The sequence below is a fragment of the Clavelina lepadiformis genome, chromosome 6, assembly GCF_947623445.1.
Source record: "Clavelina lepadiformis chromosome 6, kaClaLepa1.1, whole genome shotgun sequence".
NCBI classification, from domain to species: domain Eukaryota; kingdom Metazoa; phylum Chordata; class Ascidiacea; order Aplousobranchia; family Clavelinidae; genus Clavelina; species Clavelina lepadiformis.
The window spans coordinates 4,496,365-4,613,331 of NC_135245.1; the positions used below are offsets into that span (position 1 = coordinate 4,496,365).

The following is a 116,967-nucleotide window of genomic DNA, read 5'->3' on the forward strand; positions in this document are numbered from 1 at the left end:
AAAGATTTTTGAAAGCTAGATCCGAAGAACGAGCGTCCGCTCACTCCGACCAAAATCGCGCACAGCGCAAAGAGTTTGCTTTTTACGGCTGAAATCTGCTTTCAATCGCCTCAAAAAGAACTGTATGCTCATATTTACTTGTACATTAGATGGTAATTTAGATGGAGGTTTCATGGTACTATAGCCTACTCCAATGGTTATAGCCGATTAAAAGTCGCAAACAAGAAAACACGATTAACAAAAAGCAACGAGGACACGAAAACGCCTATAGCCCCCGAAATTTGGGTTCGCGGGGAGAAGGGTAAAATAAACTTGATAGGCCTACCACTAAATGAGTTTATGTTAACAACGCATTCTTGGGTTATCGACTTTACGCCCGGTTTTCGATTATATTTAGTATATTTTCAAACCATATGAATACCCAATAATACCTGTGCCTAATAAGGCCCGGTCCCTAATAAGGCCCATTGCTCATATTTCGCAAACCCGTGCAAATAAATGAAAAATTTTATCCCTATATAAAAACTAATATAAATTCATCATAGTTTACCAGATTTCATCCTTGTCACGTGTTCAACCGATTCGCTAGAGCACAACAAAAATTTGATATTTGCACTTGAGGTGGTTTTGTTAATTTAGAAAAAAAGTAAGTGAGAATTTGGCCGGTTAAATGAACTGTTGTCAGCCGGCTGAAGTTTTTATGTAACAACCAACTTAGTGTTGAAAAGGATAATACACTTTTTTTTGCTAAAATTTTTCTGATAATAAAAATGTGACATTTTTTTCGTGGATACCACATGCGCCTAATAAGGCCCATGCAAGATGCTTGGCTAATTGATTTCCAGACTTCAAGAGTGGTTCCAGTCATCAGTTGGCAAGTTGTTGCAGTTACTTTGATGCGCCTAGTGGAATCTTTTAAAATGTTTGTACAGCTTAAAATGTGAATTTTCTAATAATGTTATCTGTAAGCAGGGGTTAGTTGGGTGATACCGGTACTACCCGTAACCTAAAGTAGGCCTACTTATAACTTTAGTAGGCTTACCGGTATATACTTGCGGTACTTGTTAGACCAGAGACAGCTGCGCTGATTAACTACACAATAAATCAATTGAATGCAAAGTTTAAAAGCTATGGCTCTGTAGTTTAGCAGTTTATTTCAGACAATTGATTTTCAAAATTTTCATAATTTGATTATGATCACATGCATAGGTGCCGAAGTTTACAAAATGTAGGGCGGAAAAGTTAATGGGTTCATATGTTTGGGAATTCCCCGTGTCAAGGATTGTTTTAAAAACACAAAATAAGATAAAATATACTTCTAATCAACGTTATTTGCGACAACAGCCATGCTACAAGTTTTTGCTTTTTATAAAAATTCTAGACTTGTTGGTTATGCTAACCTAACACTTATAGCTCAATTGAATTTATCGTCCGTGATTTTCTGCACCTCTTCTAGTTTTGCTCTCCCTATTCTCTTTAAACTCTTCGCATGCGTCGTCCCAAGGTTATTTTTGGTCATTATGTTTGTCTGGACAGACGTAACACCAGAGATGGGAAAACAGTAAACACTTCCAGCAAAAGCATATCAGTCGAATCCGGTTAATTGCATAATCAATTTGCCAAGCCTTTTTATGCGATTAAACGAATTATGGGTTTATGCAATAGTGCAAATTCCACTTATTTTCTTACTTGACGTGCGACGCTGGTCACGTGTAAAGACGTCAACACGCAAAACACTAACGTTTATTGTGTATAGCGATCATTCATTCATTCAAGCACGCAAAAGATGAAAACATGCTTTCTTGCATTTGTGTTTTTAAGCGCACAAATGTGGCCATGTTTGCCCCTTCAAACTGTAGTCGTTGGCGAATTGTATGAAGTACATGCAGAACTTCTTTATTTTTTGGTGTTGTCACAACGATTGCATCAGCAGAGCTTTCTTTATTGTTGTCGTCTTTTTCAACTTGTTTGTTTCGTAAAACTTCTTCACATATTACGGCATCATCTTAACGCAACGCTTAAATGAAACTAAAACAGTGCGAATGTTAATGTGAGCGTATTGACAGCCACGTGTTAATGCTTAAATTGAGCATCGTTGGTTTCATTGTTTCGTAACAAAGCGCACTACAAGTCACAAAGCTTACGCATTGCGTGTGCGCTCCCAGTGCGCGTTGTTTTCAATTTATCTTTTAAAAACTTTTGAATAATCGAATAAATTATCTTCATTTTTATTCAATTAAGCGGATTATGCAATAAACCGTTATGCGATAAACCGAAGTATTGTCTTTACAAATGATAGACTACGCCTACGGTTTGGGACTTGCGCCCTTTATGCGATAAAACGAATTATGTGATTATCCAGAATGCAATTAACCGGATTTGACTTTATAACCTTTTGAACATAAAATCGCTATTATTTGTTAGAAAAATCCACCCTGTCCACCCAAGTTCGGCGCCCGTGATCACATGTGTAGGGTAAAGTGGACCACCGTAATTTTTGAGTAAACAAGGCAATTTGTTCCACATCACAATCAATTTATTTACAAATTGTCATCATAAGCGAAGTAGTTATGAAAGTAATCGCAGTTCACCATCATTTTTGAAAACATAATTCACAAATAAAGTTGTCATCCTCTTCATTACACCCAGAGCAGGCTTCATGCACCCATCGCATGCATTTGGAGCACTGGATCCACCCATCGTTCTCAAATGATTTGGAATAAATTTCATTGCAGTAAAAGCATTCTGCATCTACGTTGTTATCACTTTCATCGACTGTGTCCTTCTGCTGCATTGATGACCTAGAAACCTTAGCTTTCTTCATAGAACGCTTTTTCGATGAACTTGTTTTACTGCTGTTGCCAGATACCGCGGATTGGCTACGATTCGTTGCAGCCAACTGCTTCTTGTACGGTGAACTGGTTAAAATAGCAGTTGCACCTCTCTTAGACTTCCTCTTTTGGCGAATGTGAGCTGCTTTCGGCATAGGAAGCAGTTCAACAGGACTTATTATTTTGAAACTGGAACTTGCATCTTCATGAGAGGACGGTTGGGCTACATCTGTTGGCTGTGCAGGTAACGTTCAGGCATCTCGGGAAGGCCAGCCGCATCTAAGCCAATATTTCTGCCATCACACAAGGCTCTGGGGTGCGAAGTCTTAATTGTGGATTGCGTTGAAGAAATCCACTTACCCAATCAGCACCAGCAAGTCTCTTTTCCATGTTGAACCTGTACTTAATATGATTTTTTCTGCCAATTCAAATGCAAGTGTTCGGAGATGTTTCCTAGTGACCCCAAAGAATCGCCGCTCAAGTTCGAGCACATACGTGCAACTAACTCTTTTTCTTGGGCTTCGGAACATGTGGAATGAAACCTTCCAAGTCCCTTTTTGCTCCCAGTAGCATTAATATTATCTCCTTGGACTCTTCTTATGAGTGTTGTTTTGGGAACTCCATACTCTTTGCTTGCTTAATGGTAGCCCATTCTCTTTTCATTTACTGCCCGAATGGCGATAGTCATAGCCTCTTCGGTCCAAGATTGTTGAGTTGATGTCCTTTGGCGGTTACGAGGCATTCTACAAAACAGAATTACAAGATAAACATCACCTAATTCGGTCATGAAACTATAAACAAGAAAAAGTAAACGACGGGGTAAAGTGGACCACCACTGGTCCACTTTACCCCCACCCTATTACTATTGCCCTGGTTACTATTATTTTGACTGTTAGCCAAATTTTGGCTAATCAGTAAGCGGAATGAACCTATGTAATGCGTACGTGATACAGTAAAACTCCTTTCTACCATTGAACCAAACTTCGACCTTATGCATGTAAAATAAAATCTAAGTTACAAGACATACCTTTCAATAGATCAGAGAGTATAAAAAACGAATTCCGTGCTTTTTCTTGCCTTCTTTTCCACGTAACCTCGAATAATGGCGTCTGCAACCACGTTATGTCATGCTTCACTAAAATTAGTGGTTTCCGCGCGGCTAAAAAACTTTACCCCAACTTCCCCTACTGATTAAATTACTGAAAACTTTAGCATTTTTAAAGAAATTTACAACACAGTACGGCCATTTGCCGAAAATGCAATAATTTACCCTTTTTTCCTGATAGACCAATCTAGGTGGGCTTCGATTCATTCACCAAATTTGAAGAATTTTATTTCTTGGCTCTCTAAAATCAGTATTTAAAACAATGAAATATAAAATTTAGTCAATTGTTCTTCGCATCAAAAGTCGTCGCAAAACGTATGCCCATCAAACAACGTGCATTCCAGAGAAAATCCTCAAACGCATCGAACAATTTCTTTCATTATTTTGTCTGAACGGTGTTTTCAAATAGATCAACAATTGCAATTTTACATATTTTATGGTATGCCAATTTACCATAATCTTAAAATGGTAGGTCTACTGTACTATGAAATATATGTAAAAAGACTGAAAACTTTTCAAACGAAAAAAACATGGTTATTTTGGTACCTTGTGCAGTGTTATCGTCACTTTCAAGACTTTCATTCGTCACTATTAAAATCCCCGATCAACTATTATTTATATTTTTACGCGTTGACATTTCAAGCTTATACGAATGGGCCTATTTTACATTTCCACCCAGTCGGTTTGGAATGTAAGAGCCCTTATAACGTCCAAATTAGCATTGTTGTTTATTCCAATTATATGATTTAAGTGATAATGATTTATATGATTTGTTTCGCCCAAAACTCCAAATAGCTTTGTCATTGCGTATTTAGCCTCGTGTTTTCTTTGTCTTGAATTCCTTTCATTAGAGCCGATGAGCCGTGACCTGCTTGCTAGGCTACCATGTGCTGTTACGCCCAGTTTCTTTGTTTAGCGCATCAGTTTAATCCCGGCCAATTTAGTATGTATTGCAGTTGTTAGCCTAACTTGTTTAAGTGAGTGTTGCATGCAGTATGATGAGTTAGTTGCCATTCAACCTGTTGTAATGCCTATATTTGTTGGCCATGTGATTGAGATCAACTTTACTAATATTGCCGATTATTGCTAGGCCTGTGTGCAGACTCACAGTGTTCATTTCCTTATATTGGCCTTGTTTGTACTTTCAGATGATAAGTAATATTACCCTGGGTTCTGTACTTATAGAAATCACACACATATACCACACATTGTTCACTAGCTGTTCTGTTCATCTGTTCGAGTGATCATATCTTTCTACCCGTTCAATATAAGACTTTCAAGAAATCCGTGTGCATTTCTAATATCCAGGGTAGGGTAGAATTCAAGGCTTGCTGGCCTGAAGGACACCCCTTAGGTGATCGGCATTTATAAATTTGCCGGTTACATAATTTCTATAATAGAGCCCTTGCGGGTTTTACGTCACTTCTATGCAGAACTTTATGGGTAGAAGATCAGTTTGTGAAAGAACACTTGCGGGTACCAAGTTAAGGAATTCTCCTGTTGATCACTTGTGAAGCGTTGCTACCTTTGATGTTTGAAGCCAAAAGAACTTTCTGACTTTTCCAACTGCTTGTCTGTAGTGTGGATTTCCTTGTCAACTTTCTGTAAATGCGGTGAAACTCATCCGTTCTTTAATCTTGCCTGTTATCAGTTGGGCGTGTTCGCATACCCTGGATTGGAATCTTTACTGGCTTTGGTCTTGTGTCCTCTTGTGCCGTGCACCTGTTGAGGTTACGTGTGACAATGAGCAATATCACGGAAGTGGAAGATGACCAAGTGCCAGAGGTAGTGTATGAGCAGCAATCTGATGATCCTGAAGGCTACCTCAGTGAGCAGCTGAAGTCACTGAAGCAAAGGAGGAGCGGACTGATTGGTGCAGTCACCAAATTACAGAACAAACTTAAAGCACTGATTACCAACAGTACAGCACATCCAATGGTTGCTGAAGCAAAGAATAATTTTGATGAGAAGTTGGCAAGCTGTCTACGAGCATGCCAGGAATACTTCCAGAAAATCCCACAAGATACTGAACATGATAATCAGCGGAGAGAAGCAATCGAGAAACTCTAGTAAATGAACGAAAGGAAGCGGGAAGCTGACGAGCAGTATACTGTATACACCCAGCAGTGCAACATCGACGCTTCAACTCAACGTTTTTATGTGTCGGCTCGGTCTTCCAAGGTTAGCATTTGCTCAAGCGCTAGAAGGAAGAGACTGCGGCAAGCTCAAATTGACGCAGAACAAGCAAAATTTGAAGCACAGCTGACGTTTGAGCAGGATATGATTGAAGCAAAAGCTGAAGAAGAAAGTCAACTTTAGAATTGTAATGTCTCGTGCTGAGGCAAATGTGAAAAGGGCATCCCTGGAAGTTGAATCTGACGATGACCTGCTGGATACGTCGAGTATGGAAATCCAGCAGGATTGGCGAAGCCTAGTACGACATATGGAAACCCCTATCAAGTTAATTCTAACAAACTTGCAATGCATCAAGTCCTCCATGCAGAAGAAACACCAAGATAAGATGAAGTAGGCAGGATGTCAACCTTAGGGCCAACTGTCAAAGATCTACCTTGCCAAGGAGGGAGCTGGAGAAGTTCGATGGCAACCCTTTGCAATACTTCGTGTTCATGAAAGGTTTCAAGGAGACAATTCAAAGCCATATTGCTGATCCTGCCCAACAGTTACGGTATCTTATTGACAAGTGCGTCGGAGAGGCACGTGAAACCATTAAGGGTTGCATTTGGGTTGACCTGCCTGAAGAAGGTCTGCGTCAGGCCTTTACAGTATTAGGAAACCAGTTTGGTAGGCGTGAAGATGTTGTTGCGGCGCATCTCCAGTCATTGTTTCAAGGACCTCCGCTGAAGGGAAATGAGAAAGATATTCGCAAACTGTATAATGATATGTCCAATTGCAGAAGAGTGCTGATGAGATGCCAGATGTGAGATCAAAGTAGATGTTAAACCTAAGCCTTCAACAAGTCGAGGAATTCTGTCGATGATGAGTCAAGTTTTTGACCCTATGGGTTATGTTCTGCCCTTTTTCCTGCCAATCAAGAAGTTGATGCAACGACTATGTCAGATGAACATGACTTGGGATGATCCTGTTCCTGAAGAGATGGAGCAGGTTGTCAAAGAGTTGCAGTTGAAGATAAAAAGAACACTTTACTGGACTGACTCTACCTCCGTGTTGCAGTACATTTCAAACACTTCGAAGCTGTTCAGACCTTTGTTGCCAACCGACTCAGTTTGATTCACAAGCTGTCCATTCCGTCACAGTGGAGACATGTCGACAAAAAGAGGAATCCTGCTGACATTGCTTCAAGGGGATTGATGCCAAATGAAATCAGAAAAGCCAAGCTGTGGTTTCATGGACCTGAGTTTCTGTGGAATGCCGATGGTCAGTGGCCTGCCAGACCAAGCAGCCTGCCACCTCTGCCAGATCAACTCATTTACAGCCATAATCGGAGACAACAGTTTCAGCAAGCTCCTAAGACGTTACTCACTGTTCCACAAACTGGTGAAAGCAGTAGCCTGGCTACTGCGTTACAAACAGTATGTTATGTGGAAGCACTTCCGAAAGAAGAACATTGTTGAACCAAAGCGAGGTTTGATATCGACAATGGAAATGGAAGAGGCCACAAAGGAAATGGTCAGACTCGTTCAAATGGAGTCATTTCCAGCCGTAATCAGGACACTGGGGAAGTGTCAGGAAGAGAACTCACCCAACCAATCCAGGGGGGCAATGGGAGAGAGCCGTAAGGTCGTCAAGTTAAAATTATTGGGAAAGCTTAACCCTTACTTGTCCAGGGGGGTCCTCTACAAAGATCTCAAGTTCCAGATGACATAAAACATCCCATGATACTTCCCAGTCGACACGAGATGACTGGCCTTGTCGTGAACCGTTATCATGCCATGCAGGGGCATTGTGGAACATTACATGTATTGGCATCCATCAGAGAAGTTTTGGATTGTAAGAGGCCATTCAGCAGTCTGGTATTATCTGAAGCGCTGTCTTCCATGCAGAGTCTGGAAGGCGAAAACAGGGGAACAACTTATGGCACCACTGCCGGGAGCAAGAGTTACACCAGGAAATCGACCATTTACTAACACTGGCGTCGATTACATGGGACCTAATGGTGAAACAAGGACGTAGCCAGGTGAAACGTTATGGATTTATCTTTACTTGCTTGGCTACACGTGCAATTCACATTGAGATCGCATTCTCGTTGGAAACTAGTTCATATATTAGTGCATATCGAAGATTCAGTAATCGATGGGGTTCTTCCACAAAGAAGATTTTTAGCGACAATGGATCCAATTTTGTTGGAGCTGAACGTGAGCTACATCAGGGTATCCAGAGATGGAACAAGAAGCAAATCCATGAGTTCTTGTGCCAGAAGTCAATCGACTGGCACTTCAATCCGCCTTTGTCAAGTCATCAAGGAAGGGTTTGGGAAAGAATGATACGCTCTGTGCGTAAAACCCTGCGATCAATTGCAGGAGAGAAAGTCCTTGACGATGAATCACTTGTCACATTCATGTCAGAAGTTGAGTCCATCATCAACAACCGACCACTTACACCCGTCAGCGATGTTCCAGATGATCTGTCCGCACCAATGTCCATACTTGCTGGGAGTCTTGAACCGTCACTCCCACCAGATGAATTCCTCAAAGCTGATGGATACCGCAGATCGTGGCGTTTCGACCAGTTGCTTGCCAACCAATTTTGGCAACGATGGATGAAAGATAACCTACCACTATTGCAGCAACGTCAAAAATGGCTGCAACCTACACCAAACTTTAAGACTGGGGACATTGTCTTAATGGTCGATGAGAACACCAAACGTGGACATTGGCCAAAGGAGAGGAGACGTATCCAGACAAGGATAGGATTGTGAGGAGAGTTCAAGTTAAAACTGCAGACAATAGATTCATGCGTGACATACACAAGCTCTGCCTGTTGGAGGCAGCATGACATAGAGCTGACCCTAATATGGCCAGCAGCGCATTTGCGAACATACGCGATTACAAATGCGAAACATACATTAGCCATTCAGAGGGCAAAACACTTTTCCATTTGTACATACACATCTTCACTGTGGTAGTTGCCTTACTCTAACCATTTGTAGCAGTTTTATATCATTTTCACTGTTGCTTGCATGCTTAGTATTATGTTTCCAGTTTGGTACTATTGATTTATATTAATTACTTGCCATAGATTTACTGACTGACTGCCAATGTTAATACTGTGCCTCATTGCCAGGTTCTTCAGCATTTAAGCTGTTCACACTTAATTACCTCTTAGATTTGTTGATTTTGAATGTACCCGAATCTATCATCGCCTGTGATCATTTGTAAGATGTTCTTTCTTCATTTGCCATCATATGTAGCTTATTAACCATTGTAGTGTGATCGTGTTCTGATCTTTATTCATAAGTGTTGTGAAGACTTGGTGTTCACTTCAGTTACCCCTTTTTGTGTACCAGTTATGTCTCGCTTGCTGCCGTCGAATTTGTCCGTTTTTTATGTGAGAATAACTTCATTCCACTGCGTTATTCTGGGACCGGTATGTAACGTCCAAATAGCATTATTGTTTATATGATTTAAGTGAGTAATGATTTGTGTCGCCCAAAACTACTACGACACCTTCCACAATCTATCTACCATCCTTACTTTTATCCTAATGATTTCAACAAAAATGGCTTCACATATTCTGGTCAATGCACAGATGTTCCAATCTTATACTTTGGCTCGATCTTTGTAGCTGAATTCTTTTCAATTACAAGACATTTCAGAAATCCAGTATAACGGAATAACGTGGTACAATGTAGCCTAATGATTACTGTACACAAAACAACAATGATACATCACTATAGCACATTATACACGAACTGGCAAAAATTTTTAAAGCAGTTCTTGGCATTTTTTCGTTGACTAAGTTTTTCTTTCACGATGAAGGTTTCGTTAAAACGCTACAAAACTTATGTACATATCTAACATAAACTGGGAATAAATCGTGGCAGTCTTCGGTAAAACGTCATAATTAGAACAAAGCGCCTTGTGGAGAACAGCAACTGGTGAAGTAGTTTGTCGGTAGCCTTCCATTGCATGCCTATTTTGTGGACTTGGAAGAGCTGGTTTGTGCAGGAAATGGATCATTGCTGGATGAAGATTGCTTCTCATCATCTGCAACATCGAATCTGACCAAGTATCGGATGCAAACCTGGAAGAAAATTGACTCAATCACGGCATCTTGTAAATGAATCGATTTGGTTGTATAACTCGCACTAAATTGCTAGTAAAATACTGTAGCAAGCGTATTGTCGATAGTTACCTGTTCTGGGCTGTAAACGACATACTCGTTGTAAGTATTGGTGACACCGGTTAAATCTGTATTTTTAACTTTTTCTCCAAGAGATATTGCTCCACCTTAATGACAAGATAATTCGACATTTTTCAGAAAATACACTGCAGTTAGAATAAGGCTGCTAACTATACAGCAATACTTTAAGATTTGCAATCTGTGTGCCATCTCAATGAGAATTTCGTTAATTCACATACCTTCTGGAAGAATAAGATTTTTTCCCGGTTTTGGAATATACTTTCCAACTGCCATAACTGAGTTGGCGACCTCCATATCTGAGCATTTGTCAGCGTCACGAATCTCCTTGATATGACCCAATGCCACCTGAGGAAGATCAGTTTATTTCAAATTACCTCAACCTCTAGCGGGCTTCAAATAATATCATCGAATTATAACGAGACTATGCCCACCTGACAAAGCAGCATGTACTTTTTCTCTGTCCCCCAAGTTTTGCAATCTTGCATCGCTCTGGCCACCATGTCAGAGAGGTAGATTCCCTGTGAAAACACGAATAAAATCATTTAATTCCCCTTTAGAATTAACCTTGATTAACAGTTGTTTGCTGAGATTACTGGAATCCTCTGTTAACGGCAAAAAAGAAATTACAGGCTAACTGTACTAACTTTTCCAAATTGGGGCAAGTTTCCTGTATTTGGAGCTTCAGTAGGCTGTAGACCCTTTTGAAGAATAGACATCAAGTTAAGGATGTTGGTGCCGTGCCAGAGCATTCTGTAGTTTCCGAGCCCGGTCTCCACTATGTTGGCGGCCTCACCTGGCCTGTTAACCCGGTACATACAATCTACTTGTACGTTGGAACCTGGTCATATACATTGAAGACGTTAACTGTTACAAATGGTAAAATTTCGTTATGTTAATTTGTATTTGTAAAAATAGAGATAACTTAACACCGTAAGTCTTATTGCTACACACAAAAATCTTGTGTCAACACTTAACAGTAAATTGGACTTTACAGCTTTCAACCTAAATCTTGATATTAAATAGAAAAACATCAATAATAAAATAAGGGGGTGCTGCACACCTGTGTTATGGAGACACTGGAGCAAGTACTGAGACTCGTCTGAATCTGGGTCCATCACATGCAGATTGCAACCAACAGATCGGTAGACGTAATCGAGTGGATTCATTTCTACGATATCATCAAATGATAACTCACGCAACAATTACATCAATGAATAAAATGCTATATTTAAAGCGAAAAAGTTTGCAATAAAATGCAAAGGGTGAAAGATAACAGGGTTATGATCTGTGGGTTGTGACCTATGACCTGTGGGTATATGGAGTAAAACACATCCAGTGACCACTCACCGTTGATACGATATTGTGCACCGAGCAGGACCTTGTTGGCAAATTCAAGCTCACACAGTCGTTTTGTTTGAAGCATCATGCGGGAGAGCACTTCGGTGTCACTTATCGGACGAATTCGGTCAAAAATCCCACCACGGGGTGGCAGTAAACGGTAATACTCCGTGCTATTCTGTTGAACCTGCTCAATGACCAAGTAAAGGACTTGATAAAAATTGCTTGATTGAGATAAGTTGTGTGGTTGTGGTGCAGCTATGCATGGTGCAAATGCAGATTTGATGGAATTTTTTTACCTTTTCAAGCGCTCGTTGGAGTCTGATTTGATCTTGTGGATCTGTGGGCTTCAATTCACCGGCAGATATAATCAACTCCCTGCAAATATAGATACATTGCAAATATCACTACTTCATCAAAACAACTTAACGTGACATTTCTATTCAAGTTTAATTTTCTATAATAATGCAGGGAAAGCCAATTGCCGTAAGACGCACTTAATATCATTCAAGATGCTGATGCCCATCGACAATCGCTCCTTTTCCAGGCGCCCGAATGGCATGACATCGGGATCGACATTTGTGCTGTCTTTCATGGCTTCCTTCATGCTGTCCACGTTGATCTGGAATGAATAATATTAACGCTGGTGTGGGCAAAATAACGATAATGACATTTATAAGGCGTGTTATTACAGGAACAAGTGTAAGAACAGAAATGTAATGTGAAGTTGCTGTTATTAAAATACAATGGAAGCTCGTTAACACAAGCAATTTACCGGTCCAGGCGAAAAAGTAAAATGTGTGTTTATAATTAACGCTAATCACCGCTGCGATCGAGTTTAGAAATTACCATGTCAGCAAATGCGCTTTGAATTTCCTTGTCCAGCAGTGATTGGATGTCAGTGTGGAGGTCAAATTCCAAATCTGCGACTCCACGCTGACGTTGAACATCGGGCGCTACGAGATGGTACTTGCGCGTTTGTGGCTTGAAACTAAATGTGAGGTTCTTGTTGAATTTGTTAACAGAACAAGATATCAAAATTAGAACATGGACATTTCACACGGTAGAACGGATCAAGTTTCAATATCTATAACTAAACCGTGTAACTTTACAAATGGAACTGCGAGTAAGCGTAAATACAGAAAATGCGCAGAATTATTGATAGATTGTTGTTAATATTTTCATGTTAAAATTCAATTTTACACCACAATTGCACAACTTACTTATTGATACTTCTCCATTCATTTGCCGTCTTCAGTTTAAAGTACTTTGCAAATTCCTTGATGGCATTAGAGGGGGTGTTAAATGGGGAAGTCTGCCAATTACCCCGCTCCCCGATCAAGCCCCAACGAGTGAAGAACATGTAAAGATTTTTCCCCTTCTGGTGAATAACCTAAAGGTCCCAGTAAAATAAAGCAAACATTTGAAAATAAACATATCAAAATTAATGTAAGTTCAAGACACAAAAAGAGCAAAGCACCTGCATCCTGAAGAAGTTATACTGGACATTGCCATTTTGCTGGACGTCGACAGCAATAAGGAAGACGTCGCAGTGCCGACTCACAGTCGGATCAAAGACAATCTCCCTGCAGATATGGTTAATATCAGAACAGTTATCAATAATATTGCATTCGCAGCACTGACTTTTTCTCAGTGACGTCATTATCTATTACAAATTAAAAGCCGAAGTGAACAGACAGAAATCACTGCATTAATGACAGACTTTAGTCAAAGAAAGTTTGACCAACTGACCCTGCTTCTCTCAAACCGGATAGAAGATCTGGATGTGGTGTGGGTTGCTCTGAATCATTCTCCATTTCATCTTCCCTAATCCTCTCAAGGATGGTGACAGCATCATCCTCAAAATTAGGAGTTGAAGTGCTCCAGATGATGTTGTCAGACACCTCTGCTGTGATGCAGCTTGGCTTTACCTAAACGATAGGAGAAAAATATTTTCTGTGCTATTTTGGCAAAAAGTTCTTTGAAAATGTGGAATTACACAAAATTATAGGAAATTAATGGCTGACAAACAATTCTAAAAGAGCAACTGACCCATTTTTCACGATCGATGTTCATGACAGCTTGTAATTCGTCAGACATTCTTCCAGATCCTCCTTCAAGAGCATATGAGAGTGCGGTGCCTCCGAATCTGTCAACTTGGGGGATCGGCACCCCTTGATCAATGAGAAGCCTGAAAAAGCAATGAAAAAGCTATTTCGTCTGAGAAACAGCGATTTTAATAAATTTTAAGGTGAAGACTTGACCTGAGCAAGCACACTTACTTCAGTATGGTCATGTTTTCCCAGTAGCCGTAAGCAAGTGGTTTAGCAGCATGGTGAAGGACCGTTCGGTCGTCACTGTCCAATGCTGACAGCAAGACTGGCGTTTTGTGGTTAAGCAATTTTTTAACGACATCTTCATCATTCTAAAATTAACAACGTTGAACAACATTCAACTGTTGCATTGACTACATAAATCGGAAAAAAAAAATTACTGAGAAAGCAATGCTTGGTCGATAAATAGATGTTTATTATTGACAATAACCAGCTTCTGAAAGCTAATCCCACCTGTTGTACAGCCAGCATGAGTGGTGTTTGGTTTTTGAGTCCATCGACTTGAATATTGATGTCAACGTTGTAATCCAACAGGAGGTCAATCACCTGTACAGCAAATTACCAAGATAGTAACATATTGTTAAGAAGGTGTGCAACGGCAGACAAAAAACCAATACTAACCATGAAGCACATAATACATGGGCAGAAAAAACTTTGTTGCAATAATATATGAGATGGTTAAAGAAAAACTAAAAAAAAAATTATAAAAATAGGAATAAAAATGAAAAGTTAATGTTTTTATTTCAGAAACTAAGACGTCTCACCCGATGAGCTTTCAGTTGAATAGCTCTTGTCAGTGGGTTGATGACGATGCTCTCGATTTCGCCGCTGAAGTAATCGTTCACGGCAATAGCCGGATCGCAGTCAGGGGAAGGAGCCTCGATGAGTGGGATCGGGAATCGACAAGTTCGATTTATCGCTCCACTTCCACGATCATGCTCCAGGAAGAGTCTAAGAGAACCGGGTAAATTTTGCTTTGAAATGTCGATAGAAACACAAGTTTAAAATGGCATGTTTTGATTTACGAGCTGTTATACATGCACAATTTAATTTGAAATAAAATTTCAACAAAATACTAAATTTTCTAAAACTTTAATTTAAGACTTACTTCAAAATGTTAGCAGTTGTGTCATCATTAATGGCAGAGTTCCACAGCAGAGCGGCAAAAGCATTTCTACCTGCCAAATCAGTGAGCGAGATCATGCCTCGGAACGAAGAAGGATTTCGCTCTGCAAAGCAAATAAATGAGAGACCGTGAAGGTTAGCTATCTTTAAAATACAGGGCATCACAGTAACTAACACTGCATACCAATGAAAAACTTGATGAGTGTGAGGTTCTTGGTAAAAGCAGCATAATGCAATGGTGTGCATCCACGCTCATCTGTTGTGTAACTTGGCACACCACGTTCAATTAAGACTTTTGCCACCTAAAGAACACTAGTGTGAACCGATGCTACCATGCTTGAGAGAAAACAAAGGTTATTACGTCCAACATATGCTTGTTGACATAAGAGTAGTGGTTATAAGTTTTCTTGCACCATAGCCCTTGTTCTAATATGTCACATTTGCTATTGGAGATTTGTATCAGTTATCATGGAATTAAACTCAACATGACAACTTTCTTCATCTCCGATGTAGGGTGAGCCATAGAAATCTAAAAATCATTTCTACCTTGATTTGAACATCGGTGTTGGTTGGTCGATTTATTGCAAGAACGTGGAGAAGGTTCTGCTTCAGGTCATTCTTTTCACACAGCTTGCTAGAATCTCTTTGTTTGCGAAGTAGAGATAAAACGACCTGGTATTTTCGAGCTCGCATCGCCGACTGCAAAGAAAATGTAAACAATGGCGCAAAGTCGTGGACAGATTTGGTTGGTATTAAATGCAAAAAAAAAAAACAGAAGTTTAAAAGTAACATTTAATGAGACATTAAAGACTAAAAAAATAAACTAATATTTAAACATTAATGGTAAATTGGTGCTCACTTCTACTGCTGACGCATACTTCACTCCACAAGCTTCAAGCCTATCCAGCATAACATAAGTAACACCCTGCCAGCCTTTCTCTACAACAACCTGTAACAAACACAAGGTTGGAATGTGCATGATGGAGAGCTCCCCTGTAGCTTAACATGTTTTAAGTATAACTTTGGGAGAACTGAATGGGGCTTTATTGTTCCAAATTTTTGCAAAAAAGACAGTAAGCGCAAAAATCTTCATACTGTATTGAACATTAACACTATATTCTGCGCGTTGTACATCTAGTAATCTTATACTCTGGGAAAGGACCTTATACAATATACATGTTAGTGTCCAATACAATATGAACATTTCTACAGTTGTTATTTTTCCAAAAATTTGGTACAATGTTTTAAGTAGTTTCACCTTGAAAACCGGTTCACAAGTGGGCTTGGGTGGTGGGGCGATGGCAGACTTCAGTCTCCATTTCCTGTGGGAAATTTCTTCCTGGGTATCAGCTCCACTCAGTGGACGTGGGATTGTGATTACGTTTGTGTTGACGTTAGCACCTTTCTGGATCAACATCACTGCACAACTGGAAAAACATGTCAAAGAATTCTGTTTAGTGCTCACCAGCTTTTATAAACAAACAACAACCATTTCCTGGATTTAAAGGTAACACTAAATATGAGTTTATGGAGTTCACAATACTTTGACCAGATACACATGAAGTACATTTCGCTTAAAACAAGACACCCAGTTAAGCGGTATGCACTAACAGCAAAGTGAATGATGTGACAACCAAATAATTTTCCACAACATGGCACAATTACTTTAAAATATCACGTTTTTGATAGAAAAAGACCAGTGCTTAAGAACTTAACCTCACCTGTTATGGCCGGCTTTGACAGCGAGACTCATTGGGGAGTTGCAATCCGAATCCTGTCTGTTGATATTTGCTCCTCTCTCGACGAGATGCATGCAACATATCATCGCACCTCGACGAGCGGCTTCGTGAAGCGGAGTTCGACCGGAAGCATCAGCGGTGTCCACCTCCTCACCGGACATTCCTGAAGTGAGGAGTGTCGTGAGTTCAATGGGATCACATCCTTGCTCCGAAGTAACCGACTCTCTGTGAAATAGTAAGCTTAATGCCATAGATGCTTATTGCTGTAAATACATGCGTTATTATCAACCGTAATACGATAGTTTCTCTTGTTACTTCATTTAATGTTACACAATGGAGATGTATTTAAATGCATAGCTCTCATGTTTAGCAATAGCATTATCCATATGATGATGGACTATCAACCCGACCTGTGCCAATTTATTACTCATGAAAATGAAATGAGATAATGCAAGTGTCTAAGAAGCTAAACTTACTTGCCAATCTTCACGTAAGCGTAATGAAGAGGAACCCTTCCAAATTTATCAGCAACTGTGAGACTGGCGCCTTTCTCTATCAGCAGATCAGGAATGTCAAAGAGGGCAGATGATGGGCCACTTGCATTGACAGCAAGATGAAGAGGTGTCCTGCCCTGGGCATCACATTCTTTCAATGACGCTTGCTTCTCAAGCAAGGCATTCACCAGGTCAATTTCTATAAAAGAAAACTTTGTCAAAGCATTTGTGCAATAATGCTTTTATCGTATGTAAAAGTGGCTATTGACTGGAACAGAAAGATGGAGCAGAATAATTATGGTCCTGAATTAGGGTTTTATATTCCACAATCTCAGGCAGTTACAGGATTAGGGATTTATGCTCATCGCCCATGCTTAGGTTCACATCAGTTTTATCACCTTCTTCCTTTTCAACTGCAAACATGAGAGCAGTTCTTCCATTCCTGGGATCGGGTGGCACGAGTTTGATGTCTGATATTGTTCGAAGAAGAGCTCGGATAGCTGGAAGCAGGCTACGATCTCCAGGACTAAAATGTTAGAAAAATACATACATCTACGCTATGTGCAGTGTAATTAATACGCAATGCATTAAGAACGTGAAATATTTCGTACAATACTACTGTTTATAAGTCGATCACAGCAGGTCATTACAAAACCAGCACAACATACCCATGCCTGGCAACAGCAAGAATTAAAGGAGCGATAGGATATTTGTGCTTAGGGTTGTTTGAGCAAAAGTTTGGCTGAGCGCCAGCATCCAACAGCATCTGTTCAGCGCGACAGTTGCGATTTAACAGCGCCGTGATCAACGGTGAAGCGCCTTGGCCATCCAATAGATCCAACTTTGGCTTGTGGCGAAGAAGACATGCCAGGACTTTGCATTCCTTTGAGAAATTTACTTTTATTAACAGCAAATACCTTTCAAAGCAAATAATTTTCATCCATTTAAGTTGGTGCTAAAAGTTTTGCTTCTCAGGCAGAAAATGCACAATTCGATTTTCCAAATAACCCATTAACATCGCAAAAATATATTGTAGGCACTTACCTTGTCAATGGCCGATTTACTAAGATAATGGGCGGCGGATTTTCCTTCATCATTTGGGTTGCGATAATTTCGACGAGTTTTCCCAACAATCGTACTCACGTCAGACTTGGATGCCATAACCAAAGCTTCAAGTAAAGGACAGGCCTGGTCTTCAAGCTTCTTTGTCTTCGATAAAAACATGGTGGTTTGGAAAGTCTAGGTGTTGCAATTTTTAGGCTAACTTCCTTCTTAAATGTCATATTAAGAAGTGTTTCTAATTAGTGTAAGGTGGTAACTGGGAACAGTTTATATTTATAAGGAAAAACATTGTCGATAAACTCACAAGCTTCTTAAGTTCATTTTCAGCTTGATCTGAGCTGTCTGCAGCAGGCTTTGCATACTAGAAAAAACATAATTCAGCTCAATCTCAAACAAATGTAGAAAATGACATTGCTCTCCTCGCACACCAAGAACAGTAAGAAAATTATTTGCGCATAAACTGTGAAACTGGGTTTACTTACGTCAGCAATTGATTTTGTAAATAGAAGCAACGGGGTAAATCCATACTTGTTTCGACGTGCAGCTAGTTCTTGGACTGTTTGCGATGTCTAATAAGATAAACATTAAAATTACATACCTAACATTTCTGAAGCACATTGGTATGGTAGACTACATTGTAACACAATGCACGTACAACGGCTGAAAAGGTGCAGCTGCATAGACATTTCGTACATTTAACATTTATATTGCTCCCTAAGTACTTCCTTCACAAAATGTCGCTACATTTTTAACTTACCATGTTAACAAGACCAAATACAATATCGGCCATATTTCCCTGATCCCAGCTACGTGCCAGCATGTGCAGAACATTGTCTGCTGACGAATTTGTGCTTCTCGGGCAGTGTGTTCCTCGTCGGACAAACAGCTCAACCAAAGCCACATTCATCTATGAATAAAACTGCTGAATCAAAGACCATTAAATTTCAAGGTTAACTGGATCATATTTCCTCATAAAAATAAAGGCATAAAACAACTAAAAATACAAAATAACGACACAAAACTTACATCATCAACAGCGAAGTAGAGTGGCAAGCGGCCCCTGTAGTCAGCCATGTTTAGTTCAGCGCCTCTATCCAGGAGCATTTTGGCCAAGTAGATGCTCACGGATTGTCGAATCGGGTCAACTTCTCTGTTCTTACCAACTCTAACTGAGTTTGCGGCTAAATTGTGGATCTAATTGAAAAGCATTATTAAGACGCAACTCGCAATAAAATAAGAAAACACAAAAATACAATAAATAATAATCGACAATAAATTCAATAAATTAAAGGTACTAGTAAAATTTACAATTGAAAAGCAATTGTATTTATGGATCAAAAAGTTTCGCACAACTTATTTATTTCGACCAGCTGTTCTTTGGTCAGTCTTACCGGTCCCATGCCTTGTACATCCTGAGCATTCACTTCTGGCTTGTATGATTCGATCAAATACGTCACCCGATCAACAAGACCCCATGTTAATGGTTCTTCAGCAAGTAGTCTTGCTACTAAAGTGCGGCCACGCTCATCACGGAAATTGGCATCGGCGTGATGTTCTGCCAACAAGTGGGCAGTTTCTCTGTGATCTTTCAACAAGGTCACTCCTATTGGGGGCATCTAAAACAATAAAAAATTGTTCTTATTGTTGTGAATATCCTGACTTTTGCCAGTTTATAAAAAAATTCTAGGCACAACTAATGACTGGAATTTGTTGTATAATATTTGGAGCAGTTAATGAGTAGTAACATGAACAGAACAGCCGACACAGCCTATAAAGTATCACAGCATGCATTCCATTTAACTCTGTGAATATGAAAGAAGTGATTTTGGCAAACCTTTCTGTCATTATACACATCTGGGTTGGCAGAAGCTTGTAGAAGTACCAGCACACAGTGGTACCATCCATAAGCTGCTGCATAATGAATGGCAGAATTGTTTGATGAATCGGCAACATTTGGATCGGCACCTACAACCAAACAACGTTATCTGTGTCAGAAATTGAATCTACATCAACTTGACTAAAGGCAATATTTGATAACATTAATGATAAGTTATACAAAATTACAAGGTACTGTAGTTTCACTGTGAACTGTAGTACATAATTATCACAAAACTTTACAACCTAAAGGCATCCTCTTACCTTTATGTAGAAGATAGGTGATTACAGGATAATGTCCATTCATTGCTGCATGAATCAATGCCGTCCTTTGCAACTTATCCCTTATTTCTATGCTTGCACCAAACTAGAAAGTAATATGAGAGCTCTGTTAACTTTATGACCCAGTATAATTAATATTGTGAAAAATTTAAAGCAGTGCTTCTCAATCCTTTTGAGCCACGAAGCAAATTTTAAGCATAAAAAAACAGTTGTGCCACCACATGTTAAACAAGGTAAATCTTGTACCTTAAAATGCTCATGAAAAGCTACTGTATAACTGCTTATAATGTTTACGTATAATGAGATATTTCGTTTTTAAAGTCAATTATAATGCTCAGTGTAATTCAAAACAATTTTACAACAGTCAACACTGTCATAACGCATTTGTTTTAGTTGTGTAGTTTAGTTACTCACTTGTATAGTTCACTTGTGATATGTTAACACTACATTGTGTTGTTGTTAAAGTGGAATATTGACAGTTGTATTATTTTATGATTTCCAAAGATTATTCTGTCTTGCATTTGGCAAGCTGTTACAGTTTCATTTAAAACGGTCAAGCTATGTCAACATGGGACAAAGTGTCTACAAACAAGTATGCAACAAAAATTGATGAAACCACGTTTCATTGTTGTGTGTAACGACACGGCCACATTTTATTTTTCCCTCGTGCACATTTTGTAACAGACGATCATTTTTTTTATAAAAAACAAAAAATTGTAGCTATTACTATGATATAGCACAAAAAATTAAGAAACAAAAAGCTCCAACCCAGAGTTTCATGCGTTATAAGTTACCCCAATCCAAGTCCTGAAACATGGCTGTGCATTGTAAAGCTGGCAACCCTCCTAAATCAACCGCGCAACACAAAGGTTGGGAAGCACTTATTTAAAGTGACATGTAGGACTACATACATACAAGTTATGATAGTGTAACATCACATTTTAAATACCTCCACCAATAACATGCAAGTTTGGACATGACCATTCGCAGCAGCCAGCATGAGCGGGGTGGCACGAGCCTTTGAAACACTCAAGGTCTTGTTCAAGTCAGTTTTGTACTTAGCCAACACTTCTATGACAGCCTTAACAAAGCGTTTTACAGTTAAAATTGCCTTTGAAACACACTATACTTTATGACTGAGTATGTTATGGTAAGTAATATAGAAATTAAAATATATTATGCTTAAATTACATAAAATACGAGTGTTTTAATAATAATAAACATTTCTAAAGCACCTCACAAACGATAAAAAAAACTCTCAAAGGCGCTTTACAGTATACAGATAAAACAATTTCAGTTTCATAAATTATCACAGGATATTTCAATAAAAATGTTTAAAATGAAGAATATTCATAAAAAATGTACAACATAAAATACCATGTTTGCTTAACTCTACTTACAGCATGGCCATTCATAGCAGCGTAATGAACGGCAGATCTGTTGTTACGATCAGGACGTTCAACAACATTAACCACATGCAGGACGTTACTCTTGCTCGCTGTTTTCAGCAAAAGATCAACATTCTTCTCTCTTCCCGCCTCCGCCGCAATCATGACTGGGGTCATTCCATTAACATCTTGCTCTTCAATGCTTACCCTGGCGGAAAGAAGATAATAATTAATTAGCTGATAAATAAGAATGTAAAAGTGGACATGAATGGTAAGCAATGATAAAACAACTTAATCACATTAACAGTGCTCTAAAAAGTCATAAGCCCATACAATGTACATATAATATATATTGAAGTAGATGATAACAAAATATGTATCTACAAAAATTAGCAAAAGGAAATTGTCCAGTTACCACTTCACGGACCATTATACACGAAGTACAAAAGACCACTTAACTAAGACAAGAAACTTACTTATTGATGAGAAATTCCAGTGGTTTTGTGCTAGAGCAAGCCGCTGCATAATGAATTGGACGCCGGTTGCGACCATCCATCGTGTTTAAGCATTCCTTTGCTGCTGCTATCAGTTGCTTTAAGCAGGTTATGTTAGGATTACTAGCAGCACAATGAACTGCTTGCAAACGATGACTATCACCGCTCTTTTTCTTGGCATCCTTAATCTGATGAGACAAAGTTGTATTTTTTACTTGAAAACTGGGAAATCTTTTCAAAGGATTCTTTTCATAGCCCTAAAACAAAATATTTCAAAACAACAATCTCCATTACTGTGAAGGCTGATGGTAGAGGCTCCTCGGTGTACAAAACCAATTCGTGAAGTTCTGTGAGACCATGAACTCCTGGTGGGTTAATGGCAGAGGCATGGCCAATTACAGGATAAGCTGTCGTTTCTTGCCTGGACGTTCGAATGAGAAACTGTGCAGTATCAACATGGCCCATTTCAAGTGCCCGATACATGTTGTTACAGAGCATTTCCTGGAAAAGTATAAGAGGATTTGTTAAACAGGAATCTACGGGCTGGCTAATCCCATAGCGTGGAAAACTAATCTTATACTTACTTTCATGTCAACGTCTTTAGTTTTAGGGTAAATGTCAACCAGAAGTTGAAGCAGTTCTGGGCTAAGACCAATAGAGCATGCAAAGTATGCAATGTCAGATGCGAGTGAGAGTGCACTGTCAAATGTTGGTTTAATATCCTTGAAAACAGAGAAAATGGGATAATGTGTTGGTAAATTATGTTTAAACACCATGAATTACACGTCGTAAACCACTCACTTTTAGAAACGCATGATTGCCTTCCTTTAAACCTTTGCTAATATCGATAGCTGAAAGCTCTTCCCCTTTAAAGCCGTTTCTGAAAAAAATCTCATAGTTACAATATCACAACAAATTTTGCTCCTTTCATACAGAATTAGACGACTAACTGTGCATCAGACGAGTCTCTCAACATCGCAGGAGGATCTGCTTCTGGCTTAATCACAAAATCATTCAAGCGTGAAAGTTCCTGACAAAGTGATCGCAAAACACCAACATTACCGGCACGCAATGCGTAATGCATGGCTGTTAATGGAACATCGACCGAACGACTCTTGCATAACAACTAGAAAGGAATAGAAGGATTAGTTTGTAAAAGAAACATGCATTATAAATTGTATTACAAAGCAGGATTAATTTGGCGGAATAACACTAATGATAACACAATGCACATCAGTTGGTGAAATTCATTGTGTTTATAAGATTGCTGGCGGCTGTAGCTGTATATAACAAACCATATGATAACGAACAATGCTTTATAACAGTAATAAATAAAAAAACGCAACATTTAATTCATAAGGCTCCTTTCCATTAAGAGTCAGATATTCCAAATTAGTACGAGTAGCAATGAATTTTTAACAATGACCATAAACCTCTGAAAACTCACGTGTGGCAGATGGGTTACGTCACTGTATAATCCCTCCAATTCTTCTACATCTTGCAAAATGGCTGCACGAATTGCCAGTTTGTCCTTTGGAAGGTGACACTGTGATTGCCTGCAAAAACATACCCATGCCGTATGATGCAAAGTCCTGCATATTATTTAACTGTGTCATGTTTGTGCACTTCAAATTCACCTTAAATCAAAGGCTGGGTCTTTGGCTGCAACATCGATAGCTTGGTTTGGCACAAGATTTTCATTGCTACGATGGGATTTTGAATGGAGTTGTTCCATGACTTCTGGGTTTATCATGTACTTAACGGCTCCATTGGAATCTGATGTTACTATTTTACCAGAGGTCTCCTAAAAAAGGAGAAAAGTGATGTTTGTCGTTGTTAGGATGGATCTGAAAGGATGCAATGATGTAATGGATGGTCCTAGAAATATGCAAACCTGTTTCCTGGGTCGGCCTCGAGGCTTCACTGGAGAACCAGAGGTGCCAGCTTTCAGCTACAAAAAAACATGCAACTAAAGTCAGAATTGGCCAAATATCCAAAGCAATGCATTAACTGCTTTTCAATAAGTGCTTAGCAATGTATAAATTACTGCAAATCTATCCAAGAAATAAGATATAAAGGACAGTGATGGTGACAGATTAAACACAGGACACAAAAAACAAAGTTTTCTTTGAAAGGGGTCTTTTCTTACAGGTGTTTTGAGAAGCCGAACGCTTGGGTTTGAGATTCCGATTTCATATTTCTGTGACTTGCGCTTCACTCCAGTATTCGGCATCCCAGCTATATGGATCTTGCCCAGCTTTCTGGTTACGTCAACATCTTTTGAGGATTTTCTCTACAAGTGATTCAAGATACATAAAAAACAAACAGCAAAGCACACCATACATAAACCGTTGCTAAATGCAGTGTTTACAGGAAAAAGTAACGCAGTGGGACTTTTATAACATTAGTGTAAATTGCAGTTAACGCTATTATGCAGAAGAAAATGTGCGCGATACATGATAAATCATTTGATCAAAACATCTAAAAACAAACTTTGCGGCCTCTTCCTCCTGTTAATCTTGGAGACATCTCAGACAAAGGAACATAGTCCTCTGTGTCGTCCTCGTCGTGACCTTCATCTTCATTTACATTTTCTTTCGATGCTAAATCAGAGGAATAAAATTTTCTGTCAACCACAAACTTTCTTTCCTTTTCTTACTTACTTGGGAATTTAACTCAAACTTTACAAAATAAAAAAGCAGAACAAAATTTCAACCTTTAGCCTTGGTTTCTTTTTGTTTTGCAGCTCGTTTCAAGTTAGTCATTTTCTTTCCAGATTCATCAAGTTCTTCATCAGAATCCGATGAAATATCCTCCTCACCTCGAAGGGATTTTTCTAATCTGTGGTTAATCTTTCTTTCTTGCACCTTCATCATATTTTAAACCATCACAGTTGTAATTATCTAATACAGCTATGTAAAGAACACATCCAATATCAATAAAAAAACCTATAATACATCTATATTAAGTCACATGGGCAACCTCATTGTGCATTGAAGACCAATCATTCAAAAACAATGGGTGCCCAGTGGGCATTAATTCAGCTTAGTGTTGGATGCTCTACTTAAAATGTGGTAGCCATGGCACTGATACACCCCCTGTGGTTAGTTACAAATAAACACAGCAATCATAGTTGTTCAACAACCGGTTTCATAACAATTACCTCTGGCAGTGACAACTTGTTACTATCAAGTTTTTTCAGCAAAACCCCAGAATAGAGGACACTTTTTACATGCAAGTAGTCAAAATACGACCGTTTGAACATGTTTGGTTCATCACACTTATCCAACCACTGGACCTTGAACGGCTTGGTTACGGTGAAGATGTTATTCGGGCACATGCACAAGTAGAAACCGCCTTAAAAAAAGAAAAAACTGTTTGATGATCCTTGACCAATACACATAGCAAGAGCAAACAGAAATGATGCAAGGCGTCACTTTACCATCTTCATTTCTCACAGCAAGAACATCTCCTTTAGCGTAATAAGGTGTTACGTGACCGGGTGAAGTGTCTGGAGCACTGGCACCTTCTGACTTCTTTGGACGACCTGGACCAATTGAAGGTGAGTCTGTTTTCTTTGGCCTGCCCGGTCCAGCCGCTGGTGACGAGGACAACTTTCTGCCTCTTCCTGTTCCCGGGGAAGTGCCAGCCTGCTGCATGTTTGAAACATCATACCTGGGTATTGAATAAATGTTAGTTATTATACCAATCAATGCGGCTCACAAACAGCATTTTGTGGTTAACATGTTGGCTGTCGAGTTTGAGTGTTCCAATGAAAACAAACCGGCTTCCGCTGCCAACTATGATTATACTTGTTATTCCCTTTGAGTTTTGGCCTCATTACGTTTTAACGTCGGCAATTTACAACTGTCAATCTCAAGTATTTGGAAATGATACAACGGCACCCTCTGTCAGAATGTTCAAATTTCACTTCCAAGAACATTTGTCAGTTTTGGTGTTATGGCTTGCATTCTGAGCCAAAGAACATTTCTGTTTTGACCCCACAACAGTCAACATGTTATGCAACAGAAAACTTAGAAGAATTTACTCCCATGCAACTGCAACAACACTTCAAACGTATGCATTGAACAACAAAAGACTGAGAGCAACTTACACTCTGTTGATGCAGCAAGCAACAATTTTATCCGCCACACATACTACGTGTAAACAGAGACCAAGGAAGAACATGCAAGCAAAACAAAAACCACTCCTTACTCATAATACCCTGACGCTGCAGATACGTGCCTGCGTGGGCGCTTTGACTTCTGTCTTGTTTCTATGGCAGGAGGCTGGTTTGCACGCTTGTCACTCGGTGGACGCCCTCGACCACGTTTCTCAGCTATTTGAGAAATAGTTTAACATTTCTATAATGTTCATATGCATATTACACCAAATAACCCTTGAATTAAAGTATGCCGTATAGTACTATCTGTAGCAGTATGTAATTCTAGTTTGACTGACTTTTTGTTTCATTTGATTTCTCTGCAACTTCATTGTTGTCATCTTCTTTAGTGTTACTGTTTCCATCAGTCTCCATTTCAATGGCACTGGAATCAATTGTTGTGAGTTCTGTTTTCTATTAGTATAGACACTTTAGCAAGTTTGGTTTTGGCTCAAAAAGAACTTTTCCTTTAAGATACAACACACCTTTACAAGTATTAAGCTTGTGAAATGACAGTTCAGTAACATATGTAATGTTAGCTTGGCGCAAAAACGTAAACATCAACAAACCTGTTCATTTGCTTCATTTGTCTCCATCTCTTCACACTTTGGCTCATCAGCCTCACTTTCTTTCGGTGAAACATTTTCGTTTGGAGCATTTTCACTCTCTTCAGGATGGGTTTCTTCTGCTTGTTCTTCCACATTTTCTCCACCCGGTGTCTCATCCACAGCATCAGATTCTTTGTTTGGGCTTGCGGCTTCCTTATTGTCCTCTTCGTCTTCTTGTTTGTCATCTTCCTTCTTAGAAGTTTCATCATGTTTTTCGTCTGGTTTTTCTTCTGGTTTTTCCTCTGGTTTTTCTTCATCTGTAACGTCCTCTTTGCCAGAGCTGGTTAGATCACCATCACTCGCAGCGATGAAAGCTTCCGTAGATAAAGACTGAGACATGTCCTTCTTTACAAGGGAACTTTCAACTGTGACCACTTCATCAGTGGACAAGTCGCTTTCCTTCATTGGAGACTTGCTGGTGTTAGCGTTTTCGCTAACATCAGCATTGCCTGCTTCACTGCTCATGACTATCTTAATCAGCACTCAGCAGTGCCAAAATTCCAGAAACAGGCCTGTAGAGAAGTCAAAAACAACATTTGGTACATTAACTCTTTCCCTTTAGAAAAATATGACCAACATTTTCATGACCAAACCTGATAGCCTATAGTAGTTTCATTGAGGACAAGAAGTGAAATTACCTTGAAACTGAAATAGCAAGCTTTAGGTTTTGCAACGTAATGAGTATGTGAGTAAGCAAAGACTTAGAGGTTGCTAGCCAATGTGCAAGTGAATATTGAAATCAGTGTTTACAACCAGCTGGCCAGGTGAAAAAACTTGTGCAAACAAACTAAGTTCATGAAGAGTAGGTAGGCTAACTGAAAGAACTTCCAATACGTTTCACTGTAAACTGTGATTATCTGAAATGATTTTAGAATATTATTAACCATATTTCCTGCTATTTAGTAGAAAATCTATTACATGTTATGAGGGAAATTTTACATTAAATATTTTTAATTATTTTAACAGTTATTTGTAGATCAACTCTGGATCTTATGTTTATTATTACAGAACAACCAGATAACAAACAATTTAAAAATAGAAAAAAGTGATAACGTGATGTGGAAATAAAAAAAAATTATAATAATGATGAAAAATGAGTCTGCAATGTTGTGGGTGTGTTATTGACAGGGTGTCAAAACATTTGGACATTGCAGACTCATTAGCATATTTGTACATTGTATTTCTGTTTTAACGTTATTACCACTCTTTCCAACTTAAGAATTATTGTTTTCGTTATAGAATCTCATGCGCTCAGGTGCCACAAATTCCACTACGGATCAGCCAAAGTCAAAAGTGTTGAGCCTGCACACACAAGATTCATCAATGTACATGCCGAACTTTTTACGTTCACGTCAAATTATAGTAAACAAAGAAAAGGTGGTTGATTGAACGCCAATTTATAATAAATAAACGAAAAGATTAAAGCTTCAGTACACACTATGACACCAAAATGTGCCTCTTCCATGCACAATTTCTGGTCAAAAACTGCTGTACTTTTCAGCCAAGCAAGTTAGTTGCAACAGATTCATTTTAAAATTGGCTGCCACTATTTCACTGGAAAAAATAGTGCGTTGGAAGTAGTTTTTCACAGTTCCTTGTTAACCTAACTTAAATGTGATAACATAGTAACCTAAATTTGTAAATGTACCAACCTTTTAATCTAAATCAAACTTTAATTAAGCCCTAAATAGCTGAAATCAGCTTCTCGCGTACCTATACCAATATAGGCTATTCTCCTATAACCTAACCACCTGTCTTTAACAACGGGCTGTGTGATCCATTTTCGGTGAAATAGTGCCGGACTACAGAGTTTGGCATAGGCGCACTTAATACTGCTTTTTATGAGCTTCAGTGCTGTACTTAAAGTACGTTAATGTCCAGTTATTGACTTTGACAGAACTTCTGAGAACTCAATTTTCAAGATTCGGTGATTTAAAGATTGAGATCAAACTGTGTACAACTTCCATTGGTTCTGTATATTTTTGCGCACAGCACTTGCCATTTTTGGTTGTTTGGTGCACCCAAGATCTTGCTGAAAACGGCCATACTCTGCAGTCTGGAAATAGCCTAATCACTCTCCTTAAAATTATACGGTAGCAAACAATGTTTTCAAATTTATTATATCTAGCCTAGTTTACTGGTTTGTAATATGTGCCATTGCAACTTTCTTCCTAGCAAAATATTCTCAGCCAAACGTTTTTTTGCTTTGCGTTGAGGTGCTTTGCATAATAGCTAAACAATAATTCATATATCTGGAATTGTACAACACCTTCTCATGTTAAAGCCAGCGAGTGTCGGAGTTAGAAAGTGATTGGCGAACATTTCTTAGAGTAAACTAATTTTGCTTAATTATAATGATCTTTTATAGTTATCTATAATTTCTACAACAAATTTTTTAATTGGTAAAACCGGCACTAAGACTTTTACTTTTGTACAAAATTTCTGTTGGGACTCAAAGCGTTATGTTTGGTTTCAAGATTTAATGATGCAAAGTACCCGCGTGTTTACATTTTCACATCGTCTCAATTTTTATGGCATTACCCAGGATTAGGCTAAGTACTGTTTTTAAAGTTGTGATTCGGTAATACAATTTGAAGGTATTGTAGGGCCGTTCTATTATTACAGCAAAACAAGGACTACAAACATGTAAAAATACCTCAAGTGAGATTTTATGCAAGGCTCCTTGTTACTCTTAAAGGGTCATCCGTGGAGTCAAAAAATATCTTTCTACCCGCAACTAGTGAAGTATCAAATGGCAGGCGAGGACCATATAAAAGACGACTTTTTTACTTTAAGTTGAGCCTGTGCTTAACGACTCGTCATGTTTCTGCTTTCGATAAAAGCTAAACATTGTGATTCTGGTGAGCTGCATACGTGTATGTAAAGCGTAAAAACATTACGTTATATTGTTGAACTGTTCTGGTCCACAACCGAGTTGTGACCAGAAACACAGGCATATCTAGCTGTCGAGAGGTGCGCTTATTTCAACTCCTCATCTTCACATTATGACAGCTTGCGCTTGTATCACCGAGCAAAGAGATAGCTGACCGAATCAACAGAACGAGCGTCAGTCAGACTTGGTGAAAACGAACTCTTGCAAAACTTGTGAAAACGGCAGTTTTTTAAGATGCTACTCTCTTAATTACCTTCTGATGAAACGTGAAGGCTACATAATTTTATATAAATGCCTTCTCTTGTAAGCGATATTCGTTGCAATCTGCAGCCAACTGAGAACCACTCTGTTAGAGTATTCTAACAGTATGCACGAACCATACAATTAGGTTATTTTAGCAGGTTAATTTAATGAAGAAACCGATTGTTTCTTCTGTAAGTCTTAAAATGGAACACATCATGATAAAGAAATCTAATAGGCTTATCTATCCTGATAATTTCAGATTTGTAGCCTACGTAGAGAGAAAAGGGAGCGGCATCGCTTTAAAATCAGATGCCAAAGAATGCAGGATCGAAAAGTGATTTGTAATTTCACTGAGAAATTTAACTGAACACGTGGTCGATGCGACCTTCGTTTCCACAGGGAACGCGTTTTTCACCCCGGAATCACCTTTCAAACTTCATCCTAATGTAAACCTATTTTTTCCACTTTTGTGTGATTGTGTCATTTAGTTTCTCTTCTTTAAACACATTTGTTTTACGCTGAAAAATTTCTTTGCAATTTACTCTCAAATATACTGCTATCCGAAGATTGGAGAGGTCATTCATCTTTTTCAATATAACTTGGAGAACTGTCTTCCAGATAGCTATTTGTAGCACGGCTGTAGTGTGTGGTGCATTTCCATGTGCTAGTAAGATACGTAAAGTTTTTTATTGGCAAAAAGCGAGTAGGCTGTACCGATACATGGGCATATAACTTGACGTGGATAGACGTCTTCGAACAACGTCTGTGCGCCTCCATGTATATTGTATAATTAAGTACAAACGATGAGTGTTACGAAAGATGAAAACTATTGCGATATTATTTCAGCTAATGAACGCTGTGCTCTGCCGTTATCTATAGTAATCAAAATCGCGAATGCTATTCGTGGACTAAGAAAAGTTCAATTTCGTAGACCTACAGAACGTGGTTTTACTTAATTTTTTATATTATCGGTGTAACAGCGTGTAACAATAACGCAATGTGATCTATTGTGCAATTATGTGCAAGAACCCGGTTTGTGAATATTTATTTAAGTTTAATTAGTCTAATACACATGAGTCAAAATGCCTCTTTCATCCTCATAAGTAAACAAACTGAACTGATTGCGTTACAGCATGAGGATGATTAAGAAAAGCAAAACGCGTCATCAGGATTACACCACGTATAACAGAGGCTACACAGACTAAAAACGTAGATTACTCATTGCACAGAGGGACCGCATAAAAAGCAATACGTGTACAAATGAATTTTTACGCAAAAATGGTGCAAGATTTAAAACAAACTTAAGATCATCATTTTCGTTCATGAGTAATTTTTATTTTACATATTTCATTTACATTACATTTTATTTTAGACAAATGTTATCCGTGTACAGCCATATTTTCTATAAAATGACAACGACTTCATTGGTCAGTATTTCTTATTTAAGGCTTTGGGATGTAGTAGTTCAATTTCTGATATCTTCGACATCTTTCTGGTGTCTTTATAACCTTCTGCGGTCACAGAGACCCCCAACCAATGTGCTATTTTGGGTTCATTTTCCTCGCGCCAGGCCATATTCGTTCGTATGGTGTTGGTGTAGGAATTGAACGTGCCGGTCCAACCAACACCTGCAATTTCCCTCAAAGATTCAACCTGAAAAAAAAGCAAGTAAATCACAACCATAAAGATGAAGAGTCCAAGAAAACTTAGAAGAAGAAGACACGAATTTGTCAACAGTTTTTTGTTGGAAATTAACGTATATGGTCTTAATATACTTACAAGACTCAAGTCGAACTCAGTTGAAAATCGCCTTGTTGCTGCTGAGAGCAAACTGCTTGTGGCGCTACTACCAACTCTGGACAAAAAAAGGGAGATTTTATTGAGCATTTGTTACAATTCCTCCAAATCATACGCAAAGGAACGTGATTTAACAGATACCCGACTAATCTTCAGTGAGGGGCCGTCGCGTGTAAATTTAGGCTACTAAGTTATTTTTGATATAATAATATCAACTTGAATGCAACGACATCAGTCACTCTATAGCAAAGCCATAAAACCAAATGTGGAATTAAACGCGGTCACGTGCACTCGTTTGTTATTGTGGCACTGTTTGCTAAAACAGTAGGAGGTATATTTGCTGGCTTCTTGTTATTAGATTACTCCTAAATATAATCACGACATGCTGAGTGCAAATTTTGCAGCTTGACGATAAAGGAATAACCGCAAGCTTTAAGCAACAAAATTAGAGAAAAAGGGTCCAAAAAGTGCATATAGTGTAGAACTGTAGAACATCAAGGACAATTAAAGTGACTGGCTGAAAGCAGGAGAAATTGAATGAATAAAGTTGTGTCTGAAAGATGTATTCTTTGTGCTTAATCTGTTGTCATATACATAGAGCATAGAGGGAGCATATACGGGAGCATAGAGCCTATGGGCTATTAAGGTACAACTTATAAAACCTTCATAGCACAACAGCAAGCAGAAAAATCGAATTTAACTTACGTCGAGAGCATTTTATCCCAATTGTTGAAAGCGAAAGCCCATGCCACGTATTTTCCGTATTCTTGACCTCCGATGTAAGAGAGGGTTCGCGAAGCATCTTGTTGTCTTACTTTGTCAGGATCCAGGACAAACTCAAGATACCGGTTCAAAATCCAAGGATCTTTACTGCACGACATTGCGTATCTGTAACAACAAACAAGTCGGTCAGTGCAAATAAAAGAAAGTGCTGATTTTTGGGTGTTTTGTCCAGTAGGCTAACTAATACATGAACGGCATGGTTACAAATTTAAAATAGTTGTACAAACCTGAGGTCAGTCTTGTACTGTGCGCTGTCTACGGCCAAATATTGCTCCCATGCGTAGTTCCATTCCGCTTCGCCGCCGGCACGAATCGCAGCGCATAAAACGTCAGTGCGGTAAGTACTGCTTATGCTGAAAATATAGGTTGATAATATACTGAAAAAAATGTGTTCAAAGTCTTAAGAGGTAAAGAACAGTTGTTTTAACCTACAAATATAACAAATCCAACGTAAGGTCTATATCTATAAGAGAAATGCAACCAATTCTGTAACATGTCTAAAGCTATATAAGGGTTCTCACATAAACGAGGAATTTTCCATCCATTGGCGGTAAAAATCTGTGGCGTTATCAATACACTCCTGGTAACCGTACTCACACGCCGCTCCAATAGCCAAGCCTCTCGTCATTCTGCGATTACAAAAATTTATCAGGTTTTTTTAGTTATAATGAAATTCAATCTCTTAAATCTTGCTTAATTTTTAATAATGATAGATTTGGCTTATTCCTGATACCCAATCCATATTAGTACAGTATTAGGTTACACACCACGAGCAATTATTTGCTACACAAAAATTCTGCGGTAATGGTCAAGCTCTACGAAAACGGAAAAAGTGTTTTAATGTAAGCTGTGAGATACTTTTTCAATTTTGAACACACTAAGAGTCACAGTTTTAGACGAAAAGACATGTTGGCGCTAAAGAGCAAAATGATACTACATAGCGCACGTATAATGTTTTGGTGCGTTTTAAAAGAAATACAATATGCTACCAATTTCAGAAAACATAGACCTACCGTTCAACCAGCAAATCATCAGATGTGTCAATGTCATCCCAACCGTATTGATTGTAAATAGATGGCACAAGAATACTAAGAACGTAGTCCTATAAACGTGAGCAAGACAAAAAGTTGTTATGCCAAAGTTACCCTTTAGGCTAATCCAAATTTGTTATTTCGTCTACCTTAAGTATTGCTGATTTGCAAATCAGCTTGTTCAATTTATATTCTACATTTTAGTGAGACGTTACTTCATTACCTTTACCACAAAAGCAAAGGCACTGCCCAATGGGCAGTGCCCATCTGTAATCCTATTACTATGTTGCATATCTGTCGGTGTATCATACTCTGTATATGGCATATGCTGGTTAAAGGTGAGACCGGTCACCGACATATGTCAACTTGCAATACATGTGCGGCACAAAATTTACATTTGAGGATCAGATATCGAGGCAAAGATATCTCAATAAAAAGGAAAAAAGGTTTGAAAAGAGCAGTAATTGGAAGCTTTGGAGGAAAACTTACGGCAAAATCGCCGTAGATAACGGAACGTCCAAGAATTCGTTCAAAGTATGTTATGGCGTCCAGGAAGGTTGTCCAAGGGATGTAATCGATTTCTTGAACGAGGTATTTAGTAAACTCGAGCGCCACTTCCACAGACTCTCGGCCTGACCTAAAAGAAAAAGATTTGTTTTTCATATCCAAGCTTAGACTATAACCGGATTGAGGATTTATAAGAAATAAATAGCGAAGTAGGAGGTAAATTGATTTAAATTTTATACTTGCAATGATTTTATCTTGCAATATTTAGTTTATTTCATCTAAACCTCCGCCATTATAGAAAGATCGTTTACTGTGTTGGTAAAGCGTTTTCAAATAATTCAGAAAACCGATGAAAGCAGTTAATTATTTTTTTTGTACAATACAAACCTTGAAATGGCAAAAATATCATCAATCAGCTGAGCTCTGTTTTGCGTTGAAATATCCTGTAACAAGATGAAAATATCTTTTGTGGAAGGTTGAACAGTAAACAAAATAGCTCCCAAAGCGTTAAAATATGCAATACCGTAAAAGTAGTTGAATTGAGTTTTTCCTCTATTTTTCCCAGCATGTCTGCGTGGTATCGAATTCTGTAAATTCCTTTTGCGTCAATGTTCCCAATGATGTATTCTTCACTAGTAGTTATTTGAACTGCAAATTAAAACTGAAGGAGTTAGAAGGCAATGTCCAAAAAACAGCCAAACCAACTTTAGTTATCATTTAAATTTTAGACATGCAGTGCTTATTCCATTTATTAGTATATGTCTTGTTTTTTTAAGCTGACGAAAGGACAGCAAGTTTTCCGAGACAGAAAAAATTTGTTCTCTATACACTCTCACAATTCTACGGTTTTTTTTTAAACCAGCTCAGTACTAAGTTTATACAGTTATATATGCAGTTTAAAACTTCACTAACTTAATGTTACTTTAACTTTAACGTTGAACGTTACTTTAGTTTAATGTTACTAAACGTAACGTTAACTTCACATTACTTTCTTTTTCTAGCATCATCCAAGCGGTATCGTGCGTACTTCCACTAATAACAGACCCCCCTTTGTAAGTGAATGGAACATACCAAGTGTAGCTGAAACAAAACAGATAAAAACGTCACGAATTAAACAAAAAAGTATAACGTCTTTTTTAAATTGTGTAGGAAACCTAGAAATTACTTGTAGTCTGGATATGCAAGCTCGTAATTTGGGCTGTCGTCTGGATTTATCAAGAAATATTCCTGAGTGACAGTAATTGCGTTGGTACCAGTGCGAGCTACCGTAAGAAGAGGGAAGCCCATTTGAAGTGTCCAAGATTCAAAGACTTGCTGAAGAGGGACATCAGTTAGCAAGCCGTCGGCATCTGCCTCCTTTAAAGTACAAAAACGTCTACACATTAGACAGTGCGTGATATTTTGTAACAAGCTTTGATAAATTAACAACTTTACGGATGAAATTTATTTATATTAAAAACTTACATCTATCCAGTACTGGAAAAGGTCGTCGTGTGTGGCCGTGCTATATGCCATTCCTTTGAGGTAATTCTATAAAAAAATGTCAATGTAATTAAAGTGAAATACATTATGCTTATGCTTATTATCACTTATATTCACAGCAGGAAGACTTAAAAACCTACAATCAAAGCATTGGTAAACGTTGTGGTTCCCATAAAATCTTCCACCATGCGCAAGAAGCTCCCTCCCTGAAATAAAATTAAAATAATTAATAGTTTATACATTTGATTAATCTATATATAATGTATTTATATATAATGCGCGTTGCAGTTAGTAGCAGACTGTATTCACTATGATACAAGCAGTCGGGTTAAAGACATGGTAAGTTTACTTAAACGAGCATTAATACACGCAACATATACAGTGTATTTGCAAGTAACAATTCCTGGGCGATGTAAACCAACAGTATACAATTCACCTTTGAATAAGATATATCCGAAAAGTATCCTTGTGGATGAACAAGCGCATGAGATCCGGAAGAATCATCGGCATATAAGGCGACCTGCAGGTCATCTTTTACGAAAAGTTCATCCTTTTAAGACAGGTTTACATCAGCAAACATGATCAAACGCAGATCTTATGTAATTGTAATTCCTTAGATTTACTTAAAAAAAATTAAACTATTGTAACTACTTAATTGAGAAAAGTTTAAAGACAGACAAAATAAACAGAAAATATAAAAAAAGATAAAAAAAGCAAATAAATCTTCGTAAGTTCTGAGGAGCAAAGGCTTGGTCGTAATGTCACCAGAAGAGAAACCTTTATCTAGATTATTCATTAAGTATCATGTCTTACTGTTTTCCAGTTTGAATTGACACCATCGACGGAAATATACTGCACGAAGGTTGCAAATCCCTCGTTCAGCCAAATCTCACTCCACCATTCACATGTTACCAAGTTGCCAAACCACTGTCGTGAAAATAATCAAGGTAGAGTTAACAGTTAAGAGTCATACATGATGACCTTTTATGTCGTACGGTAGGCATATATCTAGATTTAATGGCGGTGTGTGATCGGAGGTGTTTTTTAAAAGATAGAAACAACATAAACAAGATATATTACTTGATGTGCCAATTCGTGCCCAATAACTTGCGTCACGGAATATTTGTTGTAAACCGAAGAAATAACCTCATCATACAGAAGATAAATCTCCCTGTAAAGCACCAAGCCCCAGTTCTCCATTGCACCAGCTCCGAAATCGGGAACGGCCATTTGATCTTAAAATGCATCAACAAGTAATGAAATAAGGTTCTTATACAAAGGTGATACCGTTTTACAAATTGTAACTGTTTAAAAAGTTACAGGTTTTAGCATTATCAGCAATAGTTTAAGCTCCAATACATATTTACACTTGTAGCAAAGCTGCGTTTTTTAAGCTTTTACCGGATTTAGGCAGTGGATAAGAAACGTTAAAATGGGTGGCCAAGACATCCAGTATGGTCGGTGACACACTCGAAGCGTATGTCACTTCACCATTTCTGACAGGAATATCCCTTGCGTAAATTCGAGTCTGCAGCAAATAAAAATTATCCCAAAACCTCTTAAACGACAAATGTAAGATACATGTATGTGGAAACCAAAATAGCAATGATTGGCGTAGTAGTAGCCTATACTGTGTTGTTTATACACAACAGTAAATGGTGTAAATAAATCGGTTTGATAAAGTTCGAATCTGATTCTTGAGGAGGGTGTACATGGATTAAATTCTTTTTCTTAATCGATACGACGCTCAATTGCAAGGCTTTTATGATACTTGCCAACTTTCAGTTTCGTTCAGTGGAACTTAACAACCACTTTCAAGTCACTGGAAGCGCAAGAAGTTAGCGAAACTGGACAAAAACTTTTTTAAACAAACTCGCACGTGTACCTGGATGTTACCGTCAGCAGTGAATGCTTCTTCATATTCGAAATCACAAACGGAAACGGCAAGCAGGTAAGTGGACATAATTGGTGTCGTCTCAAAGTGGGTGGAGTTCCATTCTGTTCCGTCAATATCAGTCGCCTAAATCATTTAGACTTGTAACTGAACGATTTGACAGTTTCATTACCAACCCGTAAAGTATAGCCTAATGAATTAACTGTCAAAAAAGCAAAAGTGAAAGAAAACTTTTATACCTCATAATACATTGCAGGCATATTAGATATGGCATAGTAATTTAAATCTGTTCTGAATCGAAGAATGATGTCGAAAGTGGCTTTGAAACTTGGTTCATCAAAGCATGGGAAGGTCTGGCGTGCACCGGTTGTTTCCATCTGAGAGATTGCGATTACTCTATATACAAAACACACATTTTACAGCTGGCTGGAAAATCGTCTGTTTTCGAATATAGACCTAACTATTTTCGAAATAGGGTTATGGTAGGTTAAGCTAACAGTATAAAATAGGTTAAAAAATTTAAATACGGTATTAAAGTTAAAAAGAATTATGATGGGTTACGCTGATACGTACATTTGCATGAAAGCATTTTCGTTTTATCGTAAGTCTATATAAGCCTTCAAAGTGTGCATAGGTGTATGTATGCTGAAAAATTTTCCAGGCGGTACCTGTGATCGCCTTCAATGTTGTCGTATTCACTTCTGTAGATTCCATTAAGGTCGTCTGCCAGTTCACCTTGAAATTCGTTCGCTGTCAGGTTGTAAGTGTTGCCCTCAACGCATGGTGTCGCTGTTCTTATTATGAGATACTCGTTTGGACGGAAAAATTCTATACTGTCGATGGTGAGTTCTTTTCCTTCCGTCTCATCATAGAGCACGAATGAATTTTCCGTGTAATTAAGATTTCTGTTAAACAAATTAGCCGTAATGAAAGGTATAGGTTTGCCTGGTGTTGTGGACGCCTAATACAATTGCATTGGACACTTGACGAAAAGCGATTTTGCTTACTGAGTATTTTCAGGACCATGCAAATAAAGCGTCAGTCGTAAATCAAAACAATATTTCCAATCTTTTAATCTCGTGAATTATTGGGCTCAACAAGCGATCATTTCATTTCCATGCCCAACACACCTTTCTTTACTCACCTTGAATGTAGCAAAACTTTACCGGTGGAATTCGTGCAGTTGTATTGGACACTAGAAGAGCCGTAGAATATGTACATGCCCGTGACCACATCTTTCTCAAGGACTGGGCGGAGGTCCACTTTGTAGTGGATCGGAGTTAACGAGAGAGGCAAACGAGAATTTGTTATTTCTTCATCCTGTTCATCACATGAGGTCATAGTTCAAAAATTGGATTTTTTTCATGTACTATATGGTGGTTGCAATGACATATCCCAAAAATGGTTGTATGACTATGGGTTCTAGAATGTTATAATAACCTTTGTACCCCAGTAACATACAAAAACATGACTAATGCTCATAAAAATTTCCGTCAATATCACCTATACTAATATTTGCTATATATAGTTTGGTAAGATTAATGATTCGCTAAAAGGCATGATTACATCGTAAATTCGGTGCCTAACAAACAAAGCATTATGAAAGCCATGTTCCGTTTTGTATCCGGTAATGTCCGAACAAGACGTATATGTTGCGTTGCGTACTTGCGGTTGTAAAGCTGTCACTTCAAGGTTTTACAAAAAATAATTTACCCGGTAATCATTAATAAATCTAGTACTAGCCTCTATCAAGCAAATATATTTGGTTATATATTTTTGTCATGTGAGCTATATAACTTAATATATCTATACCTTAGCGTATAGCTTAATTCCAACGTAAAAATAGTACCTTAAAAAATAAGAATTGCAATTACATAATTGCTTGTGGGAACATCTTGATTTTTATTTACTGTAATATTATTCTCAAATGTAACCCAAGCTATAGAATCATTGTAAAATATTTCACGTATCACCAAAGTTGAATTTGTGACGCTATAAAATTGCAGCGTGTGATTACAGAGGTGTAGGAATGCATTATGACGTCCTTTCAAACTTTCGGAATATAGGACGTTATAATTTCATTTAAAATATGGAAAACATTAGTACAGTTAGCAGCCGTTCGTTATTCGAAATAAAACGTATGAGCAACATGCACCTTCTTAAGGCAGAGTGCATAGAAGATTTGTTTTTAGTTAGAGTTTTCAGAGGAGATTTTATGAAAATCATGATTTGCTTAATTACAGCAGAACATAATTATACTTATATGTTGCTACCGTGGGCGCGTCTGGACCTCCTGCATCAGGTAAAGACGTGGGCATCGTCGTAAATTTGGTTGTGGATGCATCTGTTGGTGGCATCTTGCTGGTGGTTTTGGAAGGAATGGTCGTTTTTGGAGCAATATCATCCACCACGTTATCGCAAGTAGGTCGTCCAACCAAACCAACAAGAAGGCCTAAACGAAAAAAAAATTGAAATAAAAAACACTTAACGACTTAATTTTGGTTTCAAAACAAAAAAAATAATAAATAACTGAAAAAAAATTTAAATAAGTGTGAAACATATAGATATAGTTTTTTAAATAAGCAAACATAGTTTTTCAAAGTTATAAGAATAAAGCTAAAAAAGACATGTCGTGTATATTTAATAATATGCCGGAAGGTAGAAATTTTAATTTTTTACAATTTCACTTTTTCGAAATGTCAATTTATGCATGCAGCATCACAAAATCCGATCTTCCGTTCTAATATCATTTACCTTCAGCTACCAATAACACCACCACCACGAGTACGCTGGCGATAGCGGCCGTCTTGCTTATGTAAAAACCATTTTTCTTCGGACGTTCAGTCAAAGACAAGTCATCAAAACCCATGCTTGTTTCAGTTGAAAAAATTTTTTTAACGACAGATCTAAAACCAAATTCTGACCGCAAAATATAAAATTTAAATACTGGATATTTTTTTTTCATCAAAATTGAATTCACAATGCTTCTGCTAACAAGGGAAAATCTTTCTGTTGCACTATAACACGAACTACTAACACTTTAACATCAGTATTTATAAACTCATAAAATATTTTTACCATTTATGAAGTAACTGTAAACACCAGAAGGTAAATTAAAAAACAATCGGAAAAAATAAGTATTTCTGGAGAATCGCTTTATGAAGCTTAAAACTAATGACTAACTCCAACTTTTAAAACATATGTTATGCAACATCCACTGCGAACAACACTGTCGGGGACTCATTAAATAAAGTGAAATTTTAGGAACGACCTGTCATTATGCCGTGTCATCCTTGTATGGCGTATGAGGTTAATGATTACCCCAAAACGTGTTTTTGAAGTCATGCACTCGGGTGCTAGATTAAATAATTATCGACCGCAGTAGGCCGGAAGCCAACACTGTTCAATTAACTTTTATCTTGTTATCAGTAAAGTACATGTTGTCATGTCAGATAACTACCCGTGACCTGTGGTGTTGTTGATATATCATTCTTTATTCTAATCAAAGACTTCCAGCCGCTAAATTTGTATAGTAAATACTTTTCACACTGGGGACGTCACAAACCTCAACAGCATTTAACTTGACCAGTATTAAGACTCGTGTTGTGCTTTCACAGATCTTTTTCGGAAAATTAATTTATAATTTTTTTATCTCAATTGAGTTTGCATGTGTTTTGACAAACAATTGAAATTCAACTTTCTCTGAGGTATGTAGTTTTTCCAAGAAAAACTTGCACCGATATTTTTATTTAATTCAAAGCAACTATTTCACCGGTAGACGGCGCAGTTCAGTACAAGAGCACCCATTGAATTGGAATTGAACGTTTTTACATAAAAATGATTAACACGTTACGCTTTACAGTTTCATATATAATCAAGGGGGTCTTTCCCTACACTTTACTAACAAAAACATGAGGCGGCGAATTCCTTCAATGTCCTTGGTAGGCCTCAAGTAATCGCTGAACCGCTTATGTATTAGCCTGTTGTGCCATGGAATTAAAACCGGCCCGGACTATTAAACCGTATGTAGTAGGTATAATATTGCAGAACTGGCTGTACCAACTCTATTGTAATTGAACTGAACCTTCGGCTTTGAGTTAATGGGCATCCAATGCATGCCTGTGATTCAACACCCATTGTATTACTTATGGTAGTGTTAAGATTACAGCTGATCTTCATATGGTACCTAGTGCAACTTCGAGTTTAAAGTTCGTGGAAGATTCAAAATCATTGCAAGAATTTGTCAGAGACGGCCACGTACTCGTTGGTCTGTACTCTATGGTGCCGACTTTAACATATTTAAAAATTTTATTGACGGATGTAACACCATTTCGGGCCGTAGTAAGCCAGGTTCTATAAAGGTATACTGAACGTTGACAAAAAACTCATGACAACTTGAATCGGAAATTTCATTTTATTTTTTTAGTGCCACGCCGACACCATGACCGAGGATCCCACCTTAGTGTGGCGGTCGACGTTTTAATCACTGTCTCCGAAGAGACCCATGCCTATGTCGTCGTCAGAATCTTCTTCAGATTCTTCAGCCGGCTTCTCGTCTTCCTTGGTCTGTTCCTGAGCCACTTCGGCCACGGGAGCAGCAACAGCGAAGGCTGTTGGATCAGCCAAATACTCCTTCATCTGTAAGATTAATTTTAAAAATTTGTTTAAAATCTCGGTTAGCTGAAGTTCAGATGCGGTAACAGCAGATTAATAACTGTCTTGGTTGACAGGATGCATCTTACGCTACAAAAAAGCGTAAATGTGTTATTAACCAACTTTTGATCTCTCCTTTCGACATGGCAACAACACTACAAGAGAAGTGTTGTCGCGGTAAAAAAGGATTACAGCTTTAACAGTGTAGTTAAAAAGAAAAATGACCTTCTCAGCTTCCTTGAAAGTGATGTCAGTTTCGGCGGCAACTGCCAAGAGATTCTTGAACCCATTGATGAGAGAGTGAGGTACAGACGCCACAGTTGGATATCCAATGTTAAGACAGATCGCAGCAATGTTTCTCACACCATCCATAAACTTCTTGCGCATGTCGTCATCAGTGATGTCAAGCACATCAGGACTGAAGCAAGTTCCGGACTCATAAACTGTAATTTTTTTATAACTATTTTATGTCTTTATTCGTTAATTTTACGGAAACCCAGTCGCTCACCTTGCAGCAACTCCAAACCGTAGGTGAATGGTGAAATTTTCAGCATGTTCAGCAAATGAGCGTCTGATGCACCAACTTTATCACCAGGTTTCAGCAAATGGACATTGCTCTAAAAAATTTTTTTTTTGCTTTTAATATCACGCCGAAGCAAGTTGGTATTTTAAATTGAACAGATTACAGTTAGGCAAGCTTATGTCACACGACGAACTTCCACCCTCCGTACAAGCAACAAAGCGAGGCTTGGTATTTCGCCTGCATTAATCTATCATTCAAGCGAAAATCGTAACACACCACACAGTGGTACGACTGTTGAGACAGAATGAAAATAGGTGCAACATATGTATAGTTTCTTACAGTGATTTCAATGGTTCCTCTGGAAATCTTGGTTGGAATAGCCAAAGCTTGGAAGAATGAAGTTTTCTCAGGACCGAGGCCAGTGTTTTGAGATGGTACAATGACATCATTAGGAGCAATTGCATTAGCTCTAGCAGGTGCAGCCACCTAAAGAAAAAACAAATACTTTATTCCATGCTACTTATTCGACTGGACAAAACTTTTTTGTTTCCAATTAGAGAAAACGATTTATTTCAGTTTACTAGCTCAGACTGTTCTGAGACAGATTGATTTCATAAATTGGGCTACCACACCAGTGGGTTCAGCTATTTCTAGCTTCTGGTGCTAATGGTAACCCAACCTCAATGCAGTTGAACGTCATCACAGCTGCCAAGTTTTGTTCGCTCATAAAACTCACCTTGTTAGCCAAAAGCAAATCTCTGATTTCAGTTAGATCTTCCTTGGTGAATACAAGTCCAACATTTCCCCTTATATGAGGAAGCAACCTGGTGGTAAAAAAAAAGATTAACTATTGTTTGTCATCAGGTTTCACCAAACTAATGATAATTAATTTTAAAGCTTGCCTCGCCTTTCTAAATCAGGGTTGTTGCTCATATGGCCACGAATAGCTTTTCGCATCATTGTATTTTTACCCATCAAAATCACAGCCTTGTCTCGCAGAGAGGCACGAATCTGATGAAACTGTTTTGAACTGACATTGTCTGCTCCGACAATTAGACATTTTGGATACTCATCCAATAAAGCCTGCAATATACAACACATGTTGGAGAAAACACTGGTGAAATAATTAACTTTTAGGGTGACATATTCATGTCTACGATTAAAGGTTTCAAATATACCCTGTGAAAAATTGTCCTTGAAGTAAAAGAAAACAATCACTAGAGTTTTACCCCTTTTCCAATTACACAAACTCTTTTAGAATACAGTGTCTGCTATCTGGCAGAAGTGCACTAACTTGGTTTTTATATATCTTTAGAAAGCTGAAAAATTTAAGTTTTACCAAGAGCAGTGTTTTAAACGTTTAATTAAACATCATAACTAAATGTAGCACCACACTTTCACATAACACTAACAGTGCTTTTATTGTCTAAATACTTTTTAGATTGCCTTTAACGCATTTATGCACAAGGTTGTGCAACAATTCAAGGAGTGAATGACACACTTTACACAGGATATTTGCATCCATGGAAAAAGGAAGCCTAGTTTCACACATTACATAAAACAATTGTTGCAAAGAACATAAGTTGATTAACAACTACTGACAGCTATTTCTGGCGATTTTTAACTTTTTTAGATTCACTAATACATTGCAAGTTAGTGCAATCAGCGATGTGTAGAATGTCTGAAGTTTATATGGAACATGAAAATAATTTGAGTATGAACATTGAATATGGCTTATTATATAACCCTTTGGCAAAGTGACAGACACATGTTTTGGATACACGATGTGCATTAAAGCTACAAATAAATTGTCCTCTGTTTGTTACCGGTATAAATCGACGTGAAAATAAATGTCCAGTGTGCATGTTAATGATTTTAGTCCATGCACTAAAGACTATTGGTTACTAGTAGGGTACTGGATAAATTGTTAAAAAACAACATGTTTTTGGTAGCATGCCGCCATAGTTAATACCTATTATTGGTAAATATAGGCTACAACAGTTACTTAAACAATTTAACGTGTGTACTATTAGGTTACTACTATTAACTTCGGCATAGTGAAATAATTTAACATACACAGGCACACACTTAACTTACTATCATTTTCATGAAGTAATTTGCCTTCCATGTTTTTCTGTCTTCCCTAGGCATCGTGGTACTTAAGGATTTCCAGAAGGTTTAAAGACAGAAAATCTGTGCAATAGAAAATTTAATCACATACCGAATACATTTAATTACGCTTTACCACGTCTCACTATCATGGCGTAAACATTATGACAAGATTAAACCAGATACATCAAAAACAACCTACCTCGTCAAAAGGATTTCAGAAAAGACAGTTTTCACGTTTTGTCGCATTACATCGCCTATAATCTCGACCCAAGATATATTTTACATTTTCAAACATTCTGTGGGGTTCTGAATTTTACAAAAGCTAATTTGTTCAAGCTCAATGTCTCGCGGATTGAAATGCGCTAAATACGAATTTAACATTATAAACTTAAATCCATATTCATATAAATCCATAACTTTCAAGTCAAACAAATTGGAATTTTACAAACTGATAACTAAAAATATTTGTTAACAATCACAAGAAATTAATAAACTGAAATAGCAAAAATAGAAAAAAAAGCTTACGTCAGACTAACACTTTATATTGAACGTAAGACAGTGATACAGCCTTTATTTAATCTTTACCAAACCATTACTCCCTGTAACGCTTATTTAGGGTTGCGTTTAGACAAAGTTTGCCAAACATTTTTAGAAGATAAGTCTAAAATTTCAGCAATTGCCTACCACAGTGGTGGGCAAACTACGGCCCGCGGTCCCATTTTATGCGGCCCGCCGGCACTTGCACAAACTCCTACTCATCACTTATTGTTTTAATTAAACAGGTTACATGACAAAATATTATTCCCTTAATATTTCCCTTTACGAATGTGTTTTTCTCTTCACTTTCAGTGCGTAAACACATACACGTCAGTCGCGCATGTATTGCAACATGCTTTCAGCAACTAGCCGTACACTTCTCACGCATTGTTTGATTCAATTGTTTGATCATAAAATACAAATACGGTAGCGGCTACCGTAGGCCTTTGTGATGAAGATTGCGTAGCTTTAAACGTAACTGAGTATGAAATGCAAAAATTGTGTTTAACATGAATATGCGTTTATTTACACACCGGGTAAATTTTCCTACTTTGTAATGAGAGTGTGCGGCCCGCCGGCTGCAACATTTTTTCTAATGCAGCCCTCAGTACAAAAAGTTTGCCCACCCCTGGCCTACCACTACCAAAATACATAAACTACAAAAATTCTGGGTTTTTATGCCTCAAAAATCGTTTTAGAACGTCTCGAAATGCAATCTCACATTTATATGTACAAAAGCTAGTTATTATTGCTAAAACAAATTTGAATCGCCGTATAAAACGATTATGAAACGTCATGGGCCTATACCCATTTTTGTTCATTTGTATTATAGCCGGTAAGTGGTCCGTAAGCAAGGGAAAGCTTGAACGAAAAAAAACATGCATAAAAAGCCTATGGCCTCCAAACATTCGGTTCGTGTTCGCATTTGAAACAATTGTGTTTATGATGGGTGATGGGCCTTCTCCTTAGTACGTCATTGAACAGGTACAGTTGCATTCTCGCTCAATTTCAGAGTGAAAGTTGCAAAAAGTGTTGACATATGTTTTAAACTTGAATTCATTTCACCAAAATTTTGCCAAGCCCCTAAGTTGGCTCCCCGCGTTAAGAAACACTGGCTTAAAAAGTAAAACTTATTGAAAACCTGTTTCTCCGATGTACTTTACTGACTTTACTTTTCTTTGTATTGAGATCAACGTGTTCTAGCATTTGCTTTTATTTAAAAGTTTTTTTATAAGGTACGGGACCTAACCCAAGCCTTATAAGACGTTAAAAGTGAAAGAAGCTGCAGAAGGCAGATCGAATAAATAAATTAATACCGTATACGCCGCGGCTTATACTCGAAGAGATATGATTTATAAGCTCACGTAAAATAAAATACTGTAGATGCATACCATTTGCTAAAACATATCGTTATACCAGGAACACAAAACGAGATAACTATCGCAGAAATACATTTTATTTTTTCATAAGAATCACAGTCAGATATGATGAAAAGCAAGTAGTACGTGATAAATCCATTGCGCAAAATCAATGAAGAACAGAAACAGTTAGAAAAAAATAAGCTACGCTTGCGAAACATGGGTAGCTGCTTCAACTCGCTTGATTTCGGAAGTTATTTGGCTTAAATCTTGAATAAACATTTGAATCTGAAAGTGAATACAGATATTTAAAATGATGTGATAAAGAGTCAGCAAGCTTCTATTTCTCTTTATTTTTCATTCTTTTTTTCATTAAGTTATTGGAGTATGACCGCAAAAAGTTTTGACTCGTGAGGAATAAAGTGTAAGAAAATTGGTAAGGTAATTGTATCTTTGTGTAATGTTTTCTGGCATAATACAATTTCTGTTTTGAGGGGGTAGGTAATTTTACATAGCATTCTGCAAATATCTTGGAATGGGTTATGTAAGTTATAATAATTATAAAAACTTTATTTTAAAAAGCACATCAACAGATAACCTGATTAAGGAAATTTCTCGATTTCACACAAATATTTCTTACTTTATCAAGCTGCAGCGAAGTATTTTCCAAAGGTACAGTGGCCTGTTGCTTTAAATGCTTGTTTACAAGTTGGAAAAGGTTATGCGTTGCAATCTTAATACGCCCTAATAGGAGAGTTTTCTTGGCAGCTGTGTTCTAAAGTGTAAGTATAAAAACAGTCAATTAATCCGTTTAAAGCGGAAAGCAAATCTTTTAACACATAAAAGTTGAAAACAAAAAAAAATTGGTGATCAAAAGTCTGGTCGAAGGCAATACCTGGATGTGTGTCCATCTGCTCTCCCACTTTACAGCTTTGCTCTGTGCTTGATCCAGTCGAGTTTGTAGTTGCGCAAGTTGGTTATTATAGTACAAGATTTCATTGTTCTTATCCTCTGTAAACTTCACTAATTTTCCTTTTTCATTTTCTATCGCATCTTGATTTTTTTGATCGCGTTCTAGTAAGTCCTGACCGAGAACAAGAATCACGATGATTAATGTGATTATTTATCCACTGAAATTGACAATATGCAGTAAAAACGTTGTCATGCTTTACTGCAGCAGTAAATATACATATTTAGTGACATATTTTAAATTTTAAACATCATATCTTTTAATAAAGTTGCCTCGAGTCTTAACATTAAGACATTATATGCATATTGCAGCTTTACCACAGCAATGACAGATTCATCAAAACAGTAAATAAGTAAGAAAACTAATAAACCATCACAATTGTCTAGAAGAGAAACAAATTGCGTGTATATATATCTGACATGTCTGCATACAGCATACCAAGTGAGTTGCAACCAATGTGTCATATCTCCCAATAATTTCTCTGATTTCACTGAATTCATCAGTTGATTCTTGAATGCGTTCCATGTACTTCTGAAAAATGGAATTTTTTTCCAATTTCTTTTGATAACGATCTCTTTCTCTGCTCAGTTCTTCAATGTCTTCTTTCAGTCTGCGTAGGCACAGAATGCAGATACAAACAACACATTAAATCTGATATGAGTCATGACTAAAGATTAGGTTTGGGATTTTGGGACTGAATTTGAAATCCTGGGATCGGGAATTCCCGGGATTTTCACCCTACAATCCCTGGACTTTTCGGGACTGACAAAGTAAAAAGCGTACACATATATTCAAGACAAAGCATGTTTATTTATTGTAATGCCGACACAAAAAAAGTTTTGACAGACTTCGGACTTTCTCTGTGAACTTACATCTTCAAAAATAGAAATTTTGATTAAAATTTGGTCAGTCAGAACCAGCAGCAAGCATATGAATACAGTTAGACTAAAACCTGATGCACAAGGTTCAAGCCCTAGGGTTAACAACAATTGTTCAGCCATTGTTACCCAATAGGTCACTTGACAATAATATGACAACACTTAATGCTGAGCCTGAGCAACTAGCTACTGTAAAACTGTTTTAAACAAATTGAATCCACATATTAACCAATAATGAACTGCCAAAACTGTAACTTAAAATTCCCGATATATCAAGATAAACAATCCCAGGATCGGGATTGGAAAAAATGGCAAAAATTCCAGGGAAACGAGAATGGGATTTCCAAGGGTCCCATCCCTACAAAAGATGGCAGTGACATTAATAGCAGCACAGAACATGGGCTTTATATTTTTCAGCTATTTACAAATATACTTGAGAAGGAAGTATTTTTATTTTAGCAGATGATAATATTAGTTGGACTTATATAATTTATTTTGTAGCGGCAACTGAAGTTACAAACATCCACCTGTCTATTTCTTTCTCTCTGTTACGTCTTAATTCTCTTTCATCATGTGACTTCTTGACAGCGCGTGCTCGCTTCGAATCATTCTCTTTTAAAAATTTGTCAAATTTTAGAAGTGATTCCTTTAACTGATATTCTTTTCGCTCAAGTTCTTCTCTTCTTTGTTGCAGACTCTCCATCTTCATCTGGAACTCCTGAAAGCAAAGATCATCAATTTAGCAGCAGTTTAGGGTTAAATATTCTTTAAAATAAATAGGCAACAAAGGCTGTAGTATTGCTTTGCACAAAACTTAAAAACACAAAAGTAGGCAATTGAAACATCTACACTATCAGTCACAACCTTGTACAGTTAGAAATCTCTAGTGCACTATATTCAAGCCATATAATGGATATTTACTGGTAGGGATAATTAGTAGTGCAAGGATAGTGCTAATTCAAAGTCGTAGAATAAAACTTAATTTACTCTTGGGCAATTCAAAGTCGTCCACATCCAAAATGTAGAATTATGAATTGCAGTCAGTCAAAATCAATGAGCTCGACCTTAGAATTGCACTACACAATGTACTTTAATTTTAATCAATGCGATTATAACAAAGGATGCCAGTCATATGTTTTGATATAGCATTAGATTTAAGTATAAATCCTTGTGGAAAAAATCGAAATAAATAAATAAAAAGTAATCAGATGCTTCTTGTTTCGCTTTTCTCTGCTATCACAGTTAATTTCGTTCAAATGTTTATTATAAGCGTGTAGATGTCTTGAAATTTCAAGTCGTGTTTAAGTTGTGCCATTTTGTGAAGAGTACAAGGCATAATGATAATTAGCTTTAAAAGAATTTTTTATGATTTAATAAAGCAACTAAAGAAGAAAAGAACAAACTTAAAATCACTATTAAGATTTAGTAATCCACTTAAATACAACCGCCAGATACCAGAATAGTAATATCCAAGTCACACTAGGCATTGTTACAGCCCAAACTCGTTGCTACAAATCACATTCACCAAGATTTTAGCTACAGAAATTGCATAATCTATTTTTCCCATATCGATTACAATGAAAACCTTTATAACATAAACATGGATACAATGTTTAAGCTTTCTCTGAAAACTACTAAATAGTAAACGCTGGTTACTACAATCTTGCTACAGTAGTAATGTTCTAGTAACCGATAGTTTAGACTGAAGACATTGCTAAGTGAATAGCTGGGGTGTGATTTTTTATAACATTCAGTGGTTAACAGCTGCCAGATTTATGGACATTGGTCCAGTATTTTAAATTAAAATCATTGAAATGGTTTCAAAATGTGTTTGTGTGCAGATAGCATGATTTTTGCACAAAATGTATATGGGATCAAAATGAGCAGGTGAAAGTAGTATGATCAAAGTGGGCATAGCACAAGAACATATTTTATAAAAACCAATCACATTTGCAACATGGACAATGACATCTGTATTCCTAATATTAACATACTTCTTTCTGAGCAGAGAGAGCTTGCTCAACCTCGGTCATCTCTCTTCTTTTTTCCAACAACCTTGTAGCAGGAGTAAGATGGTCATCTTCACGCTCTGGCATTTTCCTGAGAATTCAACATCATATAAATTGTAGTGCCTTATATAATTCTTTAAATTGTTAAGTTTGTGAATAAAATATTTAAAATTCATTATTTCAAAGAAACATGTCATTGTTAATACTAAAAGGAATGGAAATAGGAAAAAGAGTAGCCTACTTAGGCATATAAATTTTAATAGTATCAATTAGTCAATTGCTTTTAGATGATATATTAAGCTGCTGCATTTTGATGATTCTTACAGGCTTTGATTCAAATTTTACAGTATCAGTAGACTGTATTAAGGTTACTAAGGAAAGTTTAATATAATGCACTAAATTTCTCCGGCTCAGATAGCTGACTTATTTGCTAATTTATCGGTAACATAATGCTGCATATCCCATTTACTTTACAGTACAAGTATAAAGCTGGTGTGACTGTAACATAATATTTGGTAAAACATTTGCTGATGCATTTATCTGGCATACTGAAGACAAAATTTCGAACAAGGCCAGTTAAATAAAGTATGATAAATTTTAAATTAATTGCATCATTTTGGCCAAACCTAATTTTCATAATTGCAAGTAAACCGTTAACTCACTAACACTAATTATCTGCAGACCTGCATGAAACTCAAATACAAAGTTTAAAGCGATAAAAGCTAACCTATGAGTTTAACTAGAATTTACATAAAACCTGAGAACTTACACCAATAGTTTGTCTTCAAATGTACTTCGGAAATAATCCTCCAAATTGACAGCCATTTTGCAAGTTTTGAATAATTATCCTAACGTATTACTACTTACAAAAGTTAATTTTCTTTATCAACAAGCCTATAGAAAATGTTAAAAAGCAAAAGAATAAGCTTTACAGTAAGCTACATATCCTGGACAGATTTCCTACAATGCTAACCACATAAATAGAGAAAGAAATTTTCTCTAATAAAGTAAAGAGAAATTGAATAGGTTCGTAAGTTGACGTGAAAATCTTATATAGGCTATACGCGTTTTGTGCAAAATCAGAGGATACATTTGTATATTAGACCCCAGCTACTTGAATTGTGACGTCATTTTGTTGTGCACTGCAGCACTCGACCCATCTGCCAGATTATACACTCCGGGAGGGCGTAGGCCTATATAGTGCAAAATCAAAACGACAAATATTGTTTTTGAGCATTTATAGATAAGGAGTGTTATCGTTGCTAAAAGTACAGCAACAGTAGTACAGTTATTACAATTATTTTATTACAGTATACAGTACAAAAACGATTTTCATGAGCTTTGGGAATAAAGTGTGATTTCACTTCGATGCTCGTTGCCAATAACAACCTGTGTTTGTGGTAACCGTTGCTCATTTTTATTAAATATTTTGGATAACCTACGAAATTTCACAAGCTATTAAAAAACCTAAAGAAGAATATAAAATAGTTGTCGGGAACTAAAAAATAAATCATGACTAAACTATATTGGACAAAAGATATATTTTGTATTTAAAAGCAATATTTTATGGCTCTTTTTTCTTACAATTTAACATCTATCAAAACGAAATAAATAGATTTTTACATACTACTGTACATTGAAAATTGTCAAAAAAATAAAATTACAAAGGTAAAGATTTTAGGTTTATCGTTTCAATAAACAGCAAGACCGTAGCGAGGGTAATAGTTTTACCAGAAAAATTAGTTAATTAGTCCTGACATGTTGTTAAATGCAGTTTATCACTTGAAAATGTTTAGTGCCAGAATTCCAAAAAATAACCTACGGCGGCAGGTACTTCATTTTACTTCAACTCTGCAGAGCAAAAAGTAATGAAAAAAAATAAACAATACAATATCATACAAAATGGTAGCTACGGCTTACAACAAGAGTGATTGTAAAATCAGATAAATAGAATTACACCCTATTACGCAAAACGAACACAAGAGTCCGTGTAGCATATAAACACCCGATTCGTCTGCTTTCCGCCCATTGAAATGGATGGAAATACGGTAATCTTTTCCCATTGGAATGGCAGGAAGTATGCCTTTCTTACCCTAGACCAGGGGCGGGCAACTTCTTCGGTCGGCGGGCCTGATATGAGAAAATGAAGTACTTGGCGGGCCGGATTCCTGAATAGATTGGAACGCAGCTTTGTCTTATTAATGTTCATGGTCGAAAATTTTTGCTCATAAATGTATGTAGACCCGAACAGAACAAGTAGATTTATGGCCATCTTTCTCAGGTTGGCAAACTTGGACTTATTCAGTGACGCAATACAGGGATTGCGGCAAAATGTGGCCGCAGGCCACATTATCATGTAAGACCGGAAACTGACTGCGGGCCGCTCAAAATCCAGTCGCGGGCCGGATCCGGCCCGCGGGCCGTATGTTGCCCACCCCTGCCCTAGACCCTAGAGTAAGAAATATGCATTTGGAATGGGGAGATGTTTACTTCGGCAGAAATATGGTTTGTGGGAAACCCCATTGCTGAAAGCAGGTCCATTGTAATGGGCGGAAAAAGAGACGAATGGGGTTCACAAACCATACTTGTGCCGAAGTAAAATTCTCCCCTTTCAAAAGGCATATATCTTACTCTAGGGTAAGAAAGGCATACCTTCAACCATTACAATGGGAAAAAATTCCCGAACTCTGGACCATTTTAATGGGCGGAAAGTAGACGAATGGGGTAATATAAAACAGAGTCATTAAAAAACTCTCGGCAGTAGAAATTCGTCAGGAAATGTTCATTTAAAGTTTTGAAACACAAAAACACTATGATGGTATTTTGTAATCGCGGTCCTTACTTTTATAGGGGTCTAAAGGGAATTTTTTGAATGGTCAATAAGCGTCAAGTATCTTGATTTCTAATGGAAACATGCAACCAATGAACCAACACAGTCTTCATATTTTTATGTATTAAATATCTATTTTGGGGAAACTTTATAGTGAAGTAATCATGGGCTCCGTAGCCGAGTGGTTCAAGCGATGGCCTGCATCAAATGTTGGTTATGTTCCGTGTTCGATACCCGCTGGCGCTATGGCGTTGTGATGCCTTCGGTCAAGAGATCAACGACACCTGCTTGTTCAGTGGACCTGGTAGATAGTTCGGGCAATACGGATAAAAAATCAATATTTTTTGATTTGTGCATTTTGGTTTTAACCAAAATAAAAAGTGTTTGACAATTGCCAATCGGAGCTTGCACAAAGGCTAACCCAAAGGCAAAGGTAACTGGAGCTCTAGCAATGAGGAATCCTCGCCGGATTTTAGTCGTGCAAAAAAACTTTCCTCAGTCCGAGGATAAAGATTAATTAGTTATCTTACCATACCATTGTGATATGATCATAACTTATAATTATAGCCACTCCTTATCAATAGTTTAGCTTTGCAATAGGCCTAGTATAGCATAGTTATAGTTTCATTAATCAATAGTTTTCTTAAAGCAAGTGACAAACTTACACTAACTTGTAATCAAAGTTTGTGTGTGCAAATCGAAGCAGAATAATGGATGGTACTTGTACGCCCTGGTACGGTCCAACAGTGGTGTATACATACGACTCAGTAGCATAGCAGCCATACTCCTGTACTCTTAAGGTTTTAAATTTGCATGAAGTAAGCAGATTTCTGCATAAATTTGCAGAGGAAACACATGCGGAATTGAGTTCCACAAATAGACGAGTAAGACAGCACCTTTTAAAATAGCAGTGTCCTTATCCCAGCCTCACAGGCTAAAATGCTGAACTGGCACAACACAGGTGTAGGCTTACTAAAATGCAACCGTACTTAATTTGGCACCGAAAGTTGCGTGTTCTGTTCCAAATGTGGATCGTTAAATAGGCTAATGCGCAAGCGCGAAAGAAAGCACATCTGTAATTAATTCATCGCAAATAAATCTCACATAACTGGCATTGTGCACAACAGATTAAACAATGTAGTTAGATATTGTATTAGCTGGTTGATGTTTTGTTTTAAAATATTTCAAAATTTATGTCTATAAGCAGGAAGTTGGCAGCTTCTGTGAGAACGGGCTGACGACGAAGACTGGAAAGTACAGAAATTTTCGACGAGAAATAGTGCTTGTAAAGACGCAACTTTTGGCGTTATGACGTGCACTGAAGCCTGAATTCTTTTATTATTTATTATAAATTGGCGTTCAAACAACCAGCTTTTCTTTGTTTGTTTATTATAAAACGGCGTGAAGATAAAAATGTTGGGTGTGCATGTTGAAGAATCTTGTGGAAGGTAGTTGCCACATTTTCCACTCTGGCTGAAGTATTTGGTGGTAAAATGCAGGTTCTAGGCCAAACTTTACAATCTGGTATTACTGGTATATACTGATATACCAGTTAAGTTAAATCAGGCTGGTAACTTGGCTTATGCAAACTCGCTTAGTGCTCAATGGTGTTATCCTGTTGTTGTAATACTCCTATATAATGTATAATGATACTTACTCCTATGTTCAAGATTCCAAACTATTCAATGGACGTTGTTTGAATATTCTGAGTAATTTTACTTTTGCCAATGTTTTTTACTTCCAGATTTGATTCTTCCTGTGTTTACAGATTAGTTTAGTGAATAGTCTAGAAATAAGTCAGAATAGCAGTAGGTCTAAAGTTTGACATTGTGTAGAGGCTACTGTGCTTGTGTTGTGTATTTCTTTGTCAAAATGTGTCAAGTTCATGGTGAAGATGACATTATACTTGACAGTCTTGTCCCAAGTATTTCATCTGGGGCAGGAAGAAAATGTGTAAAATGCAATGAAAATGTTGCAATTATTATGATTGGGACCAATGGAACATTTTGTGAGTTGTGCTTTGAAAAACATTTTACTCACAAGTTTCGGGCTTCAATGGGAAGAAATCCAGTGGTCAGAAATGGAGAGAAAGTTGCGATCGCTTTTTCAGGAGGATCTAATTCAGCTGCACTTATTAATCTTGTAAAAGAGGGATTAAGCAATAATGCTGCGCGAAAGTTAAAGTTTAAAGCTGGAATCATTTTTGTAGATGAATCATCTATTTATCCACATATCGATGGTATGAATAACAAACTTGAAGAAGTGAGAGATCTTATGATTGATAGTGGTTTTCCCTACCATGTAATTAAGCTTGAAGAAGTACTCAATGTCGATGACATTAACATTGATATAACTTCTGGTATGGCAACTACTTCTGAATCAATGATGATTCATGAAATTATTCATTCTTCACTGACATTGACAGCAAAACAAGAACTCTTATATCGATTGAGGTGCCGACTTCTCTCTTATAAGGCAACTCAGCTTGGTTACAATCATGTTTTTATAGGAGAAACAAGTACAAGATTAGCTGTAAATATTCTGTCAAATGTTGCACTTGGCAGAGGCTTTCACTTAGCTCAAGACACTGGATTTACTGATGGAGAAAGGCATCAGAAAATTGGGTGTGATTTACTGCGTCCATTGCGCGATGTAACCACTAAAGAAGTAGTTATGTACAACACATTACATAAAGTAAAAACTGTGTTTTTTCCTAATATGGCTACAAAGCAATCTAATATGTCAAGCATTCAAAACCTCACGGAAAGCTTTGTTCTTGGACTTGTAGCAGGCTTTCCTTCCACTGAAACAACGGTGTACAGAACCTCAAATAAAATTAAAGGTGTTAAGTTTGTTGAAGGCAATGCTAAAACCATTAGCACCACTAAGTTTTGTTCTCTCTGTCTTGGCGTCATGGACACCCATTCTTCTAACAGCAAAGCATCTGCAAAGGCAGATCTTTACTATTCAGAGACTTTATGCAAAGGTTTGCTAGGTTCTTCAGTTGAAAGCTCTGTGGACGGTGGCAAAAACAGTTCAACAGAACTACGTTCAAAGACTGAAGGAAGTTTATGCTACTCATGCTTGGCTACTCAGAAGGAAACACAATCATCAGCAAAAGACTATTTAGCAAAATTAGCCATCAAATCTGTACAAGATGGTGATGAAAAGGATATTTGTGAGAAATTGAATGATGTTCTGTGAAACCAGTGTACCAGCACTTGTGTACAACACAAAAAATGTCCTTTACTTGGGTTCAATAATTCAGTTCAACAATGCTTTTTTCTGTGCATCAACAGGAATCAGCCATTTATTTCTGTAATGTGTTTATTTGCTGAAAGCTTTCTTGTCAAATAAATGGTTTCTGGGAATGATGATTGTGCTAAATTTACCTGCAGATTAGTGAAAGCAAGGCTTAGATTTGTGATCCTTGCCCAATTTTGCAAAAATTTGTAGTGTTGTTATTTTGCGTTATACCTAATTATGGGAAAATGTTTAATTTGACCAGTGTTCCTGCCTCAACCCCACCATTATAATAACCGAAGCGAAGTAATATTAATTACAGTGACAACGCTATCGTTGAAACGCTTTGAACTTCATTTAACATTATTTGCTAAACTAACCCAAACTCTCGACATTATTAACAATTTTAATTTTTTTGCGTTGTTTATCTCGTGTATGTAAGATATTTCATTGTTGGTGTTTGCTTGCTTTTGTTACTACGTTTACTGATGGTAAATGTCGGACAGGGCGTGTTAATATTTTAAATTTCCATTTTGATATGTCTAGTCCAGAGGTCGGCAACCTGCGGCTCTTTCAGCCCTCTGCTCTGGCTCCCGTGACTTACTTACTTATTACTTAAAAAAATGAACAACGCTCACGCCTAACAGATGAGAGCTTGCAGTCCCAGATGAAACTCAAAGTGTCATCTTATCAAGCTAATGTAGATGTGCTGTGCAGTGAAATTCAGAAGCAAATATCGCATTAGCTGGGTGGAATAAATGATTATTTGAAAGTGTTGTGTTTAATAGTCGGGTTTTGTTTGTTGAAATTACAGAATATTCGCATGTACAAAGCAAAAATTTTAAGAAATTCTGCATGAAATGTAGGCTATAATTACCTTTTGTTTTAGTGGCCAACTCGACAGTTACATGTTATGGCTCCGAAAAGGTCTTCATTTAAATAAACTTGGGAACATTGGCTCTTTTAATGCTAAAGTTTGCCGACCTCTGGTCTAGTCCCTGGAGAATCTTACGACTGTAACGAGTTTTTAAAAGTCTTCATGCATTGTTAGGAAAACATTACTTAAACGCATTTTTATTAACAGAGGGCATTTTGCCCAAGGCGTAAAGAATAATAGTGAAGTGTATCGTTGTTTACAGAAATTAGATCGCCGTAAAGCCTTTAAAACAAAATGAAGAATATACCAGGAAATTAAAGTGTAGGCACGGTTTGTCAGAGCTAACCTTTAAAAGTAACTTCTGACACGATAGAAGCAATATGTTGAAGATAACTTTACAAACAATCATCATGAAAAAAAATTTAAATATGCTAAAACAATGCCACCAAAAACAACAAGGTAGGAAAGTATGGAAATAATAATTTCAAACTTAGCCCGAGAAGCAATTTTACTCTCGGTAAGCAGTCTCTGCACAATGTTATTCTTTGACCCGGCTGCGTTTTCAAATGGAAATGGTTCATCAGGTATCTTTTTGCCCAGGAATTTGCACAATGGTTCCCAACCCTGTGTTAAATGTTGTATACCAATTTATTGTAAAATTTTGTTATAATGCAAACTAGGCTACCATTCCTATTTACTTTCTACTAACTTACCAAATATATCGATAACGAACATTGCTAATAGTTACATAAACTTACATTTGATACGTCAAAGACAAGCAAATTTTCAGGGGGAATAACTTTCGCCACGTAGGCATTGTGTCTTCTGTAATGCATCTTCCACAGCCAGGGACTCTCCAAGCCGGAACCCTGAACATGTATAATATGAAGTTACATTTTTCAATTATTGATACGTAATCAAGCCATTTTTATAGGTTTTAGAAATAAGAACGTATTCTCACCAACATGTACTGGTAAAGCTTTCTCATGAAGGTTTCAAATCTGAGAGCGTTTTTTGAAAAATATGTCATCCAGTGGTACCAGTTAAACACGATATCATTCATCTTCTTAATACTCTTATACCAAGCATCTTCATCTCGTATTGTCAATATGATCTAAAATGTTTCACGGCATTGTAAATGACAATTTTGTTACAAATAGTTTTGAATAGATTTACTTAACCTATTAAGTTTAAACAGTATAAACAGTTTTCGTCTTGGTTGATAGAAAATTAGCCCATTAGTATCACTACTAAATTAATAAATTAATGTTTCATATAAAAAACGTATCTCAAAAGTTGGGCAACATCTCATATTTACCTTTGCGTCTGGCCACCGTTGGTGAAATTCCTCGAATAAAAACGACGGCGGCATGTCAACCGTACAGTCAACGTTTAACTCATCATATTTGTCTAAAACGTGCGAAATTGGATGACCTTTCTCAAAGTACTTTTCATATTCGTCCATATAAAAATCTATGTGCTCCAAGTAGTCGTGAACTGTTTCAAAAACAAAAAAACATTTCAAAATCTTTAAAAAGACATTGGCAATTGCGTAATCGCTAACTGTGTTCTTATCGTTCCTCAACAGAAATTATTATGACTGCTTTTAGATATGAGCTTGAAACTATAGTAGGCCTACTTGGTTAAATTTTAGTTTCTTACCATTGTTATAACCCAGTTTGAACAAAGCTTTTGTCAAGGACTTAGTTCCAGTTTTAGGATAACCGGCACAAATTACCTTCACCATTTCGCGTGGTTTGCTGCTATAACACTGATACGATTGAGATGAAATCTAGAAAGCCGTCTTTTATAAAAGTGATCAAAGTTTTGCTTTTTTCATATTTTGATGCGTCAACATGTATTTCTGTGTACATTGTGAAGAACAATAGCGAAAGAAACCCTAAAACTGATGCCATAGGGCGAAGGTTTGCCGCCGTTTTCTGGGAACCCGGCAACTTTACTACTTCTTGAAAAACACATCCTAACTCTGGCCGAAGTGTTTGATTAATGTGTTTGCGTGGATTACTAGAAATGCCAGGTACTTTAGTTTAACTTACGTCGAAGTTATATTTTGGATAAATATATCAGAACATTATTTCTGAGAAACTCAAAAATCATGTTACACTGAAGCAACGACATAACTTGTTTTTCAGCTTCAGATACGTCAAATATTCATTTTTACTTTAAAAAATTGTCAACAATTATTAGGTTTTTTACATACTCTTTTTTGTTATTCCTATTCTGTAGAAAAGCCTGGCTATGAGTAACGACCACCAAACTGATCAAAATGAATTTGGTGAAATGGTTTATTGCCGTCAATAAACGTATCACCACCACACCATGGTAATTAAGGCAAAATGCGAAAAGCCAATCAGACATAGGGCTAAAAACAGTTTGAGTGAGCTTGCAAAAAAAGAATACTTCTGGCACTTCGACACCATTTTGCAATTACACATTGTCCCACAGGCGTGGCGCTAGGTTTTTATTATGCTGTTATCAATATCATCAAGAAGTTCGGTTGATGCGATCACTCTCTTCAGTTTCTGCTTGAAAAGCTCGAGCAGGCCTGAAGCAACCGAGCTCGGCAAACTTGCAGCACATTTCTGAGAAAAAAAGGCGGTTTACAATAATTGACTGAACATAGGTCACGATCAGGGAAATCGCACGTAGAAGAACAACCTGCACACAAACTAGCAGTTTCTGCGTTTCAACCAAACAATATCGGCGAGCAGGCGAAAAACGTTTATAGCATATTTACATGTGGTCTAGATATGTGTTTTAAAGCAATTGGTTGTTCGCGTCTGACTACGAATTACCGAAAACGTATACCAAATTATGGTAAGAATTTACGTACTCGGAAGCAGTTACAGTTAGCACAGTTCGCAACAGACGTCAAAAATCTGACACTGACAAGCGATGTAGATTTAATTCTGCGGCAAACAGTTCGTTTACACATCGTCCGCGCACGTTACTTCTGCAAACTAATAACGTGAAATTACAATAAAGCGCGGTTACATTTTAACCGATTACTATAACACTTGGCTGCTCCAACACGGCACACGCAATAGCGAGTAACATTTGCAGAACCGAGTTCCAACTAACCTGCATGATCCGCTCGTTTTCGCGGAGTTTCAGAAGGGAAACGATTGCGTACTCGCCAGCAGTGCGCACTGATGGATTCTTCTCACGCGTAAGAACCAACAACAGACTAATCATGAAATTGAGCGTATTTTCTGAAAGGGTACGTTCTATGAAAAGAAAATTGCGCAAGGTAACATATATGCATAAGAATCGCATTAAGCTGACTGTTTATGAAAATACCCGAAATGCCGTTGGTTGATTCGGACTCAACCGGTCTTGCGAGCTGTCGTCCGCTCCAATTGACCGAACGGGCAGTTTCGATCCGCATGTCATTGGAACCATGCTCAAGCCCCTGAAATATTATTCAAGATCTTAGGAAAGAACGAAAGAGTGATTGGCGGGTATAGTAACACTTACAAATTTCAACGACTCTGTAACTTGTTTTGGAATGTCTTTCGATTCCTGAGTATAATGGACAAGCAAATAAGCAGCCGCATGTATGCCGTCTGTGATTATCTGCGCCTGGGAAGAAGAAATCGCGGTAAATTGTAATATGCTTTCAGCGTTCTAAAGAACTTTGCAAGCGGAAAACAGTCAATTCCAGTCACCGTCCGTTGCAATTGTAACGACATTTTCACAGCCTTTGTGTGTCGCGCATTACTACCTGGCATATAAATCTTATCAGTCACCATTTTTAGATACGCATCAAATTATAAAGACAGACGATTTTATTCATGGTAACTACCCTGTCCATGGTCGCGTGATTCTGAATTTGATCCAAAACCTTCTTCTCCCATTGGTCAGTCATGATCTTGTTAGGCGCTTCTTTTAAGATGACCGCCAATAACGTGCTTCGACCCTGTCGCAAAGCCCAACTGGCCGATGCGTCTTTAGCTGTTGTTTGAAATAGATTCAAGGAACTTTTATAATGTCTTTGTCTCAAACTTACGCAATCCTGTTACCCAACGAAACAAAGCATACACTAACCGCATACAATATCAAAAAGTAAACATAGAATAAAATCTTTTCACATTCCAACAATTTACCTACCCAAGACATGTTTAGTTATGATTTCTGCCAATTCGTCGTCACTGATGAATGAACACAGGTTACCAAGGCAACCTGCAGCTGAAGATCTGCTAACATCTTCATCATTGCTCAACAGTGTTAATAGCGTCGATTTTAGCTGGAAACATACAAGCTCACGTATCACCCAGCCATAAAAACATCTTGAGTTTAAAACAATTTTGTGCAGTTCTGTTTTAACCGGGAAAGTTTTACTACAGTATAACCAACAACGAAATAACCTCACTACACACAAGGGTTAGCAAAACAAAAATTAAAATTCTAGAAAAGTTTTGAAAACTTGGCAATAGTGTAAGAAAGAGTTGAAGAAACGGCGATAATTGATTAGCACAAGAATTTTCACTGTAATTTGACCTATTTTGGCGTTAGGTTGCGCTTTGCATATGTACCACAAATAAAAACTGTTTTCAGATGTTTACAAAGCTAGTGTTTGCAAGTTACGTCATCATCGGTTTGGGTGATCCTTACCTGTTGTCCTTCAAGGACTTCAGATAAGTACATGATGACAATGGGCGTATGAGTTTGATGACTTATACCAACCCTAGCCCTTCTTTGGTCGCAACAGCCAAATTAAGGCATGTCTGACACTTTTTAAATCTCACAATAATCGTTTTATAAAGTAAGCTAGGACGATAAGAAATATAAAGAGCTTTGGTGACGTAATCGTGTTTGCAACCGCATAACTCTCATATCATGCACAGGACAATGAGAGCACAAAAGTTGCATTTCATTGTCTGAATCCACTTTATAGCTCTTGGTGAATTTTTTTCACCACGAGCAGCAAATATCGATTCAATATCCGCGAAACCAGCACAATGTGTATTAAGGCGTCGCCGATGTAGATTAGTTCTTAAAGAACGCATTCTTGTACTTACATCTGACTTAACTTTTTCACTCAGTTTCTTTCCACCATTTGCGATGCAGCCTCTCATAGCTTGCAGGGATGTTTCTCTGCATATCAAATGATCATCATCAAAGCGGGATTCATAAATAGTTAACAATAACTGAAACAGTAACCAACCTGATGGACACATCGTCTGCAGAATTTACGCTGTTGTTAAGTTCGTTAAATAAAGGATCGACTCTTGTGTGGATTGACGACAGGTGGGCGAGGGCGATGCCGGCTTGCAAGCGGACTGGTCTGTTAGGATCCTGAAGTGCTTTGCTGAATGTAGTTTGAAGTTGGGGAAGGAAAGGTTTCAAAAACACTCCAACCTAACAGAAAATCCAAAAAACTTCTGTGTCAACTAGGACAGTGTACATTGTACAAGGGATAAGAACGTCCGATAGCAAGGTGTTACGACTTACGCATAAAACGAATACAAGAGCCATATAGCAGCGAACACATTTATTTTTCAGACGTTTCGATCGATGCTACAACCGATATTTTTGTAGCATTGAACGGGAAAATCCAAATAACAAATAAAGTTTCCACACTTTTGGCTCTTGGTATTTATTCCACGTAATATTGAATTAATACGGCATTTTGGAAATACAAACTGTCCCAAATGTACCACAGCATTACCCTTTTCAGCAGCAATGAGAGGGTCTCAAGAACAGCTATCCTGACGTTCGAACTGAAACGATCACCCAGAATTCGAATGAGTGGGCCTTTTACAAAAAGGACAAAATTAAGGCTGGAGGAGCTTTAGAATTTTTTTCCCCCGAAAAACATAAATTCAACACGAACCTGTAATGTTGACAACGGAAGGTTTCAACGCAGCAGGTGTAAGAAACATGATGCATTCCCCTATACCTTTCGCTGCCTGTTCTTTCAAATCTGGAGCACCATTCAATATGCCTTCTCTGAATATGGGTAGAATTGGCGCAAGACCCTAAAAAATTTACAAAGACGAACAGTAAAGGTCAGGTACGCTACAGGACTTATTAAGGAATAATAATTTATAAATAAATAAATTACCTTCTTCGGTAAACAGAAACCAGGCAAAACGCCAGTTTTCACAACCTCTTCGTCGTTTTTAACATAGCGAAGAGCATAGCGAACAGAACTGATATGTTTTTGCATGTCTGCCGAGTCCAGGGTAGCGGTGACCGCTGACAAAGTGTCCCAGGCTTCTGATTGAATTCGAACTTCGCGATCGGCAAGAAGTTTGATGCAAGTTTGCATGAAAACAGACACATAATCACCGAAGTCGGCACTGGTCTCCTAAAAACGAAGACATGATGTTAAAGCCCAGTAGTTAACAAACAAGGCTACATAATAAAACCACCATAAATTGAACAAAAAAACTGTTGAGATAAAAACCTAGCAAAAAATCTGCTCTGTGTATTGGGGGAAACTACCTTGCAGAAAGCATGAAGTAAAACAAGCGATATGTAGCGCATTTGCGGGTCCTGGTTCTTAATGCCAAGCAGCAAATCGTCGATGACGATTCGATTCCCGTGTTCGCCTTCGACACTCACGAGAACTTTCCGCGCGTCTTTCAAAACCGTTGAAAAGTTTTCAGAGTTGTCGGCCTCGACAAGGGCTGACAAAAATGCCTGAAATTTGATGACGTGTAACAGTTTTGCACGGAAACAAGAGAGATCTTTATTTTTAAGCGCGTATTCACGCGTCTGCGCCATAAACTCATAAAAAATTTATTTCGATCATTGTAAAGTAAGTACCTTGAGAATGGAAGGGAGATGTCTGGTCAGTGCCTCGCCAGCCACAGATGAAAGAAAAGCTAAAACCTCAGTATCAACAGGCGGCTCTATAAGCTGAAGAACGGCATGTTATGTGGTTACAGTTTTAACAACGATCGGTAAGGTTACTGAACCTGATGTCTACAGTAAACGCAATGTAAATTAGAACGTGTGAGGGACATTATCTATTACCTTGGGTACAATAAACGGTAAAACGACTTTTCCTTTCACTGCGATTATTTGTCTCAAACCATCAACGGCGTATTCTGATGTCGCTTCGTCTTCTGTGAAAAAAAGAACGCGCACGTTAAGGACGTGACGTAATGATTATTACATTAAGTGACCACGTAACCACAAATACAACTGAATTTTGTCTGATATTTGAACACAAACGTTTTCAGGACGTGTAGTTTAATGTAAACAAAGGTTCTGAGCTTCTTGCAGAAAACGTACGTAGTTGCCTCAAAAGAGATGGTAAGATTTCATCCAAGGCCTGAACACCGATAGTGTTGTGCAGGTGTTCGAATGTAATAGATGCAGAAGTCCGTACGCCCGGTAACGAATCACACAAAGCTTTACGGACAGTTGGAACCAAATTGTCAGTGAAAACAACAATCTAAAGACATTGCCATGAGTAATGCACAGAATGCAGCGCTGTGTTATTTTGCACAGTATTGAAGAATGACCTTATGATAAAAGAAGCATTTTAAGAAGTCCAAGCTTTTCGAGCAAAGTTTCTTCATGAAAAGAACTTACTGCGTCTTTGCTGCAAGATTTTATTATCTCTGTGAGACCAATGCAGACTCCTTGCCTCTGTGAGGCCTCGTCTGAATCCAACCCACGCTCCAAAATGGGGATCAATTCCGGGAGCATTCTCTCTCCTAACTTGCGAACAATATCACCCAAGGTCTTGGCAGCAACCTATGATGATGTTAGAGGTGTGTGCTTATTCAACAAAAAGGCCATTAAGTAATTTATCTGTCAAAGTGCATCACTGCCACTGATTTGATAGTTAGTAACTTTTCCTTTGTCTGTGATAGTAATTACTAATTAGTAATAGCAAATTAAGCTTTCGACAGTTGTGTTAGCAGCGAGTTCGCTTTTCGTGAACAAACTGATATTACCTGACGTTTGTCATAACTCTGTGACGCTAGGCAGCCTAGCAGAAGTTTAAAAAGCGTCGGAAGAATCTCACGGAGTATGCGGGGAGTATTTGGGACAATGATCTTCCAGACATGAAGAGCTGACTGTCTCACGTGAAGTGCAACATCCAATCTTCCCATGTAAAGTCCAGACAGAACAAGGTCTCTCCGATCTTGACCCAGAGTTTCAACTAAAGCCTATTAGATCAGTAACAGTTAAGACTCTAAGTGGATACTGGACAAGAGGCAATAATGTCATTGCACACTAATAAGTGAAGTTACAGTGCAGTGAAGAGTACCTTGAACCCTTCAGCAGTTCCAAAATTATCATCTTCCTCGCCAGTTGCGCTCATCTTCCCGGTTACTCCTGAGATGTGGTAGAGAAGATCACCGAGTAACTGGATGGAGCTCAGTCTGTTGTAAACATGTTAAAAATATCACTACTTTGATCTTCTACTGAAAATGCGATGATAAATCTACAGAAACCACATTTTTGTCTTACTTTAACCATATTTCATTAACAAAGTCATACCATACCACGGTCTGTTAATTGCTCATTTATATTAAATAATGTAAATTTTAATCAAAAATAAATTGATTTTGTGTCGTTGTTGGTGTCAGCATTTGAACAGACCTGATTCTCCAGTTATCATCAAACAATCCTTTTTCCAATTCAGGCAAAAGAACGGGAATGGCATTTTCGGCAAACTGTGCAATAATGCGTTGTCCTGCACAAAGAGCAGTGGCGCGAACAAATTCATTTTCATCAGCAAGAGCCTTCAATAAACACCCGAAGTAACAATAAATCCTTATGGTAAAAAACTTTTCCTAAAGAGCTGTTTTTACAATAACTTTGGAATAATTTATAAAAAAAGACAGCAATATTTTTTTCTGCACATAACGACTGTAGTAATGAAAAGTTATACCTTTAAAATCGGCTGAATGGCATCTCCAATATATTTAACAAAACGGTCTCCGAAAGTAAGAGGCAGATAAACGAAAAGCATAATGTAACCGTCCCTAACACTGGGCAGGATATTTTCAGATTGAGCAGTTTTTATTACTTCTGGCATAAGTTTGTCGAGTTTTTCCATTCCCAGTGAAGCTAATACTTCGCTTAAGCCTTGTGCGGCTCCAGATCTAAAATTATTTTAATAAATCAATTAACTACAGTTAAACACTTTTAACCAGAAAAAGGAAACACCTTAAATTTACCACAACACTGTCACGAAAAATAAGCAACAACTCCCACCTGTCTACGGACGTTTGTTCTGATGTTAATTTTTCCATCAACCAAGGAAGAAGATCTTCAAACTGTGACTCTCCTGTTCCTTTCACCATTGCGCCGAGTGCTTTTGCGGCAATCGCTCTCACTTCAGGGACTGGATCGAGGAGGGTATTTTTCAACCCGGGAATAATAGCAGGCAGGTAAGGGGTCAGATCCTATGAAATATGAGACCAGTATTAACATAAGGTAACTCTTTGACACCACGAAAATCATTATCAACGATAGGGAAAAGGGGAAAATTTCCGGTGTGAAGTTTTAAAACTAAGTAGCCTGAAGTTTGAATGCAACCAACCTTTTCATCCGTGAGTGAATACATGTTCCCAATAATCTGGGCGGCCATTTTGCGGGTGTCGGTTGATCGATCCTGGAATGCGCGCTCAACCACCGGCAGAATTAATGCAAGTGAAGGTGCATCAATAAAGTGGACAAATCTAAAATGCAAACAAACAAACAAGTTCAGCTGAATGATTGTTATTAATGCAATGATAGTTTAACAGGATGTTTTTTATGCAACTGTGCGTCTGAGTTTATCATTGCTACTGTATGCATGGAATGAATGGTAGGGAAGCTGAGCAACTAAAAAATCTGATATTCGATCTCTAAGTGCATTAACATTAATCTCCTCTGAGTAAGTTGGTACAAATTTTTGCGTATAGCGTAAAATAATATTTCACTTACTTTGTATTGAGAAGCATGTGTAAACATTTTGAAGTTTTCTTTGATGGGTCACTCAAGGCGGCCAGAAGTACATCACTAATGTCTTGGATTTCGGGATTGCGAATGACTGAACCGATTTGTTTCAAAGCCTGCTGACCTATCACAATAGTATTACTTTTACATAAAGAACGATTTTACACATAGAAAAATTTACAATAAACTTGTGAACAGAACATACATAGCAAAAATTTAGCATATTCCAAAATCAGAAGTCAGACGCAGCAATGAAGATAAAAATATTTATTCCCGGAACAATAAAGATAAAAACTAACCAGCTTTCTGAACTTTTGGGTGTGAATCTGTGAGAACCTCACACAGCTTTGGTACGATGCTTGGCAGGCAAGCTGACAGCTGCTTTGGAGCACAAAAAGCCATCGCTCCCAGAAGCTCAGCAGAACCAGTCTTTGTTCTCCACGAATCATCTGTATTGAGTGCATTGAGAAGGGACGGAAGAACAAGTCTGACACCATGAGCACTCAGGTTTCGCATGACTGCACGAGCTGTGTTATCAGCCGCCTGCAATATTTTAAACAGAAAATTTGTTTGGAATTGATTTAGAAAGTATTACAATTAAAGTTAATAAAATTTTATTTAACTTGTTTAATAAATTTCATGAACTTATTTAAACAGAAACAATTAAAAAATCTACAAGGATTGATGTAGTATGTACCTCACGAACATACTGATTTCCATCTCCGAAGCAAAGCAGTAAATATGGTAATACATGAACAATATATGGCTCAAAAAGACGACCCAACATTGTGCAGAACATTTCAAAAGCAAGCAATGCACCTTCTCTATGCCTAGATAAAGTGGTAAAAGATACATGTACATCGACAACATTTTTATTAAATATATACTAAATAAAAAACTTTTACTGTACAAACCATGCAGTTTAACCTTTGGGCTTTAAACATATTTAGCAAAGCAGTAATTTTTGTGTGAAACCTATAGTTTTTCTTGTCCTGAATGGCATCTGTTAACTTGGTCATAATGTCAAGTTGTTTGAAAGATATTATTCCAAGTCCTTTCACCATACCAGCTAGCCCATATGCTGCCCCTGTAAGCAAAACAGTGACATTTTGTCAATCAGTGCTACAGCAATTAATTTCCCAAAAAAACTGGGAGAATATCACCAAAGAAAAACCCACCTTTTCTTTCGCCATAATTATCAGACTCCAAAAGAATAACCAGCAACTTTCGCACGATATTAGGTGCATCTGCTTTTATGGATGGGACCAATGCAGGGAGACAGTTTGCAACGGCCTGCTGTACCTGTTGGAGTTATTTGCGCAAAAATATTATGAAAATGCAATAAAAGGTAACGGAAAATCAGTCAACAGTCGCAAAAGATTGATCCGTACTGGCTGTGATGGTGTTGAAAGTGTCTCAGTGAGTTTTGCTACAATGGGTTTAACTTTCGGGTTGTCCTTGTCAAGATGTCGTGCTAGGGTACCAAGCAAAATGACCACGCTTTGCCGTACAGTGTCGTAACGTTCAGATGTCGGAGCCTATACCAACACACAGTTGAAAAACTTATCATAATTAAAATAAACCATGACAATTTGTTAGTTAACTTAATGCAAATATTATGCAAGAACTAAACATACACAGACAGGATAGGACACGACAGTGAATGAAAACATGGAGTTGTTGCCGATACCTGTTTAAGGAAATCCTCAAAAACTTGCAGAAGAATTGAAGTGGAATCCTTACCATGGTCATTGACAGCTTGCAGGGCAGCATCCAGCATCTTGCTTCGGACCTTTTGACAAAGAAATAAATATCACAATATTCATTCCAACACAAAAATTCTATACTTCATGAGAACAATTCAATCCCAGTAACAAAGCGTGGGCTTTCACACTGCGTACAAAACTTGAAATTATAAAATTTTCTCTACTCCAATATAACACAGCGATTTTCTCACTTCAGGGTGTCGGTCTCCCAAAGCGTCAGGAACGAAAAACGAGAAAAGGGATTCAATTTGATCTTCCGGAAGAAGCGGCGAGATCTTTGAGAGACAGAAAGCAACTCCAATCCTGGCCTGATATTCATCAGGAGGAGATTCAGAGATGACACGGCCAAGCTGATCCAGCACAGGAGGAGGTTGCTATGACAACCACAAAGAAAATGATGCAATAAACTTGGAAAACAAACACAGAGAACATAACAGCTGCACCTTGCACCCTTAGTAGTTTTATGGTTTAATAAAGCATTTCTGTAACTCAGTGATTCTCAAAATTTTTTCGTTGCGACACCTTTGGAAAAGGTTGCTGGACTTGCGCCGCACCAGCGGTAAGAATCTAATAAAGACGCTTATTATCAAAGTTGTATTTATTGATACAACAAAAAATGAAATATGAATAAAAAAGAATGTCATTTAATGTTATGTTTGGGCTTGTTTGCTTTCGCAAAGTTTATCAAATTTTGGGAGAATTTGAATTCATGTGCCAGGAGATAGTAAATTATGGTGCGACGAAATTAAATATTGTTATAACATAAGCTGATATAAGGTTAGCTACGAAACAGAATTATTGTGTGACGCTCTTGGAAAACTAAAACGACGCACCAGGGTGTCGTGACGCATAGTTTGAGCACCACTGCTGTAACTGATACAAAAACTACAATAAATTTATAGCTACAATAAATTTTTACACATCCTTTAATATTAATTTATTAATCAAACAGAAGGTCACATATTTGTCGTGGTAATGACTCACATCCAGCTTTTCATTGTAAATATCAATGAGCTGCTGAAGTACAAGAGGTGTAAGCTCTTCATGGAGCTCCAGTGATGAATGAAGTGACGCTGCAGCAGCTTCCTGTATCACTGGTTCGTGATGCTGAACATCTTCCTGAACAGTTACATAAGTGAGCATAACTTACATAACTTACATAAGTGATGATGAATTCAATGCTACCGCACCGCTTCAAAGCTATTCTTTGTAGATTTTCATATCTGTGCTAGTTAAATTAAGTTAGACACTCAACTTATGCAGAACAGGTCAAAGTTCATTAACTCGACTCGCTCTAACTCAAATAACTTAAAGCAGCAGAACCTAAAATAATTTAAATTTCAGCCATGTTGGATTACAGATTAAAATCAATGAATGAATGAATCACCAAGATATCGGTGCATATTGATGAGTGAAGTTTGTAGCGAAGCTTTTTCCACAGATCATTGGCATATTTTTGATTGTCTTCTTCACAATCATGCTTTGCAATCCACACACGTCGAACAATATGGAGTTGAGTGGTATTTTCTGCACTCAGTGATCTCAAGTTGTTTTGCAATAATATCAAACCCTTAAAGAAAAATACAAACAGCATTTTTAAATGCGTGACACTAAACTAATGTGTTCTGGCAATTTACAAACGTAATTGCAATACTGACAGCTGTGCTGTATTTCAGTATATTTTTTGCTGTAATTTACAAATAACATTTGCAAAAATGTAATACACAGGTTAAAAAATACTTTCGAAATATAGTTTAAAGTACTGTATTTGTAAGTACCTTCAGGGCTGCACTTCTCAGACCTACTACAGGGGACAACAAAGCTTGCAGCAGCAGTTCAACCTCATCCATAATGGTGTTACTGAAAACAAAAAATCCATTGCATCTCTTCGTTACTACTGCAAGCTGTATTTCAAACTCTTTGTGTGGTTGTGAAAGCAAAAAGACTGTCAACTTACATTTACTGTAAACAATCAGTAAAGTGACAATTGGCGAAACGCTTGAAACTGCACTAGTTACCTGGTTTGAGTAGCCTCACATGTGGCTTCCAAAACTTCAGTTGCAAGTAGCTGGACTTGGACCAACGAAGTCCCAATGAGCTTACACATACTTTTGATAATCCAAGCTCTCTGCAATATTTTCTCACGAGCATGAACTTTAACATGTTTGAGCACCAGGCGCAGAGCCGAACACATTGCCTCCACATCACTGTCAATGACGGCACCATCATTCAGCAGCAAGTGATGCAAGAAAGGGAAGAAATAGCAGTACGTGGCAGCAGGAGCTGAAGCTGGAATGTACCGAATACGAATGAATGATGAACGGAACTACAACCTTTATGATGAAAGAATTGAAAGCTGAAAGAATGGCAACGATATCAAACCTGTCTGAAAAGTTTTAACCAATTTTGTGTTTATTCGGATAACATTTTTGTCCAACTCTTCATAGCACCAATGTATATTGACATCACTAACAGGCTTGTAAAGTCTTAAGGTGACAAATGCAGTCTGAAGACCTGTACAAAATCAAGCAAGTGATAAAGATAAACCTTAGCATCAAAAATTGACTAAAAGTTTACTTTTGAAATAACGAAATGAATTATATTACCTACTGGTCGAAGATCAACGGGAGTTATGATGTTATTAAGAGAAACAAAGAGGTCTTGGGCACGAGTTGAACACAATGATGATGAGAGCAAGGATAATAACGGGCTTATCAGAGCCACCACATGCTCAGGTAACCCACTGGTTATATCACTAACTCCAACTATCGCCTTGAACATGTTGCATGCTTTTTGGAATTTAGCATCAACCTATTTGCATGTTTACGGTTTATAGTTGTGTTAAATGTTTTTGAGCAGAATTTCATGAGCAACATCATCGTATATAAAGAGGTATATGCACGTAGAAATTGTTTGAACAAGAATAGTATGCGATTAACAAAGGTTATTGCAAAAAAAGATGTTACAAACCTGTTGAAGTTTCTTTCGAATGGCTGCTTCTTTCTCTACTTCCTGTTCCACCATTTCCTTCTGTTTCTTGGACAGGTTTTGCTGTTTAAGAATGTCTGAGGTCGAGGGGCCATGACCCCCCGACCCTTGCACCCCGCCAGTGTCCCTCTGTTTCTTCTTGAGCTCAAGCTCTTTTCGGAGTTCTTCCTCCATCAATTGATCTTTGTACGAGTAAGCTTTATTTTCACGTTTTACGTTTTTATTCGATCCGATCTTTGGTGCGCTGGAGAATTGAAGTTTGGTGAATCAACAAGTGAACTTATTAAGAAAAAAGCTAAAATAATATTGAGTTAAAATTTGTAATTGAAACTGGTAATTTCGTAACTTGCGACTAAAAACAGTTGTGATGAAATAGTTTGCACAAAACAAGACCAGTTTCTTAAAAATAACATTGCGATCCACAGTCAACAACACATTCGACTTGTCAATACATGATATTGTAATACGAATAGCTTCCTTAGATAGTTTATACCTGTCTATGATTGCCATGTTATAGAGTGACCCTTCCGGGGTCGTCATAATCTCGTACTCTCGCCTGGTTACATTACTTAAGTCAGGTAGTTGCAAGACGTCAAGCAGTTCCTTTGTCAGAACTGGCATCATCACATCAGGAGCGATACGAACTACATCAGCTAAAGCCGCTAAACTGGCCTTAACCAGTTAAATGCAAAGTGTTCCAATCAAACCGTCGATAAAAGCAAATTTAAAATTTAAGTTAATAAAACAGTTAACGCAACTTAGGATATAAAAATTAAATTACAAAAGCTTAAACAAACCTACTTTAGTATTTTCTGAAACTTTTATCAGCAAGTTTGTGATCGCAACCATGTTGGCTTCGATAAAATCATGAGCATCAAATTTAGCTTTGAAGAGGAAATCTGTCCAGAGGTGATTGTTAACAAACCCTGAAACGTTAAGAGTACAGATTACTAAGTTATCTGGTACATTCAGTAACGACAACGAGTGTCAAATTTTAACCTTGCAAAATTTTGTAACTTGTTGCAGTGGTAGGTTGAAAACTTTATCAAACAAATCTATTTCAACAACTGCCCTCAAGTAGAAGATATTCAACTACGGGCTACATTTTAACGGCCGGTTTGCTTGTTTTAATACTGGTTCAACCAAACCATTTAAATCCCACAACTGAGCTTAAGATTCATTGTTTATATTGTTTCATGTACTGTCGTTAAAAATTGCATTACTTAACATTATGTCAGATTAAATCAAAATAATTTTAACGATAATGAAGAATGGAACATACTTATACATGGTTGATAAGCGTCAGTTAGAAGCAGAAGTGCCATTTTCTGGGCATTACTCTCATCCGTTTTGAATCCGGGAGCATCAACAATGCAACGCAAGGCATTTTCATACCTTCGTGGAATGACAGTTATTCCTGGTGCCTCTGAATTTTCATCAACCGTCTCAAAATTGAGCACATGAGGGAGCTCCAACACACTTCTTAATTCCATAAGAAGTGCAACACAGTGGTCATACCCTGTTGTAAGATGTAACAACCAATGAGTTTTTAAAGATTTCGTTGGGTTCAACATAATATGGTCATCACAAGCATGAGTGGATTGGTGAAGTAACTGATACTAGCTAAATAAAATGGCAACTGCACCTTCAAATGAAGCGATCAACTTTTTTATTGTTTTCATCACGGCGTTTCGCAGAGGCCATGGCTTGTTGAGAAGAATGTGTGTCAAACTCTTGTAATAAGGCCTATGAATTGACAGAAATAATATACAACAAAATTTACATGTAAAAGTGACACCATAAATTAAACATATTTTTGCACACAATGCTGGGTATACCGTGTTATTTCAAAAAAAATGTACACCAAAAATAGACCCAAACCCAATTATTAGGCTTCTTCAGTATTAAAGGTCCTACTTCAAAACGGCTAAAACCAGGAAGGTTTATATAACAAAGGAAACATTAAAGTCCTCATGTGTAAATGAACATATACAAAAGAACAACTGCATTTTGATTTCAACTAAATTTACAGAGGAAAATGATATGACGGCATACCTTGAAAATTAACTTTTAGGCTTAGAGGTATGCAAGTTTTAAAGAGCTCATGTAATATAAAGCCCACTGAATTCGGAAGACACTCAGTAGCAATATGTTGAAAAATTAAAAAAAAACTAACTTGGCAGCATCTCCTTGCATCTTCTGGGGGCTGTCTAAGAAGAGATGGAAAATCAAATTTTCCAGTTTCAAAAGAGCATCATCAGAGGCATTTTGTAGAAATTTGACACTTGTAAACAAGGATTTTTTCCCATCCAAAATAGTTGTCCAAAAATTGTTAAACTTGTAAGCTAAACAAAGAAATATAACATAAAATATCACGCAAAATCTTACAGAGAAACAAAACCATGTCATTATTGACAGGTCTGCCGCATAGAAATTTTAAGTCGGCTTTCTTACATTTTTTGAATTCAATGTTTTCAAGTTTAATCAATATGCATGAGGCATAGAGAGCTTCAGTAACAAGGGACACTTGAGAATGCATCTGGCTGGCTTTTTCCACGCTTTGAAGAAGGTAAGGGATCAGTTTTTCAACCTGATTGAGAAAGCATACGTGATTAAAAACAATTGCTTACATCCAAATCCAATGAGCAAACCCATACCATAGTTAACTTGACTGTGAATACAACTGTCAAACAAATAATGGTAATTCGATTGTAACGGACTTGTTCCATAGACGTTTTGTAAAAACTCACCATCTGAATGTTATCCATTTTAAAAGTGGCAATCATACAATCAATGTAAGCCGTCCGAACATTTGGAGTGGAAACTTTTAAAGCAGGAGCCTTTGCAAACCAATCAATGAGCTCATGAGGGACATCACTGCGCAGTTTCGAACACCATCCAACCATGGCATTTGCAGCCTCAACTAATGTTCCTTCATGGACTTCCTATGTATACAATTTTAATATTCTAGGTGCTGTTTGGATAAAGTAAATTAGATTACGGGTTACGACAGTTTTTTCTTCAGTGAAACACAATTAATGAGTAGTGGCAGCTTAAACACTAACCACGGTTTGAAGTACAGTGAGTGGGCCATCTATCAAACAATATACAGGATATTTTCTATTGCAGTAAAAAATTTGTCTTTAAAGCCTAACAGCAAGATGTACTGTACCAGTTGTCATCAACAAAGCTTTGGCAAAAATCAAAACATGCATGCACACTGAAATATCATTGTTACCAAACCTGCTGTAAAAACGGAAGGAACTGAACCACAACAGAGCGAACAAGTTCAACAGCTGACTGTCCACCGCCAATGGGGCTTTGACTAAGACCAGCAATGGCATGAAGTACAGAAAGCTTCTGGCCAGCAACAGACAGTTTCCCTTCTGATCCTTATCATCAAAATAAACAATAACAGATCAGTTAGGGAAATATTGTTAGAGTTCTATATTAATTATTATACCTGATGCTTTACCAAGCAAAATGGTAAAGTGGATACTAAAAATAAAGTAATGGCAAACGCACCAACATAGCAGAAGTGTTTTATCAAAATCAAAGAAGTAATCTATGATCAGCTACTGTCACTCGAATTCTAAACAAAACAGAATTTCAACCTTTCAAAACACCAAAGAGATATTTGGCTGTTTCTCCAACAGCTTCGGCGTCACTGCATTGAATTGAAAGTGCAGTTACAGCAGCTTCAGCAACTTGGCGATTTGCATCATTTTTAGAAATCAGTTGGGCTGCCAACATCTTCACAAGGATGAGAGCGTGACGACTGAGATCAATGGACACATTTCTCATCATGCTTTTGATTGCTGCAAAAAGAGGATTTCAAATAAAGGAAATGTACAAAATCTACAAATGAAAAATTAATGCAACATAATAATAGGTAAAACCCTGCACTTATTGGTATGTAGAAAAACTGCAATTTCAGCATGTTATGCCAAGCTTTGAAATGAGTACTAGTGTTAAGGAAACTGTCAATATTCAAGCATATCTAATCACTAATGGAGTAATGCATAATTAATCTGCGTGTCTACATAGATTGTTTTTTTTTCAATGTGAAGTATTACTGAGACTGACTTTGAAGAACATTTTCTGGACTTCTTAAAAGAGCTTTTTGCATTGCAGGAATGATAACGTTTTGGAAATTTGTATGGTCAATCTCTTTTACAACAGATGCACAACCAACCTACACAAAAATTACAAGAGTTAAAAAAATAAAGCTTGTTTTAAATTTTCCATGTTATAAGTTTTCAATTAACATTTTTGTTTTTTTAAGCAATTACCAGTGCATGGGATTCAACTGGTACTTTGCATATAATGATCGATTTCACAAAAGATGAAATGATATCATCTTTCCTTGATTCAAAAGAAGTTTTATCAAATGCAGATAAGGCTCCTAGTAAAACAAAGTTGGCAAAATTTGAATCACTTGTCAGCAACACTCCACTATACTTCTGAAAAGCTTCTGGAATCTGCACAAACAACATTAGAGGATTATGGTCATAGAACATATCAATGAATTAAAATGTATTGTTGCCAGGTATATGTTGTTGAATTACTGCTATAAAATAATTCACATATGAATATTCATATTCACATAAGAAATTCGCTATCTCTTTAGACTTTCTCTGAGTACATGTTGCATACCCAATAAATATGAAACCTAAAGCTTGGTCTATTACATAAGAAACGATGCAAAGGTAAAAATGATTTCTAAATCAAACAAAACCTGTACACTACAGTCTGTACCTGTTTCCATAGGACTATCATTTTTCGCATTGCACTTTCACAGATGGATTTGGACTGGCTTGCTTGGGCAGAAAAATACAGCCTTGCTTGAACTTCAACAAGTTTATTCCACTCAGAAGATTTTGGTGGATCCATCACAAAGCAGGTTGATGCAATCTTGCATGTCCAAGATAACGCAACCAAAGCTTTTGCAGATTCACTGCGGCTATTTCATAACAATACATATCATAAATACATCAGCTCAATGAAAAACACAAAATTTCTTTTTGCATATGATTTTGACAAAATATAAAAATGTAGGTTATTAGAAACAAATAAATTACCTAACCAACGATAGATAATGACCATACATCTATAAAATATATTTATCTATCTGTAGTGTATATTTAATCATTTATTCAAAACTGCTCCTTATAAAATAATGTTACATTTACATATAATGCTACAGCTGATAAACATACTTTGGTGTTCTCATTACACTTTGCTGTGCAACAGCATCCAAGCCATTAATTAAGCCAGGTACGGAAACAGAGGAAAATTTTTTTAGTAAACAATCAATGAGAGAAATACATTTTCTTCTGGACAGCTGGTCTTGATACAGACCCAAGGTTACAAATAAGCCAGACATGCAGGCACGCAAAACACCATCAGCAACATCTGTATGCAAATGAAAAAAATTTCTTGAAGTATGTTGCGAAGGGTTGCATGGCAAATGTTACTGCATTATTAAATTTTCATTTATTTCATGATTAAGAAATTTACCTGGTTTCGATGATAAAAATTGCAAGACTTCATCTATCAACTCTACCCGCTCGTTCACTTTTGATGTATTTGAGTGTAAAAGGAATTTTTTAATGGATTCCTAAAGTAAATGAACAATTCAGTGGACCACCTTAATTCAAGTAATTCTCACGACGAGAAAGTGGTTTTATCTAAAGAGCCAATATAACACATACAAGCTGCAATTGCATTTTCATTAATGCACACCAATAAATAGTGGTCACATGTGAAGTTTAGGCTTTACAAGAAACTCAGAAAGATTAAAGATGAGTTAAATAATGTTGTTAACAAGTGTTAATCAATAGCATGGTATGAAAAAAACGTTTATGATCAGAATAATACTTAGTATATATTAAAATATTTATGCAAGTACTATCAACTTCTCTTGCATAAATATTGAATTCATACTTTATAACCAGATTGGAAAGTTTGCAAACTTTGTGAGAAATGTAAAATCAAGACTATTACCAGCCTCCACAGTATTGAAACTGAAAAATCTCAATACAGTAACCGGCTAATTTCCAGCTGTTGATGTATGTATGGCAATCACTTTTAGAGATATATAAGATTTAGATACATATGTGACCTGGTAATTACTGTCTGTGGGTTCCACACTGAATCTCTGTGGTTCAAATCTCATATCGGTGACTTCTTTTTATAAATGAAAAGGTTTGTATAAGTTGAGTCATAAAAAATTTATGTACACTTAGAGGATGAAAAGTTCAATTGTTTAACATTATTTTCATCTGACAGAATTAAAGGGAGTTAATATTTTTGTTGTGATTTACCCATATGCAATCGTAAAGGTGAGAGTTATGTTTGAAGAAATTAGTTCCACATTAATTGAGAAGAAAACATTGCATATCATTTCCCATTGAATGGCATTTTTCAAATTCGCAAATTAAATGCTGTTTATCATATCGGCATCTTGCAACTTCATTCACCAGCAGCTGTTTACCTAACTAGCATTTTCCTGCTTTAAAGTAAAAAAGATACTTATTTTGCTTGCTGCTAGCTACCTAAACAGACAAAAACCAAGTGCTACCAGTTCACGCAAGTTGCATTTTCTAAATTTCATTCAAATAAGCGTATGTACTTTTTTGTTACATGGCGGATTTCTCACCCTAAAAAATAAAAAAAAATTCAGTCTGGATTTTACACATACCATTCTCAGCAGAATTTCAATGAAAAGTAGATTTTAGATGAATCAAAATGACTGCAGTTGCACTGGTTTAGCAGGTTTGCTGTGACTGTAAAAGAAATATACACGTTGCATCAAAACTGTTTGCCTTTGCATAATGGCTATTTTAGTATTTAATTTTCTTAATTAATACTTTTAATAAACAATACAATACTCTAAAAAGAAATGTTATTACAAACCAATTAACAAATTTAAATAACTTAAGGCAACTACTGAACTAGGCCTGTAACCGCAGAAGGTCTCGAGGGTCTAGTATACTAGTGCAGGGCTTCTCAAACTGTGGGTCGCGACCACGTTTGTGGTCGCAAAATGTAATTTTGGGGTCGTGAAACAAATTTAATTTTTATAAATTGAATTATTTTTCGATTATTTTTTATTCGCTTTACTGTTTCCATTATGAGATTCTTTTATTACTGCAGGCTACAGTTACTGTACTTCAGTGGAATGTGTGCACTTGATTTTGCCAGAGACAAAAATACGACTTGAGATTTGTAATTGGACGTTTATAGTTTTAACATCATTAATGTGTAGGCTACCTCTCAAGGGGTCGCATAGAAATTTCTTTTCTAAAATGGGGTCGCAGACCCAAGAAGTTTGAGAAGCCCTGTACTAGTGCACAACAAGATGACGTCACAATTTCAGTAGCAGTGGTCTAGTCAAGTATACAAAAGCATCCTGTGCGGTTGTGCACTTGTATAGCCTACTACTATAGCCTAGATCTGGTCCCGAAAGTCTGACTGCGTATAAGGTTGGAAATGTTGCTACAAAGGCCAAACTTGTAATTTGCCCAGACAAGAAGATATCATTAAATAATGAAACTACGGCCATTCACCAAAAGATTTTTGCCTTAGTCTATTTCTCCCGCAATTCGCAAAACTTCAAACTTCAATTGAAACTATTAAGATTGTGCAACCAGCTGCTAATTCCAACTTGCAAATACAACAGCAACAAAACTTTGTACAGAATATGTTCCTACCTAGTCCTTTCATAAGTTAGGTAACCTTGTTAACTTGCTGTGTATACAAATGAAAGTCTGACTTCATTCTTTCTGCCTACCACTTTTTTGCCTTAATTTAAAAAATACATCACAAAATTTAATTTCCTATGCTGAATTATTATCAATTCTTTTTATTAAAATAGATTAATACATTACGTTTGCATAAAAGAATTGTTCGTTACGTTACTTATATTTATTTTCAAAAAACACACATGCGTAATTGTCGCCGACACGTTTTGCTACACACTGATTCAAGGTTTTTCGCAAATAAAAATACAGAAACGTTACGATCCGCCGTTGCATAGAAAATTTGTTCCGGGCATTGTGACGTAAAAATGTCTTATGAATCAGCGCAACTTTTTCTATCAAAAACTTTGTACAGTATTATCTACGTTTCTACTGCTGAAGTTTCTACTACGTTTCTAGTTTTCAAAAGGAAAACTGAGCAATGGCAAACTTTTACGTCACTATGCCCGGAATAAGTTTGGCATGACACCGTAATTCTAAGGACGTTTTAGTTAATTAAATTGTAAAAGTTGAAGTGTAGTCGCTGTTAAGCCAAATTTATTTTAAACAAACTTTGACTACACAAAAAGTAAAAAGTAATAGGTCATTTTACGATGAAGAGATTAATTATGCATCAACATCTTACACAAACACAAAAGAGTCGCTTTATGTAGTTTCCTTGTATTGGAAAATTGGTACATTGCACCACATAACGTAAAGTATAATATTATATGTATAACTATAAGTCGCAGCAACAACAATGGAACAAAACTCTTGTATAAATGGAGCTAGAACTTGAATCGTCATGATAATTCAACCCATTGTTTCACCTCTCTTTGATTTGGCCTCTTCAACCAGATTTACCAGGGCAGTATATCTTCCAACATTTGACATGTTGGCTCCACAGTTTTCCATCTAAATTAGTACATAAAGACAACTTATTTTCCTTTATTCGTGGTTTTGAAATAAATGTATATGATAAACTGAATGACCGATTCACATAAACTAACTGATTGATGAACATGACAACATGAAAAAACATGACATAAATTAAAGACATTGTTAATTGATGGCGCAAATTAGATAAGCTATTCTGCTAAAGAAGCTAAAGTTTACAAACAATTTAGGAGTAAAATACTGAGAAAACAAATTAATTTGAAGCAAAAACACAGGAGACAGAGTAGATGCAAACATTTTAATTGTAGCCATAACTAGTAGCAGGGTACAGAGATGGGCAGTCGATACTTTGAAAGTACCGTCAGTACCGGTACTTGTAAAAAATGTACAGAGGGTTCCGATATTCAGTACTATTTCAAAAAAGTAGATCGTTACTTTGCCGGTACTCAGTACTGGTAGTCTTTGTACAGCAGATCCTGTTGCCAGCAGTGTTGTAATGACTCAAGTCACATTTTTGAATTACTTGACTTGAGTCAATGCTTGAAATGACTTGACTCAAGTCTCGGAAAGTAACTCGACCAAATCATTAAATCTTGGTTGTTAATTTATTGACCAACTGACATTTGATTTAATTGCAAGCGATCGGTTAAAGGTATAGCCAATGACATGACTTGCATTATATTTTAACTTGACTTGATCCATTTAGTAATTTGACTCGACTTGACTTAAGTCAACTTCCTAAATGACTTGACTGCAGTCTTAAAAAAATGACTTGGATACAGCACTGGTTGCAAGTGCCATTTTTGCCACAATTATGATCCCGCTAAAGGTACTTCAGGTCAAAAAATATCTGAACTCACTCTTTGCGACTTAATTAGACATTTTTAGATTGAAAAAGAACAAAAAGCGCTAGAATTGGCATTAAGTTTTAATATAATGAAGTTATAAAAAACCTAATTTCCGACGGTATCGGTACTGAAAAATTACAACAGTACAGTAATTCAGCACTATAGTATCGCGGTACTGCCCATCTCTGGTAGTGTACTTCTTTTTAATGCAAGCTAGAACAAACTAAACGTTGCGATTGTTTGCTACTAATAGGGACAGAAGTATGGAAACAAAATGTGAATAAAACCGATTAAAACCGCAATGAAAAGAACCGTGAGGTAAGGTTTTAGCAGCGTTTTAGAAAAGAGTACGATTACCACTCAAAGTGTGCAATTAAAATGTTTGCATCTACTTTGCCTCTAGTGTTTTTCCTTGGAATTTACAATTAATGTTTTAAGAGCTACCTAGAGAAATATGAGTAATTATCCCAAGAAACATAAATACTGCATTTAAACAAAGACTACATCACAATCCATATGCTATGACATAACCATGACGAGATTTTAGAAGACCAACCTGCTTTCCAAAACTTGTGACATCCAAGAAGAGCTGGTGTCTTATTTTATCATCATCGGAGAGAGAATCGCCAACTGCCATGGAGGCCAGATTGCTGGAAGACGACTTGCCCGACCTCAACTTCTGGAGACGAATGAGGCTTTCTTCCATCTTTCGAACAGAAATCAAGACATCAGACACCACTGAGTAAAACCTGGAACAAGAAAGAAGAGGTTAGTTGTAACAGACATGTGCGTAACGGTGTACACCATTGCCAGACATATGTGAGGCACGTTTTTAATAGATAATCACATAAGGGTCACATTACTTTGAATCGTGGTAAACAACAAGGTAGTGATGTGATTCAAAAAAATCCACAACATTTTGGAAAAAGTTAGTAGACATTAAAATGATAGGTACCCTATTGTTTTGTAGGTAATCGTAAATAAACATTTTAGATAACTGTGTCATGTTTTTGACTTCGGGGATTCTCCTCAGTTATACAACTTTCCAAAGTCCACTTCTGCATCAAGTCACACTAAAAATACTAGACAGGTACTTCAGCTCTAAAAGCGTCACATGCCACGAGTTTTACATGTCCATACTAGCACATTCTGAAGTGATAATTTGAGATTTTGTAACCTGTGAGATATGGTGGCAGCATATTCAGTAAGCCACAGATCCAAAACGCTACTTGATACTGAACAGCACTGGGCTTTATGAAAAGAAATTACAGGTTTCAGCACAGCAGTGACATATGATGATGGTTCCGTAGGTGCAGGTCTGTTGAAATGAAGAGTAAATCCAAATTTTGGTGATTTTAGAGGGAACTTCTGCACTGCATTGTGTCATAATTCATAAAGCAAATATGAAATATTTGAGAACAAAATAGAAATCATATACATTTAAATCAGGCCTATCATGAAAACTTTTGTATGTAAAATAATTACCGATTAGTTTTGCGAAAAAGCCTAGGCACATCTTGAGCTTGCTTTAGATATGGTATGGATTGTGCACACAAAGATTGGACAATGTACTTAACGAATTCCGCTCTGTGGTTCGAAAGCATTCCAAGTGCTTCATCTAAAGCTTCTGCAAAGATTTAAAAAAAAAAAACAGGAAAAGATTTTAAAATTGTAATGGAAGACCAACACAATGCTTGGGACATTCATCATAACTTTACCCACTTTTTAAAGCAGGTGTGTCTTTTAAGCCATGGTCAAGTGCATGTCGTTCTATGGTATCAGAGTAAAACCTTTGGACTTTGATGCAAGCTTCATCAGTATCAAGTATGACGTCAGAGAGTTGGTTTAAAGACAAACAATCTTTGTTTTCAGTTGGAGTTTTTCCGGCAGAAACCTGCAACAGAAAGTGACTGTACAATGCATGACATTACAAGAGACAGCACATTACTGTTTCTATTGATGACCTTTGAATGATAAGTGCCTTTCAAAAAGTGCCTTAGAGCCCAACTGCAAAGGTAAAACAACTTGGTCTTAAAATAAAGTAATAATTGAGTAATTATCTTTTTCATAAGTCATTCAGCTCCAAACTCTTTCAGTTAGGAGAAATTATTTTTGAAATTCGCATTTTTGCATACCGGCCATCTTCAAAAATAATCCGTGCTCAAATGGACAAGGTAATGTGTAATGTGCAATGCACAAAAACGCAATCTCTTCTGTAGCAGTGAAATTATTAACCAGCTTGCAGTTCATAACATGCTACTAGTAATTATGACTGGCCACGTATATTAAAAAGTCTGATTTCACCCCTGTTCAGATTTCAGAAGCTTACTGCTGTCGTCAACACTCGCGCTTTTGGTGCGGAAAGGTACCTCATCCATTTTAGCATGGATTATTTTTGAAGATGGCCGGGATGCAAAAAATGCGAATTTCAAAAATTAATTTCTCCTTACTGGAAGAGTTTTGGGCTGAAAGACTTATGAAAACGTTAATTACACAATTATTACTTTATTTTAAGACCAACTTGTTTTAGCGTTGCAGTTGCGCTTTAAGTTAAATACAACCAACTATAATTTTTTCCTCAAAACACTTTGTATTATATGTGATTTTGCAATATCGATAACATACATTTGTAGTTGCATAATAAGAGACCAACTTATGATACCTGTTTACCGTGAATTTGTTTCACCCAACTTGCATATCGTGAAAGGAGCTGTAAAGTCAATTTCCAAAACCGATGTATTAATGCCTGAAGAAATACGTCTTCCTTCCAGCACATTTTAATACATTGCCAGAGAACTACTGTTGAGTTTAGCCTAAAATTTAATTACATTTTTATAAAATATTGTTGCAATGTGAAAACAAATAAAATACCCTAATAAATTAGTTTGTAAACATCCTATTAAACAAATGTGCTGTAATAATGAGATATTTTTATTGATATTTTGCATACCTAAACTCACAATGACTTGAACCATCATTTTTTTCTGCGGGATTAATCAAAGCTGTCTCAAGTTTTCCTCCAATTTCTTGAAATCTATACAATACATTTCAAAGGAATTTAAATAGTTTTGACAAGTTAAGAAGAACAACTTTGCAGACTAAACATATTGATATTGTCAACGCAAATCTTTTTCACCTTATTTGAAAGTACACGGGCAAACTCCAGTGAGTCATCAAAGTGTTATAAGCATCACTTTGCCGCAGTCTTGAGATGCTAGCTTGAGAACCGCACTGTCTCTCAAAGTTGCAAATAAATTCCAAGCACAGAAGATATCGCTAAGCACACAGAATAATTTCTATTTAAGTAAGATATGTATACAAAATGCAGTTAATAGAAATTACCTCCTAGCATACCGAAAATGACAAGAGCCCTCCATTAAAAAACCCCAAAACATGTTTTGATCATGGGCACCAGGTATGTGAAACTCCTGGGTCACATGAAATCATTCTTGAGCTAAAGTGAAGCTCACTCAAGTGTGTTTTTTATTGGTATGATATAGTTTTAGTTAACTTAAGTAAGGTCAAAACTGATTCAATTTTCCAAACTGTTGGTTGTAATCAGTACAACGACAGCAGGAATATGTTTGTTTGTATCTTTTTGTAAATAAAATAACATTATGAATATTCCTGCTGCATTGTACTAATTACAGCAATTTCGAGTAGTTTTATTTGAAATTATTCAACACTATTTTTTAAGTTGCTTGCAGCATCTTGTTTTTTAGTAGCTTATGAAAACTCCTGCGTTATTCCATTAAATGCCTACAACTAATTGCTCCAAATAAGGTATGTAATTGTACAGTCGCTAATAAAATTAATTTGTTGTACAAAACTTGACTAGTAAAGGGAATCCTCTAGCCTTTTACCATCACGAGCAACTGTTCAATTCTGTCATGGCTATATGCTCCACACAACTGCGGTCGTTTTATATTTTGTATACCCAACTTTTTCTAGGCCACTACCTCTTTTTGATGAGGAGTGTGAATCAAACATGCAACCACATCTAACAATTAATTGTGAATCAAAGTAATGTGGCCATTGTGATACCGAGCATTTAATATGGGGCCTGCCAAGGTTGAGCAGTTTGACATACGTGATGTACATGAAATCAACAGTGTAGTTGTGTATTCAAGTTACTATATTATCAACTAATAAATGCCAAATAATTTTTAGAACATTTTACCTTATGGAATTTATTGGGGTCTCCTGACGAAAAAATTTCGGGCAACCCTTTTTCTAACGATAACACAATTTCTGGCCAAGCTGAATTAACAATGAAGTCATACCCAGGGATTCCACGGTATTGTTCACCCAGCCTGGCAAAAGATTAAAACAAGAACTCTTACATAAAATAACACAACTGTCCAAAAACATTAAAAATACAATAAACCTTTTACAATTAATACTAGAAACTATTTGCAGCTACTTAAAGAAAATTTCCTATTGTATACTTTAGAACAGGGGTGGGCAACATACGGCCCGCGGGCCGGACCCGGCCCGCGACAGGATTTTGAGCGGCCCGCAGACAGTTCCGCAGTTCAGTTTTGACTTCAGCAGCTATTGAAGTACATTATTTGTTAATAAATTCATTAAATACTGTTTTCGGTCTCTATGCTTAAAACTTAAAATTTACATTAAATACGATTTATTCCTTGCATAGGTGGATAAATACACGATTAATGTATCGATTCAGGAATCCGGCCCGCCAAGTAGTTTATTTTCTCATATCAGGCCCGCCGACCAAAAAAGTTGCCCGCCCCTGCTTTAGAAGTATGTAAATATCAAAAATCACAAGTCCTACTAACAACAAACATGTACTTGTTCTTTCTTCCAGATGTTATATCACACAGCATTCTTAAATGATTTGGAACCAATTCTAAGATTGTGTTAAACAGGGTTTTCAATTGAGCTTCACTAACATTTCCATTCTGCTCCTCAATAACCTAATATGAAAACATGAGATAAGTTAGTCAAAAAACGTTGCCCAGCAGCTTTAATACAAAGAGCATACAAGCCGTTTTATAAATGCATGTTTCCCAAACATTGGCCAGTTTGATTCTTAAAAATATTGTGTGACCTACCATGTAGGGTTGGATTATTCGGATAACGGTTAACCGGTTAACCGATTAACCGCAGTTTTTTTTTCTATCTGATATCCGGATATAATTCTGTCGGTTAACCGGCTAAAAGAGTATCGTTGCTAATGCGTTTTACACTTTTTAGTAAGTTTGAACATTCTTTGTTACGTAGAGGCTGACTCCCGCTGAGCGCAATTAAACCTTTGTTCACACTTCTATTGTCTTATACTTTCAACTACGGTACTCGTAAAATGCACGAGTGAAATTTACTATCACGTCACAAAGAAAGCATAATGAATGATTCTTTTAATAGAAGACTGCATTCTCATGGCAAGGTAAAGTCTGTGAAGTGTCAGTTGAAAAGCTTTGGCTACAACCTAGTTTGAAGTGACTAAATTTAAGAGATGGAATTTAAACGTTTCAAAAGTGATAATCCAGTTTGGGGCTACTTTCTACGATCAAGAAATGGTGAGAGGTCAAAATGTGAAACCTGTGAAAACACGATTTCTTGTAAAGGTGGATCTACAGGAGCAATGAGAAGCCACCTTGGTTTAAAACAGTGGTTCTTAACCTGGGCGCTACCGCCCCCAAGGGGCGCTTTTGATTTTTAGAGGGGCAGAAATACTCAGGGGGCGCTATAGGGGGCGCTCTGTTCAGAAGGTGTAACGATATTTACCTCACTGCAAATTTGCTTTAGTGGTTCTGTTAGATCAAGATCAATATATACTCTTGCTTTGTATAGGCCAGTGGTGGTCAAACTGCGGCTCACCGGCATGTTTTTTGTGGCTCTTCTAGTCGAATCGTAAAATTCCAAAAAAATTGCACAAAGGCTACCAACAGCATCGTTTATGAACGTTTGTCTCTTATTCTTTTATTTAGGCCAGCATTTCGTTTATGACGTAACAGTAGACATAGAATCCGAAGAGTTAGTTAACAGCAAGTCAACGCAATTTCATTGCTAAGACAGTAACCTTTAGCTCAGTTCAGTCTACTTAAAGACACTGCAAAACGAAAACGATGACATCTAAGGCCAGCAAAATGGTGCTTGTATTTTCTGCCAATGGCTCTTCCATTGAATACATTTGCCCACCACTGGTATAGGCCTAGGCCTGCTACATAGCCAATCTTTCTAGTTACGTCATAATGCGCATTGTCTGGTCTGAGGCTCCATTCGCTTTTAAAACGTAGTCAGTCAGTTAGCTAAACTTCAGCTTCGGCTAGTTTAGGGTTAAATATATTTTGTAGTATGTAATTGAGATATAATCTGCAATTGTGTTGAATTATGAGTTATTTTTCCTGCTTTACTAATGTATATTTTACTATATCAACCATTCTCTTATTATTTCTGTTATTATTATTATTATTACTGTTATTATTACTCTTATTAATATATTAAATAATATCGCTTCTCCCAAATACAAGGCAACCGGATTGGTGATTAAGCCGGTCTTTTCACTAAACACTCATCATTTTTAACACAGCCCTTTCATTATGGTGGGCAGCAGACTATGGAAACCTCTGAAAAGGGGCGCTGGGGGAAAAAAGGTTAAGAACCACTGGTTTAAAACATAAGGTCCCGTCTACAGGATTCCACAATTGATGCATTGTGCTTTATAAGGAGAGCGTTGCAGAAGCAGTGAACATTAAATTTGCGTGATTTTTCTCGTATTCGCTCGTACTGCGCGTGTACGTAGATCTACAATAAAACTGTGTAATGATTTTACAATCCATTTTTCATGCAAACCTCGTGAAATCGATTGTCTCACTTAGCAGTTATTATCCGGTTAACCGGTTAGATAAATTCCAAATATACGGATATATCCGTTATCCGGATAGTAAAAATTATTGATATCCGAACTAACCCTACTACCATGGTTTTCTACAATGTTTTTATAACATTGACAAAAGGTACAAGATTTGGACTGATACAACATTATTTAAAATGGCATATTTATTTTGTTTTCTTTTTTCTTTGAAAAAGGCAACATTTGCAGGAGGTGTCATTTGCTAATGTGCATATTTCACCTAAAGCACAGAAGCCTAGGAGGGTTCATGGGTATTGTTTTTCCTGTAAAAAATTTGTTTTTTCGGGTGTTACTTATAATGGTGTATCTATTCAATACACTTCTAATGTGAAGCAAACTGACTTATAGCAGATATTACTTGCTGAAATGCATATTGCACTAGAAGCATAATAACTTAGAATGGTGCAGGGACATGGTCTCCAAAGGAAATTACAACATCTAAAATGGCACAGAATGCATTAAATCGTGCTTTTCATTCCAAAATCGTTGGTCACAGAACTAGAATTTGTTAAAATCTGCAAACTTTTTGCACCAATATTCACTGTACACCAATTCCAGTGTTTAACACCTTCATTCCAGACTAGACCACAATGATGCCGAGTTAAGACATGAAATAAAAAATTTCCACATCCCACTTCGAGGAAAAACAGGGTTAGTGGTAAGTTTAATAACAAAAACAACTAACCTGTCTCATAAATGGTTGAACAACATGAACTCTAACAAGTGTTTCTGCATCACTTGTTTTGCTTATAAGAGCGTAAGAGTTAAGACAACGGTGCACATGACCTGGATCTCCGTTCGAAATACCAGCAACAAGTTCTCCTTCTAAACTTCTTTGAAGATGGCTTGTAATTTCAGATATCCTCTACAAGAGTGCAATCAGTAATATATTAGATTTCTGGATAGATAACAAATGGGTCTTAGATTTACTTTCTAAAGAGTTCTTACCATGCGATTCTGGTTTAAAACAGGAAGGCCTTTGCAGTAAGCTGCATGGTGCTGCAACTGATTGAATTCGCCTGATACACGTTCCAGGACCTAACACACAAGTAACTAAAAACAAGCAGTGCAACTTACAAGCAATATTGTTAAAAAGCAATGATGTGGTGTCATACACTTCACACTTGTAGTATTTCCAGATGATTGCACAAACCTGGCCTGTGTTTGATTCTTCAGACATTTGAATACTTTCGATTTTATTAATGGCATCCAGCAGCCCTTGCATGTGGCCCAGAAGTTTACGCTTCTCAGTCAATTGCTTTTGCTGGGCAAGAGTGGCTTCAATTTTTACAACTTGAGCCTTCATTACTTCTTCCACTTCCTGATGACAAGTATTATTTTAATGGGAAGAGCAAAAGTATAATAATTTTTTACACAAATGATGTAATCATAGTACAAATCTAAAAAAGTATTAATTTACATCTAATTATTAATTGATTATTATCGGCAGTCAACATAACAAATGGAGCAGAGAATATAACAGTAAAAACATGAAACATACAGATAAAAACAAAAGGTTGATTACCGAAACATCACTTTTGATCTTCTTGAGAGGTTCACGTAACTGGACTAATGCTTTATCCATTCCCACCTGAAATAACAGAAATGTTTTAAAAAATGCTTGCACATGGCAAGCTATAAAGTTGTGGATGATTTGGTCTGCCATTGCCTGCTGATTAGCCATCGCAGTCGCCCACTATTTATTAACCAACTTCTGGCATCTAACATTTATGGTCTATCACATTATTCCAATATCTTATTCAAATATTCTTAGTTGCTATGTAAACAAAGTGAAATTTATAAAAGTATTTATACCAGATTTGAAGAAAGATTCACAAAGTCTGCATAATCCTTGTTAATTAGTTCTATCATAGCATTTTTCAATAGCTTGAAATAGATTTCCAAGTCCTGACGTAGTGTTTCCAATTGGACTCGTCGCCTGCAGTCAGCAACAAAATTGTCCACACTAAAATTACTCTGCATAGAAGAAAACAATAAACCAATAATTGTGAAAAACATGGGGTTCTTTTCATTTTTATCCCTATACTGTGCTTAATATATATATATGTTGGTAATTATCCATAGTGGAAAATGTGGCCCTTGCGAGGTAATGTACATCAACATGTATGCCAAAGTTTTTTTTATCTTCATGCTGATTTATAATACATAAACAAAGAAAAACTGGTTGTTTGAACGCCAATTTATAATAAATAAACAAAGAATTAGGCCTTCAGTGCACGCCGTCACTCCAAAATTTGCATCTTTGCACACACGATTTCTCATCGAAAACTGACATACTTTGCAGTGGAGGTAATTATGGCAAGACATTTCAGTGTCATATGTTTCATTAAATTTCAGGTAACTCAACTCAACAATATCAATGACATTATGATCATAATGACACCATAAGCAATTTGAAAACCTCATGAAGTTGTGTCCTAAATGCAAAAGTAAAAGCGATCCAAAACACAGTTAAACATTTAAAAATAACACAGTCAAAAACAGTGAGTAATCCAAGAAAAACAAAATTTTAAAACAATTATGGAAATATTTCACAAAAGCCCAGTTGCTGCATAATACAAAACCATACATTACTCAAAACCTTAACACAAAAATCTTACCGTACCTTGGTAAACTCATTTTTATCAAAGCATAGAGGTGTTGGAGACAGTGGTAAAAGAGATGTCGCTTGGCTTCTCTCCGACTTTTCAGTGTTTTTATTTACGCCCATATTACCCTGCGGTTAAAAGCTCAAATCTACACCAACCCTTGCAACTTTACAATCCTAAACCCATCTGGATTTGCCAAAAACAAGAAATTTATTTTTTCTTGCAGATACGTTTACACAAAGGGATTCCCCAAAAAACGAAACTCGTTACGTGCATGGTTACTACTAACATCTTATAATGTTCTTCTAAAAGAATACTGTAAGATTTTAAATATGTTTTTGCAATGCCCAAATAAATTGAAAATAAATTTTTGTATTAATTTCAAGAGTACAAAAGTATAATCTTTAACGATAAAGTGCATTCTTTCTTGGGAAAATGTTAGAAATCTTTGGAAAAAGAGTGCAAAACTTTATTTAAAACATTTCCATGAAAGTATCGCATTGCTTGCAAAGTCAATCAAACGCATTTTTGCACGGTATTGTGTTGTTTATTTTTCGTCATTGTCTGAGGAGGAACGAAAAATAAAATGCCTACGATTATAGCCTAATGAAACAACAACTCCTCCAGCAAGCAATGAGTGGGGAAAAGCAATGCTTTTGGTTGAAACGTGCAAGAATAGTGTAACCAAATGCTAAAAATGAATACGGTAATGTTTAGCACGGCCACTAAGCCCAAATATAGTGACCATTACTAGCCTAAACTTTGTCCCACAATAGGGCGTATACTTGACTATTCTGCTGTTCTAGAACGTCTTAGGATAAAAGAGTCGAATAGTTTATTCGGAATCCAGAATTTTTAATCTACATTTTAGCACGGTTTGAATGTTAAAAAGTGAAGCCTCAGCAGTGTTTGCCCTTCGTCTTTGCAATGTTATTAATCGTTCAAAAGACATGATAGTTATTATATTGGCATTTCATTGCGTTATATTGCGGTTTCATTCATGACGACTAACGCATGCAACGATTGATTTGCGATGTGAACACAAGATGAACTGCGTGTGCCAATGATGGCACTTAACTATGATCAGTTAGAACATTCCGAATTTGTATGAAAATTGGATTCAAAGCCTTTCAAATTAGGGTCCTATGACTTGATGAGGTTATTCAATAATATATATAACTGTTCCCTTTGGGTGGTTCATCATTTGAGTTTATTTTGCTTTTGCACTCCCATATCAGGATTGAGAAAATTAAGGTATTATTGCGTCATAATTTCTTTCTTATTAACTCCTTGTCATTCAGTCGGAGTGCAAAGCTAAGATTATTTGCTTGCAGGTGTGGTTGATAAATTGACCAGGGTTTATAGTGCAACAGCAATGAATGCTTGGAGATCTGTTTTACTTCGGTGTTTACAAACTCCACATAATTTAAGCAGAAGTTTGAATTTGCTTGAAGAAGTCCGTTTCATTCGTGAGTTTCATGTTGTCTCTGTTCGTACTTGGGGATGGAAGCATTTTGGCTTTAAGGAATTTGATCAAAAATGGAATTTAAGCTGTCTTTCGATCAGAAATTTCTCCTCTGGTGCCCGGAAAAATCTGTTCAGATTTCGTTATGGCGTTGCTGATGAAAACTTTTCGTGTAAAAATTGTCGCAAGTTTCAATCGTTGTTTGTAAGACTGTTTTCCACACAACCTAATATAGAAAATAATCATGCAAAACCTGAATGGGAAAATCTTCTTGAAAATGAAGAGAAGAAAAATCATATTGAGTCCATTCCAGTAAAGGTGCCTTTAATAAGTTTCAGACCTGCATAATGTAATTGTTTAGTATTATATGAACTTGCATGGATAAGAATGATGACTTGTTAACTTGTGGCTGCAAAAGTAACTGGTCATTACAAGCCTGGTAGACATCAAAGATAAACTACCAAGAACCCCTCAGTGCTAACGTTAGTTCCATTGCAATTTACAAATATACTTCAATTTTTTATGGTTTGTAAGAAGCTTCGCATCCAAACATGACAAATTTTCCAATATACCAGGCTGGCTAAATGCAGAAAAGAGGAGTAGAGACTTCATAGCAAGCAAGCTACTTGTCATCATAACATAAACCATCAACAGACTATTATATACTGTGGTTGTTGCTGTGTCCTATTTTGATCTTCCAGATTTATCCGCACACAAAAAGGAGTTGGAAAGATTACGATATTTTATTTGCAGCTGAAAATATGTTTTTTGCAGAGAGAGAATATATATACAATTCCAAATTTGATTTCAACTCTTCGGATTGCTGTGACACCATATCTTGGATACCTTATTATAAATCAAGATTTTTCTTACGCTCTGGGTTTGCTTTTTGCTGCTGCATTAACAGATGTTGTAAGTTGTGTATGTATGTTTTTGTACCTACAAGTAAAGCTGATTTTACACTCATTTTATTTAGTGCATCACGTTTGTGCAATTCTGCACTAGACCCGCATTCTCAAATTCGAACTTTTTGCACAGATAGATGGTCAAATTGCTCGTAGATGGCCATCTCAACAGTCAGCTGTTGGTTCTGCATTAGATCCTCTTGCGGACAAAATACTTGTAGCTGTCGTTGCGCTATCTCTAACATATGTTAAAGTATTGCCAAGTATGTCAAAACTGTGCGAGTTACTTTAACTTAATTTTTACTAAAACTTGTTCTATTAGGTTATTTATAGATACTTTTTGTGGTTTTGATTGTTTTTAACTTTTTACAATAAGCCTATAGCCCAAAACCAACCAAATAACTTTAAATTAAGAACATCATACAAACATATCTTTTATTTTGAATTTACTTGCAATCCATTCTACCTTCCTATGACTTCTTGCAATGTAGCGAATGGCCATTTTTGATGAAACTGGTTGGGTCACTATTTTTCTTTAATAATAGTTTTTGGTATGGCTTGTATTTATTTTTGCATTATTATTATGCAGCTTATATTTGTGGAAATTCGGTAATGGAATTTTTTTTTACTTTCAGTTGTATTTTTTTATTTTTAGTTGCTTTAACAGCTCTGTTTGTGGCCAGAGATTTGATATTGATAATTGCAGTTTTTTATCTTCGGTATCGTACATGTCCACGACCCATTACTCTGAAACGATATTTTGATCCCAGCTTAGTTAATACTAAGCTTTCTCCAACTTTTATAAGCAAGGTAAAGATTAATATTTATCAGTGTCTTTCAATTTGTTTGTGTTAAACATAGGTTAAGGTATCTGCCATATTACAATAGTGTGTATTTTGTAAAAGGAGTATAGACGGAAGCTATGTGTACATTGCAGTAATGGTTTACATAAACAGAATTATATACCATGTAAAATAGTCTATACTCATATTTAATCTTATCTACGTATTTTCAAATAACTCACCAAATTTTTATTTTGTTTTGCAATTATTTCTAAAGGCAAATACTGTTTTACAAATCCTTGTCATTTGGTGTTCTGCTGCTGCCCCAGTGTTTGGATATTTGGACCACTCTTTACTTCATACATTGTGGAGCATTAGTGCTATTACTACGGTCGCTTCTGGTGTAAGTTATATTACACGTAAAGATACTGTTCGAATATTAAAAGACAAAGATCATTGATCCACATAAAATTAAAGCTTTTTTTCTAAAAAAAAATAAAATTATAGTTGTTTGATAGTTTTGGTATTGTCGTGTTAATCATTTGAGAATCATGCTTCTGTAATTTTCGTTTTCACTGCCATTTTATTTCTTTGTTTGCAATAAACACTTGTTCTCTTTGTTTATTGCTAAATGGGCATTGGCCAATATTTGTGTCTTCATTAATAAATCAAGGAATAGTAAAAGATGCGGCCCAGTGGAAAAAATTGTTTTTGAAGATGAATCAATTCAGCAATTCAATAAAAGGTTTTTCATTCTTTTTATCTTTCGTCTTCAATGTGGGGGACGAAAAAAATCGTGCTTACGCAGGTGGTCGCAAACATATTAGTAGTTATTGACAATAATTTTCACAAATTTGACAGGCAATTGTGGCAAGGCCTCTAGGGCAAAAACGTGCATTAAGGACCAATAAGAGAATGTAAAAAAGTTATTAGCGTCAGCACGGCCACCAAAACCAAAGTTTTCAAAGCAATTCATTCTGAGATAAAGCGGTTAACAGGAATTGGAATGTATATATCAGCTGCGGATGAGTTAATATGCGGACTATATACTCCAAAGAACAAGCAAAACGTGGTAGTGAAAGGCGTCTCAGTAAAAAAGTAATGACGCGTATCTATTGAAGTTGGTTATCTTGCGAGTCAAAAACGGTCAGAGTTTAGCTGCATCAAAAAGTGGAATGCGCTAAATGTGATTTGAAAATAATTATCACTATCGACCCTAAATCTTGTCAATAATGTCAGGTCTGCACCACCATAGAGACATTATACATAAGACAGACATAACTACAGACTGATTTGCAAGCTTTTTAATACTACGAGTCTACGGCACTGATCTTTATAAACACAGATGTTGTAGAATGTATATGATGATGTTGTGTAAACATCGACGTGTTTATAGAGATAAGTGGTCTACACTCTACAAGTCTACAGTCTAGAGCAAAAAAAAATGGCAAGTGCAAAAAACCGATTATGCCTCCATGATCTTTTCGCTGTTGGGAGCTGTTGCACAGGAAATGGTTTGTAGTGCAGTGGTCTTATTTTTCTAAATCACTAACTTGGCAGTCGCCAGTCTCGCAGTTAAGGGTGCAGAAGTGTAGGTCGGCCTTTATTCTGTAAATTTAAAATTTGTTTTTCAAAAAGCGTGGACGTTGTAAATTAGTGTCAAGACGATTAACTTATGCACTGACAGTGTGAGAGAAATATGTTTACGAAACATAATGACTAATGCTAACATGCAGATATAGGCCCGTATGGAAAGAAAACGCACAAGAGGCCTCACACTTGCTCAGGTTGGCTCTGCGTGCAAAGACGCAAATTTTGCTTTCAGTTTGCTGATTTATTATAGCTGAGAGTTTTAAGGCAATAATCTACCTTGTTGTTTTGTTATAATTTTGTGTGAAAAGCATGCATGCCATTATAAATCCACCGCGTGCAGGTGCCAGACTTTCTACTCTGGTTGCTTAAAGTTCGGTGCTCTAGCGGATCCACTACTAAGCCAACCATTGCCAAGATTCATGTGTTTGATTTATTTTTAAGAATATGCAGATATGACTTACAGACTATGGCAGTAACAGATTAAAGTCAGCAGAGTAGCCTAAAGATGTTATTTTCTTTAAAAAAAAACGATATTTTTCTTTGTGTGTTTTTGGTTGTATTGTTACCTGAAGGTTCTATTTTTGTTGTCAAATTTGACTTAAATGTAAAAATTTTAGATTGTGCATTCACCAATTCGGAGATCAGATGTTTTCTCAATTATAACGAATATACTGGATTTACTAAACAAAAATACTGATTAAAGTAATCAAAAATGTCGGCGTTAAGTGGAGTACGAATGGCGGATGGGAGGTATGCCGATGGATCATGGGAGCTAAAAATAAAAGTTACAGATATGTCAATAAAGAATGAAAGAGGAGAACTTATAACTGATGTTGATATACCTGTACTTGTTACCACTGAACTTCATATTGGCGGAGTAATTGCCAAGTTAGTTGACCAACTGAAGAGCAAATATGGTAAATAATTTTTCTTTTATTTACCAGAATACATCGTTAATAGGCTAGTTCTAATGTTTTGAACAGTTTCACTTCGGAGTGTTGGAGTGTCACAAAGTACAAACTTGACAATATTTTTAGATGAATTGTTTATATATATATATAATTACAGATAATGCATGTTTTTACAAGATACATTAAAAGTTCCTGTATCTAATTCACACAATATATAAACAAATCTAATTGCTTGACTTAGGCAACATAGTGCACAGGTATTTTGCAGAGAAAATCAATTTTCACAGATCTTCGGTTGCGTATAATTTACTCATTCAGTTGTAATTCTCCCATTCTCTCTACTAAACTATTCGTTTTGCATTTGTTTTCTTTGCAATCATGTTTTATTATTCATAATGTGTTTTATGCTGTTAGATAAGTAAATTGTGTCGGATGTTATGTCTAGATATCACAAAAAGCTGGTCTGATTATGAATTGTGGTGGCCCAGGACATCCAAATGGCTCGACAAGATGGGACAGGTTTTGGGAAAATACGAAGTGCAGGCTGATGCCCAGTTACTGTACACTCCAAAACATAAGGTTTCGACTTATATGATATTTGTCTTATTGTTTACTTTTTGTCAAGAAATTAATTTGTAAATATCTCTAGTTTTATTATTTCTAGTTTATGCTTCAGATTTTATCATTTACGTTTACATTTATTAAATATTTTTTCTGTTTAATGTTATAAGCTCTGCACTAATTTTGTTTACTTATACATGCTATATTATGTAATCACTGTATGTATATTGTGTAATTATACTCAGGGCATTTCACAGTAATTCCTTTTTTTTGGACAGGTTATAAGGGTACAACTTCCTGATTTACAGTACGCTAACATTAGAGTGAATTTTGCCGCCAAAGTTTTTCACACTGTTATTGAAATGTGCAAATTTTTTGGTGAGTGAATGGTATTTCTTGTTTATGCATGATACATGACAACAAATATGTGTAATTTAAACAGTTTTATTGTCTATTCATAGCTTCATCAATAACAGCATTTCCATCATTATTGTGGTGTTGTAACTAGATATAAGGCATCCTGAGGAATTATCAATTTTGGTTCCACCTAAAGTTGGGAAGGACAAGGATAGAAATGTTAAACATCAACATTCAAATGGGTCAACAGATGAAGGTTTACTTACTCCAAATGTTTTAACGCCTGGGCTTACACCTACCTCACCTTACACACCAGGTATTTTTGTTACAAGAACATACTCACAATTTGTGGAGAATTAGGCAGGTGAAACATTAAAACTGCTTTGTGTTGTGTCATATCACAGAGTTTTTGTATTTGCTTAAAATGGTGATTAGGCCTATGTTGCTTGTCACCAAAATTCTGTGTAATGATGTAAAAAATTTTACTTTCTGCTTCATTTTAAGAAGCAAAATTAATGCTTTTATGATTATCATAATTAGGCAAAGGCCATTTAATAAAGTTCAAAAAACAAAACTAATATGTAACCAAATGTTTTTTAAAGCTACCCATCCTTATGTTACTAGGCTTAGGCAAGGTAGGGTTTAACTTTGTAAATGTTGTAGACTTGCTAGTCTCAACAATGTAATCGTGATTGTTGTCATGAGTTTGTCTTTTAAGTATGGCTGTACAAATGTTGTCATCAAGTTATTTTAAATTTTGTATACTTGTCAAATCTGCACCATATTCTTTGTCGTGTTAAACAGCTAGATTTGGTTGAGCACTAACTTGCACATCGTTTATGGCATGAACCGCGACGTATTTCAATTTTAAATGTATTTTTAATTATGATCGACTTCAGTAGCATTATCTTGTATTACTTCATCTTCAGGGTCCCCCATGTACAATACACTCACACCCAAAAACATGAAAGGGAGTCCTATGTCATCACACAGCCTTGAATTTCTCGACAGTGCTTATGTAGACCCCAAGCTACTAATCACATCTGCCAAACCTTCCCAACAGGCTCGTGCCAATCTCTACCGACCAAAAAATTTGCTTGACAAAGCCAGATACAACACAGGGTGCGTTTAGTGGACAATGCATCTCTTGGTGTTACATAGACATTTACTCCTTGAAGCAATGGAAGGCTATTCATTTTATTATCTTGTGTTTTGCAGTTGGCTGGACAGTGCCCGATGCTTGATGGAGCAGGGTGTTGAAGAAAAGAGCACCATTTTCTTACGTTACAAGTTCTATTCATTTTTTGACTTAAATCCAAAAGTAAGTCAAAACACATCCGTTTATTCTGCTAATTTTTGAACTGAACAGCTGAATGGGCTTGCAGATACTTCCTGTATTTCACCATAATAAGCTATGTTTGCCTGCCACACCAGTGGGTGCTAAAATAACATCATTTTGACCTATCATGCTTAAGTTGTTCGCTTTATGTCAGTATGGTAGCCCAGTCAATTCCTCTGTGTATAATATAGGCTTACCGCTTACATTCATATCATATAGCTAGTAACATACAAAACTACATATATGAAGGTGATAGTGATGCAAATCATTGCAATTGAATTTTAGATCAGTAATATCGTTGTTTATACAAACAGTCTTATGATATAGTTGTAGTCTTGTAGACTGGTCACATCTAAACTTATTCACCTTGCTTGTTAATCCAAATCTCATTGAGTCATTAACTCATTATATATGAATTTCTGAATCGAAAATTCACAAACTGTGCGTTTATCCCAGTCGATATGGTTTACTGTCGATTTTATTATCATTGTGTGGTTTTGTTGATTGAATTTCAATTGGAGTTAAGCTTATAGGGAGTTTTTCCCACAGTCTTGTTCACCTCGAACAGTTTTTTAAAGAATCTTTTGTGTAGCTAGCGTTTTCTTGATTCCATTGCACCCCACCACAGCTAAGCTTATGGCTTTAAGATCGGTTGTTCTAGAGTTTTTCAGGGTATGACCTCGGTCCTATTAAAGTTTCCCTTATTTTCGAATATAGAGAACTTTTCGTTCTAACTTTGAATGCGTATTTATCGAATAGCTACGCAGTTGATGGCTGGAATGCTTTAGTTTAATTCATTTTCCGCGCGCTGAACGCGTATAGTTTTAGGCAGTATTTTTAGCTAATGTTTGCTTCCAGTTCTTAGGACTATTGTTCAAAGTAGGCTGGTGTGTTTAGTTATGCTTTCACGCAGTCCAATGCTTTATTGGTCTTTACAGCAAGGTATAGTATTAAGCTAGACGAAATACGTTTGTCTTGTGTAAGCCGACATTTGCCATCAGCATTCCTGAAATTTTTTAAATAGTTTTCCGAGTAGCTCTTATAGCAACGCCCAGATTGACTGTTCTGTAGCCAAATGCCTGGACAAACTACCCCATGCTATGCGGTTCGTTTGTTATGATTTGTCATTCAAGGATGCGTTAGGTTAGATGTCAACTGCAAAATAATGTAATGGCATCATTGACACTGCTGGACACTGATTTATCTGATATGCTTGTGATGCTGTTGTTTTGTTTAAAACTCTTTGTCATTGATAAGTCTTTTTCATAGAATATGCTTCAGAAATTAATAGTAATCGAGTCATTTTTCACTCTTCTTAAGATAAGTACATAATGATTATATCGTCGTTTTGTTGAACTACCAAATAGTTTCTCACGTTTATTGTGTGCCAGCTTAGAATCACTTGTGGTTTAAACGTTGACGTAACGTTTTACTGTAGAAACGCTACTTCATTAATTTCACTATTGAATGAAGTAGCGCTTGTATTAACTTGCACTAATTAAAGTGAACACTGGCCGGGCGTTCTTTGTTCTTCAATCTAATTAACCCAGTTGTGTTCGTTTGAACATTCTCCCTTGCTGGGTTAGCAAATTAACCGGGCAGATTAGGAAAGTGGAACAAGACCTCTCACTGTGTTATCAAGAGTGTTGTGGGTTAGGAGAAAAGCAATGACCGAATACGGAGTCATCGCCTAAAAAGGCGAAGAACCGTGCGTCAATTGAAACAGCAAATATGACTGGTCTGTGACCGTCCTTTGTACATAATTATGACTCGAAACCTTTTCTGATTACGGTCGTGTTTTCATTCCTTATCGCGTTATTTAAAAAAGGTGTCATAGCGCTTTTGCTAAAAACACTTGGCAGCGGTTTCACTTTGCAAAGCGTATGCCGTTACACAAGAAATAGTCATTAATAAAACATGGCTATAGATCCGCGGTTTGGTGTAATGAAAACCCCGGCTTTTGTGCTGCTCCTCGGTCAACAAATGTCGCCTAAATTTGTGATACTGCGGTTGTGATGCTGCTGCATTCACCAACAGCTACAGACGTCGTCGTCTTTGATTCGGTGAAAATTGAATTTTCGTAATCATTTTTGAGTCTTAGAGTGTCAATTTTGCTAACGCTTGACACAACATTTTCATTGGTGAATAGAATTATTTTTTGCAATGATGTCATTCCATACGTTTGTTTAAAAAGCGTGTGGGAAAAGGCGATTCGCGTAGACTTTTATGACACATTCAGCATTTGCGTAGGTTGGTATGTAGTGCGTACAGTAGGCTATCCGCAATAACTGCTTTGCGCAATGCGCTAAATGGTGTTTGTTGTGTGTCCTATGTTGCTTAAAATGCGTCAGCAAACTTAGATCGCATTATATAAGCTTCGTTCGTAATGTCGAATCGATTTACAAACAAACAAATTGCTGTCGCCATATTATGTCTTTGCGGTTCACTTAATTTGATTATTTCCGAAAAATGTTCACTCAAATTAGCTAAACGATATTCATTTCATACGACAAACATCGCATTGGGCGCCAAGGCGCACATTGCACGCCGATTTCTAGCAAAATTTGATGTGCCCGCAGGGATGTGCATAACGCGTGCAGACCTTGGTAGATTAGGCCATACGTTTCCCTTGGATTTGAGTAGAGCTAAGTCGTGTTGCTTTTCATCACTTAACGTGCTTGCGATGAACGTTTTGAGTTTCCGCGGGTCCAGAAAATAGTCCACAAAAACACACCACCGAGTGCTATACATTACTCTGTACGAGCTGTCATAAGTACGTGTTATGTCAGGTCTTTGGTATTAATTACTAAGAAAACTCGGCTTTTGCTGGATTTCAACCACTTTTTTATTTACGACGCGACAAACTGCACGTCAACATCAAACGGTTTGACAGGTTGCTGAAACAATATTACTCTTAACATCTGCAAAGAAAGTGCGAAACTGGTCTAGACGGAAGTGCCCTTTCCCTTCGCGACCCGTAATTAGTAATTACGTACGTTTTCATGACGTAATGTCAAATATTCACAAGACGTAAAAGTCATCAATTCAAAATTTCTATTCAAATTTATTCTGTTAACATTTCCGTTATCACATTCTTATGATACATCACTTTGCATTTACGCATGAGTACCTTTGTTATATGACGTAATCATTGTGTGGTAGGTACTTGAAGCTTAAGCATCTCTTAAGCGCACTTGAAAGGCGCAAATGATACCGGCATTTTCTTCCATATAAGTGTAAAATCATCGAACAAGAATTTCGACGACCGCTATTAAGTATCTTATGGTAATCCGAATCCCTACGAACAAGAATTTGAGATTACTTTACAAATAAACAAGCTTTACGTTGCGTCCTGTAAGCGATTTTTGTTCGTGTTGTTTAAATGAGACAGATTGAATGGTGTTTATCGTTGTCCCTCAGATACAATTTCATGTGAGTTTGGCAGTTTATAGCTGAACGGACCACTGGGATTCGATTGAGTTCATTTCATATTTGCGTGGCGACTGTATCGCTGGTGACTGCGATGTAGCTCACAGCACTTCAGCACTTGTATCACCTCTGTTGCAGCTGACTGTTGAAAACATAACGGAAATGACGTCATTCGTATTTTATCACGTTTTTCTGTCAGGTTTCATTTTGTTTAGATGGTACTGCTCACTTCATAACGTTAAACGGGCAAATGCATTTGAACGATATGCTCTTCACAACTTTTGACATCTTGCAACATATTTCTAATTATCGCCATCGACAAAACACTGTGCTTAACTGCTAAGGGCGAATGGGGAATAAAATCGTCTACAGGTTGCGTTTGCGTAGAACACAGTTTTACGCTTGAAGTAGATTTGGTGTATGTTTGTAAATGAGTCGTTTGTTTTTCGCACTCTTTGAAGACTTTTTACGACCTGAATAATAGCTTACGATCGAGATAGGGTAAGTATTTGCACGGTTTTGTTTAGTACTGTCGCGCACCATTGAACACTGGGTATTTTGTACTACTTGACTTGCATTTACAGGTTTTGTTGTCTTATGCGTAGCGCGCATGTTAGCTAAAAGCTATCACCCCGATCTGGCTTCAACTTTTTTAAAGATCTGCAACTAACTGCACGTTTACGACAAAGTATAGAAAACCATGACTGCGAAGCAGTGCATGCGGCATTAGCATTCAAGCCTTCGATTTCTTATTTGGGTTGCAATCAGCTAATGTAAATAAAAGTCTGTCAATTTGCGGAGCCTGTCAGACTACAAAATCTCTGTTTATTAATTCGACTGCCATTTATCTTTCACTGTCATCAAAGTGGATTTCTTTTTAATGATATTTGCTTTCAAAGCAGTTATCCATGCCACAAATAATATTTTAAATTAATTGTTTGCCATTTTTCGACCAAGTGAAATTTTGTCAATGTGAAAATATTAACCAACTTTTCTTTGCAGACAGATTCAAGGTTTTCTTTAAAAATTTGCAGTTAGCTTTCATCCTATTTTATTAACTGAAAAAATGCGGTTTGATTTTTTGACAAACTTTGCTTTAAAATAAGTGCATGGCTTGATAAGTTACATACCACCAGTACAACAATTGTACTCAAAATTACTTAAGTAACAAAAGGCCAAGTTCCAAGTTTTGTTTACAAAAAATGAGTGTAGCATGTTAGTAGGGGGGATATATACTGTGTGTATATATATAGTTTAACTTTTTTCCAACGTACATTTACTGCTACTTATGTCTTCTGGTTGTGTAAGAAATTGTTTTAAAATTGGATTTCCTGATAGTTATTACAGTATAGAACTATTTTAAAGCCATGTATTTGCATAGGTTACATAATTTTGGCATTGGATAAAATGATGCACAAACTGCCGTCATAGATACTTTTTAACAGCCAAGCAATTTAATTTTGTTTTAACAGTATGATGCAGTTCGTATTAACCAGCTCTATGAGCAAGCCAGGTGGAGTCTTCTTTGTGAAGAACTTGACTGCACTGAGGAAGAAATGATTATGTTCGCTTCCTTGCAGGTATCATTATAGTTTAAAAAAACTAGTTATTACCTTAGATATCAATTAAATTCATAAAAATAAGATTGAAATAAAATTTCTAAACAAGTTGAAGGAATTCTAATGGAAAGGGGAACCAACAATTATATTACTTTGTGGATCTTCACTTCTTGCTTTAATTAATATAATGAAAGATTTGCTTGTATGGGTAAATGTAGTCCTAAAGGCTTATTTGTGCTATTTTCATTCAATAGCCTTGAGTGCTTGTTGAAGTTTTGCCAAACAATAGAAAGCCTTTTAAAAAATGTACAGGGTAAACAAAAAACGTCATTTAAGTAAAATAATCATCCAAAAATATTCCTTCTTATGCAATTATTATGCTCTATCTAGTATTCGAGTGTGAGTATTGTTACCAGATCCAGTCAATAATTGCGAAAATTAGTACTGTACCCAGTAAAGTTACAATGCTTTAGCTGGTTATGCTGCCTGCCAGCTTTTTCTGACAAACGTATCACTGTTCACTTCTTGTTTTCCAGTATCATATCACCAAGTTGTCTGAAAACACGGATGAGGAAATGGAACAGAATGACAACCGCGATATTGAACAAGCTCTACAAGACCTTGAGGGCTCACTGGGAACTAACAGTATCTCAAGCAAGGTAATTTCCTCTGCTAATATAGTCACGTGCCAAGTTACTTCCTGAAATAGGACAAGTTTTATTTTCTCGTTCTATGCGGAGAATTGACACTTTCCTGCTAATGCTTTCCTTCCCCAATGAGGTGTGTTTCACTTAACCAAACCGTGTCCAACTCTAAATAGTTGCATAATTTTATTGTATGTATTTGGTTAGTGAATTTTTGCGCAAGATGTACTGTACATTAGTGCCTATAGGTAAAACGTAGAACTTTACTAAGTTATAATGCATCACTGGGTGGGTATACGATTGATCCTTTTTATAGTATTGTTAATGGCAGAAATATGGCAAATGTTGTTAATTGTTTTAATTATTTATGATTCAAAGGATTTTCCATTAAGGATTTTTCTTTCTTTGTTAGGGTGATATCACATCTGTACCAGAACTCGCTAACTATCTGAAGCTATTCAAGTAAGTATTGTGGTTTGCCTACACCTTGTGAGTTCTTTTAGTGCTTTGGACCAATTTAAATATAAACTTGATTCTAATTTGTGTAATCAACTAATCATAGAAAGGTTTGGAGTCTGATAGAAATAATAACCAGCTTCTAAGTATGTTGCTGTAATCCATTAAACTGAAAAGTTAAAGTTAATTTCTTATGTATTGTATGAACTACAGCATTGTACTTTAGTACAACAAATCATTTTTAGGCCCAAGAAATTCACTTTGAAGGGATACAAGAAGCACTACTTCATCTTCAAAGACACAAACATCTCATTTTTCAAGACAAAAGAAGATGCTGCTTCACTTATATCTCCGACAACCGTTAGTTAAACTTATTGCACTGTATATAGAAAATTTACAATAGTGTTTCTGCTGAAACGCTTTTGTGACAGCATTTTAAAAAAGCTAAACTGTGTAGCGGCAAAAACTTTCTGTGTGATTGATTCTCAGCATTTTAAAACTGTAGGAAAATCAATGCTATTCAGCGAATAAAATCGTGACTCCTCGACATGTATTTTTATGTTAAAGTATATTAATTGAACCGGGCATTGTTTTTTTCTTGGAACAGATTAAGTTGAAAGGGGCAGAAGTTGTGCCAGATGTGAACATCAGTGAAGACAAATACATCATAAAATTGTTTATCCCCAGCGCTGAGGGAATGAGTGAACTGTGGCTTCGATGCGACACTGTACGTATTTTTATTACAACAACCGTATGTGTCTGAAGCTGTTACACTCATCTTTTAAATGTAAATGAATTTGTTATTGTAGTTGCTGTTGATAAGTGTTCACCACATTTGCTACCAAGGCCGCCTGCTCTGGATCCGATTATGTTATATTGTGTTCATTGCCAATCAGTAAACAATGGATATTAGGCAAAGATTAGGTCAAACTTCGGATGCATAATTTCATTGATAATTTCTGCATCCTCTGTAGGACGTGATATATTGTCAGTGGATCGCGGCGTGCAAATTAGCTGCCAAGGGTCACACAATGGCAGATGCAAGCTATGAAACGGAAGTACAAAATTTCAGAACACTGCTGAAATTGCAAAAAAGCGGTTCCAGTAACGGCTCGGGTAAGTCCATTACTCTACTGAAGCCAAAATAGCACTTTATTGGTATTCCACATAGCGCAAGATACGTGATTATAGTACGTATAGTGTGTTGCTTTGTGTTAGCATATTTTCTTTGAATTCGTAAATCTAATATTCTAATTAACAAACGCGCCAAGACGCGCATAAAATTTCAATTAAGTAAATGCGTTTGCTGGCTTGGCGCAAAGCATATCGTGACGAGATATAGTTGTTCTTAATGCATTATGCATGGAAAGATTTTATCGTATCGTCAAGCTAACATATCTGCCCAATTTAAAATTACAGCAAGCAACGATGGGTTGGCTCAGCTGACCACCAACATTGAGCCAGAATACTACATAGCTCGCCGTCATTTGAGAAAGCTCGGCAATAAGGTAAGGCTGGTTCGGATACTCTTATCTCCACGACTTATCCAAGCCTGGCCTTGCAGGCGTGGTAAAACGATAATTAATTCTTGCACACTTCGAAACCCGTACACATTATCGAAAGGAAACGAATAGGGCTCGGCGAATTCATGTTATGATGCGACTGTTGTGACAGACGCTTAGCGGGCCACAGTTTGTTTATGTAGTGATAAATTTCATAGTTTCAGTGAAACTTCTCGGCATCATTACACATACCAGGAAAAAGTGTTTAAATGAGTCACATTGGTTCAAGTATTGCACAAATCCACCTAAAGTCACAACCAGTCGTCTAATGAGATAGAAAGATTGTAAAACATGTGAATGCAATAATTAATTCACTGGCTTAGCTGTCATGCTGGCAACTTAATATGTCATTATACAGTATTATGTAGTATCCGATGCTAACATTGAATGGGCCATCTCATACCGTACAGTATGCTTGACGTTGCTATTAGTGTAACCGCATTGTTTTTGAGTAGATGGCGATTCGAAAGGTTCAGGAATCGGTAACCAACTACAGTTCATACAACTTGGTGAATGCAAAGCTGGCTTACATTAAAGCTTGGCAAGCACTTCCTGAATTTGGACTCACCCACTACTTAGTCAAGTTCAAGAGTGCAAGAAAGGAGGTAATAGAAATGCTTATGCTTGTGGCTTTTTCGTATTTGGCGGTCGCAAACCGTAACCGTTACTGCACGTAGTTACTAGTTATGCTTACGATCATTTACGGTCGAAGCTTATCTAGCTTGACTTCTGCCTAAGGCAAATGTATTTTCATGGATTTATCGCATTCTTTACCTGATTCTGAATAGCAAGCTAAACCCACGGAAAGAAAGAAATGTAGATAAAAGAGATGTAGGTAATTTACTCAGATTGTGCTTTTTGTGAGCTACTACGTAAAGCATTGGTGTTGATTAACTTTTGCTATTGTTTTTTCTTACCTTGAAAAAAAGTGTCCAATTTAAACGCAAACACGTGCATTCAAATGGAGTTAACGCGATCAAACATTTATTTAGCTCCTGGCTGTAGCATGCCAACCTGCATACCTTCAAAAACGCATTATTTGTGGAATGATTCTGTAAAAAAAACAGTCACTGACATATTGCATTTTTGCAAGGCAGAAAAATTACCACTGATATAAATATTGGGCATGCTGTTAATTGGTAAGAGACAATAAATTCTACTGCAGGTAAACGTTTTCATACAAAATTAGGTGGCGGAGTAGTCTGAATTGGGTTACAAGTGGTATTGTCTTGCTAATCGTACTCAGGGTTTGCTGGCCAGTGGGGTCTCAACCGATTAGTGGGGCATAGCGTCCATCTCGCGACATCTTGCGCCAGGAGCCCCACAGATCGTTTCTTTGCTGGTACCCACTTGTCGCGATTTAATCACGTGCGCATCTCGCGCTGACATTGACCATTGTCTCAGACCTTCCCCGGGTTGGGAGCAACAGAGAGTTCACGCACTCAGCCCGTAAGCAAGCTCGCCACCTAGAGAACTTTACTTTTGCCGGCGCTTATTAAATTTGGATCTCAAAATAGTTTTTATTTGTGGTACCTTGTAATAAATATCTAATCTCCAGGAATTGGTGGGAGTTGCCTATAATAGATTGATAAGGATGGATCCGCATACTGGAGAAGCCATTAAGACTTGGAGGTTTAACACAATGAAAGTAAGTCCACATTCTATATATTTCGAGACTTTTATTCATCGGTATCACTAATTGCTTGAACGATATGTTGATAGGCTTGGAGTGTTAATTGGGACACCAACCAAGTGATCATTGAACTTGCAGAGGAAGACAGCACAGTTTTATTTGCCTGCACAAGATTCAGGTTGGACATTTGTTTATACACATTCGATTTGTAACAAAGCAATAGATGAATATTTGGAAAAGTGGTTGAAATAGTAAATCGTAGTTAAAAAAAACTAGAGATTTACTTAATTTGATTTTTTCATGTGCTTTTCTTAACGTCATGTTGAAGTTAGTCCTTTCTTTTCAGTCCGAAACTTGTTCACGAATTAATCGGAGGCTACATCTTTCTGTCAATGAGGACAAAAGACGCAGACGAAACACTTGACGACGAGAAATTTTTCAAACTCACCGGAGGATGGACTGGATGATAGCAGATGGAAGAGCTTTTTCATCATTTTTGAAGCTCGCATTCAAGATGAACTTTGAAACCGTCCAGCAGCGCATAGAAAGGCTTTTGTTGGCCGCAGTAACTGCCACTTCAGATATCTGTATAGTGTATACACTTTGTAATATATGTATAAAAAATGAATGTAGCATGCTGATTGTTTGTTTGTTTGAATGTTAACTTGTAAATATTACATAGTAAAATCATATTCAGTCATTTTACGTCTAATATCTATATTTTGAATTTATTTTCGATCAAATTAATCGGCAAGTTTAATCGTAATCGTTATAATCGATTAATTATTTTTGCGTAATTAGTTGTCGCAGTTTTGCTGCTTCACCGCATTAAGGTCTTCCGTCACAAAGATATCAACATGAAATAGATGCCAAACACTTAGCAGGGCTTGCAAGCGCTTACTGCCAATTTGCTCTTCGAAAAATGAAAAAGCAGACAAAAAATCGATAGAGTTTCTATTACAAATTATTATTATTATCGTTATTACTACGAGTAACGTATGTGTATATTTTTGTTTGTTCTCGAATTTATTCGCCTGCCTGTCTTATCGTGCGTATGTTTAAGTGACTTATGAAAAATTATTTTAGATTCGAGTTATTATCATTTAAATCCTTTTCTTACTTAAAAGAGTTAGTTGCTTGCTCGCAACATTTACAGTATATAAATCGTGATCATTTCAAACATATTTTTGCTTGTATTTCTAAACCTATACTAACAATACACTGCATATCGAGCAGCCTATTAAGCAATGATGGATTTGCATTGACTTTTGGGTTTTAACACCCAAGCAATATTGTTTTTTTTGGCAGAACATGTATTTTCTTTTTGCGTTTGACTAGGTTTTGTACAGTAAGACATCACAATATAAACATTACGTTCAACGGCTTGCCAATGTGTGTGACTTTGTTTGACGTTGGAGACGGAAAAAGTCACAAATTAAGATTTCTATGAATATGCTCGACTTTATCTGTCGCAGTTAAGAAAAAACTTGTCAAAGCAATCAGAGACCGCTGTGGCTGGTGTTTTGCTTTAGCCTGGATATCAGCCGTGCGGTTTGCGAGCAGAATGTTGTTAAAAATGTGATTTTTTTTCGTAATTTCATCGGGTTGTAGTGTAATTGTAAGGCATGCTGATTCCACGTGTAAGATTTCAGAAAGCCTCGTACGGGATTTTTCGAGTGATCGATTTACTAAATTCACCAAACAATTGAATAAACACAAAGCCTGTATTTTTGGAGGATTATCCCCACAAAGGTAAGATTACGAAACGTTAGACACTTAGAAAATTGTGTATTCATTCAATGCAAAATCACAGCGTTTTAAGATTGTCAATTAAGTTAAGTCACTCCTCAAAGAATAAAACAACATTATGACGTCCGTAGATATAATGTGAATGGAAGATACTTTTGCTGTGATTCTACACGTTGATGCAAACCTTAAAAAGAATAGAAAGCATCTTTTGAGGTTAAGTTGAATCAATTGACTACGACACACCTTCGTCGCACACGGAGATGTGCATAATAACGTAACTTCTACAGAAACGGTGTAAATAACAAACAGTTAATTCGGTCCCTGTCTTTCCGATCGATTTATGTATCGTTTTGAAATGCTTCAATGTCTGCGTACCTTCCAATTTCTTGAATCATTTCTCATTCCAATATTCATCTATGAACTGAAACCCTGATTGACGGCAAAAAAAAAGTGGTCTCACAAAAAGATGTTTAAAACTTGACGATTTTCACGCTTTCCGTGCGCTCCATCCCTCTAAATAATCCAATCTTAATGCGTTTTGTACACTCGTTAGTTTAGTGGTGGGGATGGGATGAGTGCCCGTCTCACATATATGCGATCCTGGTTTGGTTGTTGTGGTGGCTATTTTTATTGCTAGATAGCGGCAGGGCTCTTCGTTCATTTCCCAAAAAAAGTCAGTGTGTCTTTCATTTTTGAACAATTTTGTATTTCGCAACAATTGTCATTTAAACACGGAGGTACACAGACGCTCTTCGGAGATGTGACTCAACACTAACTTATGCTTTTGCTTTGCATGGGTCTCGGCGTATGCAATATGCATCTCTTAATCGTTAATGAATTAATTTGTCAATAAAATAAAATCAAGTTAGCCGCATTAGTGGACCAAGAACAGCACAGCATTAAGCAAAAAAATTCGCTAATGATATTCGGCAGCGGTACAAGCAGGGCCGGCCCTAGCAGTCGTGGGGCCCAATGCAACAATTGATGACGGTGCCCCCTTCCGATTTGAAATAACTTAATGTAATAACTTAATAATAATAACAACAACATAAAACAAATATCAACTTTTTGCAAATCTGTTCTCCTCAAAGCTTTGTTTCGTGATGTACACCATGTTTCATTAAAACATTCTCTTAATTGCAAGAACAGATTGAGAAATAACAGAGAGATTTGGGTAAAATAAAAGCTAAATTGTTAATTTTGTTTTGATGCTAAGCAACTAAGCAGAGCCCAACGCAGTCGCATTGCTCGAATAGGCCTAAGGTCGGCCCTGGGTACAGGTATTAGATCTATAAAAACCCTTTCTTCTGTTCAGTTCCTTAAATTACGAGCTCTAAGTTTGGACAGGGCCACAAGTTCCCACAACATATTAATAACAAAGTATCTTGGCTAAATAACACAGGTAAACCGACGTTAAAAACTAAAGCCACAGTGTACATGCAAACATTTTCATTGCAAGATACGTAACTTTCATCATAAGTTAGATCTGCCTTGTATGACATCTTAACACTTTTACTATACTAAGTTTTAGTTTTGTTATGCTCTACACTATTTGAGAGTGTGATGCCATACGCGATACGCGATACGCTGTGCTTAACTAACTATGACAATTAGCACAACGCCATCTCAAGAGGTCTGTGGCGGTTGGCATCATGTTGCCGCCACGTTATGAAAATTTTCCTTTAATTTCTTTATTTTACCGAATTCTGTACAATCCTTAGTTAATTAACTTTGATTACTTTCGTTTATATTCAATTCACCGTTTGTCAATTCACTGAGTCGTTCATTTGTTTCTTAAGTGCGAATTACCTGTTCAATACAAGTTTTATTTTCTTATACGTGCTGGAGCTGGCCGATCGATCTCTGCGAAAGTGTTGCTGAGAAAGCCATGCAACCCCATGAGGAGTTAAGATGAGTTTTTCGTCTTATCAGACTGGAATCGCTCTCTCTCTATAGGTTCTGACGACGGTCAAGAAAGCTCTGTCAACCTTCGTCCAAGTCGGCTTTCACGATAGATGGCTATTCGTCGGAAGAACGTACGAAGAACATCATTGTCATTCGGCAGGGACGACCACATGCAGGTCTAAATAATTGTGACTGTGCTGGTCAGATTCAGAAGAAGGCAGCCTACTTATTCCAGCATCAAGGTCGGCTGAAAACAATTGCTCGCCTGGGGCTTAACTTGGGATTGCCCACAGAAATGGGAAGAGACACTTGACTTGGAATTTGTCGCCTGGTAAGTTTTTTTGGCATAGGGGTAATCAAGGCCGGCCTTATAGCCCAATGCGACTGCGTTGTGCCCCGCACTGCTTAGCACCAAAACAAAAATAACAAATTAGCTTTTATTTTGCGCAAATCAGTGTCCTTCCTTAATTTGTTCTCAAAAAATATTATTTTGATTGTAGTAGGCTATAGCCTATCACGAAGCAAAGCTTTGATGGGAGCTGTTTGCACAGAAGTGATATTTGGTGTCCGTTACTATTGTTATTATCGCCATCAGTTTTTGCATTGGACCCGCGCTTGGTAAAGTCGGTCCTGGGTATAGGCTACCAAAACATTAGGCCACAGAAAAATCCCGGCAAGAAAGTTTTAGTTGTTGTTTTACTTGTATTTTTGCTCCAATGCTCCTCATGAAAAACACTTGAAATTATTGTCGCACAAGAGAAATGAAGTAACTCTAAGAACTCACAATGTATAGGAATGGTCCAAATTCTAAATCATTATTTTTGTGCGCATTCATTTTTCTATTACACCAGGGGTTCCCAACCGGTGATACGCGTACCACTAGTGGTACGCGGGAGCTTTTCAGGTGGTACGCGAGCAGCTCTCCGTTGCATGCGATATACAGTATAGTAGTATAACAATTTAATTTTGAGTTGCTAAAATATGCGAACAACACTTTTATTTCTTTCCGTACTAAATTCTCTGCACTCAGTAAGCTACTTCTGTCGATCTTGCTCCCCGCTGTCATTGTTATTAATACAATGCTGTTGTGCGAATATTGGATCAAATTAGTTGTTTTGAAAATAGTGGTACGTGTTGACAATCCGTGGTGGCTAAGTGGTACGAGAACATGAAAAGGTTGGGAACCCCTGCATTACACCTATTCAACTAGGCTTGTACTTTGCAATAAGAGGAAAGGGAATTATATAAGATCAGACGGAATAGTCATAAACTGCATCGGATTAGATGGGAATGGAAGAAAAAGTGTTTTTAGGACTAGCGTAGTTTTAATTGTAATATTGTATTGTGTATTACTTTATAACTTATTAGTTATTATATTATTGTTTTTGTATATTAAATGGTATAATAAATCTTTATCTTTAGACTGAGGAAAGTCTTTACACGAATTAAACCTGGCCACGATTCCTCATCTCCCTAGCCACGGTTACCGAGCTAGCCTTTGTGCAAATTCCGATTGCCAAACACTTTTTATTTTGTTTTTTGATTTTATATAACATTGCCTGAATTTTGAACTGTCCGCCAAGTCTACTGAACAGGAACAAGTGTATTGCCCAAAGGCATTACAACGGTATAGCGCCATTGGGTATCTAAGACGAAACACAAGCCATATTTTTGCGAGGCCAGCCCTGGAACCACTCGGCTACTCAGCTGACAAATATATATACCAATACGCCATGAACATATTTATGCTATATCTATGGATAAGGTACACTAGTTATACGAATTAATTGCAAAAACAGTAACTGTGATTCACCTTTACTGGCATTCCCCAAAGCAAAGGCCATAGAAATATGCAAACATTACCACATAGATTAGCATAGAGACTTTGCCCCGAATAGCCGAAGATGCATCCAGGTAAAGCATTTTATATAGGCATTTTACGTAAGGTTAAGGCCAGTTCACATAAAAGCCGCAACGTAATGCATCGTAAACTGAACGCTTCAGTACCGGTAGGTTACGACTTAGGAGTGTGTTGTTCACACGGATGTAACAATTCGTGCGGAAACGTAAATGTTCACATGTTTTAGACTTAGTTAGCTGTTAGGCTAGCCTACTGCCCTACTTAATGAATAAACAGACAGCTGTCACTATTTCATCTAAATACAACTTCAATTTAACCCTACAACCCTAAATAGCCTAGCTTTTAAAATCGACTTTTTGCATACCCATTTTCATGGTACCCATTCTCCTAACCTAACCGCCTAGGTTAACAACGGGCTGCGTGACCTACTTACAGTAAAATAGTCACTCTGCATGTAAACTGACACGGTACTTATGCCAATTTCCTAGTTTAATTTCAAATTTTGTAGCACAATCATCATATCAAAGTGTTTGTCAGCCAAATTAATCATGTGCGTGCTGGATGCATCCTTATTGCCTACCGGTAGTTAGGCTAGCCTAATCGGCCAGTTTATGGTTATTTTGAACACATTCGTCTTCAAATGCCAACAAAAAACGTTTTAATCGGTCAAAAATCAAAATCAAAAATAATTTAATCAAGAAAAGTGAGAATTTGGTCCAGAGGGGATTAGTTTTAGGTTATTTTACACAGATTTAGAAAAATTAGTACGGTACGTGATTGTCAGTTGTAATTAGCATATATTTCAATTCACTGACTAGCGTACTATTGCCGTTTACTGTCATTCGTATTTTCCTACTTTGGAAAATGGCGCCGGTAAAATAAGTGTCTACTTTACTGGACGCCATTTACTGAAGTAAAGAAAATATAATGGCCATGTTTCCAAACTGGGATACTGCAATATAAATGACTTTCCATGAGAATGTTGATCCTAAAACATCTGTGCAGCCTTATTTAAATAAGGTTTAATTTTCCTGGTTATTGCTAAGTTAGTTCTTAGTTTACGCAGTATATAATTTATATGTAATTTCCATAATAGATTTTCACTAATTTTATTCCTAGGAACATGACTTCCCTAACCCTTTTAATTAGAGATATTGGGGAAATTGCAGTATCAACTAGTTTTTGCCATGCTAAGCTTTCAGTTTTAGGTTATTGTTATGCTATTCACCCCAGCCAGCCAGGAGATGAATGAGTGGATTGGTTTCATCCCTTTAAGCAAAATTGGTAGCCTGCTAGCCACTGTTTTCATTTTTTAATCATAACATGTTATTTCTACAACTTATACAGTAGTGGTAACTAATGGATGCCAGCTTAAGCTATTAAAAACAGTACAACATTTTTAATGTTGGACGTTATAGGGTTCAAGCACAAAATATCATTTTTGCAGTGCTGGTTTTCGTTTGTTGTGGTTATTTCAATTTAGCTGTATGTATTCAATGTAGTTTGTTATGAAGGCCAATGTAATTTTGCCAGTTACATACATATATATATACATAAATCATGATCATAGTTTAACAACGAAGTTGCCAACTGTGAAACCACAAACTACAATAGCTACATTCTACGTGACCGGATTATCATTTTTTTGGGTAGCTAGATTTTTTCGATCACTTATACTTCACAATTTTTGTTGACTCTGATTCTTTTTTGACTTGTAAACGTTCTAAGCATCGAATTATAAAGATTTCAGTCAGCTGATTAGCATATGAATTCCTTTATATAATAAAGAAAAAATATGTTGCATAGTTCTTATTTTACAGCAATTTGAATCCTACGCACTGGACTGTTCTATATAATATCATGATACGTGGTCAGCAAAGCATGCAATGTAAAATGCGTAAAGGTATGCATAGTATTGACTGTGCATTACATAAAGTCTTTATTTCTTGCATTTCAAGCAAAGTTTAAAATAATTGACTAGAAGTAAACACAAACTGAATTACTATATTCACACGCACCTCAGATACCATTCAAACCTACCTACATACCTACCTACCTCAGATCTTACACATTTTACATGTATGTCAACTTACATGTTCATACAAGTTAAGATAAGATATGATGCTATTGAAAAGCTTTCTCCTTGTTAAAAGAAAATTTCAGTTTGTCCAAATGTTGATCATGATTGCGCTGGTTTGTGCACTTCAAAACATCGTATTTTTCACCTTGTATTTGCTTATCTGTTGTCACTTCTTTTGTTTGGTTTTAAGCTTTCCCTGTCCCTCCTATCTTTTAGTATCACACTCGAACAAGTGTTTTCATAACATCACTGCTTAATTATCTTTACATGTGTTCATGACACAAAATAGGTCAACTACAAGGCAGAAATGATTTTTTCAAATGTAGTCGTCCATAGTACCATTGATATACGTTTTAAACTCGTAACTCTTAGAAGTGATAAATATGCAAAGCACCATCAATGTTGCCATTATAGAGTACAAGTCATGGGCATTTTAATCACTACATTTGATGGAATGTGAAAGTTTTATGCACGATTGTTTTGCATGCAAAAACACAATTAGCAGGCTGTAGACATCGTTGCACTGTCTTTTCAAAATATTGTTTTTTAAACCTACAAATAGCAAATTTGTTGTAAACTATTGGGGACAGCGAGTATGAGTGATGGTATGACTTGGTGCAAGTTTTATGGTAACTGTTACCGGTATCACATTGCTAGTGGTTTGTGACTAATTTTGTAGACCTAATATTAACTATCGGAATGATAGAGCCTACACCATTTTTGCAAATTTCTGGCTCCCCTTTTAAAATTTTGAGATACCCCTGGTCTTAGTGCTAGCTAGCAATTCAGAAACTTTTCATTGTGGCTGTGTAATTCTATCTTTTTTGAGGGTAGTCCTTAGAAATTAAAAATTTCGAACTTTAACCACTAAAAGGCTTATTCACCATCAAAACTGGACTACCACACATATGCACCAAGTGCCACTTACAATAAT

The 116,967-nt window shown here is 36.9% G+C and overlaps 11 protein-coding genes and 1 non-coding gene across 16 annotated transcripts; 5 read left to right on the plus strand and 7 right to left on the minus strand.

Moving 5' to 3' along the window:
- The first annotated feature begins 6,933 nt into the window (after nt 1–6,933).
- LOC143462182 (uncharacterized) lies at nt 6,934–8,833 on the plus strand. Its single transcript, XM_076960237.1, has 5 exons — nt 6,934–7,059; nt 7,212–7,452; nt 7,537–7,690; nt 7,854–8,084; nt 8,197–8,833. Exons 1-5 carry the CDS (start codon nt 6,934–6,936, stop codon nt 8,831–8,833), a joined length of 1,389 nt encoding a protein of 462 aa, XP_076816352.1.
- An 839-nt stretch (nt 8,834–9,672) lies between these two features.
- LOC143463332 (poly [ADP-ribose] polymerase tankyrase-like) lies at nt 9,673–27,783 on the minus strand. 3 transcript variants are annotated; one of them, XM_076961796.1, is made up of 53 exons: nt 27,598–27,783; nt 26,921–27,471; nt 26,651–26,765; nt 26,414–26,528; nt 25,632–25,864; nt 25,353–25,546; nt 24,906–25,056; nt 24,683–24,792; nt 24,339–24,482; nt 24,084–24,140; nt 23,827–23,993; nt 23,637–23,745; nt 23,140–23,315; nt 22,991–23,069; nt 22,774–22,911; nt 22,484–22,690; nt 22,172–22,377; nt 21,708–21,903; nt 21,257–21,388; nt 20,290–20,392; nt 19,985–20,115; nt 19,542–19,766; nt 19,177–19,344; nt 18,908–19,057; nt 18,633–18,719; nt 18,455–18,511; nt 18,133–18,297; nt 17,757–17,971; nt 17,487–17,614; nt 17,071–17,287; nt 16,577–16,819; nt 16,114–16,282; nt 15,715–15,804; nt 15,402–15,554; nt 15,040–15,157; nt 14,839–14,959; nt 14,495–14,681; nt 14,184–14,276; nt 13,899–14,041; nt 13,669–13,807; nt 13,369–13,547; nt 13,097–13,202; nt 12,840–13,009; nt 12,466–12,607; nt 12,114–12,238; nt 11,916–11,994; nt 11,626–11,803; nt 11,339–11,446; nt 10,923–11,116; nt 10,710–10,796; nt 10,497–10,623; nt 10,270–10,364; nt 9,673–10,158 (listed from the first exon to the last, which is right to left on the minus strand). In XM_076961796.1, exons 2-53 carry the CDS (start codon nt 27,422–27,424, stop codon nt 10,048–10,050), a joined length of 7,836 nt encoding a protein of 2,611 aa, XP_076817911.1. In that variant the 5' UTR covers nt 27,425–27,471; nt 27,598–27,783; the 3' UTR covers nt 9,673–10,047. The 3 variants fall into 3 exon arrangements, with proteins under 3 accessions (XP_076817911.1, XP_076817910.1, XP_076817912.1); XM_076961795.1 differs by having other exon boundaries at nt 26,405–26,528; XM_076961797.1 differs by having other exon boundaries at nt 26,435–26,528; nt 27,598–27,618.
- Nucleotides 27,784–31,123: 3,340 nt separating this feature from the next.
- LOC143463290 (aminopeptidase N-like) lies at nt 31,124–40,486 on the minus strand. The gene is made up of 23 exons (XM_076961733.1): nt 40,344–40,486; nt 39,863–40,041; nt 38,734–38,909; nt 38,258–38,494; nt 37,829–37,985; nt 37,581–37,715; nt 37,097–37,223; nt 36,776–36,930; nt 36,509–36,622; nt 36,132–36,245; nt 35,836–35,901; nt 35,678–35,743; nt 35,379–35,569; nt 35,202–35,293; nt 34,737–34,861; nt 34,601–34,656; nt 34,196–34,343; nt 33,689–33,777; nt 33,197–33,304; nt 32,903–33,028; nt 32,598–32,780; nt 31,875–31,950; nt 31,124–31,748 (listed from the first exon to the last, which is right to left on the minus strand). The coding sequence occupies exons 1-23, from the start codon at nt 40,456–40,458 to the stop codon at nt 31,524–31,526; spliced, it is 3,060 nt and encodes a 1,019-aa protein (XP_076817848.1). The 5' UTR covers nt 40,459–40,486; the 3' UTR covers nt 31,124–31,523.
- A 1,498-nt stretch (nt 40,487–41,984) lies between these two features.
- LOC143462891 (large ribosomal subunit protein uL10-like) lies at nt 41,985–45,022 on the minus strand. Its single transcript, XM_076961199.1, has 7 exons — nt 44,863–45,022; nt 43,673–43,848; nt 43,502–43,589; nt 43,105–43,251; nt 42,751–42,859; nt 42,468–42,685; nt 41,985–42,227 (listed from the first exon to the last, which is right to left on the minus strand). Exons 1-7 carry the CDS (start codon nt 44,914–44,916, stop codon nt 42,069–42,071), a joined length of 951 nt encoding a protein of 316 aa, XP_076817314.1. The 5' UTR covers nt 44,917–45,022; the 3' UTR covers nt 41,985–42,068.
- A 1,830-nt stretch (nt 45,023–46,852) lies between these two features.
- Nucleotides 46,853–51,708, minus strand: LOC143462269 (coiled-coil domain-containing protein 42 homolog). The gene is made up of 7 exons (XM_076960357.1): nt 51,399–51,708; nt 50,615–50,720; nt 49,148–49,338; nt 48,181–48,352; nt 47,668–47,856; nt 47,413–47,547; nt 46,853–47,060 (listed from the first exon to the last, which is right to left on the minus strand). Exons 1-7 carry the CDS (start codon nt 51,452–51,454, stop codon nt 46,977–46,979), a joined length of 933 nt encoding a protein of 310 aa, XP_076816472.1. The 5' UTR covers nt 51,455–51,708; the 3' UTR covers nt 46,853–46,976.
- Nucleotides 51,709–53,678: 1,970 nt separating this feature from the next.
- LOC143462483 (cytoplasmic tRNA 2-thiolation protein 2-like) lies at nt 53,679–56,830 on the plus strand. The gene has a single exon (XM_076960674.1). It carries the CDS (start codon nt 55,332–55,334, stop codon nt 56,661–56,663), a length of 1,332 nt encoding a protein of 443 aa, XP_076816789.1. The 5' UTR covers nt 53,679–55,331; the 3' UTR covers nt 56,664–56,830.
- Nucleotides 56,831–57,760: 930 nt separating this feature from the next.
- Nucleotides 57,761–59,394, minus strand: LOC143462484 (uncharacterized). The gene is made up of 5 exons (XM_076960675.1): nt 59,242–59,394; nt 58,898–59,076; nt 58,541–58,693; nt 58,338–58,448; nt 57,761–58,203 (listed from the first exon to the last, which is right to left on the minus strand). The coding sequence occupies exons 1-5, from the start codon at nt 59,324–59,326 to the stop codon at nt 57,988–57,990; spliced, it is 744 nt and encodes a 247-aa protein (XP_076816790.1). The 5' UTR covers nt 59,327–59,394; the 3' UTR covers nt 57,761–57,987.
- A 473-nt stretch (nt 59,395–59,867) lies between these two features.
- Nucleotides 59,868–79,999, minus strand: LOC143461551 (stalled ribosome sensor GCN1-like). Of its 3 annotated transcripts, none has more exons than XM_076959298.1 (53): nt 79,838–79,999; nt 78,970–79,054; nt 77,787–77,886; nt 77,486–77,681; nt 77,025–77,229; nt 76,559–76,747; nt 76,353–76,461; nt 75,881–76,084; nt 75,510–75,658; nt 75,017–75,211; nt 74,721–74,856; nt 74,443–74,611; nt 73,912–74,012; nt 73,549–73,785; nt 73,068–73,192; nt 72,760–72,938; nt 72,249–72,510; nt 71,885–72,089; nt 71,661–71,792; nt 71,297–71,567; nt 71,057–71,138; nt 70,666–70,848; nt 70,263–70,397; nt 69,470–69,652; nt 69,203–69,304; nt 68,904–69,050; nt 68,691–68,814; nt 68,488–68,599; nt 68,210–68,342; nt 67,812–68,055; nt 67,501–67,636; nt 67,115–67,253; nt 66,787–66,977; nt 66,461–66,674; nt 66,169–66,311; nt 65,834–65,948; nt 65,517–65,732; nt 65,149–65,313; nt 64,846–65,008; nt 64,585–64,676; nt 64,375–64,467; nt 64,051–64,248; nt 63,668–63,913; nt 63,437–63,581; nt 63,272–63,357; nt 62,768–62,961; nt 62,622–62,697; nt 61,711–61,846; nt 61,406–61,554; nt 61,078–61,182; nt 60,901–61,012; nt 60,682–60,812; nt 59,868–60,182 (listed from the first exon to the last, which is right to left on the minus strand). In XM_076959298.1, exons 2-53 carry the CDS (start codon nt 78,970–78,972, stop codon nt 60,054–60,056), a joined length of 7,986 nt encoding a protein of 2,661 aa, XP_076815413.1. In that variant the 5' UTR covers nt 78,973–79,054; nt 79,838–79,999; the 3' UTR covers nt 59,868–60,053. The 3 variants fall into 3 exon arrangements, with proteins under 3 accessions (XP_076815413.1, XP_076815411.1, XP_076815412.1); XM_076959296.1 differs by having other exon boundaries at nt 60,682–60,827; XM_076959297.1 differs by lacking the exon at nt 79,838–79,999 and adding an exon at nt 79,224–79,775 and having other exon boundaries at nt 60,682–60,827.
- Nucleotides 62,192–62,332, plus strand: LOC143463701 (U8 small nucleolar RNA). Its single transcript, XR_013118453.1, has one exon. It is a non-coding gene; the product is annotated as a U8 small nucleolar RNA (small nucleolar RNA).
- Nucleotides 80,000–80,669: 670 nt separating the features above from the next.
- Nucleotides 80,670–91,451, minus strand: LOC143461552 (conserved oligomeric Golgi complex subunit 2-like). The gene is made up of 16 exons (XM_076959301.1): nt 91,260–91,451; nt 90,449–90,610; nt 90,159–90,224; nt 89,787–89,954; nt 89,582–89,671; nt 89,319–89,498; nt 86,569–86,693; nt 85,934–86,066; nt 84,890–85,029; nt 84,704–84,787; nt 84,416–84,566; nt 83,476–83,647; nt 83,239–83,380; nt 82,931–83,071; nt 82,310–82,502; nt 80,670–80,923 (listed from the first exon to the last, which is right to left on the minus strand). Exons 1-16 carry the CDS (start codon nt 91,362–91,364, stop codon nt 80,822–80,824), a joined length of 2,154 nt encoding a protein of 717 aa, XP_076815416.1. The 5' UTR covers nt 91,365–91,451; the 3' UTR covers nt 80,670–80,821.
- A 374-nt stretch (nt 91,452–91,825) lies between these two features.
- On the plus strand, nt 91,826–95,154 carry LOC143461918 (cardiolipin synthase (CMP-forming)-like). The gene is made up of 5 exons (XM_076959860.1): nt 91,826–93,025; nt 93,482–93,619; nt 93,746–93,875; nt 94,268–94,422; nt 94,672–95,154. The coding sequence occupies exons 1-5, from the start codon at nt 92,618–92,620 to the stop codon at nt 94,852–94,854; spliced, it is 1,014 nt and encodes a 337-aa protein (XP_076815975.1). The 5' UTR covers nt 91,826–92,617; the 3' UTR covers nt 94,855–95,154.
- A 736-nt stretch (nt 95,155–95,890) lies between these two features.
- On the plus strand, nt 95,891–109,823 carry LOC143461917 (fermitin family homolog 2-like). Its single transcript, XM_076959859.1, has 17 exons — nt 95,891–96,904; nt 97,344–97,477; nt 97,738–97,837; nt 97,968–98,132; nt 98,746–98,938; nt 99,035–99,137; nt 104,057–104,164; nt 104,680–104,802; nt 105,200–105,249; nt 105,489–105,603; nt 105,851–105,970; nt 106,218–106,359; nt 106,663–106,751; nt 107,261–107,410; nt 108,364–108,453; nt 108,528–108,616; nt 108,785–109,823. Exons 1-17 carry the CDS (start codon nt 96,700–96,702, stop codon nt 108,903–108,905), a joined length of 2,097 nt encoding a protein of 698 aa, XP_076815974.1. The 5' UTR covers nt 95,891–96,699; the 3' UTR covers nt 108,906–109,823.
- The last annotated feature ends 7,144 nt before the right edge of the window (nt 109,824–116,967 follow it).

Coding starts and splice junctions, on each gene's coding strand:
- LOC143462182 (XM_076960237.1), top strand. CDS start 6,934: ATGAGTCAAGTTTTTGACCCTATGGGTTATGTTCTGCCCTTTTTCCTG. Junction 7,060..7,211: donor TTCCTGAAGAGATGGAGCAG/GTTGTCAAAGAG, acceptor ATTCCGTCACAG/TGGAGACATGTCGACAAAAA. Junction 8,085..8,196: donor CCTAATGGTGAAACAAGGAC/GTAGCCAGGTGA, acceptor TGCATATCGAAG/ATTCAGTAATCGATGGGGTT.
- LOC143463332 (XM_076961795.1), bottom strand. CDS start 27,424: ATGAGCAGTGAAGCAGGCAATGCTGATGTTAGCGAAAACGCTAACACC. Junction 26,529..26,650: donor GAAATCAAATGAAACAAAAA/GTCAGTCAAACT, acceptor TTTCTCAAATAG/CTGAGAAACGTGGTCGAGGG. Junction 11,447..11,625: donor TGCACAATATCGTATCAACG/GTGAGTGGTCAC, acceptor ATGATATCGTAG/AAATGAATCCACTCGATTAC.
- LOC143463290 (XM_076961733.1), bottom strand. CDS start 40,458: ATGGGTTTTGATGACTTGTCTTTGACTGAACGTCCGAAGAAAAATGGT. Junction 38,495..38,733: donor AAAGTTTTGCTACATTCAAG/GTGAGTAAAGAA, acceptor TTTGTTTAACAG/AAATCTTAATTACACGGAAA. Junction 34,862..35,201: donor GATGATGCTAGAAAAAGAAA/GTAATGTGAAGT, acceptor TTTAATTTGCAG/TTCAAATAACTACTAGTGAA.
- LOC143462891 (XM_076961199.1), bottom strand. CDS start 44,916: ATGCCTAGGGAAGACAGAAAAACATGGAAGGCAAATTACTTCATGAAA. Junction 42,686..42,750: donor CGGTTTGGAGTTGCTGCAAG/GTGAGCGACTGG, acceptor AAAAAATTACAG/TTTATGAGTCCGGAACTTGC. Junction 42,228..42,467: donor CTTTCAAGGAAGCTGAGAAG/GTCATTTTTCTT, acceptor TTAATCTTACAG/ATGAAGGAGTATTTGGCTGA.
- LOC143462269 (XM_076960357.1), bottom strand. CDS start 51,454: ATGGCTGTCAATTTGGAGGATTATTTCCGAAGTACATTTGAAGACAAA. Junction 50,721..51,398: donor TTTGAAGACAAACTATTGGT/GTAAGTTCTCAG, acceptor TTGAATTCTCAG/GAAAATGCCAGAGCGTGAAG. Junction 47,061..47,412: donor CTTCGCTGCAGCTTGATAAA/GTAAGAAATATT, acceptor ATTCACTTTCAG/ATTCAAATGTTTATTCAAGA.
- LOC143462483 (XM_076960674.1), top strand. CDS start 55,332: ATGTGTCAAGTTCATGGTGAAGATGACATTATACTTGACAGTCTTGTC.
- LOC143462484 (XM_076960675.1), bottom strand. CDS start 59,326: ATGGTGAAGGTAATTTGTGCCGGTTATCCTAAAACTGGAACTAAGTCC. Junction 59,077..59,241: donor CAAACTGGGTTATAACAATG/GTAAGAAACTAA, acceptor TTTTTGAAACAG/TTCACGACTACTTGGAGCAC. Junction 58,694..58,897: donor AACGGTGGCCAGACGCAAAG/GTAAATATGAGA, acceptor GAAACATTTTAG/ATCATATTGACAATACGAGA.
- LOC143461551 (XM_076959296.1), bottom strand. Junction 68,600..68,690: donor TAATTATGGCGAAAGAAAAG/GTGGGTTTTTCT, acceptor TTTTGCTTACAG/GGGCAGCATATGGGCTAGCT. Junction 67,637..67,811: donor CCCAAAAGTTCAGAAAGCTG/GTTAGTTTTTAT, acceptor CTATTGTGATAG/GTCAGCAGGCTTTGAAACAA.
- LOC143461552 (XM_076959301.1), bottom strand. CDS start 91,364: ATGGGCGTAAATAAAAACACTGAAAAGTCGGAGAGAAGCCAAGCGACA. Junction 85,030..85,933: donor ACCCCAATAAATTCCATAAG/GTAAAATGTTCT, acceptor CTGTGTGCTTAG/CGATATCTTCTGTGCTTGGA. Junction 82,503..82,930: donor GCTGCCACCATATCTCACAG/GTTACAAAATCT, acceptor TTCTTGTTCCAG/GTTTTACTCAGTGGTGTCTG.
- LOC143461918 (XM_076959860.1), top strand. CDS start 92,618: ATGAATGCTTGGAGATCTGTTTTACTTCGGTGTTTACAAACTCCACAT. Junction 93,876..94,267: donor ATATGTTAAAGTATTGCCAA/GTATGTCAAAAC, acceptor TTTTATTTTTAG/TTGCTTTAACAGCTCTGTTT. Junction 94,423..94,671: donor CTCCAACTTTTATAAGCAAG/GTAAAGATTAAT, acceptor TTATTTCTAAAG/GCAAATACTGTTTTACAAAT.
- LOC143461917 (XM_076959859.1), top strand. CDS start 96,700: ATGTCGGCGTTAAGTGGAGTACGAATGGCGGATGGGAGGTATGCCGAT. Junction 97,478..97,737: donor TGTACACTCCAAAACATAAG/GTTTCGACTTAT, acceptor TTTTTTGGACAG/GTTATAAGGGTACAACTTCC. Junction 99,138..104,056: donor TTTTTGACTTAAATCCAAAA/GTAAGTCAAAAC, acceptor TTGTTTTAACAG/TATGATGCAGTTCGTATTAA.